The sequence below is a fragment of the Dryas octopetala genome, chromosome 1 (genome assembly GCF_963921425.1).
Source record: "Dryas octopetala chromosome 1, drDryOcto1.1, whole genome shotgun sequence".
In the NCBI taxonomy this organism is placed as follows: domain Eukaryota; kingdom Viridiplantae; phylum Streptophyta; class Magnoliopsida; order Rosales; family Rosaceae; genus Dryas; species Dryas octopetala.
In genome coordinates this window covers 5,986,342-6,113,110 of record NC_141366.1, presented here as the reverse complement: position 1 = coordinate 6,113,110, position 126,769 = coordinate 5,986,342, and the positions used below count along the sequence as shown (strand labels likewise).

The window sequence follows — 126,769 nt, the reverse complement described above, 5'->3', positions numbered from 1 at the left end:
ATATGGGTTTGATCTGTCAGAGATGACTGAGGCAGTCAACAATCACTAAGCCAAACACATATATGAATCTGTACAGTACTGTAGACAATAGAGACATGCATGCATTACATATATGAATCTGTACAGTACTGTTTCACGGGCTCTCATTTGGTTTCGGTTTGTCTCCCCTGCTCCTATATACAATATCATGTATTATAATTAGTGCAGCAGTGCCATTGCTGCAGGGCTGGCCGGCTTATATTGCATGCTTACTATTGGCCATAGCTCACATGCTCTGACACTACAAATTCTGTTTTATTCTTTATCTCGTTCTTTCCCCTTAAGTAGGGGTCACTAATCATTCCCCTTAATTTCCAATAACATATATAAAAATATATTAACTAGCTATATACATTAATTATTCACTTTAATCAAGCGGAAGCATGTAATGCAACGTTAAGTAGGGGTCATAAAGAGACTCATGTTACACAGATAATTTTGTATATATAATATAATGAATGAACAACGTTAGATGCATGCAAACAGAGGATGCTTGGCTCATTTCCTTGTGCATACTAGTAAATTCCAATTTAGCATTGTCCTTTGCCTCTACTGTGTAAAAAGACATGTCCATCGACTTCTCAATTATATCTCTCATTCTTCGTGTACAGCTAGCTAGGCATGCCATGCCCACCACAGGCACTAAACGAAAAGGCAAAAACACATTTTGGATTTTAGCATATATCATATATGCAGTGTCAAATAATGAATACGACTCTAATGACTCTTAATATAGCTAATTAATATTAATTAATTGGCTATCTTTTAGGGGCTGATTAAAGAGGCCCTTATCATATGTGATCTGGTCTCCTTAATTATTTTGAGATATTTTTCATCTTTAATTTAAAAGCTGGATCGGTTTACCCAAAAAGAAAAAAAATATATATAAAGCTCGGGTTCCAATCCAATTTCTGTGTCCATTTGTGTTTGCAACTTTGCATTGACATCTCTCTCTCAAGGGGTACGGCCGGGAGGGAGAGGCTGCTGCCATATATACGTGTGTGTAGCTAATTTTGAAATTCTAGGCATGAGGGCATGAGCTGCTTGTGAATTGCATTTTGCTTTTTATCTGTTCGTCCAGGGAATCCGGATTCGATCACATGCATCATATATCGCAAAAGTGCATGCATCCAATTTCTGAAAAGTAGCTAGGTTTATACTTTATCAATAATCATGTCTCAACTACATTGTCTTATCTTAATTATTTGGTGTTTTATATTAAATTTGAAATAATAATAACTGTACTGGCATTCTAAGCCTCCATCATACGATGAAATCATATTTGGGCTTTGTGGAAAGTTGAGAACTTGAGATTGGATATGGCCCAACTTAATTAATTAAGAATCCTTTGGGTGGTTGAAAGTGAAAAACTCATTCAAAGGCCGTTAGGCCCGTTACAATGAAAACATAGGCTGGGTCCAACAAGCTGAGCATCAACCTGGTATTTTTTATTTTTTTTATTCCTTCGGATTAATGGAATTGCATCGATCTAGTATTCAAGAAAACGCATGTCGAAATAATGGCGTGCAAAAAGAACAAATTAAGTGGCAGCCTCGAGCTTCCGCATGCATATAATATTACTGAATATATATATATGGCGTCATTTTCTACTTTGGAAGATCCTCTACTTAATTTGTTCCATGGAAATTAAAGAAGCCACACATATTGAGATTGGATTTGGAATTTTGCAATAGAATATAAGAATAAATATGAGAATTGAGTTGAGTTGAAAAAAATTAAGAATATGTATTTGACATTTGACATCACAAGCTAGTGAGAACACATACACATACACATGTAACACATACATATACATACCATATATATATTATATATACGCAAAATGAATAAAAATATATATATATATATTTCCAATATTATATATCACAAGTAGTATTGTAGTTGAATTGATGAATGCATCCTCGAGTTTCTACGGGGAACAAAATCAACTTTTATATATTATTAATTAGGTCCATATATCCGGCCATCTATATGGCTGGTCCTGAAAGCAATGAAGTGGACATTACAAGTGGCTAGCTAGAAGCTAGAAAAAGATGTATTGAGAACATGCTCTGAATCTTCCATCTTATATTTAGAAACCTTTCTAATAAATTTAATTCTTTTCAAACTTTTCAATGAAGATATTGTTTTGTTTCACGTGCGCATCCAAGCGAGCTAATTAAAACTACAGGTATATAAGTTCGGCAATTAATTAGAGGATGTGTTGATGCAAATTCTCGTAAGGCAGATGCAACAACGTAGAAATGATGACTTGGCTGATCCGAAGTCCTGCTGGATGTCGATGTGGATGTTGATTAGGATCTTCCTGCAAGAGAAACAAGATCAAAGGAGATGGACCGGTGTGGTACCAGCCAAACACACTCCGATGATGAAGTCAGTGATTGTGTTTGATGGTGGGTGAGGAAGGACAAAGGATGAACTTGGGAGAATGGGAAGAACAAGGCAAATGTTCTGGGTTATTCTCAGCAAGTCGGGTAGGCTCTTTTGTGGATGGGAATTTTTGTGTAAGTGTTTTTTGCATAGATTGCTAGATCCTCATTTTGTGCATATGTGGTACCTTATATAGGCAAAGGAAGACTTAATGAATAAGTTACCTGCATGTGAATGAATGGTTGCCAGAGATCCATGCACCTGGCCAGACCTAGTTGCATGTTCAGCTGCTTACTTCCTCAGCATTTAATGTTGCATTGAATGCTTCATTAAATGCAAGGGTGGAAGGTTCAGGCAAACTGCTTCAGTAGTCATGAATGCAGACTGGATATTCTGTCTGTCAGAAGATTGTGTCAGGTGCATTCAAGTGTGGCGGTTCGTCCCAGCGTGATCTTCCCTGGAATGATGGTGGAGAGCCGAGCCGAACCGAACTTCTATCCTTATGCGTGTGCATGAAGTCTGTGTGATCGGATCGGGCATGGGATCCCGGACCGAGCCGAACATAGAAACAGGGGGCCCTCCAAGCTTTAATTAGCTGACGTCAGAACTCGAAAGGAGGTCACTTCGGTGCCGGGCCGAGCCGAACCGGGATGACCGTGGGAAGATGGACACTCAATCCTTTGGAAGATCATTGGTTCGGCTCGGACCGAACATGGAGGACCTGGCATGGAGATCCGGTCCGAGCTGGCAGAGGCGGTGCTGAGTGGTGATGACGTGGAGGTCAAAGTTTGACCACTGAGAGCCAACTCCGAGATGGATGTTGACCAGCCACGTGTCGAGCCGTGATTGGCTGTTCGGATCTATGTGGATTTTCCCACAAACAGGATGTAATTAGTAAGTACGAACCCGAGGCAATAAAGCATTAGAGCTAGAATTAATTAATTTCTCATATATGATATCGATCAAACAGTGCTGTGTGAAGTGTATTAATTAATTACAGTCAGTAGTTTTTCCTGATCTTCTGGTGGACGAGTTATTAATATATATGCTAGTGAACCAAAAATTTTAACGTTCAGAAACCTTAGATATTGGGCGTTGTTATTAATTAATTAATAGTGAGTAATTAAAATGTTGATGAAGAAGTGTGTAAGTACGTACAGCTAAAGTTTAAATCTGTACGTAACATGAATAAAGTGATGGAAAAGCATTGTTCGATCCGTTGGATCCATAGGATATGCTTTGTAGCTATAGCTAGGTGGCCGGTCATATATATATATATAAATAACAGTCTCCAGTGCAATTCAGTCTGCAAGCAAGCTAGCTAGCTCTTAACTTTTAAGTAGTACTAGCTAGTTTGGTTAATTTGGTGGTGCAGTTGCGTTAATTACAGGGCAAATCTCCTTTGGCACATAGCCACTTATTAGAATCAATGCTAGCGCTGCACCTGCATGCCTTGCAGTTCTAGCTAGTGCATGCTCTTTGCCAAAGGAGATTTGCTCCGCAATTCTTCTGCACTCTTCTGATATATTAATTACTTTGTGAATAAGCTAGCTAGCAGTTCTCTTTGCTGGCCTGGGCAATCACGATTGTTTAATTCAGCTTCATGTAGTGCTTTCATGCATAAATGCATGATTCATTCAGTAATTAGATTTCATTTTTCAGTTGGGATATATTTTCACACTTCAAATTCAAGTCATTTCCCAATATATAGCACTTGCATATATATATGATCCACTTAGCATAATGCATATCTATCTGATATATATGTCTCTCCTTTCCCTAGTATTCATATATAACGAGCTAGCACCGAAAAGAACTGAAAATTTACTATTTCATGTTATATCACAATTTACTTGATGCATGCTTTTGTGCAATCACGTTTAGAATAAACTGGAGGGAGGTCCTTAACTCTGAGAGGTGAAGAAAACCCTAAGCTGCTGGTTTGAGATTCAGCCGCCACGTACCCTCCCCTCCTCTCCCCCTCCCTCTCCCCCTCCCTCTCCCCTCGCCACCTCTTCTCCCTCCCCTCTCCCTCCTCTTGCCACCCCCGGCCTCCCCCTTCCCCGCTGCCACCTTCCCTTCCCCTCGCTGCACCAATTTCTCGTCGCCAAGCATATATCGGACATTCGCTGCCTCCGCCTGTTCCCGCCTCCCAGTCTGTCATCTTCGTCTTTTGGCAATGATGGTTAATTGGATCGTGGTTGTCGTCATATCACTGGAAGATGTGCGCTTCGGCTCAGGTGTTCGCACCTCTATCTTCCTCGGTTACGGTTACTCTTTATTTTCTGGAGTCTCTCTGGCTCCTTTGGTGGATGTGGTTCTTGCTCGGTGCTGACACGATGAGATATTGGGGATTCTGTGGGTTCCGCTCACTTTTACCTCACGGTGTTTCTCGGCTTCCAACTACTGGAGAAGTAGCTCTCATGACCCACCTCCTTAGCCCAGGGTTTGGTTTTCTGTTTAGATGAGCGTTACTGTTTGGGCCACTTATTATCTATTTTTTATTTTTGGCTTATGGGATCCTACTTTGTATTCTCAATGACTTTTGGGCTCTTTTAATGCAATTCTTATTTCGACAAAAAAAAAATTTTACTTGATGCCTTATAGTTGTTTTTTGATGGTCTGTGCAGGTTACTGGAGTACTGAAACCTCGATCATTGTCATCATGGGAATTAATACTTACTGTACGTGTTATAGATCCAAGTAAATTAATGATTAATTGGCAGAGAAACGATATATGAAACTCGATCAGATCGATTCAGGCATTGCAATATTTCATGGGTTGGCTGATCGAATTCAGAAGCTCCTTCTCATACTTGAAATTTGTGATCGATCAGAACACGATCGAGGACCTGATTGACATATATATAATCCATAAAACCAATTTGACAGCTAGAGACTTGTTAATTGTTGAGAGTTGTCCCAGAAACATTGTTTATATAACGTCATGTAGTCACTTCGATAATTCTCTACTCATTTTCAATTCGTTTTTGATTGGATACTTATATTTAATTGTATCTCATGCATGCTGTGAAAGTTTTATATACATATATATATATGTTAAGATCGAAGTAGAAGTAGTAGTGGCCGATGCTGATGATTAATTTCCTTCAGAAAATTTTTCAATTTCCTCGATCTGTTGCCATCTTGCATGGTCGACCCATCCCCCCTCCCTTCTATTTAGAATCCTCTTCTTAATTTCAACCATATACATCTATGTACCCAATCTATATACATACATATATATACACACAGAGTGACATATATCATATTAATTAATTTCTGATCGATTTTTAAAAAATGTATAAGGCTAGGGAAACTTAATTAGAAAAAGAAAGATGGATATTCCTTTTTGAGCTAGCTGTACAGTTCGATCAATTGTACATACATTATCTTCATTTATCCACATTCTACACTGACATTTCTTTAGGCAAAAAGCAAACCATATATTTCTTCTAGATGTTAATAGAATGACCACATATATATTCGAATCAATGTTGAGTTTTCAAAGGATGGATGGAAAACATATATATATGTTGGACCACTGATCTTAATTAGGTCTAGATTATGATTGTGCATATATGGCAGACAAATGAATACATCTTTCTATATGTCTCTCTCAGGCATTAATAAATGAAAAACAATGCTAAACGTACTACATTAATTTATTCATTATATTGGTAATTAATTATATTTCCCATCCATTTAAGAGACTTTTGATTGCATGCTATATATATCGTTGATTAATTATAGTAGTAGAAGTTGTACATTAAAATAATATATATATATATCTATATTTAATTCCCCCAAATAAATGAATTAAATATCGGCATTAAGTTCCACCCAAGTTCGATCAAATGATGAAATAATTGTATATGCATGTGCATATAATGCGGATAAGGGAATAAAGTTGTTCTCTGAGCATACCTGGCTTGAGAACGTACACATGTACATAAATTTTCCCTATAGATCGATGGAGCTATAAATACCATACAATGTATGGTTTTTTATCATCAATTAATCCATATATAGGGCTACCCAGCCAAAAAGAAATCCATATATATATATATGGCGCATTGATGGTCGAAGTAATGCATCTGCAGGTGAATTACTGAGCGGTTCCTATTGGCAAACTGTCTATCAATCTACTACTGCATGCATATATATATATATATATATATATATATATAATGAGAAAGATGGACTGTCTGCCAAAGGAGATCTGCTCAGCAATTCTACTGCAGTACGTACCTATTTAATTTTTAATTGCTTGCATGCATTTACCATATAATTTTTCAAGACTCGTTCATTTCTATTAGACTTCTAGTGTGTGCATAGTATATATATTGCTTGAAAATACAAAATTTTCATTTGACTTTGGCATGCACCTCATTTAGATATTAATCCAATTAAAAGGACTTATTAATTAGCTTATTAGACATGCATTTGGACCCTTAATTTCTTTAATTAAGATATATGCTGCATTGGTGCTTAATTGCATGATTGATTACAGGTCTTTGCATGCCACAGGGTACGTACTGGATCATTGCTTGGCCCTTCAAGGAGTTTGCATGGCAGAGCGAGTACTCAAATTGGACAGCAAGATCGATTAATTTTGGATTAATTGGCAGTACGTGAAGAAAACATTTTCCAAATAGCAGCATGCATATTTCAAATGGAATAATTAATTGGTCGTTGTGTCCAGAAGCTTCATGTACGTACAATTAGACTCAAGAAAATTTAAACAGATCAAGGAAATTATATATATGCACTCTATTTTTGTATATGAGAATGTAGAGTATATTTTATAATATTAGAAAATTATAACTCCAGGGAGTACTTCCAGAATGTTGTTCTTGTATTTGCTTTCTTGTATAAAGATAGACAAAAGATGCACGCAGCAGCTAATTAATATAATAGAAAGGTAACTAGGAATTGAAAGAAAATATATGGTTCTGATCTCTTCTCTGGGAGACCTTGACCTGAGCTTCCTCTGTTTTGTCTTGTTCGATCTATGCACTAAGAGTTTGGCCCAAGTTATATGATTTCTTGAATAGATATCATACATACGTACTTGTACACGGACATGTTCTACATTGATGTTTGACATCATTTGATATATACATGTGACATGTGAGTAGTCAATATCCATTAATATTTACGTACGCGAATAATATATTTATGTGAGCGAGATCGAGAGCGAGCTACCTCGAGTTTCTGCACACAAAATTAATTTGGGGGTCCATACATGCATCTCTGCTGGCTGGGTGTTGATGACAGCCATGAGAATATATTGAGATTATAACTTTACACGTACACATACAAGATAACGATTTGGAGAACATTCCTATGGATCTTCCAATTCCATGTTGAAGCATCCATTGAAATTTCCCTCAATCTTTTTCATCTTTTTTCCAATTGTCCCATAACTTTATCAACCATGTGCTATTCAAACCAGAAGCACTTCAAATTTGATATTCTGTTTAATAGATACCCGGCCCTTTATATATGTGGCCTTACAGGGTGAGGAAGGGACATAATAATTATAAGCATTCAACAAAAAATGAAAACCCTTCTAATCATTCTTTTACTAGCCTAATTTTCAAAATTTCCCTTTCTGTAATGTAACATCTACTACTTGTCAATATTTTAGTCCACATGTCAAAAGGATATCCATAGATATAACATGAAGCGATCGACAAGTGTCACAGCCCTGGTAATTACTTAATTAACTCTTAATAATATTTAAAAAAAAAACCTCTAATATACATATAATCAAATCGAGGAACAAATTAAATCCTTTTAACGAAAAACTTTTTATAAGGAGGAATTAGTGGTGGCTGTGATATAAAGTGATGAAAATTGAAAAGTCTATAAATCGCGGGATGGATGAAGATCGAGAACCATTGTTCCATTGCAAAGCCGTCCCCGAGCAAGGGATGGAGGGGCGACCGCACAGGGCCCACTTTCAAGGGGGGCCTAATTTTTTATATACTTATATATATATTATAATATTAAAAGAAATAAATTTAAAGCTTTTTTATGTAGAGGCCTAGTATCTAAGATATTCAAGGCTTGAGGCCCAGGTTTGTAAGAGGCCCAAATCAAATTTATAATAACTAAAGTAGTAATTCAATTCAATTTTTAGACTTTTATTTCTTTATTGAAAAGCTTAAACGTCAAAAGGTTTTTTTATTTTAAATGGTTTTTTTTTTATTAATTATCGATTTACATTCAAAATTATAACACATTCCCATGTTGCCACTTGAAAGTTCTTTTGTTCTAAATTACCACATGTAACTTACATTTGTGTCTCATTTTACCTTATTCCGTCAACAATTCCGTTAAAAACGATGACCTGGCCGTTAATGCTGACGTGGCGCGCTAGATGTGCGCCATGTGTCACATCTTTTCTTGCATTTTCTGATTTTTTTTATTTTCTTATTTTTATAAACTTTAAAAATTAATTAAAATAGCTCCAAACTTAAAAAAATACACTGAAAATTCCTACGGATCGTCTTGACTAGTATTAATTTACTATGGGGTCAAAATACCAATTTTCCCTCTAAAAATTTCCAAAAAATTTGGAAAGTCCAAATTTATTTCTAGAAAAATAAAATACTCTAGACTCTTTGAAAATTCATAGAATAATCTCCCGAACTCCAAAAAATATGAGGTATGCACCATTGGTCTTCTAAAAACTAACAATATATTTCTCATGAACACTTGCTACCCAAAAGACCTCTCGGTCTTAGAGGAAAATAAATTTCCCTCTATAAAATAAATTCTAGAAAAATTCTAGAATTTCTGTAAAGTCTCGAAATAATTCTCTAAAAAAGGCTTTTGGTAAATTTTCCAAAATATTTTTGAGAATTCGTCCGAGAGTTTAAGAAAATTCTAGAATTTATTTAATAGAGGGAAATTTATTTTAATTTTTTAGAAATAAATTTGGACTTTCCAATTTTTTTGAAAATGTTTAGAGGGAAAATTGGTAATTTAACCCTATAGTAAATTAGTGCTAGTCAAGACGAGTCCGTAAGAATTTTTCGTGTATTTTTCTGAATTCGGAGCTATTTTTAATTAATTTTCAAAGTTTATAAAAATAGAAAAATAAAAAAAATTAGGGTGTTGTTCAAAGAAATTAGCGTGTTGTTCAAAACTTGTATGTCCAAAGGTCCTGTAACTTTAATTATTTATTGTCCTAAGTTTTTTGTTGAAAATTTGTACGTACAAACTGTAATATTATCTCATATTTAATGAAAATATCATTTTATTTTTTATTTTCAAGCAAAAGTAAATGGAAAACATGCCTACATAATTTAATAATTTTTTTCTTTATATACAAAAAGGCCTATATTAGATTTTCGCCATGTGCCTTTACAAAGTCAGGAATGGCACTGTTCCATTGTATAAATACGATCGATCGAGGTCTCCATGGCATCATTAATTCAGAGGACTCAGCTACTGCTTGCTGCAGTTGCATATTTCAGGGCGCGCAAGTTGTTCACTGGCAGGCAACAAACTATGAGATTGAACTGTACGTGTTGGAAACACACATTCATTCATTCCCGTACGTAGTGAGCAATCCTGCCAAAGGAGATTTACCCAGCATTTCTTCTGCAGTACGCGCGTTTAATTTGTTTCACAGACAAAATTAATGCCCTTGTTAGATCAGGGTTGCAAGCGATCAGGTAAGTGATATAATGAAATAGCTATATCTCATGGAGTGAGATGGTTCTTCAAAAATTGAGAGCAAATTTAACATTTTCCGATAATAATAATTAAAAAACAAAAAAAGAAGGGAACATAAACAGAACGAGAAGTTAAGATAAAAAGAAGGGATCATTAAAATGTGGGATTGTGGGAATAGATACTCAGCTAGCTTTTGAAAATTGATCAAGGTTCTGGTCCTTCTGGAGCTGGACAAAACTTGTGTAGAGAATTACAATTCTGGATCGATCTGTTTCAGCTAGCATTCTTGTGATAGATGACGCAGACGATGGATCGATGGAGTTTTTTAAGTTGAAGTTGACAAAAGTAGGACTAATCTCCAGCTTCAAATTAAGATTCTTCTTGCAGCCCTCCGACTCCAAGTATGCCGTACGTTATTGTACGTGGCTGCTTTAATTCAAGCCTGTAATCAATATTTTCACAATATGTTTATGATAATCACGAAGTTTTGTGTTTAGTTTTGGTCAACCCAAACCAATAAAATTTATCAATTCAGAGAGAGAGAGAGAGAGAGAGAGAGAGAGAGAGAGAGAGAGAATAATATAAAAATACAAAAGTTCTTACTATGTAAACATTAGGTGAAGACTGTTTGGATACCAGGAAAATTAAGGAAAGCTGAGAAAATGAAAAGAAAACGAAGAGAAAATCTAAGAGAGAATTTGTTGTAACTTGCTTGAATGAATAATGATTACAGTACACGATGGATTTACAACTGAAGCTGCATAATCAGCCTTCTAACCAACTCAAACAAACTCTAACAACAGCTGGAAGCTAACTAGAGACTAACTAACTAATCTAATAGAAATGACAGCCGTAGATTAAGCTGACTAGGCATGCTGACTAGACATGCTGACTGTGTAATCTTCACAAAGACAAACCCAAGTGCAATGCATGCATCATATGGTAGAGTTGTTGAATGGCAGGGCAATTCTCCTTTGGCAGAAACTAAAGCAGTACGAATGCCAAATCAATTAATGCAGCATTGCATGCAAATATATAATTCTACCAAAGGAGAATTGCACTGTTATTCATCTCTACCCTCAGACGATATAAGACCCTTATTAATTGCATGTGTTGCAGGAGGTTGAATTGCATGGCATGGGTTTATATTTGGTGTGTGATTCGCATATTTTCATGGATATTCCATGGAAATTGATCATCTCGATCCGTATATACCAGGCATCATTCTCTCTTGTGCTTCTCTTCTGCTATATATTGCTATCATGCATGGTCCCCTCCCCCATTCCTTTCCCAGTTAATTAGCTTAACAAGCTAGCTAGCTTTAATTTTGTATTAGCTTATATATATATATATATATTCATTCCTTGTGATCACCTGTTGTACGTAGCTATATAATTTCTCATCTTAATTTCATTAATTATCTTCTTCAGGTTGCTGTCTACGTCATATTAATCTTTTCAGGCCAAGGCGGAGACCACCTGTGATCCATCTGATGCTAGATCGACCGAAAAAGATGATAAAATTGACCAGTGCGTGTTTAATTCGAATTTATATACTTTTCGGAGGAAAAAAGAAAAAAATTATAGTCATCAAGTTGAACTCATCATATATATTTAAATATTGAATTCAAACCGATAATTAAGGCCGGGAAAAATTAATTAATTTGGCACAAGGTAGCCTACAGAGATCGACTAGTGCATATCCATATGTTTCGTTTTGCTTTCTATAGCTGGAAACCATAGTTAATTATATACCCTGATCAAACGTAGAGATCGATGGATCAGAAAATTAAAGGTTGTTGCATGCATATATGGATATGCTGATCAAGAAAGCAGACGCATATGCGAGAGGGGTCAATATATTCCTCCTGGAGGTTCCCTTTCTCAATCATGTGATCGTGGTCCAAATTAATTCATGTCCCGGTCTCTTCATCCATTCATCTGTACCCATCTCAATATTTTCGCCCATCTTAATTTATTTGCACTTTGAGGTTTCGCATCCCTAGCTGTACGTTTTGTGTTGGAAAAAGGTGGCAACCCTAAAAACCACATGTAATTAATGGAATTCTTTGTGAGAAATTATCAGTTGGTACATAAAGAAGGAGACTACACATTAATATTCAAACAGCTTTTTTTTTTTTGGCCCTGTCATGAAAAACTCCTTCATTTAACAATAGACAGCATACAACTTCCAACAAACAAAACGACATCGCAGCAAAGAACAGAAACAAATTAAGGCCTTTAGCCCAAAAACAAGCCTCAAACCAAACCCTAATCACAAGGTAAGCCATCAGCCTCCAGTATACCCAGCAAGGAAGATGGAGGGGAATTCACCATCCACGAGGACACATCTTCAACTTCGAAGCCCAGCCACTGCATCGGCAGCACCGTTGGCTTCTCAAGGTACCCAACTCCAGCGAATCGAAACGAAGCCCATGGAGAGCTGCTCAATTGCCTGAAGAATGGGGAAGATCCCCCAAGGAGTAGACTTGGAAGTCTTTGTTATAGCATTATTCATCACTATTTTTGAGTCCGATTCAATCACAATCCTCCTAAAGTTATTGGATTTTGCGTACTGCAAACCCTCCTTCTCCGCCAAAGCTTCAACCATCAAAGGAGAAGAAGCACAGCAAAAGATAGCAGATCCACCAACTAGACTACCAACATGGGCTCTCACTACTACCACCACCCCAACAACATGACCCTCCTCACTCCAAGAACCATCAAATTCACTTTGGCTTCCTAAACAGCTTTAATATTAATGTTTTAATTGACATTTATTTGTAGTGATTAAAGTGATATTCAGATAGCTAGCTTGTTTAACATGCATATACATGGTCTGTCTGTAATGTATGATGAGATTGTGAAAGAAATGATCGATTTCATTCATATATAATTAACCAATATATATTGCTTACAGATCATGTACATGTGTTCATACACATTCGAGTAAGTGAGGTTTATAAAGAAAATAATGATCTCTAACTGCCTAGCTACAACTGAATTCTGTTATAGCTTACAGTACTTAAGTAATTAATAATTAAGTCCCTTGTGTTTAAGTACTATTGGCCGGACTTAATTTGAGTTGAGCAAGCAATCCTGGAACCTTCTAGTGCTTAATTTAGCTGATCGATAACTTCTCTATTCCTGACTGCAGGATCATTTCGATTTGCTATAACTGAAGCTATCTGCTAGCTAGTGGGAAGTATTAATTATAGTCTTTCATAAAAAATATATTCCATATGGATATCTGATCATCAAAATAATTTTTCTTTGGTCTGAATTAATCAATGTCAAGATTCACTGCTCATTAGCAACACTTCTGTAATGCTATAATTAATGTACGTATTTGATCACTAGCTAGCTACCTATAGCTTGTAAGTAGTGGTCGAAATAGTACTCATAGTTAGTACTAATTATTGAACTCCAAATGCGAGTACCGATCTCCAATGTGCTCTCTGATGATGCTTCTGGGTAACAGTACTGCAATTGTATCGATCACAACATTTTGGTAGAACTTCATCAACATTTACCTGTCAATATTTAATAACAAAACTAAACCAATTAATAATATAATTAACTGAATACACAGAATTATAGTTTTAATTCTTAATTAGATATCAGAATTTTTGAGTTAGGAAGGGCAAGAAGGCTATACGTGGAATTCATTCTTGGTTGGCATACATGCATATCGATCATGATCATGAAGCTTGCGTACGTGCATGAATTGAAGCAGTAAATGAAGATATCGTGGAGTGAATGGCAGGGCAATTCTCCTTTGGCAAAGTAGAAAAGCATGCATGGAAGATTATGTGCAATAATTGATTAATATGCATTTCTTCTTGCCAGAGGAGGACTGCACTGTTATTCCTAAACCACGCAAACTCGTACAGCAAGCTATATGTATATTTGCTCCATATATACATATGCCGTGCACATATGATTGATAATTGAGTACTGAAGTGCATGTACATGCAGTAGCCCTCTATATTAACACCACAAGATTCGCACCTGCTTCTGAATATGCCATACAATTGAAGTTGAAGAAGCTAGCAAATATTTGGATATGCCCATACAATTCCCTGTAGATGTTCTCTTTATCGATCTCTTTCATGCTTTTCTGGTCCCCAATTCCCCAAACAATATATCCTTTATTCAATACTAAGGACTAGTCCACAACTTAATTTTCATGAAATACATCTTTAATTCTCATCTTATTGTTTTGTTATAGTCTTATAGATGATCAGTTGTACAAGTCAAACCATATATAACAATAATTAATTAGTTATAAATTACTTGAAAAATAATGAACTTATTGATCGATCATTAATTAATAATTACTACTCAAATCTCCTGGGAAAGGGACCAATTAATGCTGAGTCTGCTGTGATAAACTCAGAATTACTTAATTATAATGATTTTAAATTAATTAATTGGAATTAATGCATTTAATGCCAAGTTGATTGTAGGGCAATCAGTGACAATTAATGTGCTGACTATATAATATATTCCTATATTGCATTGTTTTCTTTAAGTCAACAGTCACATCACTTTCCTAAAATGCTTGTTGCATGGTTCGGTGGTTCCTGATTAGCATATATATGCTTAATTCTTCCATCATATTCTTATATATCGTGAACAGGCACCCTATAATAATAAAATAACTAAAAAGATTTTGACTTATTTAATTAATTGCTCATCAATTTGAGAGAATTCATGTAAATATTGGATTGACTATGATCATCAAATGCGCGTATATATGTAATTCCTTGTTATATATGTTTCTTTCCTTGTGTCGGAGTTGACATTGTTGAGAGAAATCTCACATTAAAGTCTAAAGATGTGAGGGTCTTGCTAGTGGCTTATAAGGGTTTGGGCTATTCCTCTCATTGCCAATTAGTTTTGGGATGGATGCCTAGATTTTTTTATGGTATCAAAGCGGATTATCCACGTGATGTGTCTAACGGCCACACGTGCTCCCACGTCACCCAATATAAATTGTTCATGTGTTAGGCTTAAATGACGCCACACGTGCAGGAGTGTGTTGAGAGAAATCTCACGTTGAAGATGTAAGGGTCTTACTAGTGGCTTATAAGGGTTTGGGCTACTCTTCTCATTGCCAATTGGTTTTTGGATGGATGCCTAGATTTCTTCAGACATTTCGATTGCTTTTTCTTTGGGCCAAAGTTAATGGGACCACTGGATGTGTTGGTGGTGAATTTGGTTCTTGTGATATATATTCCATATTGTTGTGTTAGAAAGCAGTGCATAACTGCATATATACATATTACAAACAGGGCCGGCCCAAAGACTATTAAAATGAGCCCATACAGATCACATACAAATAAAATATCTAATGTAATAAAGGTACCTGCAGAAAAAATGAAAAGCTTAATTACTTATACATATAATTACTAGATTACATTCACTCGATCGAATCACTACTAAACGTTAATTAGTAGAGAGGGATATATATGTTCTGCACTCACTTGTTCACTGTTACAAAACCGGTTACTACGATATCATCGTTTTACTTACAATCAAATACATACGCATACTAGCTTGTCAAGAACAATGATGATTGGCCGCGGTTAAGTTAACACTTCAATATATACAGAATGACTCATTTATCAATTAAGTTATATTTTTGGTATAATATATTATATATAACCGCTTTAACTTGCATGGCCCAAAACAAATAATTAATGTACTAGCAATAAGCATTTTATAATTAACTAGCTCAAGGGAAAGGTTATGCTTAAACTGGTTAATTAAGTACTAATTAATTAGTTTTAACTGATCGAGTGGATGTCAATTAGATGTGGTTATACAACAAATTAAAAAAGTAGTCTGATTAAATATAATTAAGCCAATCTGCTAGCTAGCAGCTAGCCTAGCAATATATATATCTAGAACAGTAAATTTAATTAATTAGTAGAATCAAAGCTCGTCCGTAACTAGGAATATATTATATAGAAAAATATATATACAGAGAACAATAAGTACACTATCAAGGTTAACCACGTATATACTAGATCAAGGAATCCCAATTAGGAATTACAGAGTAATGTAAGCATGCTGAGAAAATTACATGAATACAGCATGCACAATCATGCATATACATATAATATATATATGTGTGTGTGTGTGTGTGTTATATTTGATAATCATACGTACGTCATATATATAATATTAATTTGTGTTTTTATTTTGTCCAGAGTGCTAGAAGTTAAGGAATGTTGGCGCATATATCCCAAGCTAGTAGCTAGGTAGGTCACAGACTCACAGGTAATTAGAGAGAAAAGGAAAGGGCTAATTAAGGGGTGAGGGTTTGTGTGGCAATTGGAATATATAAAAGCTATACAGCCTACAGGACCACTTATTTTTCAATTCACTGCTACTAATTAAGGAAGGAAGGTAGGCTAGCTAGTAATGGATGTACTGAGAATATCCTTTTTTACATGGCCGATTCCGGACTTCCTTCATCTGTTGGTCACCTATATATAAGGATATTGAGCCTCAAATCTGTTCATCGACAAACTAATAAGTATATAGCTAGCGAGTCAAAAATCATATGGCCACCTCATCCCCAAAAATCATGGGATGGAGAGGGTGAGAGACTGATCGAGAGATCGATGAGATAACCCATGCCACGCTGGGCATGCATGCATACATGGATGCATTACTGGGCAATTACTCCTTTGGCTGTTGGCCAGAACCTGACTACTTCACATGCGCATCATAGTCATTTTATTGCATGCAGTGATGATCTGTAGAGTACTGCGCTCACTGCCAAAGGAGATTTGCCCCGCAATTCATCTCTGCAAATATTTTATAGCCATGTTCATGACCCTACAACATCCATCCCAAGGTAACATGTTTTTAATAGTCTCCCTACGTTCGTTATATACACGCGTATATATATATATATATATATGTACATGCATGTAGAGGCTGCTGTGCAACAAAGAAGCATGACTATTAATTGTGACCCATATATTATATTCTCAACTTAACTACGTACCGATCTAATTCAACAATATATATTTGACCAAGCTAGTCCAATGAGCTTATTGGCAAAGATGCATAAAGTGCTTGTAGTTAGCAGAGTAATTGACCAGTTTGATACCCACCTTCTTCAGTTGACAATAAATAAAAATGTTTATATATATATATGTAAAAAGCAAAACAAAACGTACACATGCACGTCCATACTGGCTTTGTTTCACATCGCACAATTCTGAGTCATTAATTTAAGAGATAATTAGACTTAAATCTTTTAGAAAAATAGTTTTTAAATAAAGATCGGGAGTGTTTTAAAATTTATAAGAAAATTCTTTTAATTCATAATAATTTATAAGAAAATCATTTTAATTCATAATAAAGTCCTTCCATTATTTGAAGAGTATTTCCCTTTATTTGAAGGGTATTTCCTATCTTAGGGTGTATAGTGGGCTTTGTAGAGGCTACATATTAGGTTTTAACTTAGAGATTTTGGGCAAAATCCAAAATTTTAGAGTTAAAATTTAAGAAAAACTTATAAAATAGACTGAACTCTAATTCTCCCTTAAATTAGAAGAGTGTGAACCCTAATTATAACAACCTTGTTGGTTAGCAAAAGTTAGTTATACCTAATTTCTTAGTTGATATAAAAAATTGAAAAAGAAAAGAAGAGAACAATAAGTACTTACTAGTGTGAACTTGTTTAATGAACTTGCCATTCTTCCACTTGTGATTGGTTGAAAGGAATGCGCACGTGGGACTGGGATGCTTTATTGGAAATCATATGACGCATATGAATTTTGACTCTCGACACACGGAGACCCAGTCAGCTCAGCTGGGTTTATTCACATCCCGGTATCAGAATATTCTTTTAACATATATTATAGATTTATAGCTACTTGTTTTTGTTTGGCCGGGATATATATATATATATATATATATATATGTGTGTAGCTATTTGATCATTTATTTATATGTAAAAATAATATTTTTCTTTTAATAATTCACACGCTATCTCATTATATATAGTATCTACTTAATTGACTTTTATTTCAAATAAAAAATTTGACTTCTATTTTTCTATTTTCCTTCGAAAGATCAGAAGATGAGAAAGTTCATGGAACTTTTATCTCCTTCCAATTAGGTTCCAACCACAGTGAACTAACTCGTTGTGAAAACTAAGGGGTAAGTGATGGAGATTAAGTTTAGGAATTTTAAAATTATTTGAAATACATTTATTAACTATATTTGCTTATCTTTTATGAATAATTAGATGAATATTATTTTATATTTATCTTTGATATAATTACATATATGTATATATACAAATGTCCAGACAACGCGTTTAGATAACAATTATTATGTTCAGAACTAAAAAAAGGAAAAAACAACTTATTGTGTTTTCTTCCATGGATGAGCAAATGAGCAAATATATACTGTTGTTATAGGACTTAAATTATTATGCAAAAAGAAAACCACAACTTTTTGGTGACAAAAACCTAAAAAGCTGGCCCTCTCCAAGGTGAGGATGACAATCCACATATCCACATGGTTATGGACCCAATATTATGAAAATAATGATTATTGTGGAGCCCCCCAAAAGATTGTGCTATACTTCCCTGTGGACTATATTTTATGAGAATTGATGTATCAATAAATAATCCCCTATAATAATTCATGTAATGAGTACAAATGAACATGCATATTATGTAGTTAGAAAATGATGTAATACTTAATTAAGCTTTCAAAAAATTATTTTTCTGTGGGTGTAAATGTGTAATACTTTAATGCGTGCAGTGATAGTCCATAAAAATAAAATCCTAATTTTAATCTCTACTGTAAATTCAAATTTAAGTGCCACTCCTTCCATGCCCTGCTAGATCTCACTCTAGCTACTAGCTAGTTACCTAATTGTTAATTAATTAGGTTGAACGTGCATGTCAAAATCTTGGACCAAAGATATATGTATCTACCATATTTGTGTAAGTCAGAAGCAAGAAACAATTATTGCCACAGTGATTCATACATGGCTGTTAGGTACATACAGTCATCTAACTTGATAGACATGTCACCAACATATCAAGGTTCCTTTGTAGTTTCTAGTGCAGCCAAAAATGCACAATCATGTTTCGCATCAGCAGCAACAGAAACATGCAGGTTTTGGTTTGACCACACGCAATTAATGCTTTGGTTTGGGTTGGGTTTACCGTTTACCTTTTCTTAAAGCCACCTAATCCCAACACGTTCAAACTTCAAATTACATTTTAATTTGCTTTCCCGGGATGTACACTCGGAGAAAATAAAAGTAAAACAAACCTTAATTATTAAGGAAAGACGCAAATGGAAAACGTGTAGTAAAGGTTGAATTTTTCCAGTAATATCTGGACAATTCCAGGGGCAATTATGTCACAAAGGAAGGTCTATATATTAACCCTTTACAAAGCGTACTTGCACAGTTGCACAAAATCACAAACCACCAAATTGTTCTTAATTTCTTTAGCGGCCACGCCATTGATGGAAGCAGTGGAAGTAATGGAGCTGTTTGATTCTTACTGGTTTGAGCTCCAAATCCTCAAGAAGCAACCAATTTCATCAAGCCCATTAAGGTTTGAAGTAGACCCAGATCATGAAATTGAAGAAACACCATCAAAACCAGAGCTTTTACGCATTCCAGCCCTGCATACTAGGTCCAAGAGTAGTGACCAATTGAGCTCCAAAACAATCTTCAACTGCAGCTCTCTCTCACCAGACTCAGTCCTCCTCAGACCAAAACTCAATACCATTCTCTCTGGAAAGGAAGCCACAGAATTGGAACAAAACCCAATTGGAAAAAAACATGTAGAAGAGTACTACTCAGTACCAAAGAAGGTTTCAAGGAGGGTGAGTAGAAGGAAAAAGGGTGAGAGCAAGAGCTTGTCAGACCTCCAATTTCAAGAGCTAAAAGGGTTTATGGATCTGGGCTTTGTTTTCTCAGAAGAAGACAGAGATTCAAACTTGGCTTCAATCATTCCTGGGCTGCAGAGATTGGGGAAGAAGGATGATGATGGCCAAGACCAAGAGGCTTTTGATGAGTCTGCAATTCTAAGGCCTTACCTTTCTGAAGCATGGGAGGTGATGGATCAAAGAAAGAGGGAGAAGAAGAAGCCATTGATAAATTGGAGGTTTCCTGCTTTGAGCAATGAAATTGATATGAAAGACAATCTCAGATGGTGGGCTCACACTGTCGCTTCTACAGTTAGATGATGATGCATGAACATTCTAGTCCTCTGATTTTTTATTATTATTTTTTTTTTTTTCAGTTTTACTTTGATTTTTTCTTTCAATTCTTTAACAGAAGATTCAGATCAACATATTGTTCTACAATCTTGTAAATGTAAATAAAGATAACAACAATTTTCATCAGTTTATGAGTATTTGCACTTTCGAATGCATTCTAATCCATTAACCATTTAACCATGAATAAGAAATTAAAAAGTTAGGGCACTTTTTTCAGAAAAAAGTGAGGAATTCAAAATTTAAACTTCTTGCTTCTTGGGTAGGACCGTAGGAGTAGGGAGAAAAGTAAAAAAGCATTGAAATTTCCAACCCATCAAGTTCTCAAGAAACGCATCTGCTTATAAATATCTTAATTAAGCGGATTTACTAATTTTACTTTTCTAAAAATAAAATTAAGCGGATTTATAATATCTTTTTATCTAACATCATTATCATTTTATTCAATATATTAATAAAAGATGAGTCATTAACTCATTATAATTAAAAAGATACAACCATGTACTGATGTACTAATAATACTCTACTACAAAAAAAAAAAAACAAATTACAAATAAATCAATAAAACATTTAAAAATTACACATTAATCAATATGTAATTTGAGTTCTGAAATAGTCAATTAGATATATTACAAATTACATTTTAGTCGATAACCTCGTCTAATACCGAATTTACTTTAAATATTGATTTCGTTCATTTATTTTTTTGCCTTTCTTTTTTGCACGCAGGCGATCGATGTTGCTTTTTTTTTCTATTTGTAAGAGTAAATTCTTAGTTTTTGATCTCATCTCTTCTTAGGGGATAAAATGAGTTTGGTAGTAAATCATAATATAAACACTAACAAACCGAGTATTTGTAATATTGGAACTTTTTATGGACAAGTATTTTTGACCAGTGGCAGTGCACGTAATTTATTGTAATAGTTATGTCCTATTTTGTATGGTCTATAATTTAGTTTATTACATTTTAGTCTATCTTAACTATAATAGTATTTTGAATAGTTTATTGACATATTTGTAATATTAAAATTTTTTATTAACTTATTTGTAAATGACCTAAAAAAAACCATAGCCATTACTCATGATTAACTAGTAATACGAAATCAGAAAGAAAAAAAAAAATCTTACGTGATACATTTGTACATATTGGCGCATTAATTTCCAAATTGTTAATTCACGTGGCTGAGATAGTGATATGGCAGTGTAACAATGTCAACGAACGCAAAGCAGCCAATGAGTTACTGCCATGTCAGACAGCAAGTGCGTCGTCATGATGTGGCTGAAGTTATTTCGGGGCATTAGTGGGGGACAAAAGAAAGAATCCATCAAGATTGGATTTCATTGCTTGAGTTTATTCTAAAATTAAAGGGACCTCACTACCAGACTAAAACCTTCAGGCCCATTCTTAGGGTAGCCCAACTAAACGTTATTGATCCAGTCCGTTTCAAGTATTACAAATATATATTTTTTTTTTTAGCAAATTAAACGTAGGTACTTCAGGTTAATACTATTTTTCAAATTAGTACCCCAACTAAAAAAAGTTGCACAAACGTGCTTCAACTACTATTTTTTGACACCGACATACCTCCGTCAAATTTTTTGTTTGAGAGACAGTTAACCGCCTACGTGGAATACTGACTTTAAAAAATAGCCATATAGACCAAAAAAATAATAAAAAATCAATAAACATTTAAAAATGAAATAGTTGAACAAAAAAAAAAAACAAAAGAAGAAACAAGCAATCAGACAAAAAAACAGCCCTTATTTTAGGCTGGAACTTAAGTACTGGACCGGCTGGATTTGGGGTTAATAATCTTTCTTATTTTGATTTTGGACTGCAATTTAAAGCACCCTCATTTTTTAGCTATGATTATGTGTCTCTCATGATTGGGCATAATTGTGGGATGTACGTACAACACAATTTCTGTCAGTGGTGTGTCTTTTTGTTACTCTCATAAGAACAGGCATATCGCCCAAATGTTCCAGAATTACCTGATGTGAAGGACCCTACTGTATGTTTCAAAGAAACGTGCAATTTTCTCAGTTGATATGAAACATCGAATTTTAATGTGTCCTCAACATATCTTTATATTTGTGGTGATTTATGGAAGTCTGGCAGTATGCTAGAGAAATAATATTTATATGGTGCAAATGATTGGATAGCTAGATAAACGCATGGCATATCTTTTATTTATTTTTTATCTTTTTTTGTTTTTTGTTTTTTGTTTTTTTTTTCCATAGTGTGATCTGATCATAAGAACCAGTTGGCAGTTGCTATCTAAGAAGATCCCAGTACTAGGGCACATGCTATATTTCAATATGAATTTCCCCTTATTTTTGCTATATAGGTTTCAACTGGCCAAATATATGCCATTTTGGAAAGACTGATTATGTGTTTGTGCATGTTTATGTGCTGAGTCCTATCTATATTAATATGGTTGATGAATGACAATACTTAAATTTCTGTTTCACCCTTTTTGTTAGAATGATCTGTGTTTAATTCGTTATTTTTATTTCATTGTGTCTATTGTCTTTATCCATTTTCTTTCTCTTCCTCTTCAGCAGTGTTTAATTTGAATATGATTAATTGATTATGTTGGACAGGGACAAAATGAGATTATGTTACCGGACGGAGAGTTTGGACTTTGGATCTGAGGCCTGCTCTTGTGGGTCATGTACATGAGACTTCATTACTGCTAATTCCTGGAGAAGAGAACGACATGCATCAACAGCCGTTTAATTTTTTACTCCTCTAAGAGAAACTTGTAGCCACAACCTGAATTACTTTACAATTAAGTACTTTTGGGTTTTTGATTTTCTCACTGGAATGTGACTCTTTATTTTTATGAATGCTCAGCGTTCTATATATTATTTCTTCTGTTTTAATTTTGCCATGAATGGTGAATGTTCTAGCTACCATGAATCATATGACTAGAATTGGAGCTAAAATGTCAAAAGTTAACCAATTTTAATTTTCATTAAAGACTTTTAACTTTTTTTTTTTTTTTAATTTTTAGAATTTTAACCCTCAATTAATATCCAAACTTCCCTCAAGAATTATTTGAATATCTTGCGAGACTACTCAAGGAGTATTCAAAGACTATATATTGTCAAAACCCAAAGGTCAATCTATTAAAAAAAATGTTGTTAAAAGTTTTAGTACACATCTAAAATAAGGCCACTAGAAGTTTTGCTATCTTATGCAGGATTGAATGGGTGGGCTATAAATCCCTTAGTAAAATGGACCATCCGTAAGTACTAATTGTGGAGGGTGCAGAATGCGACATGGTATTGTTGATTGTTGAGTTCCGAAGGCATAACCAAATCAAATGCCCTTATTAATAAGGTTGTTTGCTTGTCAGTTGTCACACAGGTTGTCTGGTAGGGTATATAGATGAGTGTGAACAGTTTACCTTTGAGTGGATAATATAATTTTCAGAAAAATCGTCGAAATTAAGTAATTATATCGTTATCCACGTTATTTTCGACCGTTGGGTAACTTTATGGCCTAATTTAACGGAACCGGTCGCACAACGTAAACCCGCCCACTGGCTATTGCCACTGCCCACTGGTTTTACCACATGACTAAACTACCCTTAAAGATTCCACACAAAATCCCAAAGGTAGAAGGCTAGTCTGGTAATATACGACAACATAGAATGAGAATATTCAATATTGCGACGTAGAGGGTCCGTCCAAGTACTACTGTCGCCAAATACAAAGCTCCTCTGTACTCTGCTCTTTCCTTTAAGTATTTGTTTGTTCATTTTCACAGGTCTCATTGGCCTTTGTTGGTCAATTTTGTTCCTCATGGACTGTTCACTGGTCATGGAGATCATGGACTCTCTTTGGTTCTTCAGCAATGCTTTCTCTTCAACTTCAAGAACCGAGATTTTGGGTGCTGCTAGTGATGAATGTTTATACACCACTTCAGTTAAGCATGTTGAAGAGCCTGTCAATGAAGGGTCGTCCAAACCCATGTCACCGATTGCTCAGAATCAGCAGAAGGAGTCTCCATTAGAGGGTGGAAATTGGGGTCCAAGGTGCCCCAAATGCTCTGAACTTGCTACTGATGAGACTGATGAGCCAGAGATTGTGAAGCAGCCAGTTGCTATGGAAGTGGTGGAATATTTCCCAAGTCCAAGTCCAAGTCCAAGTCCATGGTCAACAGAGAAGAAGAGGAGGAGAAGCAAGAGAAATGTGCAAAGACGTAGGAGAAAGATCTTTGGAGAGCTTGAGTTGGGTTTTGATATGAAGGGGGTTTCTGGGTCTTGTTGGTCGTCTTGGATGCTTGAGCAAAATTGTGGGTATAATCAGAGGTTTGGAGGCCAACATTATTCAATGCCTTCAATCAGTGATAATATGGCCATGAAAGAGCATCTCAAGTCATGGGCTTATGCCGTTGCATCCACTGTCAGATAAATTAACCACCAGTTTCTAGCTAGCTAGGAGCCTAGGACTGATCTCTTACAGACTCTGAACACTAATCTCACCTTAATTTGCTTCTCTGTCTGTCTGTCTGACTAATATGTGACTAAAGTTGTTTGATCTGCTCGTGCCCTTGACAATGTACTGATCTGATATGTGATTAAGGATTTTTTAAGTTTGTTTTAATTTTGCTCTTTCTTCTGTTCTTCCTCTTTCATTCTTTACTTAGATGAATTTAACATTGTGTGATCAAGATGATTCTTCCATAATTTCCCTTTTTGTTCTTAAAAAAAGTCCCAGATTCTATTTCAGGAAGAAGTTTATTTTTTAAAAAGTTGAGCAATGAAGTTTAAAGTACTAAAGAATCTATTTCACTATATTAGGAAGAATTTGAGGCAGAGCAGATATGTAATAAAATGAATGTGAGATGGTTTCAGTTTCACACTTTCACTTCACTGTTTGAATAATTGAGAAATTAAACATTCAATAAAGCACAATTTACATAAACCATGTCCAATCACACATGACTTTGATTCAACTCAATTCCCTTCAACAGGGTCCTCTTTTCCAACCTGTCCTTATCAACAGCAGCTTCTTCATTTCCTGTTAAATGCATAACGCTTGGCTTATTAAGCAGAGGTTCTGGGAAACTTCGTACTAAAAATCTCAAACACCACAATTCACAGAGAAAGTTGTGCTGAATTCAACAAGTCTTGTCATTTTATGCAAGTACCCAATTCAGTAGTCAGGACGCAGCAGTGCAAGTACCCCTATTCAGTTCACATGCGCTTAGAAAAGAAAGAGCTCACATGCATTATCTGTTGTCGACTTGTCGTAATAATACATGCATTGACCATTCCTAGATAGCTAGTCTATTCTACTGCCGGCCGATATTGTCCCATTGGGATGCAATTTCTCTGCTTCAAATGATTGAAAGCGATTTGTTTAGTTTTTTTTTAACTTTTGAATGGTCGAATGATCACTTGTTATAATCCATCAACCATGTGAAATTCGTCTTTTATAATTGGAATTGGATCATTCTACTGTAATGAGATTTTCTAGTGTTGGGATATGTTTTTGTAGATTTATAGGCTTAATTACATCAATAGTTTACTTAATTTTTAAAAATTTTAATGTGATCTACGAACTAAATGTTGTTGCAATTTAGTTCACAACATGTTTGACATGTTTCAGTTTTATCTAATCCGTTAAATCATGTTGCATGTTTGGCTATTTTAGCCACGTGTCGCGGCGCACGTAGGCTGACTTTGAGGGACAAAATTGTCCATTCACAAGGCCAAAATAGACGAAAATCCAACATAAGTGGACGGTGTGGATTGTTATCGGAACACTTCAAATATTTTGTGGACCAAATTGTAACCAAATTTAATTTATAAGCTACATTGAGATTTGAAAAAAATAAATAAACTATTAATGCAATTAACTCTAGATTTATAATATTTCTTATGTGGATAGTGAAAAGTGTTAGTGGATTAAAATTCTAGTAATTGAATAATAGACTGGGCTTTACTTAACATTTTTTAATAGGAAATGAACCGAATGATACCTATCACGAAGAAAATCATTAAAGAAATTAAGAGGATCCACAAGTTGACTTCAAATCACTTTTGTGGTTTTTGGGTCCAAGTTCAAATCACTTTTGCTTTCCTGGAACTGTGCGAGAGCAGATTTCCTACCCAGCTTGTTTCCCCTTTTGGTACCAGGCTTTTAATCAAAGCCATTGAAAGCCTTTCTTGTCCCTTTCTTTCTCTCTCTACTGCTCTCCCAATGGCTTTGATTAAAAGCTACCAAAACGGGTACCAAACTGGGTAGGGAACCTGCTCTTCGAAGTGTGCACTTGGAAACTAAAACCAATAAAGATTGAAATGAATAAAGAAAGACTAATAAAGAGAACCCACGAGTTTAAGTCTGCTTAAAATTTTCATTAGGACATGAACCGAATGATACATTGATACCTACCACGAAGAAAATCATGAAAGAAATTAAGAGGACCCACAAATTCAAATCACTTTTGCTTTCCTGGAAATGTGCACTCGGAAACTAAATAAAGATTGAAATGAATAAAGAAACTAAGAAAGGCTAATGGAAAGCGTGCAAATGTGCAATAACAATAGGTTGAACTTTTTTGAAAGTAAAATCCGGACAACACCAAGGCCAAATTATGTGACAAAGGAAGTTCCATACATAAAGCCTTCAAAGTTTAAAGGCATTAATTGTTCTTAATTTCTTTAGCTGCCACGCCATTGATGAATTTGATGGAAGCAGAGCAAGTAATGAAGCTCTATGATTCTTACTGGTTTGAGCTCCAAATCCTCAATAGACAAATAAGAAGACAAACCAGTAAGCTCTATGAGTCTTACAGGTGTGAGTCACCAATGAAGGTTACAAGGGGGAGAAGAAGGAAAAGAAGTAAAAGGAGGAGCTTGTCCGACCTTCAATTAGAAGAGCTAAAAGGGTTTATGGATCTGGGTATTGTTTTCTCACAAGTAGAGAGGGATTCATACTTGGCTTCAATCATTCCTGGGTTGCAAAGATTAGGAATGAAGGATGATGATGGCCAAAAACATGAGGGTTTTGATGAGTCTACAATTTCAAGGCCTTACCTTTCTGAAGCTTGGGAGGTGAGGGACCGAAAAGAGAAAGAGAAGCAATTAATGAATTGGAGGTTTCCTGCTTTAAGCAATGAAATTGACATGAAAGACAATCTCAGATTGTGGGCTCATACTGTTGCTTCTACAGTTATTATATGAACATTCTAATTCTAAGATTTTTATTTAGTTGTGCTTAGGTTTCTCTTTCAAATCTTTATACAGAAGATTCAGGTCAATCATATTGTTCTACAGTTATATGATGATGATTCCTTCCCATAGGTACCTTGATGTATTACTATTTATACATTCACATATTTTCATCTGTACATTAATGAATTACAATTCATACCTCACATGTACTACAATTTGTACCTTGATGTATAAGAATTTATACCTTCACGTATTAGCATTTATACTTATGTATTAGTATTCGTATTTTGGTATACTAGCAATTGTCTAGATGTATTAGAATTCGGACCTTGGTGTATTAACATCGTAGCTTGATGTATTCGTATTCGTAACTTTGTACTTTAATGTATTTTCATTCATATTTTGATACATTAGATTTAAATGTGAAAGAATCAAAATATCGAGGTCGAATTTGTCATATTAGAGTAAAACATATCAAAATTAGAGTCCAATAAACTAGTATAAGAATTTTGAAAAGGGAGGCTATTCAGACTACCCTAATCCACTAAGTTGACCACCCCACTTAAATTTTTACCCCTTTTTGCCCATTTTGCCCCTACATTAAAAAAAAAAAAAACATCTCCAATTTTGGCCAGCCACCCTCCCCTCCGCCGCGGAGCTTCACGACGTCGATTAGCCGCGCACGGTGGTCGGATGAACAAGGGAAGACCAGGGTTGGACTCGCCGTGACCTGGGGAACAAAACCCAAGTGGTCCGGCGTCTCAACTCTGCCGGAAAAGGAAGATCGCCGACGAAGGGGCCGATCGAGTCACGACGTCGATTAGCCGCACACGGTGGTCGGATGAGCAAGGGAAGACCAGGGTTGGACTCGCCGTGACCTGGGGAACAAAACCCAAGTGGTCCGGCGTCTCAACTCTGCCGGAAAAGGAAGATCGCCGGCGAAGGGGCCGTTGGGTCTTCGCCTGGGCCGATCGGATCTTCGCCTGGGTCGATCGGGTCTTCGCCTGGGTGGGTGGGTCTTCACCTGGGAGGGGTGGGGTCGACCGGCGAAGGGGGGAGGTGGGGTCGCGCCGGCGGTGGGGAGAGGTGGGGTTGCGCCGGCGGAGGGGAGGGTGGCCGGCCAAAATTGGAGATGGTTTTTTTTTTTTTTTAATGTAGGGGCAAAATGGGCAAAAAGGGGTAAAAATTTAAGTGGGGTGGTCAACTTAGTGGATTAGGGTGGTCTGAACAGCCCCCCCCATTTTGAAATCAAATAGGCTGAGCCCCATTATATTTTAACAGTAACTCTGGGCTGGGCCCAATGAACTGGGCTTGAATTGGGCCAATTGGTGATAGCCTAACCCAACCCAACACGCCCAAGAGTAACAGCACCGACTCCTCAGCGCATGACAATGTTAGACGACGAAAGACCAGAGCGAAGAGAGTAAGAGAGGTTGGAGGCGGAGATGACGGACCCAAAGCCAAGGCGACTGAAGGGTCACAAGGCCACCGCCACGTGCTGCGTCGCCTCAGTTTCTAGCCCTGGCCTCGTCGCCACTGCCGGAGAGGTATGTTTATGGAGGAATTTTGAAATCAAAATTTTGTGGTGTTTGCATGTTTATTTAGCAAATTGGGTAATTTCGTATCGAAATTATATGTAGGATGGCTGCGTTTGTTGGTTTGATATGCGATGCAAAGATGTGATGGACATTATGGAGGTGGGAAAGGAAGCTATTTCATCATTGTGCTTCAGGCCAGGTAAAATCTAAAACACTGTTTTTGATTCTGAGTCTGAGTGTGAGTCATTTACAAAATAAAAATTGAAAATTTGGAAATTGGGTTTTTCTGTTTGACTCAGGAAATGAAAACATGATATATGTTTCAACGGGGAAGGAAGTCAAGAGCTTTGATGTGCGTCTGGTAATCATCAACTCTACTGGATGCTCTCTGTTTTAGTTTCCTTGAGATTATTACTTGTTGAATGTATAGAGTTTATTTTCCATTTTGAAGGGCACCTCATGCTCATGGAAGCTACTGGAGAGTTATGGTCATAATAAAGAGGAGATAAATCAGGTATCAGGATTCAGGTAGACATTGCTTTGATTGCTTCATTAACTTAAACTTACAGATACCTATTTTCAGGAGCTTATCTGCAAGCATGTTTGCTGTCTATGCAGATTGCATGCAACTCTAAGTCCACTTTTCTCGCTGCTGCCGATGATGGCGGTGATATTAAGGTCCATCCTTATTATCCATCTTGCAGTTTTTTCCATTGATGTGTAATTTATTCGCTTATCTCATGATGTAAATTGCTTTACAATTTCAGCTGCTTACTGTGATCACTGTGGCAGATTATTGACATTCGCCAGCAATGCCTTTACAAAACATTAAGAGCTGGGCATACAAGTGTATCCTTTTTGATAGTTCAAGCACTTGACCAAGTGTTGAATTTTCAACAAAATATCGTGCTGCATATCTTTTCCTTTTTTGAATTCCAAATTGCTTCCTTCCAAGTATGTTCTGTTCCTTTGAATTGCTTGCCCATCCTGAGACCTTCCCTTGTATTTCTTTCATCTTAACTGTATGCTATAGATATGCAGCAGTGTGCAATTCCTTCCTTGGAGACCTTGGGAAGGTCTCTCTCTCTCTCTCTCTCTCTCTCTCTCTCTCTCTGTATGGTATGCCACTATGCCTGGCAAGTTTCCAACAAAAAAAAAAAAAGGATCTTTACCATCAAGTACAGTTAATGATTACATTCATTTAAAAAGATAATTAAATATGCATACAAGCATGCAATACATCAATTCAGCATGTTGAAATCGCTGAATATTGGTTGGCAGTATTTTGGAGGAAAAATGAAGGCCATTCCCTTTCGTGTTAAGAATTATACATCTAGCATGATACTTTTGGATGGATCTTTAAGTGTCTCTTAGCATGTTTAGGTGTCATGCTATTATATTTGAAATTTTAGCTATATTGGGAGCCCCCTGTTAGGTATATTTAGGATTTACTTGAACAAGGCACATGGAGCATAGATGTTGTCTCAGTGTGAGTTCGTTGCAAAATCCGGTGAAACTTTCATCTCTTTCTACTCACAGATAATTGATTACTGTTTTGGGGTTTCTTGGGCAGTTATTACTGGAGGTCTTGATTCAAAGCTTGTAATGTGGGACTTTTCCAAGGGCCGGCCAAACAAAATTATAAATTTTGGTAAAACATCTATCTTTTGTGATCTATAACTTTTATAAGAACAGATAGAAATTGCTGTGGTTCATTGGATGGATTGAATTTTTATACAATTCTTGCTAACTATTCCTCACTGCAGGCTTGCCTGACGTAGATAATGGTGGTGACAAGGAACAGTGTTTCAATCCTGCTTTTATTCACGCAATAGCCGTTCCAGAAATTGATATGTTAGACAAATTAGACGAGGTTTGTCTTGTGGCTAGGGGTGATGGTGCAGTTGATGTGATTAATATAGAAGCTGAACTTGCTTCTATGAGGTCAAAAGGTTCTAAAAAACCTCGGAAAGGATCTCAATCAAGATCGAAAGGTGCTGACCTGGAAATCCCAGATCAAAATGGAAGGAAAAGGTTGCATTTGGATTACTCATTAGGCGGTCATACTGCTGCTGTGTCTTGCGTGTAAGTAATTGACTTGAATGCAGTCCAAGGACTCCCAACAAAGCTTAATTTACTTATTTCACTAGTTCATATTTTTCAGGGCATTTTCGCTATTTGGGGATAGAGGAAGATTTATAATCTCTGGCGGAAATGATAAGTTGGTAAAGGTCTGGGATTGGACCAGATATCTTGATGCTGGACAAACTATAAGCAGTGGTGATCTTATACATTTGAACATCAACCTCAGCAAAAAAGTGAGTTTATTGTTGCATTTTGACCATTACTTCTTGAACTTCAGTTTCTTGTTCCTTCCTTGTGATTTTATGTGAATCTTCTCATCGTGGATTCGATACCTTGGCAGGTCAATTGGCTCTGTACCACTCCAGCTGATACGGAAAACCTAGTTGTTTGTGATACAACTAAGGTGGTAAAGGTCTATTCGATTGCATAGATTAAAGCTGAACGATCATTAACTGCAGAAGCTAATAGTCCTGTGTGGCAAACTCATCTCTGGCTTTCTTACTCTTTGCATTTTGTTCCTTGAGCATATGCAATTCTTGATCCCCATAGTCAGCCTGCTGGACTTGACCCAGCAACCTTCTGTTTCAGGGCTCACCCCTATATCCCATGACCTGTAGAAGTTTTTTAATTATCTAAGTTGGGAAATATTAGATGCTAGTCTGTAACTCTGTATCTTGTCACTGTTGGTATTACATGTTAGTATTGTTTTTAGAGTTTATGTTGGTATGTCATAAACACAAGCTTGTAAAGTCTATCATGGCATCAGTGCTTCCCATGGAGAAATTTTTTTATCTACAATTGAAAAGACCATTTTTAAAAAAAAAATTGGAATTGTAATTATGGATTGTATATAACTCTTACCAAATATCATATAGACATATATGACATCTGTCCAAATATTATTGTCCCATCTACCACATTTTGGGTAATTTATCAAACAGTTTAATCGGTAAAAATCTGGAATCATGAATTCTCCGAGCTTTGAAAATTGAATATTTCATTTCTGTTTATCTGAATGTCATCATCCAAGAAGGGAGAGAAAAAGTATACTTTAAGAACCTTTGCCCATAAATCTGCAGGTTCAAAACTACCATTACACTCGATAGGAAATTACATGTGTCTATCTGGTTAATAACTTTTTTCATATTTTTCCAAATGCGAAAAAAATGTTCCCAACTCTTTCACAAATGTGTGGCAAATTCCCGATGATGACGCTGCTACTTGTGAGTGCTGCTGTGCATAATACATAGGTACTGACTAAGAAGTAATAAGCAAGATTAAGATTAATACTCCAAAAACCCAGAACGAATCAATTGAACAAATTGTGGAACCATCTATCTTACCATGCCTGTGGAGTGTCGAGGCCCATTTTATAAGGCATGCTTGATGCTTGTAGGGCCTTATTTGCACACTATATTACTCTTCTTTTGGGTTTTGGTGGGAAAGATACAGAGGTGAGAGGTTTGTTAGTTAAAGATGTAACTCTCCCAACCACAACAACCTTCCTTAGACTTCCCGCAAAAATTTCAAATCCTTAACTTCAGACAAAGCTAAAGAAAAAAAACAAATACAAAGACGTAGCTTCCCATCTCTCTCTCACTCTCTCTCTGCCAGATGACACCAACACCCCAACTTCCACACCCTTCCAACCACCATACTCCACCTCCTCACACCAGGTACAAGAATGGGGTTTGGGTCTTTCGTATAAAATCAGCAACGAGACCCAGATTGGGAAGTAGAGGGAGACCCATTGCAGGCTTAAGGACCAAGGTATTGGGTTTCCAAGGAAATTAAGGAAACACTGATATCAAAATGATGCAGTCTGGGGTTCCTCTATGCAATACCTGCGGTGGCGAAGTTGGCTTTGATGCCAATGGGGAGGTGTTTGTGGCTTGCCATGAATGCAATTTCCCTGTTTGCAAGGCTTGTTTTGATGATGATATCAAGGAGGGGCGCAAAGTTTGCTTGCGGTGTGGCACTCCCTATGATGGTATCTCTTTTACTTGCATTTCTCTAATCTATGTTCATATTTTCTTGCATTCACTGTGTATGAAGATACTTGCTTTTTGAGGTTATTTCCATATTGACCCTTTTATTATTTCACTCACAGTTTAGTTTATCAAGGCTTTTAATTATTTTTCCAGCATATTGTGATAAAGTACATGAAATTGGAAATTCTGTTCCTGTAAGTTATGAATAGTTGGTTGATGACATCATAACAACTTAGTCTGAGACTGATTAAGTTCACATGTACTTGATGGGGGATTAGACTTTTTCTTTCTCTTATGCTGATTTGGGCTTGCTTTAAGTAAGCAAAGCTTGGTTCCCTTATGTGCTATTTGGATTTCGGAAAATGATGCGAGGAGAGAAATAAAACCAAACTGTGCATAAAGTTTAAGGAGTGTTCTGAAATTGTGTCCTTTTAAGTGCGTAAAAATAGTTTTGGAAGTAGATTAAAAAATGGGCTCATTTGATCTTGATTGATATCTATCTATCTTTTCTGTGGCATGTTATGTACTAGCATTTGGGATTCCCATGATTCCTAAGCTATATGTTGGATTTAAATTCTTCAGAGAACTTACTGGCAGACAACGAAACAAAGGTCTCTGGCACTCGATCCACAATGGCAGCTCACCTGGATAATTCTCAGGTATGGATGCCTATCTACAGTTCTGTTATTTATATGTATCTCTAAGGGAGGGAGATAATATCTCTGTTTATAATCAGTTTCCTTGAGAATGTTAGGTTTCTTACTGCTTGCTAAAATTTATGTTCGTTTAACAGGATACTGGAGTTCATGCTAGACACGTCAGCACTGTGTCAACGGTGGATAGTGGTGAGTCATTTATTTTTCTTGCATGATTTTAGTCCCCTTGTCTAATTTTTAATAATTAGCTGTTGAGTATCTTATTTTGGTATATTTGAAGAATTGAATGATGAATATGGGAATCCAATTTGGAAGAATAGAGTAGAGAGTTGGAAGGATAAAAAGAGCAAGAAGAAAAAGGGTACATCCAAGGTGGAAAAAGAGGCTCAAGTTCCACCTGAGCAGCAGATGGCAGAAAACAAGTAAGTACAATTAAAAGTTGGGTGGTTTATATAGGGTACTATAAATTTATGTATCCTTTGATGCTTTTTTTTTTTTTTTTTTCAAACTATTGTTTATTTGAATCCTGGTCTTCATTGCAGTTCCCCAGAGGCTGTGCAACCACTGTCAACTATCGTTCCTCTTCCATCTAATAAACTCACACCATACAGAGCTATAATAATAATGCGATTGATTATTCTTGGTCTTTTCTTCCATTATCGAGTAACAAATCCTGTTGATAGTGCTTATGGTCTATGGCTCACTTCTATCATATGTGAGATCTGGTTTGCTTTTTCTTGGGTGTTGGATCAGTTTCCTAAGTGGACTCCCATTAATAGGAGTACATTTACAGACAGGTTATCTGCCAGGTATATATTTTCAACTGATTTTCTTATGCAAACCTGGTTACCAACATTGTTCAACTGATGCTAACCTTCATTTCATACATCCAAATATGGTGTGCGTGCCCCTTCAATTTCCTAGATAATAACATGTCATGATTACTGAGCAAACACAGTGTATGCAGAGACCTTATACACTGGGAGAATATGAAAAGAAAAGTACTTACAAATCAAGTGTGTTTTGAAAAATAGTTAATCACTGAAGGGAAGGAAACAAAAATGACCCTAATTTGTGAACTGGACTACAAATATTTAAGAATTCATATTGGATGTATGTGTGCAATGATTGTATAAACTTCCATGCCAGGTATGAAAGAGAGGGTGAACCCTCCGAGCTTGCTTCTGTGGATTTCTTTGTGAGTACAGTTGATCCATTGAAAGAACCACCCCTGATCACGGCCAATACTGTGCTTTCCATCCTTGCCATAGACTACCCTGTAGAGAAAGTTTCTTGCTATGTGTCTGATGATGGTGCTGCCATGCTTACTTTTGAATCTCTTGTTGAAACATCTGAATTTGCAAGAAAGTGGGTTCCATTCTGCAAAAATTTTTCGATTGAACCACGTGCACCTGAGTTTTACTTCTCACAGAAGATTGACTACTTGAAGGATAAAGTGCAACCTTCTTTTGTGAAGGAGCGCAGAGCAATGAAAGTAAGTACCTAAAGGCTGAAGCTTCCTCTAGTTACAACTCAATTCTGATGATACTTGATATCCTAGTTATGTGGATGCAATGGCATGCTAGTTATGTATTATGCATATCTGAAAGCATTTTATAAGAATAACTTCATATTTTGTTACAGAGAGATTATGAGGAGTTTAAAGTGCGAATTAATGCTTTAGTAGCAAAGGCTCAAAAAACACCAGAAGAAGGCTGGACTATGCAAGATGGAACACCTTGGCCAGGAAATAACTCACGTGACCATCCTGGCATGATCCAGGTTCGAAAGCCTATGCTATGTTTAATTCAATTTCTGAACTTGTGCCATTTTGAAAATGTCATACTTCTTAGATTTGTCGATGATCTAAACAAAATTTGTCAAAGTCTAGGCAGGGTTCACTTGAGCTTTATCTAGATACATGCAATATATAACTTAAACACTCTGTTCATATGGAGAAACCAAGCTTTTGAAGTTTTGTTATCTTTGAAAAACATTTTTTATTTACCTGGGGTGATATTTTCTAGCCTTGGTGAGAACTGTTTCTCTTTCTTTTGTTTTATTACTTCTGATTTCCATCAACTATCAATCCATGTTCCTTCCTATTCCTTCCTATGTCTCTTTATAAAGAGATTTTCCAGTGCTTCATCATTTTTTAAATAATTGAGTTTGACATATAATGTATCTTTTTCACCCTTCTCAGGTTTTCCTTGGACATAGTGGTGCCTATGACATTGAGGGAAATGAACTTCCTCGACTGGTTTATGTCTCCAGAGAGAAGAGACCCGGCCACCAACACCACAAGAAAGCTGGTGCTGAAAATGCTCTGGTACATGTACTTTAAGCTTTTAAGAGTAGTAAAATCCCTTGTGAGTGCTCTAAAGTTTCATTTAAACTTGAATGATTGGCTTGCTACAGGTAAGGGTGTCTGCAGTTCTCACAAATGCCCCTTACATCCTCAACCTCGACTGTGATCACTATGTTAACAACAGCAAAGCAATTCGTGAGGCAATGTGTTTCTTGATGGATCCGCAAGTTGGTCGAGATGTATGCTATGTGCAGTTTCCTCAGAGGTTTGATGGCATTGACCGCAGTGACCGATACGCCAACCGCAATACAGTTTTCTTTGATGTTAGTTCAAATCTCATACACGCCCACTAATTTTAATAGTAAACTTACATGTTCTATAGGTAGACTGTTACAAGGGAATGAAAAGCTTAGAATATCCAAGCTTTTAAAAAAATTAAAAGATAAGAAAGAGCTGCAATTATATTATGAATTATCATTAGGCAGAATTTCAGGAATAGACTCGTTTACATTCACACTGTGTTGAAGCTCATCCCAGGATTTGCATTCTACAATAACATTACGAGTGGAATGACTAACCTTGGCCCCTGCACAGTTGAACCTTTAAAGTTTTGAAAATCTCTAAATTTCTAATTTCAGGTTAACATGAAAGGACTGGATGGCATTCAAGGTCCAGTATATGTGGGGACAGGTTGTTGTTTCAATAGGCAAGCACTTTATGGCTATAGTCCTCCTTCTATGCCCAGCTTACCCAAATCATCCTCGTCTTGCTCATGGTGCGGCTGCTGCTCTTGTTGCTGTCCCTCTAAGAAGCCCACTAAAGATCTGTCAGAGGCTTACCGAGATGCAAAACGTGAAGAGCTTGATGCTGCCATATTTAACCTCAGAGAGATCGACAGTGAGTCAAATATCTCAATGAAATTGGATTTAGACAAATGGTTTGTAGAGCTTTCAGTATATAAAATATTTTGGTCTTTCTTATGCAGACTATGATGAGCATGATAGGTCAATGCTGATCTCCCAGACGAGCTTTGAGAAAACTTTTGGCCTATCAACTGTGTTTATAGAGTCTACACTAATGGAAAATGGAGGAGTGGCTGAATCTTCCAACCCATCAACATTGATCAGGGAGGCAATTCATGTCATCAGCTGTGGTTATGAAGAGAAGACCTCATGGGGAAAAGAGGTAGGACTTTATTCCACTTTTTTTGTGGAACTGTTTGATATGGCTCAAGTATTCTTTTACTCAAATGATTTACATTCTCTTTTTTCTCAGATTGGTTGGATATATGGGTCAGTCACTGAGGATATCTTAACCGGTTTCAAGATGCACTGCCGTGGATGGAGGTCAATTTACTGCATGCCCTTAAGGCCTGCATTCAAAGGGTCAGCTCCTATTAACCTTTCTGATCGACTGCACCAAGTTCTTAGGTGGGCACTTGGATCTGTAGAAATTTTCCTCAGTAGGCATTGTCCTCTCTGGTACGGGTGGGCAGGAGGTCGCCTCAAATGGCTTCAGCGAATGGCATATATTAACACTATTGTTTATCCATTTACATCCCTCCCTCTCATAGCTTACTGCTCACTGCCCGCAATATGCCTTCTCACAGGAAAATTCATCATACCAACAGTAAGTTTGCTCTACCTTCATTTTCTTAGACTGACATGAATGAAAAAAAAGAAGGATATGTGTTTCTAATCATCAGAATCGGTAGAGAAATTAGAATTTTTGACTAGTAATATCAAGGTCACTAACCTTACTTTTATGTTAAACCATTAGCACAGACAACTTACTGTGGATCATATTTCTTGTAACTTGATGCAGCTTTCAAACCTGGCAAGTGCTTTGTTTCTTGGCCTCTTCCTCTCCATCATTGCTACCAGTGTGCTCGAGTTGCGGTGGAGTGGTGTCAGCATCACAGACTTGTGGCGTAACGAGCAGTTCTGGGTGATCGGAGGTGTTTCAGCACATCTCTTTGCTGTCTTCCAAGGATTTCTCAAGATGTTGGCTGGCATTGATACCAACTTCACGGTCACGGCTAAAGCAGCTGAAGACGCGGAGTTTGGGGAGCTGTATATGATAAAGTGGACCACACTTTTGATTCCCCCAACTAGTCTTCTCATTGTCAACATGGTGGGTGTTGTTGCTGGATTTTCTGATGCACTGAACAAGGGGTATGAAGCTTGGGGGCCACTTTTTGGCAAGGTTTTCTTTGCCTTCTGGGTGATTCTTCATCTCTATCCCTTCCTCAAAGGTCTCATGGGACGCCAAAACAGGACCCCAACCATTGTTGTGTTGTGGTCAGTGCTGTTGGCCTCTGTCTTCTCTCTGGTTTGGGTGAAAATAAATCCATTCGTGAGCAATGTCGATAGCTCAACCCTTTCTCAAAGCTGCATTTCCATAGACTGTTAAAGTCACTATAACAAAGTTTTCCACGGTTTTAAATTCATTATAGTTTGAATGTGATGAAAGGTTCAATTTCTAGGAATCACATATTGAGTTTAGAAAGATTTGTAATGACTTTTCTTTTGGGTTTTGGACAATCAGTGTAAGAATTTCATAAAATGAATTGAAACATTCAAAAAGGTTGTTGTCCATTGCAATGGTAATTTGGTATCCTGTCCCATCACTTAGCATGCATCCATCTATAATCCTCAATGCTTTTAGCTGACACATCACTTTCTTATTATCTGACAAGGGACTTATGATGAAATACCAGAAGGTATGTATGACACTCAGACCAATGGGGACCATGAAATTGACATACACTGAAATTGACATATTGTACCGTTACTTCACCATTGGATTCAATCCCATGTTTCCTCTTAATCTTGCAATGTTTGAATGCTATATCAATGTAATGTAGGACCTTGGTGGAGCTTCCTATTTTCTCAAATTAATACATAAAATCTAGATATAATTTGATATAATTTTGTACGTAAAAAAAAAGAAAAGCAAATTACATTTAAATCAATAAGACATTTCAATATTACATAATGGTCAATATAAATTTTATTTTCTCATAAAAGTTAATGAGTTTTGATATTATATCCTATTTTAATCATTAAGCTTAATCCACTTGATAATGTCATGTATTTTGGTGCATTGGAAAATACCAATTTGCTCATCCCTTTTTTTCATTATTTATGGTCGTAAAATTATGACGTCCTTAATTTAGTTTAGAAATATGATTTAGGGTATAAAAATAAAGTACAAGGTATATAAATGGGGTTTAAGATTTATAATTAGGGTTTTGGAGCTAATGACTTAGAGTTTAGGTCTCAGAGTCCAAAATCCAAGAACTAAATCATAAGCTGTTTTGTTGCGTAGTAGTCAAATATAAATCTAATACAAATCTAAATCTAAACAATAATATATGTTTATTAATCTATAGTAATTTATTTATTTTTCATTTTGGTTAATAATGACTAAAATGAAATTATAAAAAAGTGCATTGATTAAAATGTAATTGTGAAAATTTTTATAGATTTATTTGTAATTAGCCAAAAAAAATCAGGTTTTTAACAAATTAAGTCAAATTAATAATTCTCCTAAAAAGTACAGTGGAGGAATGAGGATGGGCCTCGAAGGGAACAATGAAAAAGTGTAGCTTAAGGAAAAGAGCTGGACACCACCCAATGCCAGCCCAAAAATATTTGTTTTTTACTTCTTTTATTTTTCATATAGTCCTCTCTACTCCTTTGCCTTAAGGCTTTAACGGAGAATTATTTTATTAACAGAAATTTGTTGGGTTGCCCTTTGCTTATTATTTAACTACTGCATTAACCTGCTGAAAGTTGAAATTTGCTTTGACCCCTGTATTAACATGCAGATAGTACATGTGTTCTTGACCCAAAAAAAAAACGAGAGTACATGTGTTTAAACGATGTGCACGTGTGGCCACATACTCACATGGAGTCATGAACTCATAAGAAAACCCTTGGTTTATCCATTATTTACATACTCAACCCGTTAGTCTTTGTGTACAAGCTACCATTTTTTTTAATGTTTAAAAATGAAATAAATGCTGCAAAAAGAAAAAAAAAAGAGAGGTGGAATATTATTTTCTTGCCTAAAGCGTGTTGAATAGGATGGTTTTAGTTCTTCATCTTATTTAATTGAACACTTTTTTGGCAATAAAGGAATGAATAATGATAATAAAAGAGATGAGGTTGATGGTTTAGATCTGCATGTTCATCAACAAAATCATCAACCGAACTAATTAATTCACTTGACAATTCAAGAGGGAATGCTAGCCCATGCCACCTTCATATCTTATAAGCTTGACCTCACAACTGGCTTAACGGTAAAACAATGAGGTTTTGAGGAAAGAGTATTGTTATTTTGTATATCATTTTTCTAGAGTGCTATTATTTGCACACTCAATTTCCTATCATTATATGTTTTTCTCATTTAATTTATGAATTGACCTAATCGACACAAAGTAAAAAGATCCTAAAGGACAACCCATATTGTTAAAAAAAAAAAAAAAAACTCTATTTACACACCCTAAACTCAACACTCCTAAACCCCAACCTAACCTTTGAGGCACCCTCTCCTCTCATAACCTCATTTATTCATCTTTTATCCACTAAACTCTAAATTTTCTCTCTTTATTCTATATAGGTAATAATATTATAAAAAAGTATATTTGTTTTGATGAATGAAACCTCTACTCGTCCTTTATTCGTCTTCAGATGAGATACGATAGTAAATTTTTAAGTTTTTTTTTTTAATATTTTTTGTGATCTTTCATTTATGGTCACAATTTGTTATGCGAACCAGGGCCAAATGGTTCTAAAAATTTTGACAGGTACCTACCAAACCACTTTGTATTGGTTTGGCAGACCTGTGCCGAACGACCCACGAACACGTTCACCCCCCAACACAAAATTTCAATCTTAACCTTAAATATTCACGGTCCAAATCATCTAAAAAAAAAAAGGTGTTGAGATGGATTAAACAATTGAAATTAGATAGAAAAACCTTAGAGTTACGTTTGAATAAAAAAAAATGTAAGGCGTGTGTTAACGGCGGCGAAAGACGACGATAAAATACTAGCAAGCCATGTGTTGCTAGTAGCAGTTTAGTAGTGTTGTGGGGGTAGGGGTGTGTGTGATGTTTGGAAGTGTTGGGTGAGTGTATAGTGAAAAATTTAGTAAAAATAATGAAATATGGATATTTTGGTAATATGAGGTATGTGTAATGAAAAATTAGAAGTTTTAAATGATTGAAAGAGTGAGTAATGAGAGAAAATAAAGGTGTGCAAATAGTAACACTTTTTTTCTAATAATAATAGAATTTATAAATGAAGAACTCATATAAATTGATTTAATCTTTATAGAGTATAGAATATAAAGAAATAGTATACAAAACAATTAGTTGAAATGATCCAAATAATTTTATTCTTAAGCAAATTGTAAACGCAAACGTTTTAAATACAAACTTTCACAAACATAAGCACAGTCTATTGACTATCATATGAAGAGCATTGATGGTAGAAACTGAAACTAGGGAGGGTAAACTAGGCAAGTCCCATTCTGCAATTTATCCAGAATTGAAGGGCATAAAAGTATTTCCAGAAGACACACACCCTCCTAAATCTCATCATCCTAGCTGCCTCACTAGTCACTGTACAGACACTGAAATAGCTCACACAACTCCCCATAAACCATTAGCCATTGAACCCAGAGCTCTCTCTCTCTCTCTCTAATGGAACCACCACCACCACCACCATTGCTTCTCACTCTCCTCCTCCACCTCCTCCTCCTCTCCACCACCACCCCCACCACCTTCTCAGCCTCTGTCCCACTCCCCCCCACCCCATCACCCACCTCCTCCCCAACTCCGCCAAACTCCTCCACCACCACCCCCACCACCCCATCCACTTCAACCTCTTCCACTCTCGACCCAAAGCAACTTCGAGCCCTCCAATCCCTCAACATCCCAACCGCCAAAGACCCATGCACCCAACCCTCCCTCCTCCACTCCAACACTACTCTCTGTGACTCCTCCAAGCCCTTCCGCCACCTCCTCTCTCTCCGCCTCACCAACTGCTCCGACGACGTCGCTTTGTCCTTCACCGCTCTCAAGTCCCTCTCCACCCTCCAGTCCCTCCAGTTCTTCAACTGCCCCATTGCCCCCATTCGCTTCCCGGCCGATCTCGTTGCCTCTCTCCACTCCTTCACCTGCATTAACAGCCTCCGCAGGCTCACTGGTGTTTGGCTCGCTCGTCTCGAAAACCTCACCGATCTCACTGTCTCCAATGTGCAAGTCAATGCCAGTGGACCTTATGTTATACTTGGAAACTTGAAGAAGCTCAGGTCTGTCACTATCTCTCATGCCAATCTCACTGGTAGTGTGCCTAGACACTTGAATTTGAACCTTACCCACATCGATTTTTCGGGCAATAAGCTCCAGGGAAAGATACCCACTTCAATCACACTTCTTGAAAACCTTGAATCCTTGAACCTTTCCTCTAATGCGCTCAAGGGTGAAATACCCACTTCGTTTGGGGACCTGATTTCGCTTAGAAATGTATCTCTAGCTTCAAATTCGTTGTCTGGAGCTATTCCTGAGTCAATGTCAGCTATACCGGGTTTGGTTCATGTTGATCTGAGCAATAATCAGTTGAATGGTACAATTCCCAAGTTCCTTTCAGATATTAAGAGCTTGAAGCACTTGAATCTTGCGAACAACGACTTTCATGGGGTCATCCCTTTCAATGTGTCATTCATAAGCAGGTTGGCTGTGTTCAAGATTAGTAAGAATAGCAATTTGTGCTACAACCATTCAGTTTTGTCATCAAAATTGAAGCTTGGGGTTGCTCCTTGTGATAAACATGGGTTGCCCATGTCACCCCCTCCGGCTAAAGACGATTCCTCAGCAGATGATAGCAGTGATTCAGACTATGATGACAGTGATGGGGATGATTCGAGTCAGAAGCAAAATCGACATCATGGGCCAAGTAAGGTTGTTCTTGGTGTGGCCATTGGGCTTTCTTCTATAGTCTTCCTCATTATTTTCTTGGTTCTTCTCTCAAAATGTTGTCGTTGAAATTGAATTGTTTGTTGAGTTTAGATTAGGCAAAAATTGGTCATTGAAAATGAATTTTGATTTAATTTATTATTGTTATTATTATACTTCATGATGAAGAAGAGTAGATGCAGAGGGGAAAAGAGTAAAAAAGAAAAAAGGAGGCAGAGGTATCATTAATTTGGAGTGTTATTTTTATCACTGATTTGATGGGTTGCTGGAGAAAAAGAGCAGTGGGTTTCCAATTTCCACTATTTTTCTGATAGGTGTGGGTGTGGCTAATGACCACTTGGGTGTATTATTTCTTAGCTGCCATAGAGGCTAAAAGCGGCTTCATGTGTTGTCCCGATATATGTATGTATGTATTTTTATTCAGCCACAAGCATTCACTTTTTCGCACTTTTAATTAATTCAGCTTTTATTTGAGTTTGCTTTCTTCTTGGTACATATTCATAAACTGGCCAAAATTCACAAGGCCATAAAAAGTAGAATATTTCAGTAGTTGTAAACTTTGGTTTCATTAGATATTTCCTTAAACATGTCAATATGTCATTAGCTGTGAACTGTGGTTTGATTATATTCTTAGTTTGTTAAGGAAGTCATGACCTTCATACTCTTTGGGAATACAGCTGTTTTTTTACTTGAATAGACAAGAGGACAACTGTAAGTTGGTAATGATTGATTTCTAAGCGGAGAATTATGAAGAATGATGGTATGGTAGATATGTGATCCAAACATATGTACCATCATGAATATGTGTGTATTAGTGTTGGACCTTGGTACTTCTTTTTATGTCTTTTTTTTTTTTCACTGGCAAAAGTTCTTCAATTCAATCGTATATCGAGATGTCTCAATAAACCTCAAAGTGTGTTTGGGAGTGTTGTTTTGTCATGTTAAAACTTAAAAGCCTTAACTTTTATAGCAAAAGGGCCTGTTGGAGTGTTGGGGATAGAGATGCTTTTTGGAGGAGGCAAATTTTACCTACTCCCAAACAAGCCCAAAAAATTTTAAAGTAGGAGATGGATTCATAATATTATATTTTTTATATAAATTTTTAACGAGATTCATTTTATATAGAATTTCAACGAATCGAATCGTTTATTTTTTATGTTTCAATTCAAAAATTATTTTTATAAAAAATTAAATAAATTAAAAATTATTTACTTACAAAGATTAAATGATGAACATTTCAAATATTTATTTTGTTAATCAATATTAACGATTTAATTAAAAAAAAAAAACAAACACAAAAAGCAAAAGAGAAACCTTCATAAACCCAAAAAAGCACACCATAACATAAAATAAATAAAAATAAGAAAAACATAAATGGATCGATCAGCAGATTAGTAGTCAAAACGCCCAAGCATTGTCCCTGCGCACTATTTCCTCTTCCTCCGGTGGAAAATCATTCTTGATCTTAAACTTGCGTCGAATTTGCTCAGGTTGCTTTCCTTTAATCATATCCGCAACCTTTTGAAGCAATTGTGCCACCAATTCTTTGATTCTAGATAGTCTGCCACTAATAGGAGATGGTACAGAATCGCTTGATCAACATTAACAAATTTATCGTCCCACTCTTTGAGCTCTTTTTCAGTGACTGTACTCTTTGCGTGCTTGTTGCACCACTCTAATACCTGATAGAATTAGAGCATCTAACCCAAAACTAATTGGCAATGGGTGGAGAGGCCCAAGACTTATAAGCACATATGTTAAGCCTTAGTTTTCCGATGTGGGACATTGCTCCACATTACTCTCAACACGCCCCCGCACGTGTGGCGATATTTTTGAGCCTTACACGTGAACAAATTGTATTGGGTGACGTGGGAGCACGTGTGGCCGTTGGGCCTTACACGCGAATAACCAAGCTCTGATACCATGATAGAATTAGAGCATCCAACCCAAAACCAATTGGCAATGGGTGGAGAGGCCCAAGACTTATAAGCACATATGTTAAGCCTTAGTTTTCCGATGTGGGACATTGCTCCACATTACTCTCAACAATACCATCCCTAGGAATTTGGCGTTCACTTGCACCGGAATGTCGTCCCTGGTACAGTCACCCTCTATCATGTTCTTGATCAATTGAGAAAACCCCACCGCAGCCTCACGACTTCGAATATTTCATTGTCTGAACTCTTCAATGTGATAGCTCGTCTCTGATGAAGACGACATGATGTTGAAGTAATTTGTTATGGAGAAGCGTAAGTGAGAAAGAAGAGAGAACAACTAGAATACTGATGATTGAAAAGAGAGGGTAGAGGTTGAGTCGTATGTATAGCTTCTAGTAGACACCTTTTTCCTAATCCTTGCCCAACAAGTAATGTCTTTCCAAAATAACAACGATTTCTAATCGTGCTCTCCTCCTCGGATAAGGAAAGTGTTTCAAAAATTGAAAAAGATTATAATTTTCTTTCAGAAAATAGGTATGAAATTAAAAGTACGAATTTTGTTGGGATTCTTCTGAGTTTTCACTTCACCAATTTTAAAAGACTGTTTTTCCATTATATACAATTTGGGTTTTGGAATATGAGTTTTCACTTTGGAGTGTTATTATGTTGGTCGAAAAGCAATTATATACAACAATCTCTTGATCAGTCAGTGCTTGAGAATCAACCAAATGAGGAGGTAATTCGCAACTGTATCTAAATTTATTAGCCCTTTTACACTTCAACTCCAACTTCACTTCACCAAAAACCCCTGCAAGAACAATTCCCATCTTTCATATGGTGGAAGCGATTAGCATCTCTTAAAACAATCTCCCTCCTAGATGTCTTGGACATGAACTTGGCCATCTCATGACAGTCACCGCATACACGTAGATTCTTGGTTACCCGTATGGTTCTTCCGCGTGGCAAGTTCAGTATCCCAAATGCTATGGCTAACTTTTCACTATGCCCACACAGAGCCACTTCTTTATCCACCTCATCTGCATTAATCAATGCATACCGCATTTTCGGATAATAGCCTTCTTCCTTCATCTTCAATCTTAATCTCTTCAATAAGGACTCTATCTTTTTGGTTTCTGGGTGTGAACTGTCTCCAGAAACAAAGATATTAACCTTGCCCTTGATCTCTATCCAACTACAGCCTGGATTCTTCTTTAAGCCTCGACGGCCAATCCTTTCCCTCAACTTTTTCACTTCTTCCCACTTTTCAGCCTCTGCATAAATATTTGCTAGTAGTACATAATACCCTGTGTTTTCTGGCTCTAGTTCAAAGACATGTTCCGCGACTTTCTCTGCTAGTTTCACATCATGGTGGATCCTACAACCACAGAGCAAGGAACCCCAGATTGTGGCATCTGGCTCAATGGGCATCATGTCAATAAATTTATATGCCTTGGTTAGATTCCCAGTGCGGGCAAGAAGATCCACCATACAAGCATAGTGCTCTAACTTGGGATCCATGTTGTAATCATTTTTCATAATATCAAAGAATCTCCGTCCTTCATCCAGTAATCCAGAATGACTGCAAGCGTAAAGTATAGAAATGAAGGAAATGCTGTCAGGTTCAATTCCTGCATTTCTCATCTCATTAAAGGCATCAATAGCTTCCCTCCCAAATCCATGCATGCCATATCCAGCAATTATCACAGTCCAAGAGATCAGATCTTTTACAGGAATCATATCAAAAAGTAACCGTGCCAGAACTAGTACCCCACACTTGACATACATGTCAACAAGTGCATTGGCAACATACCGATCCAAAAAGTATCCATTTCTCAATATATGACCATGGATCTCTTGACCTCTGTCTAGAGCTGCTAGGCTGGCACAAGCCGGAAGGACACTGGCAATTGTCATGCTGTCGGGTTTTGACTTCTGTTGCATCTCAGAAAACAGTTTAAGAGCCTCATTGGGAAGACGGTTTCTGGAGTAACCTCCAATCATGGTATTCCATGAGACAACGTCCTTCACAGGCATATGAAAAAAAACCAAGTGAGCATCTTCCATGCTTCCACATTTTGCATACATATCCATGAGAGCATTACAGACAAACAAACTCGAGTCCATGCCTTGTTCCCTAATGTACTTGTGTACATCCTTGCCTTTTTCAAATGAGCCATTACAAGCACATGCATGAAGTATGCTCGTGATTGTATAAACATCTGGGCTAACGCCACTCCTTTCCATTTCACAGAATAGTTTGATTGCCTCATCTGCAAGACCTTCTCGAACATAACCTGCTAACATTGAAGTCCATGACACAACACTTCTTTGACTCATCTTCTGAAAAACTTGAACTGCGTTACTCAGATCGCCACATTTTGAATACATGTCTAGGACGTTATTAGAAAACATGATATCCATGTCAAAACAAGCTTTTATTGCATAAGCATGAACCGCCCTACCCAATGCAAGATTTCCACCGTCTGCACAAGCCATTAGGACATTGACAATTGTAGCCAAATCTAAATCAATTCCCAACGAAAGCATCTGCCTGAAAATCTCAACTCCCTTCTCTGCAAGACCGTTAGACACATACGCACTTATCATTGAATTCCACGATATGATATCTCGATCACTCAATTCATCAAACACCTTACGCGCACTCTCAACTCTTCTATTCTTAAAATAGAAAGCCATTAGAGAATTAACAACTGTGTTATTAGAACCAAAACCCAATTTATACAGATACCCATGAACCCATTCTCCTTCTCTTACATATCCTAGGGATGAAACACACTTCAAAATAGAAGAAAATGTATAAGAATTTGCTTGGATGCCCGACTCTTGCATCTTCCTAAATACATGTACACCTACCCTAAAATTTCGAATCTTTGCATACTCATTGATCATAAGGTTCCAAAGAAAAACCTTTCCATTTGATAGTTTATCGAAAACCCGTCTCGCTTCTCTTAAATCCCCACAATTTACATACATAAAAACAAGTTTTGCACCCACACGTCCATCAAGTACTACTCCATTGTTACAAATAACTGAATGAACCCTTTTACCATCTTGTAGCGACTTAAGTCCAGCACAGAGCTCCAAGGTGGAGCAGTAAGCCTCTACCTCAAGCTCAGTTTTTTGAGACCCGCATACCAATTCCATGGCGTTTTTTAGATTACCCATTTCACAAAATTTGCTAATCTTGGTATTCTTATCTATAATTTTGCCTTTGGCGGGTGTGACAAGGGAGCCCGAGACACGAAAATGGGCACAAGACTTATCCAAATTCCAAGATAACAGAGAGGTTCTCGAAGAGGGCTTGAAGAAGATGAAGCCATTTGAGGGTTTGAAAGACTTTCCCTTACTATCATGGTAAGAGGGAGGAGCGACCCACAACAAGTTTGGTAAGGTTGTGGCCACCATCAACATAGCTCTGTCCCTGTAAACCCAACAAAGCCGCGGGAAAGTTTCAATTAGAACCCAGAAGATAAGTAAGCAATAGGGGGTTTATTAGGAATTAGGAACAGTCTTTATATAACTTTTATTTTTTATTTTTTTTAAAAGGAAAATTTGGCGCGTAGTGTACACACTCCTCAAGAAGTTGTGGACCAGAAAAATCTTGTAGTGAAATAATACCGAACTATATACAAGAGGAAGGAAGTGTCTGAATCTAATCCATTTTAAACACTCAGAATCTTGGACTTCCCAGGAAAATCTCAGAGAAGCCAAATTTGGCAGGACAACATGGGTGCAATTGTTTATCATTATCATTCTGTGCTTCGCTTTCCCACCTTCTTCTCTTTCAGCAAGCAGCCCAAGCTGGGAAAACCCATTTTCTCTCTGAAAGGTATTTGAGTAATCAGGAATTCCACCTTGAAATTTGCAATGGGTTCTTCTTAGAATTGTATTTGGTATCTGTTAGAGAAAGATTCAAGTTGTTTCAAGTATTTTCCTTTCTGGGATTATCGAGTTTGGTTCGCGTGCGTTAAATATGATGATACCCTTGTGATACTCTTGAAGCTCCTGTTCAATTTTAGTAATACCCTTATGAAATTCTCTGACATTGTTACTATTTTTGGTGGACATTTGTGAAATTTTCTTGGTGGACTCTTGTGAAATTTTTGACGTTTCTACTTTCTACCTCACTCTTAACTCAACATTGCTACTATTTTTAGTCAAACACAGTGTATATTATTTCACTTATTATGTTGTTTTTGTTTAGTTCCAACTTCCAAGTAGCGATATAGAATTATCACTCCTCTTTTCATTAGCTTGAACTGAAGTTGGGGTAATCATATAATCATATCAGCAAATGAATTTTTTGTTGCTGGCTACAGACTGAGGGATCATTTTTTGATGCAGCTTCTTAAATTTGGCAGAGATTGCAGATGTGTCTTCACCCTTTGAGCGAAAGGGTCTTCACTTAACTGTTTCCTGCATTGGATCTGAAGGAAATAGAAGAGACCAACCTCGCCGGAGAACGACAAAGAAGGGTGAAAATAAGAAACGTGGATCAGTTGGTAAAAAGTCTAACTCGTCTAACCAGGAAGAGATAATTGCCTTGTTCAGACGAATACAGTCTTCGATTTCAAAAGAAGAGTCTGTAAATGCTAAGAAGATAAATTCCAATTTATCTGAAGATCAGCCCTCTGCTGAGTCGATTCTTAAGGTTCTTAGCGGATCAGGGAAGCCAAAAGGTGATGTTGATGAGTTTCATGCCATCACTTCACTTGCCATGCACAATTATTATTGTTGTTGTTATTGGCAACATTCAATCACATGCACATGTTCAAGTCTCACTTTCAAAGCAAGAAAATGGAGAGTTGGTTTCATTTACAGTGATTAGTGATGAGTGGATTTCTCTTCTTTCACATTATTTCTGAGTCAATTACTATAACTATGGCAGGCAAAGCTACAAACAAGGAACGGGAAAAGGTCTTGACAAATACAAAAGAGCAGCAAATACAGGAGGATAATCCACCAGTTACAGACTTCAAGTTAACACGGCCGCCGTCTAAATTTGTGAAAAGATCCCCAATTCCGTCTTCATCTCCTACAATCCCAAGAGGAAAGTTTTTTGAGCTGAATAATGGAGCATCACCTGCTACGGCTGGAACGGAGGAGTTAGATTTGGTAAGAGTAGAAGAAATGAAACTCCCTGAGCTGAAAGAACTGGCAAGGTCTAGAGGAATTAAAGGTTACTCAAAACTGAAAAAGAGCGAGCTCGTGAAACTGCTTAAGTTCTAAAGCAATGTAAAACCTTGATGATATATGTGTACCAGAGGAGTATGTGTAAGTAGCAGATTAAATGGCACCTTCTTTCTTCAAATGTTGTGTGGTCCTGTCCCTATATATTCCACAAGTACCAGGTAGGTGTAGCAACAAGTCCTCGGAGTGGCTACCAAAGTACTGTGATGGTGTTTAAACTAAAATCTGAATGCCTCAAGCGGCACCAAATGCAATCCTATCACCTTGGGGTTATGCAATCTTTATAGAGGCAAATTAAACGTAGCCACAACACATTCTGGTTGTTTGTTCCCTTTTTGCTTTGTTTCTCTTCCCAAGTTCCAGCCAAAAATAACAAATACTGCATTGCCAGATAGACAATCATTTCTCATTTACTCCATGATAAACCATCTTAAAGACTAAAGAGAACCTACAGGTATATGCATATACACGACCATGGCACTCTTCCGCATGGCCTGTAAGGCAGCTTACCCATAACTTCTGAGCAGCCATTTGATCAAATAAAATTCACAACATATAAGACAGAACAATGACAAAGGGGCGACAGCATAACACATTTAGAGGTCCAGTAGCATGCTAATCATCCAAGTTACAAAGCAATCACAAATTTGCCAAGGGTGGTTTTTAAGCACCAAACCAAGAAAAGAAATATCTGCTCCCATATAATATAATAAGCAACAAGAGTCAAAACAAGAGGGCAGCAGCAAGTTTTAAGATTAAGATTAAAATTACTAGCATAGCTCCTTAAAGGAAATATCAACTCCTGATACACAGAAATTGGTAGAAAGTAAAAGCTTCCCAAAACTAAGACAAAATATCCAAAATTGTTGCGGATCTATCTATTAAACAATTGCTTGGGACTTGTTAAGGATGACTCCTTCATATTTGACCTGGAACCACTTCATTGCATCCTCCTTTGTAACTCTATGCTGAATTCCAACACGGGCCTTGCATCTGCGACGACGGCCCACACGGTACCCTGGGCGCTCTAGAACAACATAGAAGTCCATACCATAAATACCAGTTGAAGGGTCATACCTGAGGTAAGAAGAAAGAAGAGGTTAGTGATGTGAACCAAGTTCAACTGTCACTTAAACTGGTCAGCCTTTCAAGCTGGAGCAACTTCAATTACCAGTAACGATACAAAGTTATTTCTAGATCATTGTTCACTAAGTTCATAATGCATGATATAGCCATCACCCATAATAAAGCTCAAATTAAATCATAACAGAAGTTGTTCTCTTGGCACATATTGAGTTAAAGTAACATAATTTGACATTATCTTTTACTACTATTTCCATATCCTACTGTAAAGCACAAAATGGGATAAATGACAAATTTGAACAAAAGGGCATTTTTATCCAAGCAGATGCTTGACAGAGAATAAAACAAGAAAAAAGAAAATCTGAGATACCACAGGAGGGTGGGCATCTCATTCTCAAGCCAAGAATGCGAGATGCCTTCGGAATTGGATGCATGTTCATACCAAACGCAAGCAGCTCACATTGGGAAATCCTCTAAAGACTTTATACTAAACCCATTTGAAACAAATTAGAGTGAAATCCACACTTAGGAAGCAATGGTTTGGTTAAATAGTGGCACCTGCAGACCTACTATGAGCTAGTGGCTCAGGAAAAAATGAAACTTTTCCAAAGTGAACATAAGCATTAGCTCAATTGTGGTGCAAAACTGCAATGCTATGCTCCTTTAGGCCTCTGGCTCCATTCTTACCCTAGATTGCACACATTTTCTCAACCCATGTCAATCATAAGTTCAAAGAGTGAGCCCCAATCCCACCCAATATGTGGTTGGGACCTTATTTCAAGCTAAACCCAATAAATTTGAACATAAAAGTTTATGAAATTTTGCCAATCTCATATACAAAGTTGAAGGTCAAGCGCAACCCATCCCTAAAATGTCAATTCAACACATTCAATACAGACAACCATTCCACAAGGACAATCACATTAAGTTATGGCAAAGTAAAAATGAAGAAGCACTGACTTGATTCCAAGATCGATGTGCTCCTGAATACCGAATCCAAAGCAGCCAGTGTCACTGAAGTTCCTACGCAAGAGCTCGTATTCCTTGACCTTCAGTCCACTCTCCAGAAGTTGCATTGCCTTGTCGCCCCTCACAGTCACATAGCACGCGATCTTCTCGTTACGCCTGATCCCGAAAGATCGCACTGTGTACCGAGCTGTAGACAATCACAACTCGTAAGTAAAAAAAATCAATAACCAAAAACAAAAAAAAATTGAAGACAACAGAAAAAGCATAGGAACGGAATCTCACCTTTGGAGAAGACAGGGGATTGGCCACTGAGTTGTTCCAAGACCTAGGGCAAGGGGCAAAATCGGAAAAGAAAATTCAGTATCATTCGATTATTATTTTTGTTTAGTGGTAAGTTTTCATGAGAAGGCAAAGGAGAACCTTGGCGGCTCTGGTGAGACGATCACCGCTTTCTCCGACGGAGATGTTGAGGACGAGCTTCTGGACTTTGATCTCCCTCATGGGATTTGCGAGCTTCTTCTCTGACGCCTGAGCATTTGGTATTACATACAGTTAGTTATATACAAAAACAACAACTTCATCAGAACCACAACAACAGAAACAGCACACAAAATCTCACATAATCAAGTAAAGAGCAGAGAGAAATACCATTTTGGTACGAGAGTCAGAGAGTGTGTGGAGTGGAGGAGGCAGCAGAGAATGGAATACAAATAGGAGATGATACTACGACTGATGAGGGTGCTAGGGTTTTTCTTTCTTTCTCAAGTGGGCTCGCTCAGAGCCCAGACTTGAACCCGAGCCATTCGGCTCAGACGTGAGTATCCAACCCAACTAGACTACAAGTTGGCCTTTAGGCCCATAAGGGACATTTGTCACTGGCTAACTAACTACTTGCCACTTTAAGTTCTTAATTTGATCGTCTAAGGACTTTTAGCCGGTATTGAATTTTGGAACAGATAGATACGTGACATCTTATTTTTTATATAAATTTTTAATAGGGCTTATTCCATATAGAAGTTTAACAATCTAAACCATTTATTTTGTAGGTCTCTATTAAAAGATAATTCTTATAAAAAATTGGGTAAATTGAAAATCGTTTACTAGTAGTCAACAAAATAAATATTTGTAGGTGAATGTTGACCATTTAATCTTTGTAGATTAATGATTTTTGATTTACCTAATGTTTTGTAAGATTAATTTTGTAATGGAGACCTAAAATATAGACAGTTTGAATTGTTGAAATTCTATATAGAGTGGGTCTCATTGAAAACTTGTGTCAAAAATAAAATGTCATGAATCCGCCCCCTTTTGAAAATATTTTTTTTGGGTCCCACAATGAGATTTGAATTTAGAATTTACCCAATTACCCCTATCTCCATCTGACTTTATTGCTACTTGAGCTAAAGCTCATAGACATGATGGTTGTCATGGTGACCTACATAGATTCATTTGAAACTTATTAAACATGTAAAATTATTTGCACCCCTTTATCAGTCTTGGTGGTTGATCCCATTCCCATATAGCACCAAAGCTTGCTGGTTAGTCAATCCATCATTCGTGAGTAATTAAGGCAGTTATATAATCTCAGTCTTGCTTTATTTTTTGGACTGTCTTGATTTTACTTGATACACCAACATCTTTAAAAATTTTAACCTACCAAAATTCAAACCAACTAATATCATGGAGTGAAAGAGATTTTAGTTTTCAGCCTATTACCGATGCGGTTTATGTTGACAAAACCAAAGCACATGATACATAACGTGTCCTAATTTTCTTTCTCATCAGCAAAAAGAGTTATTAACAGCTTCGTTTTCTTTGTTTAATTCAGATTGTTGATTGATAACAACTTAATTAGCATCTCATTGTATTAACTCTTCTTTGGCCCCAATGTTATATTCAACGTTTTTTGTATGAGAAATCTCGTTACGTATACAAATACAAATCCCCTTTGTAAAATGGAATAATGGGACTCCAAGAATAACATTCTGCATAATATCAGACTTTGCAGTACTTTCACTTTATATTGATCACTGTCCTTATACATTTGTATGGTTGCTGCCTCCCAAGAAAATAAGAAAAATAGCATCTATGGTTTCTTTGGTGTCCAGTAAACTTGTTCTTCCAAAGTTACATACAAAAGTCGAGTGCATGAATCATAAGTCTTTCTAACCCAGCATTTTGAACTCATGTGCAGCATTTTTCAGAAAATGTCTATGCAATTTAGCTTATTATCACAGATTTACACTAAGGGTGGTATAAAACCAAATTTGTTATACAATATCAAACAGCACACTATTAGTAGTGAACATAAACCACAGGGCACTGATGGCTTTCACTTGTACAATAAAGTCGGCAACAAAGATGGCATGAAAAATGTAGCTCCAAGGAATATGAAATACAACTTCTCCCCTCCTAATTCCATGTCCTGACCAAGTCTTCCAGGAAAAAAAAAAAGTGAATTTAAGCCAAAACCTACATAAAGAATCTAAGAAAATATCACCAGTCACACTGAAAGAAAGCAGCAAATAAGGGCAATCTGGTCCCAAGCTGACAAGATGGCAACTCTCATCATCTGAAACCTAAAATCTTCAGGGCCTATATATAGAAATTAGAAACCCACAGAGTATGTTTACAAGGGAATGGAGGACCGCAAAAACCCATTAAACGGAATGCAGGCTTGAAAGATGATGCAACCGGAGAACCTTAATATTTAATCACACCTTTACTAGAACATATTTACACGTAAAAACCATGGGAGTACAAAAGCTATTACCAGACATGCCATTAAGAAGTTGCAAAATGGCTGTCCCCGCCAACAACCTCCATTCCGCTCTGATGAGTTACTACCAATACCAGAAAATCTACTTTCATTCCACTCCTCCATAAATCTGATATCCCCATGACCTGTAATATTTTTCGCGGTCTCACCACAGATTTCACACACCCTGCATGAATATAAGAAAGGAATCAACATAAATTGTGATATCTGATGCCAGGTTCTTGTACAGAGAAATTCAATGGTTCTACTGACTGTTATAGACTTTAACTTATCTCAGGATTCTCCACAGAGGAAAAATGATACTCCACAGATTATTGTAACAGAAAACAATTTTAAAATCTAACAGAATAACAGAGTTAATTCAAAAGTAGCTACAGCATTTCTTAGTTATTGGAAAAGAAAAATGTCTTTCTCTTGTGTAGCTACCTTGCGGCTATTTCATATCAAATTCACTTTAAACTGGGTTTGGAAACACAAAGAGGGGCAATTGGCAAATAAAAAACTAGAATACCATTTATAAAATAGAACCTATATTTTATCATTTTTCACTTGTTTAATTAACTTTCTCATTAGGGAATCCTGAAATGAGATTTTTGTTAACTAAAAAGACTGAGTTTGAGAACAAAAATGGACAAAAAAAAAGAGCTGCAACACAATTTATTTTATAGAATGAAATCTGATTAGTTGTCACTTACATTATAAGCATTCATGAACGTTTGCTCCACATCACTAATACAGAGATCAATAAGAATATTCACGTTTTGTAATGCCCAGAGTCTTGGTCATACTTAACACTTGTTGGAAGTTAAGTTGAACAAATCAGTAAAAGTTGAGAAAACTTGTCTGTTGTCTTAAGTCCAGATTTCCATGGACATATAAATTAAAATTGAGATCAAAGAAACCAAACGTTATGAGCTCAGGAATATCGAACATTTTACAAGAAAAAAAAGAAAAAGAAAAAAGACGGTCAATATTGCCAAATATAAAATGAAATTCAACACACACAAAACCATGCACACAAACACATAGAAGAATATGCACACACCACTTAGTCACACCCACAAAGCATAAACCATATTGTTGAAGTAAATCTATTATTATAAAGAAATGAGAAAGACAGAGATTGAGAGAGAAAAAAATGGGGGGAAAGAAGGGAACAATTACCTGTTTCCTCTTAGCTTAAACCATGCTTCAGCACAATGAACATGTGCAACACCTAGCTCATCTTTACACCCACAACCAAGATGAATTAAATCCGCAGTGGTAGAACAAGTAGTAGTTCCCATTTTTCTGTCCGGTGATTGATCAGAATTTAAATGGCAAATCCTACAAACCCTTTCCCCCTCCCATTTATCACCAAAGCCTTTACCACTCCCACACTTCACATCAATCACATATGAATCCTCGTCTGCTTCGGGCACCTTCATTTTTGACTTTTCCGCCAATGCCTTACTCGAGCCCAGCTCATCAACCTTTGCAACCAACTTTCCATTATCTCCAATAACACGCACAGCCTCGTCAGAATTAGTGACAACCACAGTCTCAGACACATTTCCATCAACCAAATTGTTTGAATTCTTAGTAGTTCCTTGCTCAACTGGACTGGGCACCTCACCACTACCACACTGGTCACATTCCTCCTTATCATTCAGGCTCTCAAACCCTTCCACTCCTGCCTTTTCAGACCCCAATTCACTACCCAATGCCTTCAAACCTTCATTTTTCCCAATAACACAGGCCGCCTCTTTGGATTCAATCACAATGACAGTCTCAACAACCGACCAAACAACAGAATTTCTCGATTTCTCACTCGTCCTTTGATCAACTCCACCGAATACCTCACCACTACCATGCAGATTATGTGCCCCTGCATCCATTGCTCGAAAAAACTGTCTCCAGCCTCCAAAAGGTTCAAACTTTCACTAACACCCGGCAATAATATACACCCAATTACATAACCCAGTTCCAAAATTTGACCAAAAACTGACACCAACAGTTTACACGCAAATCCAATTGGATAACCACCATTCTTATCTCTTTAAAACATAAACAAAGTGATCAAACTGAAAGTGATTAAACGAGAACACCGAATGAACCACTGAATGCGTGTAGATACAGTAATCTCCAATCGTCAAACAATGGAAATTTTAACGACTGAATAAATAAAAAATTGAAAGGAAAAAAGAAAAACTCGACAGCCAAAAACTTCTGAGAAATACCCAAACCTTTTCTCTGCATAGACCAGTCCAATTCCACGGGAAGGAGCTGCAATCAGTAGCCAGAGTTGCAGTTGTAATTCTAAGATATACTAAAATATGCGGAAATTCAGATCTAGAGTATGACTTTTATCCAATTTAAAACTACATCAAGTGTGTGCGATTTCATTTCCTAGGAATTGGGTCCTAAATTTATTATATAATGTATATATAGGGAACAGTATGAGCTTGGTGACCAATGGAAAGTTGGAAACTAAAAACTTAAAATGTATTGTTTAAGATTAAAACGGTTGATTAATGTGTTTGTTGTGAAGAAGAAGATAAGGGCTTGAATTGGATTGCATAAATCGCTATCTACTAATTATTATTTGTATGCAGGTGCAGACAATTACACAGCTTTTTCTTTTGCAAGTTTATTTGTTAATATTATTTAGGCTCAAGTACATGACCACTTGGGAAGAGTAAAAGCGTGAATTCTCAATACATCATTTAGTCACTTATAATATTTAAGTATATGTAATATATTTATAGGCATATTGATACTTAAAATATAATAATTTATAAAAAGGTCCGTTGATTTTAGGTACCAAATTATAATATTTTTTCATTTTAACTACTAAAACATTTATGTCATTTTACTTTAGGTACTAAATTTCAGTTTATGTACCAATTTTAAAAAACATGGTTATATCGAGCTGTGACTGTCTAACAGTCATAACTTTTTTATTGATATGTTGTTTTTTCAATATTTGCAAGGCTTAAACTTTACTGTTTAGTCTTTGAGTTATATGACTTCATCCCTCAAGCCTAACTCAAAAGTATTAAACTCTTAAAAATTTAAATTTTTATAAATTTGAAACAGTCACAGTTTAATCACAACTGTGATTGCTCGACAGTCACAACTATATAACAAACTAATTTGTGACCTAATCCAAAATGTCTTACTCTAGGTTAGTACCTAAACTAAAAAAAATTAGTGGCTTGGTGCTTTATTGAAAAACTATTGATATTTGGTATTTAATCCTAATTTTCTATTTATAAAATTATAATTTGTATTCTACATCATAACCTTATACACTAAACCATAAAGTCTGAAATCTTATACTTTAAAAATTAACCATATACTCTAATAATTTTAGTATACAAATTATAAATTATAGTTTTGGACTTTTAGTAATATGTTTACAATATAGAAACTATAAATTATATAAAATATAAAATAGTAAAATTTTTAGACTTTTTGCAATGATAATATTTAAATAGAGATCTAAAATAATATCTAAAAAAAATGATATATAAAATATATTTAATTTTATAAATTATTATATTTCAAGTATCAGTATGCCTATAAATATATTGCATGTACTTAAATTTCATAAATGGTTAAGTGGTGTAGTGAGAATTCATATTTTGACTTTCCTTACAAAGTTATGGGTTCAAACCCCAACATATACAAAAAACACTTTACATCTTTTTTATTCAATATATATAACTTTTATATAATATAAAATATATAAATAGTCCGGTTCAGTTTGGTTTTTTTGTCAACCCGATTTTGTCTACCACTTTGTATGTTTTTTGTTAGTTCATAGACCAACTTAAAATGAACCCTATAATTAATAGGAAAATTTGAAATATTTTATAATTCGTAGATCAATTTAAAATAAATCCTATAATTGGTGGATATAAATATACTTGAGTCTATTATTTATGTAGAAAGAATTGATAATTTCCATTTGGCATGGATTTTGGCCTTTTGGGTTACGTTTTGAATGGGTAATCTTGTGACTTGTGACTTGTGACTTGTGACTTGTGAGTGGGATTGTGTGTGTGTTACAGTGTCTGTGCCGCGACTTAAGGAATCAGAGGAATGTACAAGGTGAGAGAGAGGTTTCAGAATTTCAATGGTTTTGGGGTTCTATAGTATGTGGGTTGGTTGGCTGTGCACAAATATGTATATTTTGATTCGGTAGCAACTCAATATGTGCTTCTCATCACAAAAATATGTGATCATATAGAAAAAGAAAAAATATCTTAATATCTTAGACCGTATATGTTTTTCTCTCACAATTACTTTACTACGTAATTAATATAAAATAAATTTTTAAAGCTAATGCATATTGTGTGAAGTCTGAAAATATGAGTTAGAATTCTAATAAAGTTGAAGTTTTTATCCCTTTCAATGTAATAGAAAAAGCTCATATGAATTAGTATTGTTGTTTGAATCAACCTTTTCGCCTATTTAGACTTTTACTAGGGATATACTTAATTATTTCCAATGTCAGGAAATACCACATGCATGATGCATGTTAATATATCATCAAAATTTATTATAAGATAACTTTGGCTCAAATTTCATTAATTGGGTTGCAATAATGCACATGGGTATTATAAGGTATGGTGCATCATGAAATATAAGTTTACAAAATGTAGAAAAAGGTGAGTGGCTAATAATAGGTTAGGTTTGAAACTTTGCATCATAATTTGATGGGGGTGGATTCATATTTTGATACAAATTTTCAATGGAGACATGTTATATAAAATTTCAACAATTCGAACCGTCTATTATTTAGGTTTCTATTAAAAATTATCTTTATAAAAAAATTAGGTAAATTAAAAATCATTTACCTACAAATATTTAATGATCAACAAAATAAACACTTAAAATATTAGTCATTTAATCTTACATGCTAAATGGTTTCCGATTTGCCTAATATCATTTTATTTTTTGCAAGAATATCCTTTAATGAAAACCTAAAAAATAAACGGTTCGGATATTTAAAATCTTATGTGGAGTAAGTCTCATTGAAAATTTGTGTCAAAAATAAAATGCCATAAATCCTTACAACGAGCCAATGAGTATTAACAGTGACCCATGCAATATCTGCAACCGATACAGTTAACATTGTAAAACACTTGCAAGGCTACAACCCAGAAGAGACAGACTGTTGAAGGAGTCAAATAAATGTTCAATTCTATTAACCAATTGGGTATGATAACTTTACTTCAACGGAACACTACCTATTTCTTCTCAGTATATATCCTTATTTATAATTTCCTGTGATATGGAGAGTTTGTAGAAGAGAAGATAAGTATGACTAGGTGACAAGTAAGGTGAAAGGGGATTTATATTAAGTTGAGACTCAAAACAACATATGAGTATTGACACAAGATCAACACAGAAATTAAACCATGTAGTTTTGGCCATATGTGTCTTTTTCTTTTGATCTTTTAACTTGTATTCTTTTGGAGGGAGAGGGGATAAAGTGTGAACAAAATGAATGGAAGAGTTAGTGGTCATATAATGTGATAATACCATTTCTCCAGCAGACACAAAACACACCATTTAAAGTTCCTAAAGAGACATATCTGGTTAAGACATACTCACATACAGCACCTGCAATAATTGCAAAGATTACTCAGTCAAATTGGGTACCACAAAAAATGTTATAATCTCAACGACTCAGATCAATGCAATTCATGGAATGTACTGTAGAACAGAAGATAATGGGATGACAGGTATATGTTGACCAAGGCCATGAAAATTCTGCAGGTGAATCCTGTGTAAACCCAACACGTATACACCCAACCCAGATGATGTATAAAGAAGGTTGGCCCTACAGGCACTCACCCACCAAATTAGTGTTGTACACGCCAACCCTAATAAAGAACAAAGACTATGACCTTAATTGAGAACGAAACTAAGGGCTGGCACATGTGCAGACAGTGCTGTGCCAACACATCTTATGTGGTACAACTTACAATTAATAGGTTCTTTCTTCCAAGGGTCTCAATCATTGGTAGGTCCTTTAGAAAGGGTCTATGTTATCATTTGAATTGGCTATCTATTGCAATGCAGAGAAAAGCTTTCATTAGATTGTTTTATATATTATGTCTGTCTCTCTCATGATTACATGATAAATTATGTAATGAAATAAATAAATACATGAGACATGGGACGTATAAGACCGTCTCATGATAGTTTTTCTCATCCATTGCACCATCACTCTAGTCACACCATCGTAAAGAAACAATAACTCTGTTATATAGTATCCCAATAAAATGCAAAATTCATTTACAGTTGCATACTATGATGGGTGCAATTGATATTTGCTTGTTACCGAGGTCCTGAAAGCTCAATAGCTTCAATGATGAAAGAAGACTCTTGATTAACATCACTAGAATTCCTGGAGAAAGCACAAGCCCTGGCCTCACAAAGGTTGGTTCCACCTAGTGATTCCTCTGTTGTTTGTCCTGATTCACCAACAAGGCCTTCCAAAACCTTCAAGACCTCTGACATCTTCGGCCGAAGGTTGGGACTTGACAGAGTACACTGCAGAGCCAACTCCACAGATTTTTCCAGCTCTATTGCATCAAAACATCCTTTAAGATCCCTGTCCACTAGCACTTCCAGCCTCTTCTCCTCATGTAAGGTTCTAACCTGCATTGTTTGAACAATGTGCGAAAATTGTGAAAAGGAAGCATAAACTGAGACAAAAAAAAAAATACTAACAAGAAAAGAATTTGCGGCTTTAGAATTAGCACGGACTTGACAACTTTGCATGAGAGATAGACCACACACAAAAAAAAAAAAAAAAAAACAGAAAAAACATGTAAAACTACATACCCAATCAAGAATCATTCCCTTCTGAACTTGACCATTTCCAGCATCTAATGCCTTTTGCCCTGTTATGAGTTCTAGAAGCAGTATGCCAAATCCAAAAACATCAGTTTTTTCAGAAGACTGTCCTGTTGAGAGATATTCTGGTGCTATGTGTCCTACAGTGCCCCGCACTGCAGTAGTGACATGTGACTCCCTCCGATCTAACAGCTTAGCAAGACCAAAATCCCCAACTACAGCTTCAAAACTTTCATCCAATAAAATGTTTGCAGCTTTGACATCCCTGTGAATAATTTTTGGATTACACTGTTCATGCAAGTATACAAGTCCACGGGCAGCCCCAAGGGCAATACACAGTCTTCTGTTCCAATCCAATGATGGTTTTTCTCGACAAGTGTCTGCTAATAAGCATCAAATCATAAGGAACAAATAGTGAAGAAATAAAATTAATAAGCTACTGAGGTATACTTTTAAATTTAATGAGAACACAAATGCATTAAAAATAGAAAAACGTCAATTAAGATACAGGGTAAAAAATCCAACCATGAATTGAATTGAATTTTGCTACATGTACATACGGAAGTCTAGAATGTTTTATTTATTAAAGAACAGAGATTTTAATGTGAGAAGAAATACAGCAGTATCTTCTGAAATAATTTCTGAATCAGGATAACTAATGGATTGAGATTTATTTTCAAACATAATGAAAAGTTGAGACATACTAGTAAATAGTAATATATCAAATATTATTTTTATGCATGTAAACCTCAAAATAATACATGTCCTACTTCATGAAATGGATTTGTGTGTGTGTATGTGAGTCTGAGAGAGAGATGCACGTGAAAGCAACAAGATGAAACAGACCTCTCAAACGGTCAGCAACACTCCCATTTGGCATATAAGGATAAACAAGCAACCTCTCGTTCGATGTCATACAAAATCCATACAACCGTAAAAGGTTTCGGTGCAAAGCCAAGCCGATCATTTCAACTTCAGTTTGAAACTGCACTTCTCCAGTGAAATTTGGATCTCTCAGTCTCTTAACTGCCACAACTGTTCTATTTGGAAGACATCCTTTATAAACGACTCCATATCCACCTTGTCCTAGGATGTTTTTGGAACTGAAATTGCTCGTAGCATGTTGCAACTCACGATAGGAAAACCTCTTCAGATGACTAATATCAAATTCATAATCTTGCTGCACTGCAAATATGAATCACAATATCTTAAGATAAATATCGTCATGTATATGGTCGATAAAGCGAGTTAGGGACTAGTACATACCATAAGATGTAAAGAGAAGACGAGACCTGTACCAATGCACCCAACAGACAAGCAGCATAACAGAAATGACGAATGTGCAACTAATGCCTACAGCAACAGAAAGCACCCAACGGTGATGGCCACTGACTTTCTGCGGTGAACCTGTGTCTGCAAGTAAATTATTAGGAATATGTATCTGTATCTAATGACGTGCACAATACAACATGTATTTGAGAGGTTGAATTTACGTTACCATTTACTGGTTTTGAGATACCCATGCAGATTTGTGCCGAGTCTGCTGAAGAAGGATTGCAAAGAAAAATGTTCCCTGTAACACTGCAATGAAACATGTACACTCTCAAACAGATGAAATCACATAAGGTAGCTAGCTATATGTTGGAGACTATTTTCAGTTTTAACATTATAAAACAAAATCAATGACCTCACCTGAAGCCCTTTGCCAGAATTTTTGGAGTGGGACCACTAAGATTATTAAACGATAAATCCCTGTGCAATAGAGTTAATAAAAAAATTTAAAATCACTTTAAACAATCCAGAAATTAAAAAACACAGTTACAAATGATGTAACACATACAAGAATGAAAGACCTGTGAGATCGGCAACAAGTCTAGGAATTTGACCACTTAACTTATTTCTACTAAGCCTCCTGAAAAACTTGGCATGGAAATGGTTTCAAGCACAAATGGTTAGAAGGAAACAATGCTAAAACCATAGCAAACATCGAATTAGAATCACCAAAAATAACAGTGCCCCATCAATTGTAAGCCCTACTCACAAGTAACTTAGATGAGTAAGAAACCCCAAAGAGCTCGGAATGTCTCCAGAAAACTGGTTACCCGAAAGGTCAAGAGTTTGAAGCTCTGAGAGCTTCCCTATCTCAGGTGGGATAGGACCAGATAACTGATTGTTTTGTAACAACCTGTAATTGAAGAAACTAGAAGCATAAATTAACAAGTCATAACTGCAAGGGAAGTATACTTTTTCTTTCCCCTTGCAGGTAATGCTCATGAAGATTCACATTTCAATTTCTTTCACTATTGCAATCAACAAGATTCAGAATAATATATTCCCTTACATGTACACAATTACAAAAAGAAAGAAAAAAATTCCTATAACCAGGCCTCCTAAAACACTTGAAATTGCCCTAGTGTTCCAAAAGTTCTCAACCTAAAAAGTACTCTACATTGTTATGAAGCATGTTTGAACTGAAATCATTCTTGGATTTTTCACTTGGATTTTGATTCAAGTCACCAAATTAATTTATTTTTTTAACATTACTATGTATTGAATGACAATTAAAGAAGAGCTGACTACATGATCAAAGAAAAACCAAATTGTTCCACAAGAGAGAATACATTTGGAGTGGCAATCAAACTCATTCAGAAATACACAAAGAAAGGGGCTTACAGTGTCCGAAGGTGACTCAAATTCCCAATACTCGGCGAAAGCATTCCCGATAAACCCGTGCTGGCCATTTCACTAAAAAAAATAATAGCATAGAATCCCATTTCGAGTTTAGCTAGACATGCATACCAGTAATAGACAACCCAATTGCATAAATCATAGCTTGAAAGAAACCTCTGGTTCAAAATACCCGCTATATGCTTATTAAGAACACATCATTTGTTTTTTGTTTAATTGATTTCCAAATAACAAAAATGTACCATCCAATGCTTTGCAAGCTATCTTTCCCATTCGATTTTCTTGACAAACAAATAGAGAATAATATATGATGGAGATTGAAGAATGAGGAACACTTACAGGGAGATTACAGAGCCCTCAGGAGAGCAACCGACCATGTACCAAGTGCATGGATCAACGGAGTTTATGTCCCACCCATCCATCACAAGCAACTCATCCTTCATCTCTCTCTTCACTGCCATTAATGCAGCCACTGAACCACGCAAAAATAGGAACAGTAGACATATACTTCATCATGTATCATAAAATAAAAAATAAAATAAAAATGGAAAATGGATTTTGGTTTTAAATCTTGAAGGGCCAGACCTTCATAGTTGACACCCTTGGGAGAGAGAAGACTGTCAGAGGCTGCAACCAATGGCATACACAAGTAGAAGAAGCAAAACCCAAAAAGCAGCTTTACATGTTTCTTTTCCATTTTTAACAGAAAAAAAGAGGCCAGCGAAAAAAGCAAAGCAGGAAGCAGACAACTAGTTATGGCAACTTTTTACTGCTAATGCAGAGAGTCAAAGATTGTTTGTGCTTTGATTGAACCACTTCTCCTTTGTTTCTTTGTTTCTTTGTTTCTTTGTTTCTTTGTTTCGAATCTACTCAGACTACTCCTCTTTACCTCGAAAACCATTATAAATAAAATAATTATAAAACAAAAAGAAAACTTGGTTTAAGATCGTAAGACCAGGAACGCAGCTCGAGATTTGGGAAGTGACAGAGATTGTCTCCCACAGTAGTAAGATAATTGAGGGTTCTGTGTGGTTGGCTTTAGGATTATGGTGCATGTTATTGTGTTTTGGACGTTGGATTTGTAGACTTGGTTGGATGGACGGCGTGAATGTCAATGGAAGACTGCGAGTGTAGGTGGGTTCTTAGTGTTCCGTTTTGAGTAGAGAAGTAACGTAAATGGTTAAATACAAAAATAGTTTATGAACTTTACAGTAAATTTCAATTTGATCTATTAACTATAAAAAGTATCAATTTGGTCCATAAATTTTTTAAGTTGTACCAAAGTAGTACAAACGTTAACTTCCATTAACTTTCAAAGGCATTTTAGTTCATTCATCACATTTACATGTGACCAATTCCGTTAATTTTTTGATGTAAGTTAACATTTGTACTGCTTTGATATAATTTGAAAAGTTCGTTGACTAAATTAACACTTTTTATAATTAGTAGACCAAATTAAAATTTATTGTAAAATTCGTAGACCCATTTTGTATTTAATTTTAATGTAAATTTTCAAGTGTAGACTCCTCAGTGGCGCCAACTTTTATGCTGCCGGTATTTTGGACTTTTCTGTGCGCAAAGGACACACTCACTCTTACCCAAACGACTTCGTTTCTTTTTCTTTATTCATTTAAAAAATAAAAAATTTAAATATTTTCGACGGGCTTTTCCGGGGACTAATTCAAAATTTCAAACCACACAGCTAGGGTTGTATTTAGGGTTTAGCATCCAAATTCCAATCCAATTTTTTTCGGAATTTTGGAATTTTGGAATTTTGGCATTTTCAGCTTTTGATTCGAGTATTCTAAAATTAAAAATTTTCAGATCGAAATTGATGAAATTTGGATTATCCAATCCAAAACTCACCCCTATCCACAGCAAGTTGAAGCCACAAACTGATACCGCACATCCAATGGGAAGAAATTGCTGGAAAATGATAAGACCCCACAAAATAAATGACAAGACGAGAACATCTTGAACTTCTCTTTTGCCTCTCCCTAACAAATTATTATTGTTGTAGGGTAAAAAGGATGCACCATTTGAATTTTGCGCTTGAAAATTATCCTTGCAGGCATGAAATTCCACCAACAATTCAAGAAAGATTAATGAAAGGTATGAGCAGAAAAGTGTGGAAATGCAGCAGTATGTAGAGTAGGGTGGGGGAGCAGTACATTAAGCAGAGAACAATGCATTACCTTAAGTTTTCACAAACAGTAAAGTAAAATATTTGTCCGCAATTTCAAGTCAGCCACCACAAACCACATCAGAACTAATAAGAAACAACATTTAAGTAGAGTAAAACCAAATCCAGCAACCAACATTCTTCTATTAGGAGCCCTCTTCCTAGCTATATAGATACACTTTTCCTAGCTTTTCCTCTCTAGCAGCTTTTCTTACCAGTCCAACTCAGGCTATATTTACTATCAAACATGTACAGGAACAAAAAGGAATTTCGGGAAAAGGAGGGTAGGAGTGAGGGATAAGGGAGGACATCATACAAAAGAACACATTACGTGAAGCCATCCATCTCAGTTTGTACTCTTCTTCGTAGAGCAACAAATGATGATTGTCAGGCTTCAATCCGTGGTGATTTTAACCACAAAGATAGTAAACCTTTGTCTCACACGTCAACTGGAAGATTGTAACTGCACCTTAAACTTGTCCACATTTATGTGCCGGCTGGATGCGGATGCAAGAAATTTAGACCCATCTGGCGTTTCACATGCTCAGGTATCAACTTATTGATAAGCTCTGGAGAAGCCCCGGCCAACTGTAAGGAGAAAGGATTAGTCCAGGTAGCAATCGGACAGGCATGTTCAAACCCTTAAGTACAATTCATGCATTTTCTTCTAATTATGGACAGGTATGTTCAGACTCTAAAATTAAATAATAAGAAGAAACAACATACCTCCTGTTTAAAATTAAAGAGAGGAGGAAGTGGGCGACCATTTGGTAAGCGAGCATTGGACTCACGAAGTTCATCAAAGAAGGAATGTGCACATGCTTCTAGCTGCAAAGACAAAGTAAATCCTAGTCAAACAGGAGAGCCACAACATACATGAGAACTATAACTTCATATTTCAGATACCAAAAGAAAAATCTTTGACATTGGAAAACTAATCCGTCAGTAGTGACCAAAACTGACCTCATGAGTATTGAGCATGACACACACAAGAAGAAAACAACAAACGGCTTTATACACTAATTTTGAAAATTCAAGGACACAGGTCACAACCTTTAACATGCCACATTGATTAGCGACTATTGAACAAGACTGGATCCTCAAACCATACAGCATGACATAACCCTATCAAATTAAAAGCAGAATTGAACTTACAGCTGTGCAGCGAAGACTTGGCGAGTATTGCAGCAGTCGTGAAGCCAGATCGATTGCTTCTGGAGGCATCCGTTTGTGGAAAACCTATATCAAGGATCCAAGTTAATAGGAATCTACCACATTAAAGAAACACCATAATTGTACTCTATAAATCAAGTAAGAGTACGTGTCCTATAAGAAAGAAGCAAACCAAATACCTTGTGCCAAGGGTGTGCTTTTATCTGTGGAAACCTAAAATCCGTATAATTTGGATTCATACAACGAATTTCTTCACGTGTTGGTGTGCCAAGAACCTGTAAGACAGATTGTAAGATGCTGACCCTCATTATGAAAATTGCATAATTCAAGATTGATAATCACTCTGCACCTTGATGATCTCCACAAGCTGGTCCACTGCATTTTCTCCAGGAAACAATGGCTACAAAATATAGTGTTTTGAGTAAGCTAACTATAGTAGGAACTAAATTATCCCTGCAAACATAGTAAAAAATAAATGTCTTAAAATTATTCAAAAGAAACTGCTAACCTGGCCCAAAAGAAGCTCCGCTAGGACACAACCAGCTGACCAGATATCGATTGAAGTTGTATAATCCGTTGCACCAAATATAAGTTCTGGAGCCCGATAGAAACGTGAACATATGTATGATATGTTTGCTTCACCTTTCACCTGAAGACAAGCAGATTTATGATAAGTTCATGAAACACTATATGGAAAGAACAAAATACAGATAACCAAAAGATAGATTGCCTCAACTAGCATAGAAACTTCCTACCCAAAAAAAAAGAAAAATAGCATAGGAAATCAAAGAAGTAGCAAGATCAATGTCTTCCACAGACAGTTCTAAAATTATCCAAAAGGGAGCTAGACGGCGCCCAGAAAATAATGTATGTTCAACCCTAAAGTTTAGTCAACATACCAGCATTTTTGCACTTCCAAAATCACAAAGCTTAACCTGGTGAGTAAGAGGATCAACCTGTAGGGAACCAAGATTGACTTCAGAAAATCTGAGGTAATTATATAGAAGTATATGTATACGTCTATAACTGTATATAACTACATATATAGACAAGTGAAAGTCACAAGTTTTAGAATAGGATACCAAAAGATTTTGAGGCTTCAAATCTCTGTGGCAAACTCCAGGAACGGTGTGTATGTAGGCGAGCCCTCTAAAAATCTGGAAAACAACGCCAAATTAATGTTAGAAAGAATATAAAACAACAATTCAACAACCGAAAGGTGCATCATGCATACCTGGTACATGTAAAGTTTGACATAGATTAGTGGCATTCTCTGGTTTCCATTGCTGTAATGCTTCAAAACCCGATACATGGTCTCCGGGACATATTCCATTACCAAATTGAGAAAAAGTTCATTTTTACTTGTAGTGGAAAAGAAACAATGCTTCAAAGAAACCACATTCGGATGATCCATCACACGCATCAATTGAAGTTCTCGGTTCTTATATCTTCTGTCCTGTAAAACCTTCTTTATAGCCACGGTCTCACCAGTTTCCAAGCATTTTGCCTGAGAGAAAAGAATTATCAGCATGGTACATGATAAATAAAATGGTACTGGGACATCAATATCTAGGAAGATGATAATTTAAAATACCTGGAAAACAATTCCAAATGACCCAGTTCCCACAACACGCTCTGCCATGTAACTAATGGTCTGCAAAAAGCATAAAAGCAAAAGAAATCAACTTCCCCGGAGAAGAAAATGAACCCTGATCAGCTATAAAGGCATCTAGATCACCAAAATGGGATTAACAATCATATTTTGACCTTTCAGCTCAATCAAGAAGTATACCTTAAGAATGACACAGAAGCAAAAGGTCAATTTCAAGAATGCTTACCTGTTTGGGTTCTCCATTTTTGCCTCCAATGGTTGTGGAAATGATGTGACCAGTTGGATCGCTACCATCTACGACAGGGGCAGAAATTTCCTGCATAACACATCAAGTTAGATTTGAAGGGAACAGATTTTCCGTAGCACCAAGAACCCCAACAACCGCAGACCACGAACAAAATATAAAAGTAAATAAAGGCTACAAGAAGTACATTCTTTGAGTCCCAAAGAAAATTAGATGGCTCAAATCTTGAAGAAGGATGCATCATTATTTTTATTATTATTCTTCTTTAAGAATAAAACCCACAAACCTAAACAAACACAGCGAGCATCCACAAACAAATGAAAAAAAAAAAAACGAAAATGAATCAGATCGGGTAGCACATGAAGTGAGTGTGGTGCAGATTAAAACATAATCAAACCCAAGTTACACAAAGGCTTCCGATGTTAATCAAGCCCAAACCAAGCTAATATCACTGTGATCTGTGTAAAAAACTGGAGCTAAGCTAATATCATTACGATCTGAGTAAAAGCTGGACATGAGCTAATATGACTGCTAATCAAACCCAAACAAACCCCAAAGCTAGAAGAAACTTAGCTGAAAATGAAACCCAGATGAACGAAAAACAAAGTGAGCTGCCAGTAAGCTGAGCAAGCTTCATTCTCTAGAAAACAAACATTCTGAAAGAAAGGGATGAGAGCTAGTACCTTATCGTCAGCCATGTTGGCGATGGAGGTAAGGTGAAAGAGAAAAAGCGGAAGGGGAAGGGCAATGGAAAAAGTCAAAGGGTGATTGTTGTGGGGATGATGAAGAAGAAGGAGGAGGAGAAGGTCATGGTGGTGATGGAGTGATGGTGGTGGATGAGATTGGAGATTGGAGATTGCAGATTAAAGAATGGAGAATTTGGAGGTCCCTGGCAGAGACAATTAGACAAACAACAAACCCATGTGATTCCAGCTCTTCTTTCTCAGTCTTTGCTTCTTCTTTTCTCTATAAGGGCCCCTACTCTTGCCTCCAATTACGACCATGCCCCTTTCTTTCTTTCGATCTGCTGTCCGCCGACGTCGTCAATTGCCCGATTCCCCCTTTGTCTTTTTCCTTTTTCCAATTTCCACAAAGCAATTAAGCATTTCTTTCTTTATATTATTATTTTATTTGTTTTTCAACGGTAAGTAATCTGTCTCTGTATCACTATTTTCTTTTGTTTTCTTTCCAAACTTTTTTCAGCGAAGAAGAATCATCTGGATATTAGTTGCCTACAATTTTTCCAACACACCATTAGTCATGGAAAATGGAAAGGACATGGTATGAGACTTCTCTCATCAATGAAGAATAATTTTGTTCGCCACTTGTAATCATGTTGTAGCATACCATGTGTGACACTGTTATATATACATTCACCACATTTTCTAATAAATGCAACAATACATGTACTGTAATTAACTGTAAAATCAAAATTATTGAATGGATTAATAATGCTGTATTTTGAAATATTTATAATTTCACCGACTAATTATTAATTTAGTAGAATTTTTTCAATTTTATATGAATATATTCCATATTCAAATTCCCATCTCCCATATTTAGAAAACAAAATGCTCATAGCCTTATATACATGGAAATTTTGAATTAGCGACTTTATGTTTATCCGACAATAAGAATTGCAGAGGATTGGTTGTGCAATGTTCACGTCCAAGAGCAACAGGGAGGGCTTATAACCAAGGCTGGTATTGATTTGGCAGCTGATGGTCTAATAACTTGGTCCACTTAGAACATGTACAAAAGTATGGCTAAATGCTATGCTATATCCTAAATATAGTAAAATTGATAAAATAAAAAAAAACTTACTACAATGACATAGTTAAATTTAACAATTGCTATTGAGAAATTTAAGAAAAAAGTAGACCCACCATTTAAAAAGTATGGGTAAAGAAAGAATAAAAAATTAAGTGAAAGAAAGTGATTGGTTGAAAAAGTGTTGGGTCTCATGAGGAGAGAGAGAGAGAGGAAATGATATTCACATGGATAAAAAAGTTGCAGCAAGAGACATGAGTTGATTGGCTATGTATTCAAATTTTACAATTCCTAAATTTGATTTTGACATGAAAAATACTAAAATATTAATTTGGGTATTAAAATAATAATATTTAAATATATTTAATATTGAACTCATATTAAAGATCTCATTAAAATATGTATAATAATATATTTATTAGAATAATTTAATATATTAAATTTAATTTATAAAGATATATATGAATATATTAAAAATATAAACATATTAACATATAGCAATAGTTTTTATAGAAAATTATGATTAAATACTAAATATCAATAGTTTTTCAATAAAGCAACATGAACTAATTTTTTTTAGCTTAGGTACTAACCTCTAGAGTAAGACATTTTGAATTAGGTCACAAATCAGTTTGTTATATAAAAATCAATTTGTCACAAATCAGTTGTAATTGAACTGTGACGGTTTCAAATTTATAAAAATTTTAAATTTTTAAGAGTTTCATACTTTTGAGTTAGGCTTAGGGGATAAAGTCATATAACTCAAAAACTAAACATTAAAGTTTAAGCCTAACAAATATTGAAAAAACAGCAAATCAATAAAAAAGTTATGACTGTTAGACAATCACAGCTCGATATAACCATATTTTTTAAAATTGGTATCTAAACTGAAATTTAGTACTTAAAGTAAAATGATATAAATATTTTAATAGTTAAAATAAAAAAACATTATAATTTGATATTTAAAATCAACGAACCTTAATTTTTATGGCATTAGAGTAAAAGGCATAAAAATTATTACTAAATGCTAAAAATTATGTTAAATATAACATATAACATAACATATAGTAAAAAGTCATTGTACATGCTATTAGTAAACTACAGCTATCCATCTGTCAATGAACAAATATAATAATTGAAAGAAGAATAATGAGAAGGGTGAGTCACAAAAGTTGAAATTATCCGCTTAATATTTTGAAGGTAACATTGTCCTTTTCGCAGTCTTCAAAGACTACATGCATGATGCATTGACCATTTTATATAAGCTTCTGTATTTTATTGTTCTTTGACCCATCTATCAACCTTTGCATTTTCTTATTCACATTATATATCCCCATTTAACACCACAAAAGCATTACATAATCATCTTACCTCATTGATTAGCCGAAAGAAAAAAAGTTATAACTTAAATTAATATTTTTTACTTTCAAAGGCTCATTGTGGGAAGTTGTATTTTGTTTTAACTTTTAACCTAAAAAACAAAAATTTGCTACAATTTACCTTGAAAACATAAATTCTACTTTTTTCACCTAAGGGCCTGAACATTTTCTTTACAACCAGCCTAGCCATTAGCGAAGGTGTGAAAACTGAAAAGGCTGTGTCTAATCATTTTGTCTGAGACTGCCTTTGGTCTAATGTCTATCTCCAAATCACTGTTTTGACCACTATTGCATCTGAAAATGATTTTTTAATACTTTTTAAAAAGTTAGTATTTTTTATTTAATTACATAATTTACCAAAAGTCATTACGGAATTGAAAAACTAATCAATAAAGATACAAATTAAAATTAATAGTAACTTTCATTATGTTATGATTGTGACTAAATAGACAATTATTTGTTTTATGTTAGCAAAATATAATATATATAATTATTAATAAGTTTCATAGAAAGTGGTTTTCAATAGTAGCGTCGGTGGTCAGTGGATGAACAGTACTCGGTCAAATTGAAAAATGGCTTCTCTGTCCTGTGTTTGTGTGGTTGTAGGTAGTCTTCTGAACTCTGCAGCCTCTGCTGCTCAGCTATGCCGCTATGGTTAGCCGCTGTGGTTCCCGTACGGTAGCTCGATCATCGGTCTAGGCAGCACCACGTGTCCCAATAGGGAGCTACGTGGATGTGGACTTGTGGAGCCACGAACAAGTTCAAAGTCAAAGAAATCAGAAATGTGCAGGGTTATAAACAGTTAGGTCCACTAAGGACCACCATTTTGCCCATTTTGCCCCTGCATGCTCATTCTCTAATTTTGGCCGGCCACCCCACCCCGACGGCGCAACCCCACCCCTCCCCACTGTCAGCGCGACCCACCCATTGACCCACCCCATCTCCCCTCTCTTTGCCTCCCTCTTTCTGCCTCTCTTCCTCCCTCACCAGACCACTATGGGTGCCCGGCGCAACCCCACCCCTCCCAGCCGCCGAGGCGACCCCAACCCTCATATTGCCGGTCGACTCTACCCCTCCCCATGGCCGGCACGACCCCCTCACCCCCGATCTCCCATCTCTCTCTCTCTCTCTTCCCTCTCTCTGCCATCTTCTCTCTCTCCCCTCTATCTGTCTCCCTCCCTCATCATACCACCATGGGTGGCCGGCGCAACCCCAACCCCACCCCCACCCCCACCCCCGATCTCCCTTCTCTCTTTCTCTCTTTCCTCTCTTTGCCATCTTCTCTCTCTCTCCTCTCTGTCTGTCTCCCTCCCTCACCGGACCACCATGGGTGGCCGGCGCGACCCCCGATATGGAGGTCTATGGGGTCGCGCCGGCCACCTATGGTGGTCCAGTGAGGGAGGGAGACAGACAGAGGAGAGATAGAGAAGATGGCAGAGAGAGGGAAGAGAGAGAGAAGGGAGATCGGGGGTGGGGGGTTGTGCCGGCCATGGGGAGGGGTAGGGTCGACCGGCGATGGGAGGGTTGGGGTCGTGCCGGCGGCTGGGAGGGTTGGGGTTGCACCGGCGGCGGGGAGGGGTGAATTTTTTTTTTATGCAGGGGCAAAATGGGCAAAATGGGGCAAAAAATTAATGAGGTAGTCAACTAAGTGGTTTTGGGTGGTCTGAATAGCCCCCCTGAAAAGAATTGTTGATTTGGTTTCCATTAGATTTTTATTTCTATCTTCAATTCTTCATAACTCCAAACTACAACAAATCCAAAACCTAGAAAACAATACAAAACAAAAGCTAGCAAAAGCTTTCTTGTAGTTTTCCACTTACAGAAAGATGTCAAAAGGTGGAAATATGCATATAAATGCAAAACCTGTTAGGCAGATAGCAAAGCCATTAATTGAAGACAATCATGGGATTCGGACCCCCCATCAGCTAGCAAGCCTAGCATGACTTAAAATTGAACTGAGAGCCAGAAAGAGCTTTTAAGTTTACCACAATTTACTACAAGACCTGCTGCATTTAAAAAGTAGAATTGCTTATCAATGATAAAAGCAACCAACCTCTCTTTAGTAGCAAGCCTATCTCAAAGGAAAAGTTTGGGCACTGCCATGTCATTTATCATATTATTTGACGATGAAAGTCTTAGAAAAGTTTTGATAACCCTAGTTTTATTGTTTGAGAAATAGGCAACTTACGTAGCTTGAATCTCTAGCTTGAAGATCAGAACATATTGGGAAAACTCCGAGGTTTGTACATTTTTTGCCATAAATTACAAGAATTCAGCCACCTGAAATTTGTCGCTTGGAGTGCAGAGCTTAGCTGAGCACCTAACCTTGTCTAAAATAGTCAACTCTTTTGGCTTGTGAGGTTTAGTATGCTTAAAAAGTTAAAGGTCAAGAGAATTGAAATCAACCAAGGAATTGAACAAGTCATAGAATGCAAGAGAACAGAAGGATAAAACAAAGATATAGAGACAATCAGACAAGACATTAGGTGCCAAATGATAGAAATAATTTAAATTTAATTACTTAATTACCAAGTCAATATCTAGTATATATACATATATACAGAAAATATTTAATTAAGAAGCTTCCCATTAATTTTAAATTGGAAAGGAACTTCATTGTTACCTGATTATTGTTTTACTTTGCATACTTCTCCAGCCACATGCAAGCAATGGAAAGAACTGGGTTCCTCTTGTCCATAACGTTGTTGCTGGTATACTATTCTATGGCTAACCTTACTATAGCACTAGCAGCAAAAACCAACATCACCACAGACCAGTCTGCTCTTCTTGCTCTCAAAGTCCATATCACTAGTGACCCTAAAAACATAATGGCCAACTGGTCCACCACCACCTCCGTTTGCAACTGGGTTGGGGTTACTTGTGGTGCACGCCACCTTAGAGTCACGGTCTTGAATCTCTCTTACATGGGTCTCACAGGCACCATTCCTCCATCCCTAGGCAACCTATCATTTCTTGTTCAGCTGCACATCACAAATAATAGTTTCCATGGTTCCTTGACCCAAGAATTGGCTAATTTGCGTCGGTTGAAGTTGATTAGCTTCGGATACAACAATTTTATGGGAACTATTCCATCATGGTTCGGGTACTTCCCCAAACTTCAAACCATTGATTTGTATGGTAATCAGTTTTCAGGTTCACTACCCACTGCTCTCTTCAACTTATCTACGCTGCAAGCAATTGATCTGAGAAAGAACCAACTATCAGGTACCAACAAAGCTATCTGGAACTCTTGGTGATTGATCATTACATTTTTAACATCTTGTAAATCTATAAGATAAGCTTATCCCTGTTAGTTCTTCTTCTTCTTCTTCTTTACATATTTAACAGGTAGCATACCGAGAGAAATTGGGAACTTAACAATGCTGAAGAAGATATACCTTGACTATAACAATTTCAAAGGTACAATTCGGGTTTGTTGATATGGATATATAAATAATGCATTCATTTAAAGCTATAATAGTACGAGTATCACAGGGTTGGCTAATGAGTTATACATACATGTTGATTTTTAGAACTTCCAAACGAGATTGGCAGCATAAAACTGGAGGTGTTCTATATGCAGTTCAATGGCCTAAAAGGGCCTGTTCCTGGGGTTATCTTCAACATGTCTTCTTTGACTAATTTGGGTCTATCAGGAAACAGCTTGAATGGTAGTCTTCCAGATGATATATGTCAACATCTTCCTACTATTCAAGGGTTGTATTTGTCTTACAACAAGTTTGATGGTCCACTTCCATCCAAATTGTGGCAATGCAAAGAGCTTCTTGTTTTATCATTGTCGTATAACAATTTCAGTGGAAGCATACCCAAAAATATTGGAAACTGGACCCAGATAAAGACTATTTTTCTTGGTTTCAACAATTTGACAGGTACCTGCAATGTCAATTCTATTCAATATTATTCTATTGTTCCTATAATGATTTATTACTTAATTAATTGATGTGGTTAGATTAAATCAATCTGTATAGTGATTTGAAGCATCTAAGAACCCAATGAAAGAATGCTACGGCTATAACATTAAACTTGGGCACTGACATTGTGGCAGGTACCATACCACATGAGATTGGTGATCTTCAAAATTTAGAGATTTTGTCACTCCCACTTAATAATCTCGAAGGCCCCATCCCATCCACAATCTTCAATATGTCCACAATAAGAATGATTTCACTTTCTAGTAATCAGATCTCAGGTAGCCTCCCAGGAAACATAAGCCTTGGGGTTCCAAACCTACAAGAGCTTTATGTAACAAACAATAATCTCGGTGGAGGAATCCCCAACTTTACCTCCAATGGTTCCAAGCTCAGGATGCTAGACATGGCTGCTAACTCATTTTCTGGGTTCATTCCTAGCACGCTTTGTGCCTTAACAAACCTTGAGTGGCTTAACTTACAAGCTAATAATTTGACGATTGATACTTCTACTCCAGAAGCAAGCCTCTTCTCTTGTTTGGAAAATCTAAGAAATTTGAGGAGATTACACTTGCCAAATAATCCATTGAATGTCACGCTTCCTGTTTCCCTCGGGAATCTCTCTACATCACTTCAATATATTGATTTAAGCATTTGCAACTTGAAGGGTAACATTCCAGTTGATATTGGCAGCTTGAGCAGCTTGACAGAATTAAATCTGGGATACAATCAATTGAGTGGACCAATTCCAACTTCAATGGGAAGACTAAGGAATCTCCAAGGTTTGTACTTGAATGATAATAAATTTCAGGGACACATCCCATATGAACTTTGTCAACTAGAAAAAATAGGTGAGCTACTCTTGGGTAATAACCAACTCTCTGGTTCTATACCTTCCTGCTTGGGTAATCTAGTCGCAGCTCTAAGAAGTCTATCATTAGGGTCCAATTTGTTAACTTCCACAATACCATCTACCTTGTGGGGACTTACATATATCTTGCACCTAAACTTGTCATCCAATTCTCTAGTTGGGCCTATCTCAGAAGATATTGGTAATTTGAAAGTTGTGACAAATATAGATTTCTCAAACAACCATTTATCTGGTATTATACCAAGCAGATTTGGGAGTCTTCAAGATTTGGTCAGTCTCTCCTTGGCAAATAACAATTTAGGAGGCCCTATTCCTAATTCGTTTGGAAGCTTTCTAAGCTTGGAACTCTTGGATTTATCCAAAAACAATCTGTCTGGATTGATTCCAGAGTCTCTAGAAGAACTCATACATCTCAAGTATCTGAATTTGTCTTTCAACAAACTCCAAGGAGAAATTCCAACAGGTGGACCTTTCGGAAACTTTTCTGCTCAATCATTTGTCTCAAATGGTGCACTCTGTGGGGTGCCCCGACTGCATGTTCCCCCATGCAAAAATAGTACACTCAAACCAAATTCAAGGAAAGCTAGTACATCTATCTTGAAATATGTTATTCCAGGAATCATGGCAGCAATATTACTCCTAGTGGCCTCCATATCAATGCTGATACTACGCAGAAAAAGGAATGTGGAAGTTGCAACAAAGACTTCCTTGTTACCTCAACTTCATTGGCAAAAATTTTCATACCAAGAACTTCTAAGGGCAACAAATGGATTTGATGAAAGCAATTTACTTGGCACTGGGGGTTTTGGCTCAGTATATAAAGGAACACTTCCAGATGGGATAGATGTTGCGATAAAGGTTTTCAACTTACAGCTAGAAGGGGCTTTCAAGAATCTTGTCAGTGAATGTGAAATGCTAAGCAATATCCGTCATCGAAATCTTATCAAAATCATCAGTAGTTGCAGTGAAATTGATTTCAAGGCCTTGGTACTGACCTACATGCCTAATGGGAGCCTTGAGAAGTGGTTGTATTCTGACAGGTACTGTTTTTTGAACATCCTAGAGAGGTTGAATATAATGATAGATGTTGCATCGGCATTGGAATATCTTCATCATGGTTATTCAACACCTATAGTCCATTGTGATTTGAAGCCCAGCAACATACTACTAGATGATGACATGGTTGCACACGTTGCTGATTTTGGCATTTCAAAACTCTTGGGGGGAGGTGATTCTATGACCCAAACCATGACCCTTGCCACAATTGGGTATATGGCTCCAGGTGATGTACTCTGCTAGTTTATCTTTCAGTTTTATATATGTTGAATTTATGAAGAAATTGAGTTAACTGATAATTCATTTTGTCTTGATCATATATACCAAAATTCACATATTACAGAGTATGGAATGCAAGGAATAGTTTCCACAAGAGGGGATGTGTACAGTTTTGGTATTTTAATGATGGAAACATTCACAAAAAAGAAGCCAACAGATGAGATGTTTGTTGGGGAAATGAATTTAAGGCTTTGGATTGCAAATTCATTATTTTCAGATGCAATAGTTGAAGTTGTGGATGCCAGTTTGCTTGGGACAAAGGAAGTTGATTTTGTGAGCAAGAGGGATTGCTTATCGTCCATTATGAGTTTAGCTCTAGCTTGTTCTGAACAATCACCGGAAGAGAGGACAAATATGAAAGATGCTGTAGTCACACTCAATAAAATCAAGACCATGTTTTTGAAGGATGCAGGAGGTGCCCTTTAATGATTCTACAGCATATTCCATGCACTTTGGTTCAGTCCTAATGGATGTAATTGTAAAGTATGCTATGCCCTGTGTTTTGGAATTTATACAGTGCAGACTGATTGTATTGAAACACAATTAGTAAATGGAATGAAATTATACAGAAAGTTCAAACCTTACTTGGTGTGTGAAGGTGTGACGACCAACTCTTCCTAATTTGTCTCTTACCGCTGCCTTTGCCCATACCAACTACCAAGAAGCCAGGATTTCCTGTTTTGTGGGCTCACTCTCTTTGTTTAAAATTGCTGGGTTGGTTAGCTCCCAGGAGCGTAAGGATTGATTGGGCCCTTGGGCTTCTCTTCTGAGGTTGTAACTTGTACAGGAAGGAAAAAAAAAATTTGGTTAGTAAAATTGTTGACTTTTTAGTGTGCGTTCATTGACAGAAAGATGTCAAAAAGTTTAAATATGCTTTTTTTATTATTATTAATCAACTGTTGTTAATGATAGTTGAACTCAAAAATTTATTCTGACAAAAGAAAAAATAACTCTCAAACACTAGACTAATGATCATTAGTAAGATGTATATATGCCTATAAATCAAATATCATAAATGAATGTTAGTCCAACATGAACCCTTTTAATGATTTGTTTTTGGAAACCCCTTTAATGAAGTTAAGTGCACCTTGAATATAATCCATGGAAGATTCGTTCCTCTGTTCTGCAACTCTGTGTTAAGACTTCAAGGGTCCCATCTCCAATTCTCCATTCTCCCTTGCTTGTAATGGTACCACAATTGAATTCTGTTGCCATAAGCCAAGATCTGTCCACAATGAATTAAGTGGATCCTTACTATTACTAAAATCAGAATATATATTGCAAAACCTTCAGGGTTTTCTGACAAAAGAAAAAAAAAAAAATATATATATATATACTCTAAGGTTTGTACATTTTTGGCCATTGACTAGTAGGATGCCAATTCGTCCACCTGAAATTTGTCGCTTGGTGTTGGAGAGTGCTAGCTTAGCTGATCAGCGTTGTCTAATAGTCACTTCTCTGGACTTGTAATGCTTAATATATATGCTGAGAAATCAGACGTCGAAATTAACCAAGGAACAAGTCATAGAATGCAAATAAAATAGAGATGTGGAGGCGACAGATTAAGCGCAGAGCCGCAGAAGAATTTATACTTAACTAGCTGCTTATTAAGTCATTATCTAGTATACATAGTCAAATGTTTAAGAAGCTTACCATTGGAATAATTTAAGTAAGAATACTAATCTGATGTAGAAGAAATGACAGAAAGGTTCATGCAACAACTCGACCGCCAGAAGGCCAAGAAAATGAATTAGTTTCAGCTCGGCCCAGTGTCAAAAATGGGCTAATGATATACCAATTTGAAGGGAACAACGAGACAAATGCAAGTCATAGCCACAGGCGATGATCAAGGGCCTATTTTGGCCAAATTCCTTCGTTTAGAGTTTCAAATAAGCAATTTAGTGATTTTGAATAAGTTTCTTAAATTGTACTTTATTTTTATTTTTATTTTCGTTTTAAATTTCGAATGTTTATGGTTGTAAAAGTATTTAAACAACCTTTTGGCTGTTTGTATGATGATTTTATCATTTTTTAATCAGAAACTTTGAGATTTTTCTCATTTCTTTGGTAGACTCCAGATCTTTCTTATGGGTTAATGTTGATTTCCCTAAGTTTTTTTTACTTGCGTGCTACGCTGCATCATGACTAGTCATCACTCAAAGATACAAGTTATTAATTTGGTCAACTATATATATGTTAGTTGGACTTTTACTTGTAATTTTGTAGTCATATTTTCCTTTGACTAAACAAATAAAAATTAAAAAATAATGGGTAAGCGAGGAATCATATTGTTTAAAAAATTGTGTGTGATTATAACAGTAGTCATTTTCTTTAAAATGTGTGATTTTAAAATAAATTTGATTAAATATAGCAATTTATGCTATAAAAAAATTAACTTTTTATTTTTATCATTTATGGTATGTTTGGATGGAGAAAAAAAACTTGAAATTTAAACAAAACTCAGCATTTAAGAAATTACATGCTCTAATTTCCTTGTTTGGGTCTATAATTATAGAATTTTGTAAATTATATGTGGAAAAAAACTTGGGATTTGAAGGTTGTAAATTTCAAGTTTAATATCCACCTAAATTGGTGTCATTTTCAAAATTCTAATTTTTATAAAATAAAAAAAAGTCGTGGCATCACCTTGCCAATTAATTACAATACCACACCACTACCACCATGCCGCCGTTACCACCACCACCACTGCCACCGCCACTGCCATCGCCACCACCACAGCCACCGCCACCGCCACCTCCGCCTCCTCCACCGCCATCACCACCACAACCATCGACACCACCTCCGCTGCCACCACTACGACCGCCACCGCCGCCACCACCACTACCACCGCCCACTGCCACCACCACCGACACCATCTCCGCTACCACCACCACAGCCGCCACCGTTGCCGCCACTGACACCGCCACCACCACCACCATCGACATTGACATCGTCGTTGTCGCCTCCATCACCAGTGCCATCACCACCACCATCGCCGCCGCCGTCGTCGCCACCACCACCGCCAATGTCGCAGTTGCCACCACCTCCAATACCCCAATTTTTGCCACCACCATTTCTCCCACCGCTCGTGGGCCATTACCCCTACTACCATCGTCAACTCACCACAAGCATCATTTTTATTGTTGCTACCATCACCATCACTCTTTTACAAAACTACTATAAATTTCGTATTTAAATTCTATTATGATTACATTTATCCAAACAAGAGAATTTACAAATTCTAGAATTTTAAATCACGTCATTTTTAATTCCGTTATCTGTGAATTCCTTAGTAATTTCAAACTAAGTTATCCAAACGCACCATTAAAAGCCATTCAAACCTTAGACTTCGTCCTAAACTCATTAGTTTTATGTTGGTCTCCCTTGCAGAGTCTCAATAATTTCACACTTGCACCTCTCCATCCCCATGCATACAATGGACAGAAGTACTTTCCTCCTCTTGTCGATAACTTTGTTTCTGGTACAGTTCTGTTCTATGGCTACCTTAACTACGGCAGCAAAAACCAACATCACCACAGACCAGTCTGCTCTTCTTGCTCTCAAAGTCCATATCACTAGTGACCCTAAAAACATAACGGCCAACTGGTCCACCACCACCTCCGTTTGCAACTGGGTTGGGGTTACTTGTGGTGCACGCCACCTTAGAGTCACAGTCTTGAATCTCTCTTACATGGGTCTCACAGGCACCATTCCTCCGGAGCTAGGCAACCTATCATTTCTTGTTGAGCTACGCTTCAGAAATAACAGCTTCCATGGTACCTTGCATTGCCCCAGGAATTGGCTAATTTGCATCGGTTGAAGTTCATTAGCTTCTCGACCAAAAAAAAAAAAGTTCATTAGCTTCGGATACAACAATTTTATGGGAACTATTCCATCATGGTTCGGGTCCTTATCCAAACTTCAAACCTTCAATTTGTATGGTAATAAGTTTTCAGGTCCCATACCCACTGCTATCTTCAACTTATCTGCACTACAAGTACTTACTCTGAACAATAACCAACTATCAGGTACATACCAACAATTAAAGCTAGTTATATATGTAATAGTTATCTTTTGGTGATCATCATTACATTTTAACAGTATAATATCTTAATCTCTTTCAGTTTCTAATTTGGTTTTTTTTTTTTTTTTTTTTTGGGATTTTCTTTGTCTTGGACATTTGCACATATAATTCAACAGGTAGCATACCTAAAGAAATCGGAAACTTAACCATGCTGAAGGAGATATACCTTTACTATAACAATTTTGAAGGTACGACTGAGTCGACTTTGTTGCAGTAGTGCATTATATGGAGAAAACTTCTCTGCTCAATCATTTGTCTCAAATGGTGCACTCTGCGGTCCACCCCGACTGCATGTTTCACCATGCAAAAATAGTACACTCGAACCAAATTCAAGGAAACCTAGTACATATATCTTGAAATATGTTATTCCAGGAATTGTGGCAGCAATACTCCTAGTGGCTTCCATATCGATGTTGATAATACGCAGAAAAAGGAATGTGGAAGTTGCAACGGAGACTACCTTGTTACCTCAACTTCATTGGAGAAAAGTTTCACACCAAGAACTCCATAGGGCTACAAGTGGATTTAATGAAAACAACTTACTTGGCACTGGAGGTTTTGGCTCTGTATATAAAGGAACACTTGCAAATGGGATAGATGTTGCGGTGAAGGTTTTCAATTTACAGCTAGAAGGGGCTTTCAAGAATCTTGTCAGTGAATGTGAAATGCTGAGCAAAATCCGTCATCGAAATCTGATCAAAATCATCAGTAGTTGCAGTGAAATTGATTTCAAGGCCTTGGTACTGAACTACATGCCTAATGGGAGCCTTGAGAAATGGTTGTATTATGGAAAGCACTGTTCTTTGAATATCCTAGAGAGGTTGAATATAATGATAGATGTTGCATCAGCATTGGAGTACCTTCATCATGGTTATTCAATACCTATTGTCCATTGTGATTTGAAGCCCAGCAACATACTACTGGATGATGATATGGTTGCACATGTTGCTGATTTTGGCATTGCAAAACTCTTGGGTGGAGGAAGTTCTATGACCCAAACCATGACCCTGGCCACAATTGGGTATATGGCTCCAGGTGAAGTTGTTAGTTCATCTTTCAATTTTATGTTTCCGATCAAACACATATGTTGTCTTTAAAGGAATTGAGTAAACTCATAATTAATTTTGTTTTCACTATGCAAAATGCAGAGTATGGAATGGAAGGACTAGTTTCGAGAAGAGTGGATGTGTACAGTTTTGGGATTTTACTGATGGAAACATTCACAAAAAGGAAGCCAAGGGATGAGATGTTTGTTGGGGAAATGAGTTTAAAGCAATGGATTGCAAATTCATTATTTCCAGATGCAATAGTTGAAGTTGTGGATGCCACTTTGCTTGGGACACAGCCACAAAAAGATCATCATCATTTGGTGAGCAAGATGGATTGTTTAACATCCATTATGAGTTTGGCTCTAGCTTGTTCTGCAGAATCACCAGAACAGAGAATAAATATGAAGGATGCTGTAGTCACACTCAATAAAATCAAGACCAAGTTTTTGCAGGAGGCTGGAGGTGTGCTGTTAAACCGTCCCCCTGTGCAGCCCTTCAATTGATTCTATAGTATATTTCATGCACTTTGATTTAGTCCTTAATTGTTGTAATTGTAGAGTATATCATGCCCTTTGTTTTGAGGTTTGTTAGATGTTCAAATTTTCATTCCATGTAAGGTGTAGACAAATAATTTTCAAACCATGCCTGTTAGTGGTGTCAGAGGGTCTCACCAGTCACCACCAAGCCCTCCTACCTTTCTCCCTTTCTCCCTTTCTCCCATTTTCCCATTGGCACTACTTATATTGGAGAAATTATTCTGTATAACTTATTCACGGGTATCTTATCTTGCTCATTTCCTTTTTTTTAGGCTCTAAGTGTGTGTGTAAAAATGTTGTGTTGGGTAGCTAGTGGCCCAGGAGCGTGAGCATTGATTGGGCCACCTGGGCTTCTTGTCTGAGGTTGAAGTGGGTTTGTCAATAAAGGGAAGGAAAAGAAATAAAGTAGCTTGATTGGTAAAGAATTGTTGATTTGGTGTGCCATTGTTTTCATTTCTGCCTTCATGACTGCAAATTCAACGAACCCAGAATGTATATAGCAAAAACGCCTAATGTTTGTACACTTTTTTTTTTATTTTTTTATTTTTTATATATGCAGAGAAATCAGAGAAATTGAAATCAACCAAGGAACAAGCCTAGAAGGCTAGAATGCAAGAGGGCACAAGGATAAAATAAAGAAGTAGAGGGGACAGATTAGGCGCAGAGTTATAGAAGAATTCCAAGTCATTATTTTAATTTAATTCAATTAATTAGAATTATTGATCAGTGAACACACCGAGAATTATTAATTTTATCAACTACATATGGTGGAAGTAAGTCTTCGTCAAGAAAAAAAGTTACAAAAGGAAGTCTTGGTCAAGAAAAAGAATTACAAAAGGAAGTCTTGGTCAAGAAAAAGAATTACAAAAGGAAGTCTTCTTAATGATTGAACTCTACTTGTATTTTAGTATTCATATTAGTAATTGCTAATGCTGAGATCAATTCCTCATAACTTTTCTCGTCTTGTCTTTCAAGAATTCCACATCTGCACATCTCCAGCCACAAGCACACAATGGACAGAACTCGTTTCCTCTTGCCGTTCACGACATTGTTTCTCGTGTACTGTTGTTTGGCTAACTTGACTATAGTAGCAGCACAACCCAACATCACCACAGACCAGTCTGCTCTTCTTTCTCTCAAATCCCATATCACTAGTGACCCTCAAAACATAACGGCCAACTGGTCCACCACCACCTTCATTTGCAACTGGGTTGGGGTTACTTGTGGTGCACGCCATATTAGAGTTTCAGTCTTGAACCTCTCTTACATGGGTCTCACAGGCACTATTCCTCCGGACCTAGGCAACCTGTCATTTCTTGTTGAGCTGCACTTGAGAAATAACAGTTTCCATGGAACCTTGCCTGAGGAATTGGCTCATTTGCGCCGATTGAAGTTGATTAGCTTCGGATACAACAACTTTATGGGAATCATTCCGTCATGGTTCGGGTCCTTCCCCAAACTCCAAACCTTGAATTTGTATGGTAATCAGTTTACAGGTTCAATACCAACTGCTATCTTCAACTTATCTGCACTGCAAGTAGTTAGTTTGAGCAATAACCAACTATCAGGTACATACCAACAATCTATCAAGACCTCTAGCTTGGTGATTATTAATTATTAATTATGCATGTACATTATAACACCTTGTCAAGCTATAAAAGAAGCTTATCTCTGTTGGTTCTTTTTCTTTTTTCTTTTGCTATGGCACACATATATAACAGGTAGCATACCGAGGGAAATCGGGAACTTGACAATGCTGAAGGAGATATACCTTGACTATAACAATTTCCAAGGTATAACTAGGCTTAGTTGTAGTGCAATATATGGATAAATCATACATATATCCAATAGTCCGTCTATCGGATGATTATTATGTTAATATTGTAAGTGTGACATTTTCAACTAACAAATGGTCTTGAAAGAAATTGAACTTAGATTGCATCAGTCTATATAGTGATTTGAAGCATCTGGGTGCTCGCATTGTGACAGGTACTATACCAGATGAGATTGGTGAACTTCAAAGTTTACAGAATGTGGGTCTTCAAGATTTGGTCAACCTCTCCTTGGCAAATAATAATTTAGAAGGCCCTATTCCTAGTTCATTTGGCAACTTGCTAAGCCTGGAACTCTTGGATTTATCCAGAAACAATCTATCTGGAGCTATTCCAATGTCTTTACAAGCACTCATACATCTCAAGTATCTGAATTTGTCTTTCAACAGGCTCCAAGGAGAAATTCCAACAGGTGGACCTTTCAAAAACTTCTCTGCTCAATCATTTGTCTCAAACAATGCACTATGTGGTGCACCCCAACTGCATGTTCCACCATGCAAAAATGGTACAGTACTTGAGCCACATTCAAGGGAAGCTAGTACATCGATCTTGAAATATATTATTCCAGGGATCTTGGTAGCAATGTTCCTAGGGATCTTTATATCATTGTTGATACTACCTAGAAAAAGGAATGTGGAAGTTGCAACAGAGACTACCTTGTTGCCTCAACTTGATGAATGCAGAAAAATTTCATACCAAGAGCTTCTAAGGGCTACAAATGGATTTAATGAAAGCAACTTACTTGGCACTGGGGGTTTTGGCTCTGTATATAAAGGAACACTTCCGGATGGGATAGATGTTGCGGTGAAGGTTTTCAATTTACAGATGGAAGGGGGTTTCAAGAGTCTTGAAAGTGAATGTGAAATGCTAAGCAATATTCGTCATCAAAATCTTATCAAAATCATCAGTTGTTGCAGTGAAACTGATTTCAAGGCCTTGGTACTGAACTACATGCCTAATGGGAGCCTTGAGAAATGGTTGTATTCTCAAAAGTATAGTTCTTTGAATATCCTACAGAGGTTGAATATAATGATAGATGTTGCATCGGCATTGGAATATTTACATCATGGTTATTCATTACCTATTGTCCATTGTGATTTGAAGCCCAGCAACGTACTACTCGATGATGATATGGTTGCACATGTTGCTGATTTTGGCATTGCAAAACTCTTGGGTGGAGAAGATTCTATGACCCAGGCCACAATTGGGTATATGGCTCCAGGTGATGTTGCTAGCTAGTTTGTCTTTCAATTTTATATATGTTGTCCTTATGAAGAAGGTTAACATACAATTTTGTTTTAAAAATATATTGCAGAGTATGGAATGGAGGGAATAGTTTCCACAAGAGGGGATGTGTACGGTTTTGGTATTTTACTGATGGAAACATTTACAAAAAGGAAGCCAACAGATGAGATGTTTGTTGGGGAAATGAATTTAAAGCAGTGGATTGCAAATTCATTATTTCACCATGCAGTAGTTGAAGTTGTGGATGCCTATTTACTTGGGACACTGCAGGAAGATCATGATTTTGTGAGCAAGATAGATTGTTTATCATCCATTATGAGTTTAGCTCTAGCTTGTTGTGCAGAATCACCAGAAGAGAGGACAAATATGAAAGATGCTGTAGTCACACTCAATAAAATCAAGATCAAGTTTCTGAAGGACATGGAAGGTCTGCATGCTTAGTTTTTGCTGTTGTTGTTGTTATATCCCCTCAAATATTGTAGATACGAATGATGTGCAAAGACTGATTTAATTTCAATGATATTTGTGAATATATTTGTGATATTTGTGATTTAATTTCACATGTACATAATAACATAAACGTGTATCGTCACTATTTTTCAAGCACATGCGAAGGAAAGAGCAACCCAGGTCATAATTTATCGTCATTTTTTCTGGGTCGTTGTATGATTTTTTTAAATGACAATTCTATCCTATTCTGAAATGACCAAAAGGTCCTAACCGGCTCCTCCCCTGCAAAAGCCCTCTCTCTCTCTCTCTCTCTCTCTCTCTCTCTCTCTCTCTCTTTCCCAGATTCCCTACCTCCCTGACCGACCAGCAAAAGCAATTAACTTTGAAATTGGCAGAAGCATAACTCAAGAAATTGTGTTTACGTACCTCGATCAGATGCTTGGGAAGCTCATTGTGTTGTTGTGCTACACTGCTAGTCTGCTACTAGTATGACTCATACCAATCTCCCAGAGGCTGCCACAGCGCTTTCTTGCAGAGAGTGCCGCCAAGGTTGAGAATTTCTTCCAGACCAAGCCGGAGAATCAGGTGGAGGAGGAGTCCATTGGGGCTTCGGCAATTTTTTTTCTTTTGTTATTTTTTGTTTTCATTTTAAGTTTTAGTATTGATTTTTTTTTTTTGTGAGAGAGGAGGCCAAAGGCCTGTGCTGTACATTACATATGGGAAGGGTGGGATATTGAAGCCCCTACACCACTGGGCCACCCTCGCTTCTCAGTATTGATTATTTTAAGGTAGTATTGACATATTCTATATTGTTAGTTCATGGACGTATAGTTATGAATAGTAGTGATCCCAACTTTTTTTTCTCAACTTAATAATATTTATATATTGGACACTAATAATTAAAAAAAAAAAAAAAAACTACCATATTCAATAAAACAATAACACATAAAATGAGAAATAAAAGTTGAGAAAATAAGATGAGATCCTTAACACTATTGAATTAATTATTATGTGACAATATCTTCTCAAAAAAAAAAAATTAGTATGTGACAGTAATATTATATCCCATATTATTACGAATTTATCTAAATTATAACATGTTTACAAGTTATTATTATTGTCGCATATTATTACGAATTCATCTATATATTATCTCATATTGTTACAAATTCATCTAAATTATTATGAATACATATTAGTTTTTTATCTAAATTGTTGTATAGTGTTCGTTGTTTAGGTTTATATATATTAATGATTGTACACATGATACAAGGTGTCACATTATGTTATGATCATACATAAAAAAAACTTTTTATTTGCTTGTCTTCTTAAATAGGAAGTTTTTTGGCCTGAAGTTAATTTTATAATTGTGAAAATTTGACAATTGAATGGGTTTTCCCTCGCTAACAAAATTATCCTATCATAATTAGACAATGCTACTTCTATGTAATAAGTATTAGGCCCTATAGCAATACCATTGGTATCACAAGCCGAAACTCGATAGGGGTCATAGTCCCAACTGTTTTTTGAGCTTTGGTTGGTTGAAAACTAGAAAGGACCCGCCAAATCGACCAAACCAACCAAAAAAAAAAAAGGCAGGGCATTTTCTATTCTCTTCTTCAATGCTCTATCTTCACACACTTCAATTTAGCAATGAAACCCAGAAATTAGCTCAAAACCAAAGTTTGTTTCGGTTGGTAAGACGTAGCTGTTCCATATGTGTGTCTGTGTGTATAATATATAATTCTTGGTTTGCAAGCGTTGTTTTTTGATATATATTGGTATTGTTTTGTTTTCACTTTTCGCTTGCATTTCACTCATCTGCTTGTGTTTCATTTTCAACTACTTCTTAGCTTCACTTTGAATCATACCTTGAATGTTCATCTCCGGTCATATATTCTTCTCATTCTTAATGTCAATGTGTGTCACCAAACCCGAATTTGCCTTGCATTGCCTAATGGGTTGGTGGGTCGGTTTTAGAAGCAGAAAATATCATAGAGGGTGGTGCAAGCTTCTAGACTTGTTTCTTGTATTTGTAACTAGTAGTGTTTTCTTCTCCCTGGTTCATCATTGGCCAAAATTTCTTGACCATTTTGGAAACTAGAATGGTAATGGTGAGTTGAGCTGTTTATTGAAGCTTTGTTGAAAGATAAAGGTATAATGGGAAAACAAGGGTCCCCAAGAAGTCCCCGTCCTGAGCCACAGCTTGATGATCACTTATCGTCAGGGAATAAAGACTATCAGGTTAGATGTTCAGAAGGTGGCAATGATCCTTCTATTGGGAGAAGAATGTCAGGGGGAGATTACCATTTGAATTCCAAAATGTTGTTGCTTCATGGTTTGAAGAATGATTTTCATATTCTGCGAAATGATTCTGTGAAATATAGTACTTGTAAGGGGACCTTTGTGGGGAAAAAGCATTTCTGGCTCCGAAAGAACATCCGGTCCATCGTCTTTGTGTTTGGGTTGATGGGTTTCCTTCTCCTGCTTGATTCTTGTCTGGTGTCCATTTTCGATTCAATGATTCTTCAGAATAGTTCAACTCTAACAAAATCGCCTGGGCTAAAGGTAACACAATGGATAATTGTTGCCATTAATTTTACGAGTCATAGTACTGTTTACAAATTAGCTGTCACTATTATTAGCAGTCACTTTAAGCTCAAAAACTGAATTAAATTGGCCGGCTTTTAGCAAATTAGGTGTAGAGTATGAGTACTGTAACTAATCATTGACTCTAAATTAAGGGAATATTCTTCATTCATGATGATTAATGGCTTTGGTATGTACTGCAATTATTTCCCAAAGGAGGACAGGGTTGCCTACATTGAGAAAGAAAAATCACCAGTACAGATGTATGACCGGCTTCTAAAGTTGGCATCCAGTGTCCTTGCAGAGGTTTGCTTCATAACTTTCATCTATGTTATTTTGACATTTGGAGTCTATTGGATTTTTGTTTTCTTCTCACCTAAAATCTTTTGATTTAGAAAGAGTTCAAGCAAGAGTCATCAACTTTGTGGGAAGAACCATATAGACAGGTTGCTGCATGGAAACCTTGTGCAGACAGAAAAGCTTCAACAAGCAAAGGTATTTGATTATTCCCAAACTTTAGTTGATGTGTGAAATTCATTTTGAAGTATTACCACTATATAACTAATAATGACAGTATTTAGTCTAAAAAGTTTCAATATGATAACAGATTTCTATAATCAAACCCCTTGCCGTGTTACTTGGTAATTTAGTTTATGCTCTTCCTTCAGGAAAGTACAAGAAAAGTAATGGCTACATAGTAGTCAGTGCAAATGGTGGTCTCAATCAACAACGAGTTGCTGTAAGTATTCAAGTTCTGTTGAGTTCTTTCTATCTCACATGTAAGTTTATGTCCATTATCTCTTATCTGATTATATGCACTTTTGCATATATTTGAACATTGGCTTTGGACCACGGTCTGAGTGATTTTGAACTATTATTCTTTGACTTTTGAGTAAATTTTCTGGTATTTAGTATGAAATTTTCTTCTGTGCTTGGTTTGGGTTTCTCTTTCTTGATGAAGAGGTTCCTGATGTTGAAAAAATGTAGAGGAGTCATCCATGAAGAAAAGCATATATACGACTTTAACAAAAATTGAAAAGTATATGAATTGAGTATAATCAATTAAGTGGATTATGGAAGCAGGCATTGACATTTCAATCTTTCTCTAATGTGTGTGGAACTGTGGATTTAATAATGCGAATCGTTACAAGAATGTTTCAGTTAAGCATATTTGTACTCTTCTTGTGATGATTAACTTATGTATACTAATGGGGCTTACCAGACTATTTTAATTGCTTACAGATTTGCAATGCTGTTGCCATAGCATCTCTTCTTAATGCTACTCTTGTTCTTCCAAGATTTCTATACAGCAATGTGTGGAAGGATCCAAGGTTAATACTACTTCATAGACTTGTTCTGGCATCATGATTTGATTAAAATATCTGCTTCAAATTTAAGTATCCTTGTAATCCTTTAAATATTATTTCAATTTTCATGGTTGGCAAATGGTTGATTTGTTGTTTGTGCCTCATTATTGATGCATACATTCAGTGATTTCTTCATAGTACTAAGTTTTTTTCTATTTATTGTTAGTGCAGCCAATTTGGTGATATTTACCAAGAAGAATATTTTATAGATGTACTGAAGGAGGAAGTAAATATTGTCAAGGAACTCCCTTCTCATTTGAAATCATTAGACCTTGAAGCAATTGGCAGCCTTGTAAGTCATTCTCCTATCTGATTACATTCATTTTATGAAACAATTTAGTAAACCAATTACCCTTGTTTCTTTTTCCAGATTACTGATGCAGATCTTGTGAAGGAGGCAAAACCCATTGATTATATTAGAACTGTACTTCCTGTTCTGGTTCAAAATAGAGTTGTTCACTTTCTGGGATATGGGAATCGACTAGGCTTTGATCCATTGCCTTCTGAGCTTCAGGTTATAAACTTACAACTTGACGAAGATTGTTGTTTGATTGTTGTTCGCAATGCCTTTATGATGCAGTAATATATTTTCCAAACTATTGCAGAGATTAAGATGCAAATGTAACTTTCATGCTTTGAAATTCGTGAGCGAAATCCAACAAGTTGGTTCATTGTTGGTTAGAAGAATAAGAAAGTATGATGCTGCATTGAGTACTTTGGACAAACAATTGCTTGGAAACTTCATGCACGGCATTCCCTCAAAAGAGCATGATGCTGCAAGAGGCCCATCCAAATATCTCGCTCTACACTTGAGATTTGAGATTGACATGGTGGCCTACTCCCTATGTGAATTTGGAGGTGGAGAAAGTGAGAGAAAAGAACTTCAAGCCTACAGGGAAATCCATTTTCCTCTGCTCATTGAGCGCTTGAAGAACTCAAAGTATTTTTTCTATTGACTTTTTAAGTTAATATTTTCTCTAATTTTATTTGATGGACAAGTTTTACTAACTGGTGCATCTTCTATGTTTAACTGACACTTGTAGGCCTGTTTCTCCAAGAGAGTTGAGAAAGTTGGGGAGGTGTCCTTTGACACCGGAAGAATCAGCACTAGTTCTTGCTGGTTTAGGTTTTAAGCATGGAACTTACATATATTTGGCTGGATCTCAGATATATGGTGGAAATTCTAGGATGAATTCCTTTACCAGCCTCTATCCTAATTTGGTCACAAAGGAAACTCTCCTCAATCCCAGTGAACTTGCACCTTTTCAAAATTTCTCTTCTAAGGTAAATGAGCATCGGCTACTTTTTTTATTAGTAAATTGTAATAGACCCTTTTATCTTAGAACAGTGTCATTCACTAAAGTTATAGTACTTATATGGTAGATGTAAACAGTCACAAAGAATTTGCAGCATTGATGCCTCACTAAATTTAGAGGGTCTTGTGGTGCAGTTAGCAGCATTGGACTTCATTGCCTGCGCAACTGCTGATGTGTTCGCTATGACTGACTCTGGGAGCCAACTATCCTCCCTGGTGTCTGGGTTTCGAACCTACTATGGTGGCGGTCATGCTCCTACTTTGCGGCCTAACAAGAAGAGGCTAGCAGCAATTTTGTCAGAGAAAATAACTATAGGGTGGAATAGTTTTGAAGACAGAGTAAAAAAGATGATTGAGGAAGGTCAAAGGGTGCGTGTGAGGAGGTTTGGTAGAAGCATTTATCGGCAGCCAAGATGCCCACAGTGCATGTGCAAATCCCACTAACTGCCCTCAATCTGACAACCCTTTGGATGTTCTCTAATCATTTTGACATTCGATTTCATCCAGTCAATGATACCCTCTATTTTTATGGTGTCATATTGCATTTGATTCTATCTTCTTTTCTCAGGTGATGGCATATAAAGTGTGGTAGCTGCATCGGTTGTAAAAGTTGATGACTGTAATTTAGTTCTGATTAGTTCCCCATATGAATTTGTTTCGTTAATCTTGATGACTGTAATTTAGTTCTGATTACTATTGCAAACAGCAATCATTCTTTGAGACCCATGTTGTCTGTTATTCTGCATGTCTTGTTGACTCTGGAGTTGCTCATTGTTCTGGGGGAGGAGGGGAAGGGGCCAGGGGTAAAAATAGAACCAGACCTCAGAAGAGTTTGCAGACATTAACCATATATTTTATAGCTGCAAGGTGAACAAAAATCTTTGTAACTCATCAAATTATCCTCTATAAATGCTACATCTTGTTGCTATAGTGCTATGCCACCTACTGTCAGTTTTGGCACAAGTCAAATAGTGACTTACAAAATTACACCAACATAAATGAGTCGAACTGGAAGCAAGGGAAAAAAAAAATTACTGGATTAAACCCGAATAATCCGAGTCAAAATATATTAATAAAATAGAGGGAAGCAAAAGCACTGTTGTCACCTCCCTGCAATTCAGATAACATATGATCACTGTTTCACTTCGCTTCACTAATTCAGTCTAATCCCTATCTGGAAACGATGATTTTCCTCTAACAATGTTTTCTGGTAATGGGTACCACTTCAAGATGGAGGGAAGAACCAATTAAGGTTGAATACCACTTCAAGATGGAGGGAAGAACCGATTAAGGTTGAAAGGCAGAGTGTAAAACTCCTCATTGCGGCTGTCCCCTTTGAATGCCCGAAATTTGACCCACCATGGCATTCCTCTATCTCTTGCACTGTCCTTGTAATCAAGAGTGTTGTCTAAGAAAACAGCGACAATCAATGCGACAGTTGGAGATGAACAGAAGATGGTATTAAGAAAATCGTTGAACTGCACATCATAGAAACAGAAATGAGTATTTACGTTAGTATTCTCTTGAAAATTGATTAATTGCTCTTACAAAAAGAGAGAATCAAATGAAATTGGGAACTCACCCATCCAGCGTTGGTATGAGCAGGACCATGAAGAGCCTTAGCAGTGTATTCCCTGAAGTACTCAGGAACAGACAAACCCAAGAAGAAAGCTACAGCTGTGATAAAGAGGTTTCTCATCGAGTTCATGTTTGTGAATTGCAAAAAGGATAGCCCCACTGAAGCTGAGAACATTAATAGATTAACGATAAGATGCAGATAAAAGGTTGAGAAGAGATATTTACTTAAAATCTAAAATGTGCAAGTGAAAATAGTGCTCACCAACAAGACCAAACAATACACAATATGCAGCAGCAAATATGGTGAAGGGTATTGAAGCAAACAGAGCTCCAAATTTTCCTGCCAGGGCAATGATTCAAGTTAAAAAGTGGAAGACAGAGAGCAGAAGAGTCATATTAGTTGAAAGAATAATGTATTCAGTATCAGTAATCAAGTGTTTACGCAGGACTAACCTAACATGGAGAAGAATATCATAAAACCAGCTGAGATTTGAATAACCCTACGGCTTCCAACACGAGTGCTCCCAAGAAGCCCCACATTTTCTCTGTAGTTTTTCCAAAAATTTAGTCTGGTTCCATTAAGTGTGTGTTAAAGAGCAAGAAGCATCAATACTTACACAGAGACTGTCGAGCCTGTCAATGTTCCAAAGAGTCCATTAAGTAGGATTCCTACCCCCTGCCAGCCAATTCCACGGCTAAGAACATGAGCTGGAGGTGGTGTGGCACTTGCTAGACGTGATGCAGCCTTGTATGCTCCAGTTGACTGTCAAAGTAAGCATTAGTTCTACTTTTACTGATATCATCATATCCTATCCTTGACTGGAATCCAGTTTGTATGAGTTATACCTCAATCAATGAAACTAGAACAGCAGCCATCATTCCAAAAGAATGACCGGCACTAAAGGTAGGGGCACCCCACTGTAGAGGAAATGGAATTTTTATCCTGTTTTAGGAGGAGAAATTGTAAATATTAGAAATCAAATGTGTTTCAATGCACTGAGCAATTTAAAGAATAAGGATACAAAGAGCCTTTGAACTACTCTGGTGTAATTATTTTAAATACTTTTCAAGTGCACTTTACAGAAACATTAAGGTGGGACCAATATTGTGTTGCATTGGTTTCTAAACCTGGTTAAAGACATTATTTTTCAACCATTTCTTTTGTAGAGTGGCAAAACTAAAAAGAATTGCCCTCACTTTAAGATGAATTTTTCCTAAAAGCATTTTTATTTGAAAGGTTGTGCAACCAATTAAAATCTGGTTTTGGTACCAACCATGGAGCAGAGGAAATGAGGTTGGCCTTATCAGTTCGGCAATTGACTTGGGTTACTTCTGGGCGGTGTCTGTACGCGCCACTGGCTGTCAAGAGGTGCGCATATGCCCATATCACTGTGATTGATATAAGAAGAGCAAATCGCTCCAGAACTGGTATTTGTCTTGCATGGAAGTTTTTTAGGTACTGTTCACAGCAGGATAAAACAACACAAGATAAGAAGATTGTTTTGAGGTTTAACAAGCACACAAATAAACATATAAACCAATCTATTTTTCTAGCATCTACCAATTTTTTTTTTGTCCAAATAAGATAATTAAATGCTGCTTGCACAAAATGCTAAACAATATATGCTGTTACAGAAGGAACAGTAGTAACACCTGAGAGAAAACTACAAATAGGATAAGCATGGGGATGCCAATTTCAACACACCTTCCAACCTGATAGACAGTGAGTGAAGGAAGTCAGGGTAATGTAATGAGCGAGTGCAAAAGAGAATACTTTCATCTTTCCAAACTTGAGAAAAATTAATAATTGATAGCTTTTACTATACCACTGGGAAGCCTCTATCAAACAGACCAAAACCCACCAATGCAATAACGGGAACCATTCCAAGTGGGCTGAAGAACCTATGAGGACAAAGATAGATGTTGTCAATGATATATGAAACAAAAAACAAAAAAAAAAAATTGCTTCCTTGATTCGGAGATAAAATTTGTACCTGGAACAGATGGCCCAAATTTGACTGTATCCCAGAATAATTTGTATGCTTGATGCTACTATGAGAGCACCTTGGACTGCTCTCATGGTGTTAAGAAATCTCTACAAATACATGAAAATATGAAATGCCATTAGTTTTTCTCCAAGACCCAAAATTCAAAAGCCACCAAATTAGTATTAACATAGTAATCTGTTAATTGGCATGACAAAATCTATTCTATAATGGGATCATGAAGGAATGCCAACTAAGTAAATTGGTGGCTCAGTGCAATTTTGGCAAGGATTTATAAAATGATTAGCAATCTTCTTATGCATTCATAAATCATGTGAGATAGACATTGAACTTACAGTATGATCATCCTCAATGTTCACCAATGATGAATCATGAATTATGGATATAATTGGGACCATGAATGCGTAAGACCCTCCAATCACGGTTGGTAATCGGGTTCCAAATAATGTTTGTAGAAGTGTGTTGATTCCTTCAATAAAAAGTAGAGTCTGTACCACTCTCACTTTGTCACCCTGATCAATTAAGTTATACAATGAGGTGAGAAGATTAATCATCTATATCAATCCAAGTAAAAAGATAGGGAATATACTTGAATTCAATCTTCAATTGAAGGACAAGTCACAAAGATATAAGAATCAATGAAAGGGATACACAAAATCCAAATGGGATATGATTCATTATGAGAATGAACTCACATCAGTACCGCCCATTATAGGAACAAGGAATGAGGGGATCATCACAGCAGTTCCTAAGGCCAAAATGTAGTGCTGAAAACCCAAAGCTATTGCCTCCCCTGTTGTCACATAAAGAAAATTTAGAAAAATTTACAGGCATAGAGAACCCAAATTGGAAAAAAAGATAAACCAACCCATGAATGGAAATTTGGGGTAAAAGGCTACAAATAAACGTACCCCAAGATGGGTTTGAGTCAATGCAGTACTCTAAGCCTTGAAGTTGGTCCATGGGTGGATGGCTTATCTCTTCTGGTTTAGGAGCTGCCATGGCTAGCTTAGCTTATGCCCACTTCGATCACAACCCTTCTTTTGCCTCTAAAACCAAACAGGTGGTGTCTACTAAATGAATCAAAGAATGCAGAGAGAGAATGCAGAGAGGGGAGAGAGAATGAATGATAATCAAAAGCACAAAGAGGAAAGCTAATAGATGATGAAAGCAAAGGTAGACTGAGAAGAAAAAGTTAGAGAGGGAGAGAGAGACAGAGATCACTGCACAAGTAAGACTTAGAAAGCAGTGAGAAATGTGCACTTGGCGCCCACGATTAAGCTTTATCTTTGGCCTTTTGGGTTTATATATCTCTCAGCTTTTTGGGTTTAGACTTTTTTTTTTGGGTTTAGACTACTAACAAAAGTTCCGTTAACTTTTGCATATTTCCTAAATTACCCTTTTAGGAACTTCCAAACTGAATGTTACCGTTGTCTGCCACACGGTTCCCACTACCTTTTACAACTCAACTAGTTCTTTTTTTTGGCCAAGGATTACAACTCAACTTGTTAATTGCTTTGAAATCTAATTACCCAAAAAGGTAAAACATTAAATAAGGGTTCAAAGTATTAGTTGTTTAAACAAGACTTATTAATTCCAATGCATGCAAATCTGATTTTTATTCTTAAAACGGAGATAATAAAGTTGTAGATAAGCTGGAGTGGGAGTTCTATGTCAGACCAAAACAAAAAGAGTAGGAGTTATGAACTCAAAAATAAAATAAAGCCAATAAAAAACTCTAAAGGAAATAAACCATATATTAAACCCTTTTTTTCTTCTTCTTAAGTGTATAAATTAATTTTATATATGTGTATGTATAGGGTCTATAGGCTCTAAAAAAAAAAATTAAATAGGGTTTATATGAAATTCATGTGATACCTATGTGGACCTCCATATACAATAAATGATCAACATCAATGTACTAAAATAGATACCAACTTTTTCCAGAAATATAATCTTACTCTAAAGCATTTAAAAGAAAAAACGCAGTAAAAATTTTGGTTAACAGGGTTTCAAATGTTGGTATAGAATCTAATTAGATTTGATAGGGTTTTTAACATCAGATAACCCATCGACTTCTATATCAATATTACTCATATATATATATGGCAACAAAATAAATGGTAAATGTAAGCAAAAGAGATACGTTTGAATGAGTAGTAATTCTTGTTTACTATAAAGAAATCCTAAACCATTAAATTCTTTGATTTGTTTATTCCTTTTTGGGGAGTTTTAGATTTAGTAGGTTACAAAACTTTTGTAGCAGATTGTGGAGTTTGGTGTGGTTTAAATAAGGAGTATCTGACTAGGCCTCAACGTGTGAAGGGCAGTGGTGGAATCTCCAACGTATCTATTTGTATGCTTAAGACAAGCAGCTTGGAAATCGGAGCCCATCTGCCATCTCTGCGTGACTGTGTGTACAGTGTACGTACTATTCCATATATTATGTAGTTTTGAGTTTTCGCTTTTCTTCTGCAGTGCTAGCAGCGATGTTCATGGTATTTACCGCTCTTACCCACCTCCCTAGACCACACCAACCAACCTTTAATTTACTTTCGGAAAGAACAAAATACATAAAGGATCTACAATGACATATGGTGGTGCTGCAATCTTCTTCGATCACTAGTCATAAATAGAAATTAATAAGTAGGACCCGTCTTATTTATATATATATATATATGGGATGATTGTAAAACACATATATTGGATGCGATTCATCATGGGAATGACAACGTATTTGCATGATATATATCTGAGAGACTCTTTTTTCCACAATAGCTAGTTAGGTACGTATGAGAGAAAAGATTGCAAATTTTTTTCATGAAATTAAGGAGTCTTCAAACTTCACACATGTAAAAGTGATGGTTAAAGCCATTTTTTCCGAGAGTAAAAGGAGGGCAGAAAGATATATATATATTAATCATTTTCGGGGAAATTATATATATCTAAAGGATGGATGTCCCTATAGTCGATCATAGACTCATTGGAGACACAAATCCAAAGAATATGATAACGATACCCAAAATAAAATCAATAAAATAAAGTAAAAGTGAAACCTGGAATCTACCCCAGCCCCATCCCACTATCGATTGCAAGTTAAAGCGCAGGTGACGAAAAGGGAACACAGAATTTTCATCAACTGTGTTCCATAACAATGAGATGGAGCCATATATATCTAAAGTTATCTTCATCCTAGCTCCATGCGAAAAGGGTTACTTAGCTGAACATATATATATATTTTTTTTGGTCGAATTAGCTGAACATGTCTATTAATCAAGCGGTACGTAATTGGCAGAAAGCTCACTTTACTTATTTGTCTTTTTTTATTTTCTTTTGGGGTAAGATTCAACCATGCATCAACCAGTCTACATAACATGTTACATTAATATTTAATAGTAGCATATCCACAACATGCATGTTAAGGATATGCAATGTAAAAGAAGCCTAAATAATAAGAAATCTTAAAAAGAAGAATATTGATTCGTAGCATATCCTTTTTAAAGCAAACAATCAATATCGATCCTTTGTACGTACAATAAAAATTAAGGCCATGTAATCATGCCATGTACTAAAAAGAAGGCTTCTTTTAACCGGGTATACAAGTAGAACAAAGAACGAGTGGGAGCATGGATGATTTTGTCGAGAGGCCACAGATCATGCCTTTTCCGATGACCAAGGTACGTAAAGGTTCTCACTATATGGAATGAGCACGAAGAAACTAGGGAGATTTTGAAAATTACCTTTGTTTTGTTTCCATTGAAGCCATTTGGCCAGTTTTAGAAATATAATTAACTGTCGAATACTATTCGACTTGGTTCGAGCACTATTCAAGAGCAACAACTCGAACACCACTTAAAGAGAGCTTAATGGTTAAGAGAAATTAATGAAATATTGAAATTACTATGTAGATCAATATGATAGTACGACGCATGCCGGTTAAGAGAAAATGATGTTAGCTAGTAGAAAGCAATGGCCGGGAACGTGTGTGAATGTGCGATGGAGATGAGGTAGGATCACAGCCTCACAGGTAACTGCAGGTCTTTTTTTGCATCATCTTGCACAGGGATTCCCTTTCGGCTACAACATGCATGCATATATGGAATGTACATATGAATAAAATAAAGTTACACTATTCAGGCCAAAAATAAAAAATAAAGATACATTAAATAGTATAAGAGATTGGTGATATGACGTGCATCCAAAAAACAATCCAAATGGATCTCTTTCTAATCACCAATCTTTCTTTTCTTGGTTGATAAGTGTGTTATATAGGTAACTTTATCTTTGTCGTTGCTGAATTTTGTCAACTCAGAACCTACTCATCTTCTTAATTTCGGATCCATGTATATACAATCTCATATTTCTTGTAGAGAAATATATACATATAAACGCAATTGTAAATTAATAAAGATAAACATTTGAATCCACAATATTTATGCAAAGTGCGATTTAAGATCTAATATTATGTTAGACAATCAATTAATCCATAATCTTAAATTATTGTCAAGAGATGTACCAACAACATATATAAAACTACTAAAAAGTGTAGAGTTCCTAAGTTCGATTATATTCATGTATTAGAGATAGGTTGAGGATATCAAAGGGGTCAAAAGGTTAAGGCTAGATAAGGGGTGAAAGCTGGAAAGCAGGAACTTCCTCCCCTTATTCCACACAGCTTTGTTCAAAAGTTTTGTATGCTAGGAGATAGGGTCCAGAGGACGTCCTTAATTAGTGGTAATTAATCAACCATGCACATACACTCTTCAAACAACTAGAAGCTATGTGGGTGGACCAACCTATATACATTTGGGGTGTAGTCCAAAAAGAAACTTGATCAATAAACCAATGAGATTCATTCGACAAACTTGACGTGGGTATATCTCTTCATAAGAATGCAGGTTAAAAGGCGTTTGAAGATGAATATCCGAGACCGAGACAAAATGGATTTGACTGTACGTAATAATTAATTTTGGTTAAGAAAAATGGAAGAACAAGGGAAAAAGGGTACTTTTCTGTTTGTCTAATTCCAAATTCAGTAAAACATGAAGAAGAAACCCACCGCATTGCCTCTAACTGAAGGTGAAAAAAATTGCTACCTGCCAAATAATAGAGAAGTGGGTTATTACGTGACAAGCACTTGTTCATTACAAAACTCTTAGATCAGGAAAGGATTGCCAACAGCAACAAAAGTTTAAGTTCATTGCCAACTTAAATTACTAAATTAGGTTCGTAAACTCACAAAAGTATCATTGATAAATTTTAAAGATCCTATTCAAACCTTTTATTCCCAACAACCACGTACTCTACCGCAATTAAAGGAGATCTATGGAAAACAGACTACATATGGCATGGGCTAAATTACTAAATTAGGTTAGGGGTTGCAGCTCAAAACTCCATTAGTTTGATTATACGTGTGGCACTCATCCAGGCCATGGGCTTCTATATATATGTTGAGAGAAAAATCATATGTTAAAAATGTAAGGCCTTATATAGTGGCTTATAAGAGTTTGAGCTACTTTTTTATTGTCAATTGGTTTTGGGATGAATGTCTATTAACAGAGCAAGCTATCCACATGTTAAGCCCAACGGCCACACGTGCTCTCACGCCACTCAATATGAATTATCCACATGTTAGGCTTGAGTAATGTCACACATGTGGGGACTAGGGATGACCATTTGACCCAGCGGACAAATACCCACAAAACCAAACCCGGCCATTTAAGTGAAAAATTTATCAAACTCATATATACCCATGTAACCCACCCTATAGTATAATGGGTACTACCCTTACCCGCCCCACCAAAGTAATGGGTTACCCAAAAACCCACCATTCTTGTTTTTTGTTTGTCATGATTTTAGTTTTTTTTATTTTTTATTTAAAGATCAGCTCTTACAGTACATAGTTTTTTTTTTGCCACTCTTACAATACATAGTTACATACTTATATGTTATTATGAACAATTACAATTATATAAATTAAGTATCTTTTTCTCTCTCCTCTCTCCTCTCTCCTCTCTCCGCTCCCTACTTCTTATTTTTTTGGCCTGGCTCCGCTCCCTACTTCAATCATGTTGCATGTTGCAATATATCAAATATTGCAATAGTTTAATTATCTATTAGTTTTCGACCCAAAAAAAATTGATCACTTAATTTACGTTTTTCAGTTTAATTGATCTATATGTTTTTTCCGTTTTCCTTTTTTTTTTTTTTTTGCATTCATTAGTTTAATTGCAATTTAAATTTAAATTTCAAGTTCATTATACTTGAATTTAATGATTAAAAAATTAAAAATAGAGGGTTTGGGTAAACCACGGGTATTATTCATACCCGCCCATTTTTTATACGGGTATTAACATGTATACTCATACCCGTCCCATTACCCAATTACCCATACCCACACTACCCTAATAGAGTAGGTACCCAAACCCATGGGTAAAATGGCCATCCCTAGTGGGGGCGTGTTGAGGGAAAGATCATACATTAAAAATGTGAGGTCTTGCATAGTAATTTATAAGTATTTTGGCTACTTCTTTCATTGCCAATTAATTTTGAAATGAATGCCTAATTTTTTTTACTATATATGGTTGAAATACCTGAAAAATGACTCAATATAATAGAACCATAACAGAATAAAATGAAAGAGAAAGCACCAACTACCAAAGATTAGCATTAAACGATTTCGAGCCTTGGAACTAATTTTAGGTGCAGCACCAACCATCCCAGGCTGTGTTCCTCCTGAAACATATTCAATCTTCCTACTCTTCTTATTAAAATCGTACACATTCCACATTTCATATTCAATCTTCTCATCTGAACCCAACAGATCGAATTGCAAAAACATAATTTCAGAGTAGCAAAATATTATGGCATATGGTATTTGGTAAACAACTCTTCATTATAGTCTATGAAGTTGGCATTTATGATGCAACTAATTTTTTTCCCAACCAATTTCTCGAGTGTTAGAATGTGAACTGTTCCAGGAGGTGTATTACCACTATATTCTTCATCTTCTTCTTTGTTTTGTTACTCAATATCCTCCATATGTTCATCCTCTTCTTCATCGTTGTATATGGACAGCAAAGCGATGCCTTCGAATTGCTTCTTTCTCGAGAGTCGAGGCCATGGGGTCTGGGATCCGCTACAAATTGGGAAATAAGGCTTTCAAAAGTGGCTCAGCCTCATGGGGATTCCAGTTATACTCGTGGTTTGGGAACTGAGAGAATTCACGAGACCAACTATACTAGTTTTCATTGGGCTCACTCTTGTGGGTTTTGGGTTTAGCCTCATTATGTAAAAGGTCTGACACTTTCAATTGGGCCTAAGCCTTAGTGAAGAGAAATTATGTGTTGGGCCTTAGCCCATTATTAAGCCCAACAAAAAAAGGACCTTATTGACTAATAGGAGAATAAGAAATATTCTTTAGTAAATATCACTTGTACGACCTCCAATAATACAATATTATTTATTCTTTCTTTTTTTTGTGACAAATCTCATATATTTTTATTTCAAGTAAAACACATGGTACTGTAACAATGAATAGTCGTATCATACACTTGATTAGTAAGTCCGCCTCAAAACTTTGATGACCGGAATGCCAAGTCAGCTTGGTGACACAACCAATCATGTTTGGGTTGTAACTTGTAACTCAAGTTTGACCTCTGTTTTAAATTTATTAATATCTAATCAAAAAGCAATCTGAAATTCTTGGCAACTTGACAGCTGTCCTAATAGCAGTGGATGGTGAGACCAAGTCAGCTTGCTGATATGGCATCTCTGCTACAGGAAGTTTCTTTCTTCTCTTGTTGGCTAGACACCACGTACTGGGCATGGAATTCCTTCAGCTTTCTCTTTCTGAAATGATCGTTGTCTGCTTTAGAAAGCATCATATATCTTTTGCTTTTTGTAGTTTCTTCTAGTACAGCTAGTTTTGATTACGCGTTTGCATGTACACTTGCAGGTTCCAACTGACTTTAGAAATATTGTCAGCTTCAAAGGAAGATGGAGACATGAGTTTTTTATTTTTTTTGTTCAAATGAGAGACATGAGTTTACATCATATATAGGTGATAAGTACTACTGAGCGACCACCTAAGTAAGCTTTTTACTTTTTACCTATGGGGCTATGAATGAATGAAAGAGATCGACCACCTTAGAAGTTGGGACGACCCTTCAAACTAATAAAGTTGGTCCCGGACCTACACCCCATTAATTCATACTTGGAAAGCTCTGCACTTTGGCTTATTTATAAGGACATGCAGTGTGAGCTATATAGTAAATGCAAATTGCAATCAATAAGTCATAGTGGAAAATTAAGAGTTAGATTAATTATTGCAATATATTAGAAGTACTTTTGTGATTAAGCAATCATAAATACCTTTCACTTTCAGCAAAATCAGTCGACTTGAATTATATGTTTGCCATTATGGTTTACATCTGGAACACCTCGCGCGAGTGGAATATAACTTCATTCCGCGGACAAAAATAGCCAAAAAGATTGACGTGAAGACCAAAAAACGTGTCGAATCATTGAATAAAGCCAACCGCTACAAATTAACATACGATTACGGCCAATTGGCCAGACACCTCCACTAGAAAATTCGATCTTCCACAAAATGAAGACAGCCTAAACACGTAACTACACTATGGATGTAGATAATTGACATGCATTATGCATTTATAGGTTGTTCTAAATAATATCTTTATCATGTAGATTTTTAATTATTTAATTGTGCATCTCTCCGATGATGTAGATTTTTGTATGATTTTGCAGTACAAAAACAATTTAATAACTTAACATGCCATACATTTGAATGGATCGAGATCATCATCTTATGATATGAGGATGAAGAGAAGGTATCTATCTATCATTCTCTTTTTCCTTTGAAAGATTAAAATAACCAAAAATGAAAAGGGTGAAAGAATAAAGCAGACAATAGAAACAAAAAGAAAGAAAAAAAAGGGAACTAAAGAAGATTAAAAAATTAAAGATAAAGGGTTGATGATGAGAAACCCATCGCACATGAGACAAGCAATAAGTGGGATTCTCTGCAGGTTTCTCTGCTCCCCTCACCTAAACCTCTACATCTCTCCCCACCATCAGCCATTCACCCCCATCTCCCCAATTTTTTAAGTCTTCTCCCCATGGTCCATACCATACACCCCATGGGCCCCCACCTCATCTTGTTTTCCCCACTTTTTATTTCTTTACACTTTTCATCTCACATCACACATTTGCAAGAAAATATTGTTGGAAAACAATAATAGAATTTTTTAAAAATTTGAATCTCAATAATTTGTCATTAATTACATAAGTGAGTCTTAAAGTAAACTCATATATAAATCAATAAACACGGTAACATCTAAATTTGAGACACAAATTTAGTACTCTAGCCCTATTCTACTTAAAATTGAGGGACAACAAAACGTGGTCTCCTTCACCCTTGATTTTGAGGCAGAAAAAGAAAAAGAAAAAAAAGCATTCAATTTTCATTTCCAATTTTTCACATTCCACGCTCCCTCATAGCGCGTGGGATAAAAAAAAAAGCAGCTCCAATGAACGAAAGAGTGAACTCAACCCAAGCCCACATTGACAGAGGGACTGGGATGTATGTCTTTGAGCAAACCCAGGACCTGTTGCATGCTGGGCCTTTTCCCAGGTGACTCCGCCGTACACAAGTACCCAACTCGGAGACTCTCCACCATCTCCCTCTCCAACTCACCACCACCCACTCTCAACCTCTCGTCCAGCGCGTCCACCCCACGCGCCTCCCTCACCAGCCTCCTCACCCACACCACCGTCTCAGCCATCCCGGGCCTCCCCGTCACCAGCTCCATCAACACCACCCCGAAACAATACACGTCCGTCTCGGCCCCACCGCCGATATCTCGCTGCCCGCTCCCGAGATTCCGCAACCCGAAATCAGCGATTCTGGGCTCGAAATCTGCGCCCAGCAATATGTTGGAAGTTACGAGGTGGCCGTGGATCACGGGCCTGGACCCCGCGTGGTGGAGGTAAGCCAGCCCACGCGCTATCCCAACCGCGATGCGGTGGCGCGTGAGCCAGCCCTTCTTTTCCGGCGAGTAGGCCCCATTGCCGCTGTGCTGGTCCCACGTGTCGCCCGTCCAGTCCTCCACGTTGGGCTCCCCGGTGGGAAGCTCGTGCAGCCACCTGTGTAAGTCCCCGTTGGCCATGAACTCGTACAACACCAGCTTCTCTCTCCCTACCAAAAACGAAAAAGGGAGATCGAAAAGAGGAAACATTAGGTATAAAACGCTCACACCATACTGTGCAGGCTTAGCTAGATTTACGTGACGATGGTGGCAAAAACAGTGTCGTACGGACTCTACGACAATGGTAATTTAAGGCCAGTGTTGTCATTTAATAGGTTTGGTGTGACAATACGAGAGAGAGTGACGGTACAGTACCTGCAATGCAGTAACCGGAGAGAGGCAGCAGGTTTGGGTGTTTGAGCTTGGACAAATTTTCGAACATGCTGACCGCCACATCATAATCAACGTCTCTGGCGTTTTCCAGGACTTTGATTGCCACGAGGAGGTCTCCGGGGAGCACGGCGGTGTAGACGGGCCCACACCTGCCCTCGGCGAGCTGAGAGTCCCTGCCGAAGTGTGACGTGGCGGCGATCAGGTCCTTGAAGGTGAGGTTCATCAGCGGCTTCTCGAACATCACTACCGGGGCTGAGGTTGGCTCTTTGATGTCGGCGACCCACGACGTGCCCGACTCTGTCTCGAAAGAGAAGGGTCCCGATTTTTCGATCTTGAAGGGGACGAGTTGGACCGGTTTGGAGATTGCCCATTTGTGCTTTTTGGCTAATTGCTTTCGTCTACATGTGCAAGCTATGCAGATGACCATGGAGACAAGGACCACAAATGTGGATGCGCAAGATAGGCTGAGAATGAGAGTCCTTCTTTTGCTTTTTGGATTTGACGGCGATTTGGGTATTTTGTGGGTGGGTTTATGTTTTTGGAGGGGTTTGTGAGGTTGGCTTGTGGAATGTGGTGGTGGGGTGTGAAGAAAGTTTGGTGTTTTGGAAGTGTTGAAATATGTGAGATCTTTCCCGGCATGAATGAACGCGGTTTTGCCAAATTTTTGGTACTTGTCTGAGCCAATTTGGCCTGAGAAGTTGTTGAGCGAAATGTTCAAAAATTTGAGGCCACTAAGTGGAGGAAAATCTGAAGGGAAAGTACCATTCATTGTGTTGTTTGACACGTCCAAATAGTTTAGTGTGCGCAGAACAGAGATGGGTTTCAAGTTGCCTGAGATATTGCAGCTTGAGACGTTGAGGAGTTGAAGCTTGGTGAGGTTGGCGACATCAGATGGCAGAGTACGCAAATCGTTATGCGAAAGGTCAAGAACTCTGAGCTTTTGGAAACCAGAAAGCCGGACCGAGTTGGTGAACCGGTTGGTTGAGAGATTGAGCACCTGGACCGAGGAAATGGAGCCATTTCCCGAGGTGGGTTCGAACCCAAAGCTCCCTCCGAACCTGTTGTTGGACAGATTGACTTGGACCAAGCTTGAAAGAGACCATAACCAACCTGGGACAGAGCCTTTGAGAGAGTTGCTTGAGAGATCAAGGGTGTGCAGCTGTGACATGTTTCTGAGGTACTTCCATGATATTATCCCGCTGAGATTTCTGGACTGGAGCTCTATTTCTGTTATGGGTGGGTTTGAGCAGTTGGATTCAACGTGTTGAAACCATGAAAGATTGAAGCCTGAGACCGATTTGAAAGCTTTGGAGACCTGTTCTTGGTCTGTACTGTTGCATGTTGATGTAGATTCCACTATTGCAATCAGCAACAGGAGAACCAAAAACCTCAAGAAAATTCTCATTTTTTTGCAACAGGGTTTCAGACTCTGTCACCTGCTTGCTTTCTTGTCATGAGAGAAAGAGAGAAAGAGAGGGAGAGAAATAATGAATGAAATGGAGAAAAACAGGGGGACTTGTAGTTGTTAATGATTTTTGTTTGGGTTTAAGAGGAGCAAGTGAAGTGGGAGATTAAGGCGTTAAGTTTTAACGGAAAAACTCTAACGGCGCCAAGGAGACGTATTGTAACAATTGGAGAAGGACAATGATATTTGGAAGTTGGAACAGGTTTGGTTGACTGATGACTCTGACTTTCGACTCCATTTTTTTTTTGGTCGAAGGAAAAAAAAAAGAAAAAAGAAAGAAACCTGTAAATGGATCTTAAATATCACCGGTTGCTGATGCGGTGATTGCGAAGTTTTTTATTTTTTTTCTTCCTCTGTAAAGAAATTGTGCATGGTTTAATGTCAAAATTACAAGGCTCACATGTCAACCTCTTACTTCTTTTTTTTTTCTTTTTATCTTTTTCGGGTGGTAATTACTAAATCAGTCATTTGTTGTATTGGTTGGACCGTTGGACTGATTTAGCCCCAGCTAGAGGGAAAGAAAAAGATGAGATAAGCTCATGTTGCTTTAAATTAAGCAGAGAGGGGACCCTTTGGTCAAAAGAAAAAGCTTGGCCACCTGCGGACCCAAACTCTCAGAAATTAATTAAGCTTTGTGGATTAAGTGGCAGATGATAGTTTCTGTTACTTTGAGCTTCTTGGTTATGAATCTATGACAAAAGGAAATAGATCTTAGCTATGGATATGATGTTGGGTTTACCTAATATTCCAAATGACCCACTCTATAATTAGACCATGACTAATCTGGTTTAGTCTTGTTTTTATGTATATTGCTTCGGGTAGGGGGTAAGTGCAGAATTGGTGTTGATGCTCAAAAATGGTAGAGCAGTCAACGTCGAGTCGAACCACGTAGGCCCGTTGACCCACCACTGTGCGGATGACACGTCGAAGTGGGGCAGGAAACGGGTAGCTGGGTCCGACTGGTGAGGAATGAGAGAGAATGATATCCAAAGCACCCTGCACAGGTACACAAAAGTGAGCGGGAAGGGCACCGGTGTGGTGCCGGCCAAAGCTCCTCCGACGCTCAAGTCAATGTTCAGAGAGATCTGAGAGCAGAGTGAGTGAATAGTATAATAATGATTTCAGTTGTCCTTTTGTGACAAGAAGGTACCTCTTTTATAGTACTTTTGGAAGAGTGTCAACCAATCCGGTGATGACACGTGTCCCTTGTGATGACTTGCACTGTAGGAGCGCCACGTGTCACCGGTCTCGAGGATCCGAGTGAGTTGACACGGGTCGGGGCCTAGGAGGCTGGAGCTTAGGAGGCCGGAGCCTATGGGGCCGGAGCTTAGGAGGCCGGAGCCTATGGGGCCGGAGCCTAGAAGGTCAAGGCCTAGGAGGCCGGAGCCTAGCGGAGGCTTAGCTTTTGGGTCTAGGCCCAAACGACATGATGTTAAGCCTTGTGTGACTTGTCGTTATGCCCAGATGATTAATCATACGAACAATTGGCAAAGACTAGTTGTGAACATAAATGTTGGCACCCATTCTCCTATATTGGCTTCTTGGCATGTCCATGTTTTTGGTTTACAGCTTCTTGTCAAAAATTGGGCTATTCTGCTAATATGGAGAATGGAGATGACAGACAATTATTCTAGTTTATTTACAGCTTTGGCAGTTTGTTCACGCATTAATGCTTTTGTCATGTTTTACTTATTCCCAAATCGTCATATATAATTCTTATGCATATTCCTTATCCATATGCTTTTGCTTGTCAATATTATTCTATGGGGAAAACGTATACATTCCATATAATATAGTTAACGTGATTTGCTTGCATAACTTAATCTTTAACTTGATCCCAGAAGTGGCCAAAAAAAAAAAAAAAACTTTGATCCCAGAAAAAGGGGGTCTTAATCTCAAATTTCCAACCTAAGATGCAAGATTGAATTTTAGACCTTTGAATACCAAACCATTAAATCCATGGTTATAATGCAGGGTTTCACTGTGTTTAAGAATTCTGATTAGATTACAGGGATGGAGCAAATTAAGTTACAGTCCTTAATTCCTTCATGTTTGTAGGTTCTGAAAGTTAAAACCTAGCTATAACCATGCATGTAGAAGCACTTATTAATGTGCCAAACAAATCATGAGGAACTAATTAGCCTAATCCTCAAACAATGGAAGTACCCATTCATGCATATGTCTTTCTGTAGCTTTATGAAAAAAGCAAACCAACTTTAATTCTATAGTGCCACAGTGACTCTGATGATGGCAGAGGTGTGAAAACTATACACAATCATCATAGATAGACTAGTTTTGCTTGCGAGTGTGGAGAACAAATTGACATGATTTACATCATGATATGAATATACCAATATACCATAAACAATGACCTGGACCAAAAACCCTAGTCATACCCATCTCTGACCTCAGACCTCAGTCAAGGAGGTAATTGTTAGTATGAAACTTTACAACTACTGCTAATGTGAATTGGTTCCACTAGCTCTCCAGTCCACACTAACTAATATATATGAAATAAATTCATGTCTCCACGTGTCATGGTTGGGGGGGCCCTTGGAATAAGACTTTAAGGGTGGAGTGCAATTAATGAAACTCGTTATTGCTCTGCAATTCTGCATCAAATTTACATGTCAAAAATAAATTCCTATGGGTTTGGATCTGGAGGGACCAATTAATCAACTACACCAACTGATCACCAATTCACCACCTACATATTTGAGTACAGTGTGGTCAATTTCACCTGCCCTGGCACGTGAACTTTTGGCTCAGTTCAACTAGCATTTTCTTCTTTTGTTAATAAAATACATTAATTTTGAACCAATTTGGAGGTTTAGTTTAATATATGCACCGAAGGTATCACCTAATCCACAAAATTCCAAACCAAACTTCCATGGAATGACAACCAAGCATTTGGAATTATAAAAATTGCAACTAAGGTTTTGGAAATATTCTAAACAAAACTAAAGTTAACAAGTAAAAACAATACACACATATAGTTTCAACAAGAATTTCATTGAAAAATTAATTGTGGGTTGGTTTGTGTGTGACTTCTTTTATTATGTTTTTGGTGTGAAACATATTCATATGAAGACCTGCTACAGGTCCAGCGTCCGTGATATGCAAATAGGATGATGGGCCCTACTTTAATGGGCCAATCGAACTAAAAATCTATTTTAGGCCCAACTGTGTAACTTCTCTGTTGACTGTTGTTTTCGTTAATGTTTGTAGGGTTCCTTTTGGGTTGGGCTGGGTTGTGTCTAGTTCTCTTACTCGTAGCCTTCGTAGGGATGGCAATAATCCCGTTAGGGACCCAACCCTATAGGGGACAATTTCGGGGACAAAATGGAGATCAAGTTTCGGATATTTATTTATCAGGGACGGGGCGGGGATGGTAAAGCCATCCCTATTCCCATCCCCGACCGATAAGCTATATTTTTTAATTTTTTAAAAAATAAATAAATATATATATAAACTTAATGTTAAATTTATAGCATTTTACTTTTTATTTCTAATGATTCTTTGTATTCTAGAAACTCTTAAAATTCTCACAAACATTATTTGTCTTTTGAAGTTTTGGAGTTGGACTTTGTTGAAGGCTTGAAGCTATGAATGTCTATTTGTAATTGTTTTGTGGTTTATTTTGAAGCTTTTTATATTTTTTTGCCAAGAGGTTTATTTTGAAGCTTAATTTGTTGTTTTATGACTTTTATTTGGTTTGTATGGATTTGTATTATTTTTATGGAGTTATATGTAATATGGATTATATTTTGCTGATTTGCTTTGAAACTTTGAACTTTATGAACTCTATTTTCTCGATTTATTGAAAAATATTTATATAATAGATATTGTTTTAGTTGGTAATATTTTAATTGTAGTTGGAAAACAAATTTTTAAACCCAAAATATATATTTATTAAATATAATAGTTGACATTAGTTGCTTTAAAAATGATTTTTGGCATTTTAAAAAAAAAAATTCGAGGATTCGGGGCGGAGATGGGGATCAAGTCCCCGATGGGGATTCCCCGATAACTTTAAACGAAGATGGGGATGGTAGTGTCATCCCTATCCCCAACCCGCCTCATTGCCATCCCTAGTTCACTAGTTTGTTCCCCTACCTTGTTGGACTTTTCTTAATCCAATATCTAATTCTGAAAGGAAAAAAATAACTTAATATAGAGGTAAAACTTAAAATAAATAATAAACAAGTATAATCGTAATTGACCCATAGTTTAACGGGGATTTGCACATTTTAGTCGTAAATATAAGAGTCTAAAGTATAATAGTATATGATTATTATAAATATGAGGATGTGTGAGTAAACAAAAAAATTGATTCGTTACACTTTTTAAATGTATGTAGAGTTATAAACCTTAAACAAGAAAATTGATTTGTCACGTTAATAGATTTATAACCCTGAAATTTATAATATATAACTAGAGTTGAATTGCATGAAAACAAGCATAACATAAATCACTAGTTTTTTAGTAAAGCTTAAGCCATGCAGCTATTATAATTCTAATCAAATAATACTATCTGCTGATGTATTGATTCACGTTTAAGCATACCATTGCCAAAAAGAAATTGATGATTATTTCAAGATATTATATTCATAAGTCTTCTATAAAAAAAAAAAAAAAAAAAAAAAAAAAAAAAAAAAGATATTATAATAAACCTGACCTTGCATAAAGTTGTCGTGCATAATTGATTTTTATATTGAATATTTTTATAACCAATCTTGTGCTTGTTTTTGCTCCTGCAATCTTCAGCATTGTCTGTACCTGTGTCTCTATATGAATGGGGTCAATTTCATTGTTGTAAAGTATTTGATACACATTAAGTATTGTATATAAAGCTTGTAGACAATACTTAATGTCTACAATCCTTGCTCCACAGCTTACGTACTTTTTACTTTTGTAGGCCAATTTCTTCTGCTGTCATATAACTATATAAGCAATAAAAAGTATAACTAAAGAACCTTCAAAATTTCAACATTGTTTATCTTTTTAAGCGTCAATACCTTATCTTTTGACTTTGACAAATATTTATTTTAAAAATATATAACTCTTTTTCGTGTGTGTTAAAGAATGAAAACAGAAAATCTATCCTAGTTTTCACCTATTATTGACAACCTTTCATTTTTCTTTCAATGTTCATCCGGTTTTCGTGACAGCTTGAATGATTAATATTATTTATTGTGATAAACTTGATTACTGTGTTAATTACACATGATTTTCTTCAGTGCATAACGTATATTTGATGTTTTATTTCAAGAATGAACATGAGTTTTTATTATAATTTTTATTTTATGTTTAATCATATTTTTTACATGATTCAATATTATATGGCATAGAATCATCATTCACTAGTATATATTAACTCAAAACTCGATAGTTAGAACATAAAATTTAACCAAAGAACAAGAGTCTAGAAATTATGCGTCCTCTCTTTAATTAAAGAAGAGATGTCTTAGACTAATTACATATATAATTAAATTTAATTTGTAGTGTAACAGTTTAATTCACTAAGGTACCTCTCGTTTAAAATATGGTTATTATTTTTTTGAGAGCTGCTATTTGCACACCCTTTTTTTTTCTTTTTGCACACCTCCAATCACTTAATTAGTAAATTTACCCTAAAACCCCAATGTAAAAAGACCCTAAAGGACAACTCATTTCACACTCATCTCTCTTCTCTTTTATGTCCTCCTCCATCTCCAATTTTCTCTCCGGCGACGACAACCCTAGCCCTCCCAGCCCAACCTAGCCCAGCCCTGTGCCGACCCTCCCCTCCTCTCTCTGGCTTTTCTCTCGGCGACGACAACCTCGGCCTTCCCAGCCCCAGCCCTGCCGCGCGCCAAACCCAGCCCCTCGCCAACCCTCCCAGCCTAGCCCTGGCTTTTCTCTCCGGCGACAACAACCTCGACCCTCCTAGCCCAGCCCTGCCGCGAGCCTAACCCAGCCCCGCGCCGACCCTCCCAGCCCAGCCCTGGCTTTTCTCTCCGGCGACGACAACCTCGGCCCTCCCAGCCCAACCCTGCTGCGTGCCTAACCCGGCCCTCCCAACCCAGCCCCGCCCTGCACCCTACCCAGCCCAGCCACGCACCGACCTTCCCTTTCTCTCTCCAGTGCCGAACGACCTATGAGAGGGACTGTGGCGGCATCGGTGTTGTGGTTGGGTGTCGGAGCTTGTTTGTGTTTGCGGATAATCTTGGCGGGTGGCTGGGTTGATAAGCTAGAAAGAGAAAGGGAGGGAGGAGAGAGAAGGAAAGAGAGAGATGTGGTGGTGGTGGTGCTGTGCGCGGTGGTGCGGGGTGGCTGGGGTGGGAGGTGGGGTCGGGGGTGGGGTGTGTTTGCTGGGATGTTGAATGGCTGGGATGTGTTTGCTGGGATGTTGGGTGGTTGGGATGTGTTTGATGAATTGGGGGGGTGTGCAATGAGGAATTTGGTGAGATAATTAATTTTGAGTATTTTGGTAATGAGAGTGATGTGTTAAAGAGAAATTTTAAATTTTAAAAAAGTGAAAGAAGTGTGTAGAAGAAAATGTTGTGTAAAAAAAAAAAAAAGTGCAAATAGCAGTACTCTTTTTTTTTTGTGAGAGTGTTACCTTGTATTATTATTTTTATTGACAGTTGCTACTAGGCCCCAATAGAAAAAGACGGAGTGCATTGTAGAGATGAGGCTGTCTATGAAGAAATTATACAACTGAAACATACAAGTTGGATATCTGGCTATTTCATTTTCATATGTATTTAATTCGTTACCTAGAGTTTGGTAACCAAATTATGCAAATAAATTAATTCTTTCGCTGTTTGGTAGCACACCTTTTCATTTATGCACTTCAATCTTCATCATGGATAACGCCCTCCATGCCCTCCCCACCCACGTGGATTGCAATCATCAGAAAGTAGAGGCCCAACATTTAGTCACTCTTGATGATCATGATTAGTTGTTTATATAAATTTGTATGTTATACCAACAGAGTTAATAATAATTTTAATAGCTATAAAAAAATTTATTAGATTTAAATGTGTTTATATATTATAACATTTTTCTATAATAAAAAGAAATCATGAGAGAGAGTGAAAGACTTTGCATGTTGAAGATTTTGTGAACAGTTGCGTGGCGTAAGTTTGTAAAATCGTGACCGACCATCAAGTTGACTAGGCACACCATCAACCTAACCATTCAATTTCATGGTTTGACTGTGGTGAGGCATTGATCCCGCCATAAATTCCTGGTATCTTTACCCTCAAATCAAGAGGTAATGCCGCATAGCTTGAAGCCTTGAAGCACATAGGATTTGATCTTGTAATAGTAAGAATGATAAACGGTGAGGGATATTTGATTGGAGTAGGATTCGGATTGCCTACGTGCGAATCACGTATACGCTTTGTCAGCACCATTAAGTAGATCACACGCGTTAGTCATTAAGTGGCTGAGTATTAATTGGTTGAAAAAGAGCTGGGATGTCCTCTCTAGATTCTCCACCTCCCTCTTCTTCTAGCATCTCATGAGTAATGACTCATCCAACTCAGAAAGAGGAGAAGGACTTAACTTAAACGGGTATCTCCCTCTCTCTATCTCTCTCCTCTCCTCTCCTTATACACTTTCTCTTACTATCGTTACATAAACCTGTCCCGATCCAGTAGGCAAGTTATGACTAACACTTTCATGAGGCATGCCTATTAGGACATGTCTCATCATAAGATGAGATTCACATGTTGAGGCATGTTTCATGAAAGTGTCTTTGACAAATTATTCTCTAGAAAGAGTTTTTAAGTTTCGTATTTTTAATTTATGTTGAGCTGTCCACTATGGAAGTTGTAATTCTCATGCTAGCATGTTTTGGTTTGAATTATGAGTACATTTTTTTTTGTTTAGTAAATTATTTATTTTTCAACTGTTATAAGATCCATACTTCTTATTTATGAGCAAAATGTTTTTAATGCTTTTATACTTACAATGAAAGTTCCATTTTTGTCCTCTTTCTTTTCGAAAACAAATGGTAAAACTGTCAGAATTTAACATTATAGAGTATAACTTAATAATAAATTAATAGTTAAACAAAGAAGGTCTATTTCTCACATAACAAATTGTTAAGTCATTTTAAGGGACTGATTAATATAATGATGTCATCCATTTTTCTATTGATGAAAATATAATGATGTCACATTATGACAATGGTAGTTGACATAAAAATTGACGGGAAACATATTTGTTTATCAACAATTTGTCACCATTAACATAATAAGGGTAAACTGATGACTAGCAAGTGGTAACTAAACGATTTTCTTTGCCAAAAAAATCGATAAATTGCAACAACTCTATATTATATTACATGCATTTGGAATGTTGATAAGTTGCTAGCAAAAAAAACCTAGAACTTAGACAAACTATGGACATCATTTACATAGGGACATAGGGTTTTCTTTTATCTTTTTGTAAACGTCTTATTTTTATTTTATATGTGGAGGAAGAGGATACATATATAAGGATGAAAACACCAAAACAAAAAAATAAAATAAAACAAAAATAGTAAATAAAAAACTGAAAACTGATGGAGGAGGAGGGTATATTCTTCTACCGTATAAGAATAAGACCATATTGTCCCCAAAAATTGAAAGAATCATCTCCTCACACACCACTCATCCTCATAAATCATAATACAACACCCCAACCCCCAACCCCCAACAAAAAAAACTCAAAAAATCCCACCTTGAAAATCACGAGCAATCAAACCAAAAACCAAAACCTAAACAGAGAGACTGAGAGGGCCGCGCATTCCTGCAGGAATGGCAGACCTCACCGCTGAAGCCGCCGCCGCCTCGCCCAGCACCCACACCGGCACCAGCAAGAGCAAAAATAGCCCCCTCCTTCTGGGTCGGTTCGAAATCGGCAAACTGCTCGGCCACGGCACGTTCGCGAAGGTGTACCTTGCCCGAAACATCAAAACGAACGAGGGCGTCGCCATCAAAGTGATCGACAAGGAGAAGATCCTGAAGGGAGGTCTCATCGCCCACATAAAGCGCGAGATCTCGATTCTCCGGCGCGTTCGGCACCCGAACATCGTCCAGCTCTTCGAGGTGATGGCCACCAAGGCCAAGATCTACTTTGTCATGGAGTACGTCCGCGGCGGCGAGCTCTTCAACAAGGTCGCCAAAGGCCGCCTCAAAGAGGAGGTAGCCAGGAAGTACTTCCAGCAGTTAATCTCCGCCGTCGGATTCTGCCACGCCCGCGGCGTCTTCCACCGTGACCTTAAGCCCGAGAATCTCCTCCTCGACGAGAATGGGGATCTGAAGGTTTCGGATTTCGGGCTCAGCGCCGTTTCGGATGAAATTCGGCAAGACGGTCTCTTTCACACGTTTTGTGGGACGCCAGCGTATGTAGCGCCTGAAGTTTTGGGTCGGAAGGGATATGATGCTGCAAAGGTTGATATTTGGTCTTGTGGGGTTGTGTTGTTTGTGTTAATGGCTGGGTATTTGCCTTTCCATGACCACAATGTTATGGCCATGTACAAGAAGATCTACAAGGGCGAGTTTCGGTGTCCAAGATGGTTCAGTGCCGAGCTCGTTAGGCTGCTTTCTCGGCTTCTCGATACCAACCCCGATAAACGGATAACGATCCCGGAGGTCATGGAGAATCGGTGGTTTAAAAAGGGGTTTAAGCATATCAAGTTTTACATTGATCAGGATGATAGGCTCTGTAATGTTGATGAGGATGACGAGGATGACAGAGACAGCGATGTGAGCTCGCAGCTTTCGGAGGATCAATCGTGCTTGTCAGAATCTGAGGCTGAATTCGAGACTCGAAGGAAGGTTACGTCTTTGCCCAGACCGGCCAGTTTGAATGCGTTTGATATAATTTCGTTTTCACCGGGGTTTGATTTATCTGGGTTGTTCGAGGAGCGTGGGGAGGAGGCGAGGTTTGTGTCTGGTGCCCCGATTTCGAAGATCATATCGAAATTGGAGGAGATTGCGAAAGTGGTGAGCTTTTCGGTGAGGAAGAAGGATTGCAGGGTGAGCTTGGAGGGGTCCAGGGAGGGCGTCAAGGGCCCGTTAACAATTGCGGCGGAGATATTCGAATTGACGCCGTCTTTGGTGGTGCTGGAGGTTAAGAAGAAAGCAGGAGACAGAGCAGAGTATGACCTCTTTTGTGACAGAGAGTTGAGACCCGGGTTGCAGAATTTGATGCAGGAGGAATCTGCTGCAACAGCCGCAGCTGCATCTTCTGTTGCTGCTGCTCCTTCATATGTACCTTCTGATACTGAATAGGGGGAAGCAGAGAACCGAGAGAAGGGAAATGGGTATGCTGTTTTCTGTAAATTTTCCTATTCTTATTGATTTTTCCCATTTTCGTTGGTTGTTTTGTTTTGGGAATTAGGTGGAGTTCTAGATACTGCTATGTACTGTATGTTCTATTCTTGTATCGAGAAAGCTAGATTAGATTACAGAGAATGGAATACACATTTCTACTTATCTTGGGATGTTGGTGGGTGATTGTATGTGCTTACATAATTTATGCGAGAGAATGTGGAATGGTGCTCATTTTCACTGTAAAATTCTTGTGGTTCATACTAACATAAATGCACTAGATTATTATGACATTTGGTGAAGTAAATCTTTAAGAATTTGGCAATTCTTTACTCTCTAGCTGCGCTGCCAATTCTTTTAGTGAGTATACTATTTCTGCGATCGATTTTGCAATCTTTGCTGTTTTTTTTAATTTTTTTTTTTGTTTCTGGCGTTTTATGGCAATGGCCTTTAAGAGGATGCAAGCTTTAGGTAACAGATGACTGGTGACTGATGAACAGAGCTGTTTTCTCCACACCTCCCCTTATTAGGTACCTGGTTATGATCTAGTTGAATTGCATTTTGTTGGTTCTCCCATTTTGCCTCTTTTCTGTATGGGGCATTTTTAGGTGGAACTTTCTTTTTCCTAATGAAGGAAACAGAGAAGTCAGTTTCTTCACCTAAATTAGGTGAAATGGTGGTGATCAGGAAGGATGTCAGCATATTTAGTGTCTGTCCATTAGCAAATTCAGTATATCTAATTCTGGTAATTTGTCTGGTCCTCTAGAGCGCTCAATTTTGCAAAACAGAGGGTAAGTGACATGAATCCATGGACCACTTCATTGTGCACTGCATTTTTATGGACCATCAAAGGGTGTTTTTTGTTGAAAGGGGTGGAGAGAGATACTGAGGACAGTAGATATATGAATGAGATTGGAAGAAGGGCAGATGCACATTTTCATAAAGGTCATCTGGATTTTGTACTTTGAATGAAAGAAAACCAAAGCAGCAGATAAGTGGAAGTTCAATAGGTGTACATTTATTGACTAGAGATAGTGCTCTTGTTACTGATTTTTCTTGTATTGCTTGGTTGGTTCTTGCTTGCTTTATATGTCAATGCGCATGCCCTTGGAGCCTATCTGTCTGCTAATTTCTTAATTTTGCCATTTTCAACTCCTTTGTTTGTGATGGAAATTGGAAACTGTATATTGATGAGCACCTTCTTGTCTGTATTCTCGTTTGGTCGAGTTCTGGAGCATTATTTTTTCAGACTCACAGCTGTCTCAAAAAGTCGTATTAAGAAAAATGCAGATCACAGATGCTGGAAGATTACCAATCTTGATAAGAAATTTGGCACCCTCCCTTCGTTTGTCGTTTACAAATATAGGATATGCATGTATGGACAAAAATTAACCGTCTGATACTAAATAACTGGTCTGAGACTGATAAGCTGACTAGTTCAAATGCTGTTTTATGGTGTGGTTGATTTTCGAACCAAAACCCTTGATCATTAATACCAAGCCATCACATCTGTAATTTGTATATTGATCTCTTTATTTTAACCAATAACATTGAAAGAAATAATGTTTGATTACTTAAACAATTATCGAATAATTTGGACTAACAATGTATATTAGGATGGCCATATAAAATTATAAACAAGTTCAACATAACATGCTAGACACCATTTCCCAACATGTATGAGTTTGGACCCACAAAATGAAAAGGCTAGAAGTCTGGAATCTAATCGTCCAAACATTAGTTAATTATTTGACTGGATCTGTTATGCATTAGAATCTACTAAAAATGGTAGAGTGACTAACTGGTACAAGTTTCTACTTCCGTGACAAGTGACAATCATAAGAAGCAAATTCCACATGCAAGACGTGTTAAAAATCAGAGACAGAGAGAGAGAGAGAGAGAGATCCTTGGAAAGAAGCATGTGATCCTTAAGATGATATACATCTATACTTGGTTGTAGAGAGAAAGTCCGTATTTTTGACTTCCAGATCGATGTGTCATGTATGTGGTTGGCTTTACAGATGTTCTTCTAAGCCTACCCTTTTGCCACCTCATCAGTGTCTCCAACAATAATTTAGGACGTGGCTGGTAGGTTTTCCACTGCCTTATAAAAAAGAATAGTTTTTTCCACCTCATCGTTTTTATTCTTTTTGGGTAAATTAATTTGTTCAGGATAAGAGTCATAAGACTATTCTTTTTCTTAAGGTGGAATTGTGGAAAAGACAAGATTGAACTCTACTTCTCTAGTTCTCTAGTATAGTAGGGAAGGATAAGTTAGTTTGGGTGGACTATTGCATGCCATGCCTATTGGGTCACTATATGCATTTATTTTTGTACAAAAGATGATGCTTCAGCTTTTATTATTAGCCCAGCAAATCCATTGAAGCACATACAGTCCAATACTGTCATCTGAAACATCATTTTCCTTCCACAATTTGGTTTTGTTTGTGGACCAAACCAGTTGAAGAAAAGACAAGTACGTGGATAAGAAAAAGTGATAGCAGCAGACACAAATATGAAAGTCCCTGGACGACTTTCAGACTCGAATTGTGAAGATATGTTTTCTGATAGCAGTTATCACTTAATTACCTTCTATATCATGGAGTAAAAGAATTTTACTAAAACTAGCACTCAATTTTAGTGCATGATAAAATTATTAAATAACTTAATATATGATTGTGAATAAAAATAAAGAAAAAACGTCATATTAATATTATATTGATGTAGTGGTTCTACCTTCCACTTATTTTTTTGGACTGATTCTAACTTCCACTTCATATTCCTATTTCTCAATGTAGCCTCAAATTTTTGTAGACCAGCTTTCCCCAAAACCAAGATGGCCAATTAGTGGGGATATATAAATAGCAGATGGTGATGTTTCTATGTCCACCTGTGCATCCTAACAAGAGGTATTTCCAGGCATGAGCATAGATTATTGGCAGATGAGACACTATATCAAACTAGTGCTTTTCGGGGCCTACTGAGAATAATTATGACAAAATTGGTCAATGACTGCCTAAATCAAAACCACATATTATTCAGCAACCTATAAAGTTGAAGGCAGAAACTAACCAACTCTATCCTGCTCATTTAGACAATTCTGCACTAGACATTGCATGCTCTACATTGTAGTACTTACTATGTCTATGTGGTTGCTCTTTTAATATAAACTATATATCATTGAATATCCAAAACTTGTTGGCTGTTTCCTGGGATACGAACTAGTGATTCTATATGCCATTGATCATTCTGGCATACATGGCTGAACAAAATTTGGACCAGGTCGATCACCGCATCTTACTTAGAGACCATCCTGTACAGCACTCAGTCTTAAGTTTTGCACCAGACTAGTATCGCGAAAGGTCCTCTGTACATTGAGATCTCAAATGCAAAAGAAATACACATACAAAGTGGATATGAAAAAATAAAAGCCCTTAAAATGTAACTAAAGAAGCATAAAAAAGTATGGAAGACAGTTTTTAGCATCAAATTTTACATAGAAAAGTAGTTGCTAGGAAAAAACTTGAGGTGCTGGTTTATGTTGCTGGTGCTCACTTCCTTGCCAAGTCCATACTATATCCTTAAGAGAGGGCTTTAAGTCTTGGTCATAAAATTCCTTGTATTCCAATGTGTCCCCAGCCGTTTTCTTCACCTCCACAATATAAAACGAAGGCGTGACCTCAAAAATCTCAGCATCAATGGCGAGCTGTCCTTTTCTTCCTTCCTTGCTGCCCTGCAATTTGACGGTCCCATCCTTTCTCATACATTTGAACCTCTCCGTCTGTGCTATCTCTTCGAATTTAGAAACAATGGTCGAGGCTGGTTTTGTAGTGGTGAATCGTGCCTGTGATCTTTGGTTCATATCCTTCTCAAACAAACCGGATAGATCAAAACCTGGTGAGAGAGATATGATATCAAAGGCATTGAAGCAAGTTGGCCGCATGGGGATTGGTTCTGCAGAATTATCTGATGTTGCAAAGGCTGCATGGACATCACTGAGGGAGGAGTCTGCCTCACATGGTGAAGGGATTATGGGAGCTTCAATTTGTTTAAATCCCTTCTTGAACCAAGAGTTGTCCATGATCTTGTCCACGCTTATTCGCGTGTTGGTATTGGGATCAAGAATCCTCGAAAGAAGCTTACGAACCTCCGGAGGGAACCATTGTGGACTCTTGAATTCCCCTTTGCTAATCTTCCTATACATTTCCATGAGATTGGTATCATGGAAAGGCAAAAAAGCAGCCAACAGAACAAAGAGGACAACCCCACATGACCATGTATCAGCCTTGGCACCATCATAACCTTTCTTGTTTATGACCTCTGGTGCTACATAAGCAGGAGTTCCACAAGTTGTGTGGAGGAGACCATCTTGTCCCCTTGACTCCAACAAGGCGCTTAACCCAAAATCCGAGACCTTGAGGTTACCATCCTCATCCACCAAGAGATTCTCGGGCTTGATATCGCGGTGATAGACCCCTCTGCTGTGGCAGTAATCAACAGCCCCCATCAATTGTTGAAAGTACTTCCGGGCCAAGTCTTCCTTGAGCTTCCCTCGGGCCACCTTGTTGAAAAGCTCCCCACCTCTCACATACTCCATGGCGAAATAAATCTTGGTCTTGCTGGCCATGACTTCATAGAGCTGAACAACATTCGGGTGCCTAACAAGGCGCATCACGGAGATCTCACGCTTGATTTGATCAATCAATCCGACCCGTTGCACTTTCTCCTTGTCAATGATCTTGATGGCAACACTCTGGCCGGACCTGAGGTTTCGCGCATGGTAGACCTTGGCGAATGTCCCCTGTCCGAGCAGCCTCCCCACCTCGTACTTGTGCATCAAAATGTTCCCCTTCTTCTTCTCCATTTCACCAACCAACACAGAATCAATCAATCAAAAGAGCGGAGAGCAGGGAAACAAGGAATTCAACTCATGCATGCCAAAAGGCAGGCTGAGGAAATCCCTTGTGAATGCAGTGCGGACATTTGGCATTCAACCCATGCCAAAAGGACAGAATGCACTGCGGACATTCATGTTTATGCATTGTCTCTCTTAATAGAGACTCCCATTCCCATTCCCAAACCCAAATTTCCATTTCAGCTCTCTGCGTAAAAATAGTAAAATGCTTCAAGGACTGGACCTCATTTCACCTCTCCTATGTATAGTAATAGACAGTTGGGTCAATTACTAATTTACTATAATAAGGAAATAATCTCAATGCCATTTTTTCACGATCAGATTCTCTTCAATTTAAACCATGCAGGAATTCATGCAGTTGAAATCAAACAGACTGAAATAAGTGGTGGAGAATAGCGCTGAACAATTTGGGCTACTATCCTCATGAGCTCGCATGCCCACCGGGATATCCATGTGGGTGCCATGTGGGAATCTTGTGTGACCCACGTACATTACATATATGATCTATTATTAGCCACTCACAGAAATCAGAATGGTACCAAATGAAGTGAGATGTCAACCTCAAAATTTGGACTCATTCACGTTACCCAGTTTGTTAAAGCAAAATTCTGCAGCAAACTCTGTTTTTTGAGATTTTACACAACATATATATATATATATAGTTGACCCAGTTTGTTGTCTTTCCCCTTTTTACAACAGCAGTATCCTATTTGTTACGGTATGTTTTCATTGACCAAAATGGGATTGAGCAATTAATTTCCGTGACTAAAATCCACATGTGTGATGTAATAATTTTATTCCAATTCCAATTCCAATTCCAATGAAGGTGAAGGGCATGAAAAGGAGGCGTAGTATCCCAAGACCCCGAAAGAGTAGACTCGTGTATGACAACTTGACAAGAGAGGCAACTAGGGTGGGCATATGTCGGACCTGCAGGCTCCACGTTGAAAACCAGATTCGTTCTCACACTGACACGTTTTGGCAACACAAACTCAAGCACCAGGTGGTGGGTTTGCATGCATGGCTGTCCAGCACATCCAAAGGTTACAAATTTCCATTCAAAAACAAAAAGAGAGAGAGAGAGAGAGAGAGAGAGAGAGAGAGGGTTCAAAAAGACTCATGTTTCTGATCCTTCCTCTTGCAAAGCGTCACAATAGCTCTTAAACCTCACTAGTAGCTGATTGCTGCGCGTAAGTCATGCACCAGCCACGCACTTCCCAACCTCACCTCCACACTCGCACCGTGGCCCCCCCTCCTCTCTCCATCTGGTCACCCCCACTCACCCCCTCTTATTTACATCTCTATATAACAACCACAACAACAACAACTCTCCCCCAAACCAAATTTTCACTCTTGCCCTTTTTCCTTTTTCTTGTTTAATATTCTAATTCACACAAAATCAATGAGAACCCAAGTTGAGGAGAGGTTCTCTGACTTCTTTGAGAAGTGGGTTTGTCACCTTGAGCAACACCAACAACTTCTTCTTAGGTTGTCCGAGGAAACAGCACTGGACAACCACAAGCACAGTGAAGCTGAGCTGCAAGCTTTGGTGTCTAAGGTCACACACCTTCACAAAGAATACTATACTGTGAAATGGGCTGCGGCTCGTGAGGATGTGTTGGCCTTCTTTTGCCCTGTTTGGTCAAGCCCTTTGGAAAATGCTTATTCTTGGGTCACTGGTTGGAAGCCTTCAATGGTGTTTCACCTCATTGAGTCTCTGAGGAAGTTGAACATGTCAGAGGAGCAGCTGAAGAAGATTGAGGAACTGAGGCAGAAGATAAGGCACGAGGAGGAGAGGGTGGAGAGGGAAATGGAGAGGCAGCAAGTGGCCATGGCGGACCGGAGGATGGTCGAGTTGGCCCGCCTGGTGACCCGGGTTCGCAACGGGGACGTGGTGGTGGTGGAGGTGGAAGGGTTGGTGAATGTGGCGGTGAAGGTGATGTTGAGTGGGTTGGAGAGGGTGATGAAGGCTGCGGATTGCGTGAGGCTCAAGACACTGAAAGGTGTGTTGGATGTGCTGAGCCCATTGCAGTGCGTGGAGTTCTTGGCCGCTACTTGCATGGTTCAGACTCGGCTAAGGCAATGGGGGTGGAAAAGACTTGGCCAAAATGAGCTCCATAGCTAGCTTTCTATAGGAAGTTGAGGGTCCTTTTACCTTGTTGGGTGTTTTACAATTTTGAACAGGAAAATTCATGGCCCACATAGGCTTAACCCAACAAAAATCAATTCCAGAATGAGAAAAATGAATTATAATCAGTGTTTGCTTCTCTCTCTCTCTCTCTTCAACAAAATAAGCATTCTCAATTTAGTTCTGAATGTGCTCTGCATCTACATAGTCTAACTTTATGGTAGATCAGTAAAACACAAATCTACAAAAGGAAGGTTCACAAATCTATAATTATAATTATGCGCAGATCC

At 37.2% G+C, this 126,769-nt stretch overlaps 21 protein-coding genes and 1 pseudogene across 26 annotated transcripts in view; 13 read left to right on the top strand and 9 right to left on the bottom strand.

Moving 5' to 3' along the window:
* The first annotated feature begins 19,566 nt into the window (after positions 1 to 19,566).
* On the top strand, positions 19,567 to 20,526 carry LOC147296995 (uncharacterized). The gene has a single exon (XM_086227660.1). The coding sequence runs from the start codon at positions 19,638 to 19,640 to the stop codon at positions 20,364 to 20,366; it is 729 nt and encodes a 242-aa protein (XP_086083786.1). The 5' UTR covers positions 19,567 to 19,637; the 3' UTR covers positions 20,367 to 20,526.
* A 3,672-nt stretch (positions 20,527 to 24,198) lies between these two features.
* On the top strand, positions 24,199 to 25,004 carry LOC147296994 (uncharacterized). Its single transcript, XM_086227669.1, has one exon. The coding sequence runs from the start codon at positions 24,207 to 24,209 to the stop codon at positions 24,816 to 24,818; it is 612 nt and encodes a 203-aa protein (XP_086083795.1). The 5' UTR covers positions 24,199 to 24,206; the 3' UTR covers positions 24,819 to 25,004.
* Positions 25,005 to 28,991: 3,987 nt separating this feature from the next.
* Positions 28,992 to 31,925, top strand: LOC147296993 (Transducin/WD40 repeat-like superfamily protein). Its single transcript, XM_086253863.1, has 11 exons — positions 28,992 to 29,133; positions 29,227 to 29,323; positions 29,424 to 29,485; positions 29,576 to 29,638; positions 29,743 to 29,802; positions 29,917 to 29,973; positions 30,158 to 30,200; positions 30,698 to 30,775; positions 30,891 to 31,209; positions 31,289 to 31,442; positions 31,550 to 31,925. Exons 1-11 carry the CDS (start codon positions 29,032 to 29,034, stop codon positions 31,637 to 31,639), a joined length of 1,125 nt encoding a protein of 374 aa, XP_086109989.1. The 5' UTR covers positions 28,992 to 29,031; the 3' UTR covers positions 31,640 to 31,925.
* Positions 31,926 to 32,962: 1,037 nt separating this feature from the next.
* On the top strand, positions 32,963 to 38,759 carry IRX1 (cellulose synthase family protein). 2 transcript variants are annotated; one of them, XM_086238768.1, is made up of 13 exons: positions 32,963 to 33,199; positions 33,783 to 33,859; positions 33,994 to 34,045; positions 34,137 to 34,278; positions 34,399 to 34,665; positions 35,006 to 35,351; positions 35,501 to 35,638; positions 36,060 to 36,185; positions 36,275 to 36,487; positions 36,803 to 37,061; positions 37,150 to 37,349; positions 37,440 to 37,793; positions 37,989 to 38,759. In XM_086238768.1, the coding sequence occupies exons 1-13, from the start codon at positions 33,022 to 33,024 to the stop codon at positions 38,574 to 38,576; spliced, it is 2,940 nt and encodes a 979-aa protein (XP_086094894.1). In that variant the 5' UTR covers positions 32,963 to 33,021; the 3' UTR covers positions 38,577 to 38,759. The 2 variants fall into 2 exon arrangements, with proteins under 2 accessions (XP_086094894.1, XP_086094902.1); XM_086238776.1 differs by having other exon boundaries at positions 32,963 to 33,254; positions 33,757 to 33,859.
* Positions 38,760 to 41,833: 3,074 nt separating this feature from the next.
* On the top strand, positions 41,834 to 43,584 carry RLP51 (receptor like protein 51). Its single transcript, XM_086238867.1, has one exon. It carries the CDS (start codon positions 41,877 to 41,879, stop codon positions 43,218 to 43,220), a length of 1,344 nt encoding a protein of 447 aa, XP_086094993.1. The 5' UTR covers positions 41,834 to 41,876; the 3' UTR covers positions 43,221 to 43,584.
* A 2,132-nt stretch (positions 43,585 to 45,716) lies between these two features.
* DOT4 (Pentatricopeptide repeat (PPR) superfamily protein) lies at positions 45,717 to 48,569 on the bottom strand. The gene has a single exon (XM_086238822.1). It carries the CDS (start codon positions 48,518 to 48,520, stop codon positions 45,884 to 45,886), a length of 2,637 nt encoding a protein of 878 aa, XP_086094948.1. The 5' UTR covers positions 48,521 to 48,569; the 3' UTR covers positions 45,717 to 45,883.
* A 205-nt stretch (positions 48,570 to 48,774) lies between these two features.
* On the top strand, positions 48,775 to 50,629 carry LOC147296989 (Rho termination factor). Its single transcript, XM_086238881.1, has 3 exons — positions 48,775 to 48,938; positions 49,471 to 49,788; positions 49,998 to 50,629. The coding sequence occupies exons 1-3, from the start codon at positions 48,836 to 48,838 to the stop codon at positions 50,336 to 50,338; spliced, it is 762 nt and encodes a 253-aa protein (XP_086095007.1). The 5' UTR covers positions 48,775 to 48,835; the 3' UTR covers positions 50,339 to 50,629.
* A 349-nt stretch (positions 50,630 to 50,978) lies between these two features.
* On the bottom strand, positions 50,979 to 53,146 carry LOC147296988 (large ribosomal subunit protein uL5). The gene is made up of 5 exons (XM_086238889.1): positions 53,000 to 53,146; positions 52,772 to 52,879; positions 52,634 to 52,676; positions 52,343 to 52,538; positions 50,979 to 51,376 (listed from the first exon to the last, which is right to left on the bottom strand). Exons 1-5 carry the CDS (start codon positions 53,000 to 53,002, stop codon positions 51,181 to 51,183), a joined length of 546 nt encoding a protein of 181 aa, XP_086095015.1. The 5' UTR covers positions 53,003 to 53,146; the 3' UTR covers positions 50,979 to 51,180.
* Positions 53,147 to 54,394: 1,248 nt separating this feature from the next.
* On the bottom strand, positions 54,395 to 57,628 carry LOC147296987 (RING/FYVE/PHD zinc finger superfamily protein). Its single transcript, XM_086238872.1, has 2 exons — positions 56,295 to 57,628; positions 54,395 to 55,296 (listed from the first exon to the last, which is right to left on the bottom strand). The coding sequence occupies exons 1-2, from the start codon at positions 57,005 to 57,007 to the stop codon at positions 55,077 to 55,079; spliced, it is 933 nt and encodes a 310-aa protein (XP_086094998.1). The 5' UTR covers positions 57,008 to 57,628; the 3' UTR covers positions 54,395 to 55,076.
* Positions 57,629 to 61,240: 3,612 nt separating this feature from the next.
* On the bottom strand, positions 61,241 to 65,398 carry LOC147296986 (Leucine-rich repeat protein kinase family protein). Of its 2 annotated transcripts, none has more exons than XM_086238864.1 (11): positions 65,259 to 65,398; positions 65,013 to 65,145; positions 64,659 to 64,730; positions 64,027 to 64,170; positions 63,826 to 63,897; positions 63,678 to 63,737; positions 63,484 to 63,566; positions 63,252 to 63,398; positions 62,832 to 63,170; positions 61,974 to 62,365; positions 61,241 to 61,787 (listed from the first exon to the last, which is right to left on the bottom strand). In XM_086238864.1, the coding sequence occupies exons 1-11, from the start codon at positions 65,368 to 65,370 to the stop codon at positions 61,464 to 61,466; spliced, it is 1,878 nt and encodes a 625-aa protein (XP_086094990.1). In that variant the 5' UTR covers positions 65,371 to 65,398; the 3' UTR covers positions 61,241 to 61,463. The 2 variants fall into 2 exon arrangements, with proteins under 2 accessions (XP_086094990.1, XP_086094991.1); XM_086238865.1 differs by having other exon boundaries at positions 63,252 to 63,392.
* A 1,447-nt stretch (positions 65,399 to 66,845) lies between these two features.
* BIN2 (Protein kinase superfamily protein) lies at positions 66,846 to 70,832 on the bottom strand. Its single transcript, XM_086238869.1, has 12 exons — positions 70,568 to 70,832; positions 69,867 to 69,956; positions 69,623 to 69,682; positions 69,263 to 69,535; positions 69,111 to 69,185; positions 68,928 to 68,984; positions 68,537 to 68,677; positions 68,378 to 68,428; positions 68,208 to 68,303; positions 68,011 to 68,094; positions 67,582 to 67,683; positions 66,846 to 67,443 (listed from the first exon to the last, which is right to left on the bottom strand). The coding sequence occupies exons 1-12, from the start codon at positions 70,580 to 70,582 to the stop codon at positions 67,342 to 67,344; spliced, it is 1,146 nt and encodes a 381-aa protein (XP_086094995.1). The 5' UTR covers positions 70,583 to 70,832; the 3' UTR covers positions 66,846 to 67,341.
* Positions 70,833 to 75,702: 4,870 nt separating this feature from the next.
* LOC147296984 (uncharacterized) lies at positions 75,703 to 79,594 on the top strand. The gene is made up of 5 exons (XM_086238812.1): positions 75,703 to 76,258; positions 76,382 to 76,453; positions 76,567 to 76,923; positions 77,100 to 79,115; positions 79,233 to 79,594. Exons 1-5 carry the CDS (start codon positions 75,703 to 75,705, stop codon positions 79,592 to 79,594), a joined length of 3,363 nt encoding a protein of 1,120 aa, XP_086094938.1.
* A 3,010-nt stretch (positions 79,595 to 82,604) lies between these two features.
* LOC147296983 (LRR receptor-like serine/threonine-protein kinase GSO2) lies at positions 82,605 to 83,469 on the top strand. The gene is given in 4 exon segments (XM_086229896.1): positions 82,605 to 82,952; positions 82,955 to 83,006; positions 83,038 to 83,196; positions 83,369 to 83,469. Coding segments are annotated over 4 exon segments (660 nt in total).
* Positions 83,470 to 83,662: 193 nt separating this feature from the next.
* Positions 83,663 to 84,804, top strand: LOC147296982 (putative LRR receptor-like serine/threonine-protein kinase At3g47570 pseudogene; annotated as a pseudogene).
* A 787-nt stretch (positions 84,805 to 85,591) lies between these two features.
* LOC147296981 (putative receptor-like protein kinase At3g47110) lies at positions 85,592 to 88,732 on the top strand. The gene is made up of 4 exons (XM_086238846.1): positions 85,592 to 86,405; positions 86,559 to 86,630; positions 86,827 to 87,891; positions 87,985 to 88,732. Exons 1-4 carry the CDS (start codon positions 85,850 to 85,852, stop codon positions 88,353 to 88,355), a joined length of 2,064 nt encoding a protein of 687 aa, XP_086094972.1. The 5' UTR covers positions 85,592 to 85,849; the 3' UTR covers positions 88,356 to 88,732.
* Positions 88,733 to 90,460: 1,728 nt separating this feature from the next.
* LOC147296980 (O-fucosyltransferase 8-like) lies at positions 90,461 to 94,241 on the top strand. Of its 2 annotated transcripts, none has more exons than XM_086238857.1 (10): positions 90,461 to 90,932; positions 91,170 to 91,259; positions 91,349 to 91,448; positions 91,622 to 91,692; positions 92,196 to 92,284; positions 92,492 to 92,612; positions 92,691 to 92,834; positions 92,926 to 93,260; positions 93,364 to 93,604; positions 93,771 to 94,241. In XM_086238857.1, exons 1-10 carry the CDS (start codon positions 90,525 to 90,527, stop codon positions 94,077 to 94,079), a joined length of 1,908 nt encoding a protein of 635 aa, XP_086094983.1. In that variant the 5' UTR covers positions 90,461 to 90,524; the 3' UTR covers positions 94,080 to 94,241. The 2 variants fall into 2 exon arrangements, with proteins under 2 accessions (XP_086094983.1, XP_086094989.1); XM_086238863.1 differs by having other exon boundaries at positions 91,604 to 91,692.
* Positions 94,242 to 94,670: 429 nt separating this feature from the next.
* On the bottom strand, positions 94,671 to 98,471 carry LOC147296979 (Xanthine/uracil permease family protein). Its single transcript, XM_086238866.1, has 13 exons — positions 98,131 to 98,471; positions 97,915 to 98,012; positions 97,555 to 97,731; positions 97,208 to 97,308; positions 97,040 to 97,115; positions 96,867 to 96,926; positions 96,488 to 96,672; positions 96,060 to 96,156; positions 95,831 to 95,976; positions 95,667 to 95,758; positions 95,476 to 95,553; positions 95,218 to 95,378; positions 94,671 to 95,113 (listed from the first exon to the last, which is right to left on the bottom strand). Exons 1-13 carry the CDS (start codon positions 98,219 to 98,221, stop codon positions 94,901 to 94,903), a joined length of 1,575 nt encoding a protein of 524 aa, XP_086094992.1. The 5' UTR covers positions 98,222 to 98,471; the 3' UTR covers positions 94,671 to 94,900.
* A 7,991-nt stretch (positions 98,472 to 106,462) lies between these two features.
* Positions 106,463 to 109,153, bottom strand: MEE62 (Leucine-rich repeat protein kinase family protein). Its single transcript, XM_086238833.1, has 2 exons — positions 107,644 to 109,153; positions 106,463 to 107,438 (listed from the first exon to the last, which is right to left on the bottom strand). The coding sequence occupies exons 1-2, from the start codon at positions 109,064 to 109,066 to the stop codon at positions 106,789 to 106,791; spliced, it is 2,073 nt and encodes a 690-aa protein (XP_086094959.1). The 5' UTR covers positions 109,067 to 109,153; the 3' UTR covers positions 106,463 to 106,788.
* An 8,601-nt stretch (positions 109,154 to 117,754) lies between these two features.
* Positions 117,755 to 119,601, top strand: LOC147296977 (CBL-interacting serine/threonine-protein kinase 12-like). The gene has a single exon (XM_086250994.1). The coding sequence runs from the start codon at positions 117,919 to 117,921 to the stop codon at positions 119,395 to 119,397; it is 1,479 nt and encodes a 492-aa protein (XP_086107120.1). The 5' UTR covers positions 117,755 to 117,918; the 3' UTR covers positions 119,398 to 119,601.
* Positions 119,602 to 122,806: 3,205 nt separating this feature from the next.
* On the bottom strand, positions 122,807 to 124,521 carry CIPK20 (CBL-interacting protein kinase 20). Its single transcript, XM_086251006.1, has one exon. It carries the CDS (start codon positions 124,298 to 124,300, stop codon positions 122,948 to 122,950), a length of 1,353 nt encoding a protein of 450 aa, XP_086107132.1. The 5' UTR covers positions 124,301 to 124,521; the 3' UTR covers positions 122,807 to 122,947.
* A 1,163-nt stretch (positions 124,522 to 125,684) lies between these two features.
* Positions 125,685 to 126,592, top strand: LOC147296975 (transcription factor-like protein). Its single transcript, XM_086229617.1, has one exon. The coding sequence runs from the start codon at positions 125,754 to 125,756 to the stop codon at positions 126,474 to 126,476; it is 723 nt and encodes a 240-aa protein (XP_086085743.1). The 5' UTR covers positions 125,685 to 125,753; the 3' UTR covers positions 126,477 to 126,592.
* Positions 126,593 to 126,721: 129 nt separating this feature from the next.
* The window catches only part of LOC147296974 (Leucine-rich repeat protein kinase family protein), a 6,098-nt gene continuing 6,050 nt past the window's right edge, over positions 126,722 to 126,769 (bottom strand). For all 3 annotated transcript variants that reach the window (XM_086229636.1, XM_086229637.1, XM_086229638.1), the window contains one exon: positions 126,722 to 126,769. This exon is cut by the window's right edge and continues 628 nt beyond it. The gene's annotated coding sequence lies outside the window, so the exon portion shown is untranslated.

What these genes read in the sequence shown, in the direction of transcription:
- LOC147296986 (XM_086238864.1), bottom strand. Translation starts at nt 65,370, where the DNA reads ATGGAAAAGAAACATGTAAAGCTGCTTTTTGGGTTTTGCTTCTTCTAC. An exon ending in GAGGGCTCTGTAATCTCCCT is followed by an intron (nt 64,731 to 65,012) that starts GTAAGTGTTCCT and finishes TATTTTTTTTAG; the next exon opens with TGAAATGGCCAGCACGGGTT. An exon ending in ATTCTGGCAAAGGGCTTCAG is followed by an intron (nt 63,567 to 63,677) that starts GTGAGGTCATTG and finishes GTTTCATTGCAG; the next exon opens with TGTTACAGGGAACATTTTTC.
- MEE62 (XM_086238833.1), bottom strand. Translation starts at nt 109,066, where the DNA reads ATGAGAATTTTCTTGAGGTTTTTGGTTCTCCTGTTGCTGATTGCAATA. An exon ending in CTCCGGTTACTGCATTGCAG is followed by an intron (nt 107,439 to 107,643) that starts GTACTGTACCGT and finishes CGTTTTTGGTAG; the next exon opens with GGAGAGAGAAGCTGGTGTTG.
- LOC147296984 (XM_086238812.1), top strand. Translation starts at nt 75,703, where the DNA reads ATGGAAAGAACTGGGTTCCTCTTGTCCATAACGTTGTTGCTGGTATAC. An exon ending in TGGTTTCAACAATTTGACAG is followed by an intron (nt 76,924 to 77,099) that starts GTACCTGCAATG and finishes ACATTGTGGCAG; the next exon opens with GTACCATACCACATGAGATT. An exon ending in AATTGGGTATATGGCTCCAG is followed by an intron (nt 79,116 to 79,232) that starts GTGATGTACTCT and finishes CACATATTACAG; the next exon opens with AGTATGGAATGCAAGGAATA.
- LOC147296975 (XM_086229617.1), top strand. Translation starts at nt 125,754, where the DNA reads ATGAGAACCCAAGTTGAGGAGAGGTTCTCTGACTTCTTTGAGAAGTGG.
- LOC147296995 (XM_086227660.1), top strand. Translation starts at nt 19,638, where the DNA reads ATGGAAGCAGTGGAAGTAATGGAGCTGTTTGATTCTTACTGGTTTGAG.
- LOC147296989 (XM_086238881.1), top strand. Translation starts at nt 48,836, where the DNA reads ATGGGTGCAATTGTTTATCATTATCATTCTGTGCTTCGCTTTCCCACC. An exon ending in ACCCATTTTCTCTCTGAAAG is followed by an intron (nt 48,939 to 49,470) that starts GTATTTGAGTAA and finishes TAAATTTGGCAG; the next exon opens with AGATTGCAGATGTGTCTTCA. An exon ending in CGGATCAGGGAAGCCAAAAG is followed by an intron (nt 49,789 to 49,997) that starts GTGATGTTGATG and finishes TAACTATGGCAG; the next exon opens with GCAAAGCTACAAACAAGGAA.
- LOC147296987 (XM_086238872.1), bottom strand. Translation starts at nt 57,007, where the DNA reads ATGGATGCAGGGGCACATAATCTGCATGGTAGTGGTGAGGTATTCGGT. An exon ending in TTTAAGCTAAGAGGAAACAG is followed by an intron (nt 55,297 to 56,294) that starts GTAATTGTTCCC and finishes ATATTCATGCAG; the next exon opens with GGTGTGTGAAATCTGTGGTG.
- LOC147296977 (XM_086250994.1), top strand. Translation starts at nt 117,919, where the DNA reads ATGGCAGACCTCACCGCTGAAGCCGCCGCCGCCTCGCCCAGCACCCAC.
- LOC147296980 (XM_086238863.1), top strand. Translation starts at nt 90,525, where the DNA reads ATGGGAAAACAAGGGTCCCCAAGAAGTCCCCGTCCTGAGCCACAGCTT. An exon ending in CATCCAGTGTCCTTGCAGAG is followed by an intron (nt 91,260 to 91,348) that starts GTTTGCTTCATA and finishes CTTTTGATTTAG; the next exon opens with AAAGAGTTCAAGCAAGAGTC. An exon ending in TTGAAGCAATTGGCAGCCTT is followed by an intron (nt 92,613 to 92,690) that starts GTAAGTCATTCT and finishes TTCTTTTTCCAG; the next exon opens with ATTACTGATGCAGATCTTGT.
- LOC147296988 (XM_086238889.1), bottom strand. An exon ending in ATCCCCTGTCTTCTCCAAAG is followed by an intron (nt 52,539 to 52,633) that starts GTGAGATTCCGT and finishes GATTGTCTACAG; the next exon opens with CTCGGTACACAGTGCGATCT. An exon ending in CACATCGATCTTGGAATCAA is followed by an intron (nt 51,377 to 52,342) that starts GTCAGTGCTTCT and finishes TTCTTACCTCAG; the next exon opens with GTATGACCCTTCAACTGGTA.
- LOC147296979 (XM_086238866.1), bottom strand. Translation starts at nt 98,221, where the DNA reads ATGGCAGCTCCTAAACCAGAAGAGATAAGCCATCCACCCATGGACCAA. An exon ending in TTCTAGTTTCATTGATTGAG is followed by an intron (nt 95,977 to 96,059) that starts GTATAACTCATA and finishes TTACTTTGACAG; the next exon opens with TCAACTGGAGCATACAAGGC. An exon ending in TGTATTGTTTGGTCTTGTTG is followed by an intron (nt 95,379 to 95,475) that starts GTGAGCACTATT and finishes TAATGTTCTCAG; the next exon opens with CTTCAGTGGGGCTATCCTTT.
- RLP51 (XM_086238867.1), top strand. Translation starts at nt 41,877, where the DNA reads ATGGAACCACCACCACCACCACCATTGCTTCTCACTCTCCTCCTCCAC.
- BIN2 (XM_086238869.1), bottom strand. An exon ending in TGAAGCCTCAAAATCTTTTG is followed by an intron (nt 68,985 to 69,110) that starts GTATCCTATTCT and finishes GGTTCCCTACAG; the next exon opens with GTTGATCCTCTTACTCACCA. An exon ending in AAGCACACCCTTGGCACAAG is followed by an intron (nt 68,095 to 68,207) that starts GTATTTGGTTTG and finishes TCCTTGATATAG; the next exon opens with GTTTTCCACAAACGGATGCC.
- DOT4 (XM_086238822.1), bottom strand. Translation starts at nt 48,520, where the DNA reads ATGTTGATGGTGGCCACAACCTTACCAAACTTGTTGTGGGTCGCTCCT.
- CIPK20 (XM_086251006.1), bottom strand. Translation starts at nt 124,300, where the DNA reads ATGGAGAAGAAGAAGGGGAACATTTTGATGCACAAGTACGAGGTGGGG.
- LOC147296994 (XM_086227669.1), top strand. Translation starts at nt 24,207, where the DNA reads ATGGACTGTTCACTGGTCATGGAGATCATGGACTCTCTTTGGTTCTTC.
- IRX1 (XM_086238776.1), top strand. Translation starts at nt 33,022, where the DNA reads ATGATGCAGTCTGGGGTTCCTCTATGCAATACCTGCGGTGGCGAAGTT. An exon ending in CATATTTTCTTGCATTCACT is followed by an intron (nt 33,255 to 33,756) that starts GTGTATGAAGAT and finishes ATGATTCCTAAG; the next exon opens with CTATATGTTGGATTTAAATT. An exon ending in CAGCAGATGGCAGAAAACAA is followed by an intron (nt 34,279 to 34,398) that starts GTAAGTACAATT and finishes TCTTCATTGCAG; the next exon opens with TTCCCCAGAGGCTGTGCAAC.
- LOC147296981 (XM_086238846.1), top strand. Translation starts at nt 85,850, where the DNA reads ATGGACAGAACTCGTTTCCTCTTGCCGTTCACGACATTGTTTCTCGTG. An exon ending in TGACTATAACAATTTCCAAG is followed by an intron (nt 86,631 to 86,826) that starts GTATAACTAGGC and finishes GCATTGTGACAG; the next exon opens with GTACTATACCAGATGAGATT. An exon ending in AATTGGGTATATGGCTCCAG is followed by an intron (nt 87,892 to 87,984) that starts GTGATGTTGCTA and finishes AATATATTGCAG; the next exon opens with AGTATGGAATGGAGGGAATA.
- LOC147296993 (XM_086253863.1), top strand. Translation starts at nt 29,032, where the DNA reads ATGACGGACCCAAAGCCAAGGCGACTGAAGGGTCACAAGGCCACCGCC. An exon ending in TCGTCGCCACTGCCGGAGAG is followed by an intron (nt 29,134 to 29,226) that starts GTATGTTTATGG and finishes AATTATATGTAG; the next exon opens with GATGGCTGCGTTTGTTGGTT. An exon ending in ATCATTGTGCTTCAGGCCAG is followed by an intron (nt 29,324 to 29,423) that starts GTAAAATCTAAA and finishes TGTTTGACTCAG; the next exon opens with GAAATGAAAACATGATATAT.